The sequence below is a fragment of the Martes martes genome, assembly GCF_963455335.1.
Source record: "Martes martes genome assembly, chromosome: X".
NCBI lineage: Eukaryota > Metazoa > Chordata > Mammalia > Carnivora > Mustelidae > Martes > Martes martes.
The window spans coordinates 18797168-18919063 of NC_137897.1; the positions used below are offsets into that span (position 1 = coordinate 18797168).

A 121896-nucleotide genomic window follows, 5' to 3' on the forward strand; every position below is an offset into this window, starting at 1 on the left:
GTATGTAGAAGGATCTGTTTGGTAGACAGGATGGCCTTAGTATAAACAAGTGGTGGGCAAAGTTCACCCTCTTTTCTGGTGCTGGATACCCTCAGAATGCCTCCTTTGCTGCCCAGACCTCTCTGGGCGGACCCACAGTGAATCATAAATGGCCTGATCCTCTAGGACAGACCTGACATTAATTCATCTTGACTTCTGAGCTAGGGCTACACTGAGTGTCTTACCTTTATTCCTAGCTGATTTGAACTTTCTGAACCTCTGGAACCTCCCTGAGAACCCCATCCCAATCTTTCCTTCTAGGATCTCCTGTTGCAGTTAGAGCTGTGGCAGTCATGTTAGACTTTTAGGTGACATTTCCCCCAAACCACCATCCTCTGTGTAGCCCAGTAGCCCACAAGCTCCTTTATGATGGGCGGAGAGTACCATGCAATGCCCTTGAAGTGTATGGAAGAGACTGCCTGCACCATCTTTTTCCTATTGTAATGCGTTCTTTCCAAGGAATTCCAGACCCACGTGCATGGATTCCTTTGACAAGATAAAAGTTTAAAAACAAAGAATGAGACAGAGAGTAAATGCTCTTTATTGTAAAAAGTCAACCCATAAACAAGCCTACATAGCACACGTGGGTGCCCCACCCTCATCTCTTGGACCGCAGCATTTCCATGTATGCCGGTGACTTCCTCCCCTAAGCCCCTGTGACTGTGAGCCTATGGCTTACCTGGGTGGGGCGGGTGGGGACTAAATGCTGCAGGAGTGGTTCTCTACCAAGAGTGGCAGAAATTGGCTAGAACTACTCCATCTTCCTTTCCCCTAGGGTGGGACGGCAATAAAGCATGTTCTCTGCCAATGTCAATTTGCCTTCATTGCCCACAGTGATAACCTGCTCACTAACATAGCCTGTTTTATTTGGTGTTCTTCCCTGTCTCACATCCCCACCGCCCTCCTAGTGCTTCTTGGGCCATGGGTCCAGCTACTTGTCACTCAAATCCTCATCTCCACTTCTGCTTCTGGGGGGACCCAACCTAGAACAGCTCATATCCTAAACAATATTCACTGAAAAAAGCCTTTCACCTTGCTTATAGCAATGAACTCCAAATTTTTTGCTTGTGTACTTTCATTAGCACACACCCGTATTATGTCCATACTTGTTTATATATGACAGACTATCATTAACCAGTATATTAAGTCACAGCCTATAACTTGGGTAAGCTTTAGATCCATATTTCCCGTAGGTACCTGGATAATTTTGAGTTCTTTGAAAAAACTCTTCTTTTTAAAAAAGATTTTGCTTATTCATTTGAGAGAGAGAGAGTGAGTGCACAAGCGCGGGGAGGGGCAGAAGGAGAGGAAGAAGCAGACTCCCCACTGAGCAGGGAGCCTGATGTGGGCCTCCATCTCAGAACCCCAGGGTCATGACCTGAGCCGAAGGCAGATGCTTAACCATCTGAGCCACCCAGATGCCCCTGAACAACCTCATTTCAGATATAAATAGGTGGTATTGTTTTATGTCAAATATGGTAGACAAAGAAGATTCTAGAAGGAGAAATGCAACATTCATTACATTGTCAGAAGGAGAAATCTAACATTTTCTGATTCTTTGACTCTTTTTTTAATTAATTTTTTTTATTAACATATAATGTATTATTTGCCCCAGGGGTACTGGTCTGTGAATGGTCAGGCTTACACACTTCACAGCACTCACCATATCACATACTCTCCCCAATGTCCATAACCCAACTACCCTCTCCACACACCCCCTCCCACCAGCAACCCTGTTTGTTTTGTGAGATTAAGAGTCTCTCTTGGTTTGTCTCCCTCTCGATCCCATCTTGTTTCATTTTTTCCTTCCCTAACTCTCAAACCCCCCACTCTGCCTCTCAAATTCCTCATATCAGGGAGATCATATGATAATTGTTTTTCCCTGATTGACTTATTTCGCTCAGCATAATATCCTCTAGTTCCATCCACGTCGTTGCAAATGACAGGATTTCATTTCTTTTGATGGCTGCATAGTATTCCATTGTATATATATACCACTTCTTTATCCATTCATCTGTTGATGGACATCTAGGTTCTTTCCATAGTTTGGCTATTAGGAACATTGATGCTATAAACACTCAGGGGCACGTGCCCCTTTGGATCACTACATTTGTGTCTTTAGGGTAAATACCCAGTAGTGCGATTGCTGGGTCATAGGGTAGCTCTATTTTCAGCTTTTTGAGGAACCTCCATGCTGTTTCCCAGAGTGGCTGCACAGCTTGCATTCCCACCAACAGTGTAGGAGGGTTCCTCTCTCTCTGCATCCTCTCCAACATCTGTTGTTTCCTGACTTGTTAATTTTAGCCGTTCTGACTGGTGTGAGGTGGTATCTCATTGTGGTTTTGATTTGTATTTCCCTGATGCCGAGTGATGTGGAGCACTTTTTCATGTGTCTGTTGGCCATTTGGATGTCATCTTTGCAGAAATGTCTGTTCATGCCCTCTGCCCATTTCTTGATTGGATTATTTGTTCTCTGGGTGTTGAGTTTGCTAAGCTCTTTATGGATTTTGGATACTAGCCCTTTATCTGACATGTTGTTTGCGAATATCTTCCCCCATTCTGTCAGTTGTCTTTTGGGTTTGTTAACTCTTTCCTTTGCTGTGCAAAGGCTTTTGATCTTGGTGAAATCCCAATAGTTCATTTTTGCCCTTGCTTCCCTTGCCTTCGGTGATGTTCCTAGGAAGAAGTTGCTGCGGCTGAGGTGGAAGAGGTTGCTGCCTGTGTTCTCCTCAAGGATTTGGATGGATTCCTTTCTCACATTGAGGTCTTTCATGCATTTTGAGTCTATTTTTGTGTATGGTGTAAGGAAATGGTCCAGTTTCATTCTTCTGCATGTGGCTGTCCAATTTTCCCAACACGATTTGTTGAAGAGGCTGTCTTTTTTCCATTGGACATTCTTTCCTGCTTTGTTGGAAGATGAGTTGACCATAGAGTTGAGGGTCTATTCCAGGGCTCTTTGTTCTGTTCCATTGATCTATGTGTCTGTTTTTGTGCTAGTACCATACTGTCTTGATGATTACAGCTTTGTAATAGAGCTTGAAGTCTGGAATTGTGATGCAACCAACTGTGTCTTTCTTTTTCAACATTCCTGTGGCTATTAGGGGTCTTTTATGGTTCCATATAAATTTTAGGATTATTTGTTCCATTTCTTTGAAGAAAAATTGATGGATATTTTGATAGGGATTGCATTAAATATGTAGATTGCTTTAGGTAGCATAGACATTTTCACAATATTTGTTCTTCCAATCCATGAGCATGAAACATTTTTCCATTTCTTTGTGTCTTCCTCAATTTCTTTCATGAGTATTCTATAGTTTTCTAAGTACAGTGCCTCTTTGGTTAGGTTTATTCCTAGGTATCTTACAGTTTGGGGTGCAGTTGTAAATGGGATTGACTCCTTAATTTCTCTTTCTTCTGTCTTGCTGTCAGTGTATAGAAATGCAGCTGATTTCTGTGCATTGATTTTATATCCTGACACTTTACTGAATTCCTGTATGAGTTATAGTGGTTTTGGAGTGGAGTCTTTTGTGTTTTCCACATAAAGTATCATATCATCTGCAAAGAGTGAGAGTTTGACTTCTTCTTTGCTGATTTGGATGCCTGTTATTTCTTTTTGTTGTCTGATTGCTGAGGCTAAGACTTCTAGTACTATGTTGAATAGCAGTGGTGATAGTGGACATCCCTGCCATGTTCCTGACCTTAGGGGACAAGCTCTCAGTTTTTCCCCATTGAGAATGATATTTGCTGTGGGTTTTTCATAGATGGCTTTTATGATATTGAGGTATGTACCCTCTATCCCTACACTTTGCAGAGTGTTGATCAAGAAAGGATGCTGTACCTTTGTCAGATGCTTTCTTAGCATCTATTGAGAGTATCATGTGGTTCTTGTTCTTTCTTTTTTTAATATATTGTATCACATTGATTGATTTGTGGATGTTGAACCAACCTTGCAGCCCAGGAATAAATCCCACTTGGTTGTGGTGAATAATCCTTTTAATGTACTGTTGGATCCTATTGGCTAGTATTTTGGTGAGAATTTTCGCATCTGTGTTCATCAAGGATATTGGTCTGTAATTCTCCTTTTTGATGGGGTCTTTGTCCGGTTTTGGGATGAAGGTAATGCTGGCCTCATAAAATGAGTTTGGAAGTTTTCCTTCCATTTCTATTTTTTGGAATAGTTTCAGGAGAATAGGTATTAATTCTTCTTTTTTTTTTTTTAAAGATTTTATTTATTTATTTGGCAGAGAGAGAAATCACAAGTAGACAGAGAGGCAGGCAGAGAGAGAGGAAGGGAAGCAGGCTCCCCGCTGAGCAGAGAGCCCAATGTGGGGCTCAATCCCAGGACCCTGAGATCATGACCTGAGCTGGAGGCAGAGGCTTAATCCACCGAGCCACCCAGGCGCCCCAGTATTAATTCTTCTTTAAATGTTTGGTAGAATTCCCCCAGGAAGCCGTCTGGCCCTGGGCTCTTGTTTTTTTGGGAGAATTTTGATGACTGCTTCAATCTCTTTACTGGTTATAGGTCTGTTCAGGTTTTCTATTTCTTCCTGGTTTAGTTTTGGTAGTTTGTACGTCTCTAGGAATGCATCCATTTCTTCCAGATTGTCAAATTTGCTGGCATGTAGTTGCTTATAATATGTCCTTAGAATTGTTTGTATTTCTTTGGTGTTGGTTGTGATCTCTCTTCTTTCATTCATGATTTAATTTATTTGAGTCCTTTCTCTTTTCTTTTTGATGTCTGGCCAGGGGTTTATCAATCTTATTAATTCTTTCAAAGAACCAGCTCCTAGTTTTGTTGATCTGTTCTATTGTTCTTTTGGTTTCAATTTCATTATTTCTGCTCTGATCTTTATTATTTCTCTTCTCCTGCTGGGTTTAGGCATTCTTTGCTATTCTTTCTCCAGCTCCTTTAGGTGTAGGGTTAGGTTGTGTACTTGAGACCTTTCTTGTTTCTTGAGAAAGGCTTGCATCGCTGTGTACTTTCCTCTCAGGACCGCCTTTGCTGTGTCCCACAGATTTTGAATGGTTGTGTTTTCATTTTCACTTGTTTCCTTGAATTTTTTAAACTCTTCTTTAATTTCCTGGTTGACCCATTCATTCTTTAGTAGGATGCTCTTTAGCCTCCATATATTTGAGTTCTTTCCTACTTTCCTCTTGTGATTGAGTTCTAGCTTCAGAGCATTGTGGTCTGAAAATATGCAGGGAATGATCCCAATCTTTTAGTACCAGTTGAGACCTGATTTGTGACCCAGGATGTGATCTATTCTGGAGAATGTTCCATGTGCCCTAGAGAAGAATGTGTATTCTGTTGCTTTGGGGTAGAATGTGCTGAATATATCTGTGATGTCCATGTGGTCCAGTGTGTCATTTAAGGCCTTTATTTCCTTGTTGATCTTTTGCTTGGATGATGTGTCCATTTCAGTGAGGGGAGTGTTAAAGTCCCCTACTATTACTGTATTATTGTTGATGTGTTTCTTTGATTTTGTTATTAATTGTTTTATATAGTTGGCTGCTCCCATGTTAGGGCATAGATATTTAAAATGGTTAGATCTTGTTGGACAGACACTTTGAGTATGATATAGTGTCCTTCCTCATCTCTTATTATAGTCTTTGGCTTAAAATCTAGTTTATCTGATGGGGCACCTGGGTGGCTCAGTGGGTTGAAGCCTCTGCCTTCGGCTCGGGTCATGATCCCAGGGTCCTGGGATCGAGCCCTGCATTGGGCTCTCTGCTCGGTGGGGAGCCTGCTTCCTCCTCTCTCTGCCTGCTTCTCTGCGATCTCCGTCCGTCAAATAAATAAATAAATAAATCTTTAAAAAAAAATCTAGTTTATCTGATGTAAGGATTGCCACCCCAGCTTTCTTTTGATGTCCATTAGCATGGTAAATTGTTTTCCACCCCCTCACCTTAAATCTGGAGGTGTCTTTGGGTCTAAAATGAGTTTCTTGCAGACAGCATATTGATGGGTTTTGTTTTTTTATGCATTCTGATACCCTGTGTCTTTTTTTTTTTTTTTTTTTTAAAAGATTTTATTTATTTATTTGTCAGAGAGAGAGAGAGCGAGCACAGGCAGACAGAGTGACAGAGGGAGAAGCAGGCTCCCCGCGGAGCAAGGAGCCCGATGTGGGACTCGACCCCAGGACGCCGGGACCATGACCTGAGCCGAAGGCAGCCGCCCAACCAACTGAGCCACCCAGGCGTCCCACCCTGTGTCTTTTGATTGGGGCATTTAGCCCATTTACATTCAGGGTAACTATTGAAAGGTATGAATTTAGTGCCATTGTATTGCCTGTCAGGTGACTGGTGCTGTATATTGTCTCTCTTCCTTTCTGGTCCACTACTTTTAGGATCTCTCTTTGCTTAGAGGACCTCTTTCAATATTTTGCCTAGGGCTCGTTTGTGTTTGCAAATTCTTCTAATTTTTGTTTTTCCTGGAAACTTTTTATCTCTCCTTCTATTTTCAATGACAGCCTAGCTGGATATAGTATTCTTGGCTGCATATTTTTCTCATTTAGTGCTCTGAATATATCATGCTAGTTCTTCCTGGCCTGCCAGGTCTCTGTGGATAAGTCTGGTGCCAATCTAATATTTCTGCCATTATATGTTACAGACTTCTTGTCCCAAGCTGCTTTCAGGATTTTCTCTTTGTTACTAAGGCTTGTATTAGATGACAGAGTGTGGACCTATTTTTATTGATTTTGAGGGGGGTTCTCTGTGCCTTCTGGATTTTGATGCTTGTTCTGTTTGCCATATTAGGGAAATTCTCTACTGTAATTCACTCCAATATATCTTCTGCCCCTCTCTCTCTTTCTTCTTTTGGAATCCCAATTATTCTAATATTGTTTTGTCGTATGGTATCACTTATCTCTCAAATTCTCCCCTTTTGGTCCAGTAGTTGTTTGTCTGTCTTTTGCTCAGCTTCTTTATTCTCTGTCATTTGGTCTTCTATATCACTAATTCTCTCTTCTGTCTCATTTATCCTAGCAGTAAGAGCCTCAATTTTTTTTATTGCACCTCATTAATAGCTTTTTTAAAATTTCAACTTAGTTAGATTTTAGTTCTTTTATTTCTCCAGAAAGGGATTTTATTTCTCCAGAAAGTGTTTCTCTAATATCTTCCATGCCTTTTTCGAGCCCAGCTAGCACCTTGAGAATCATCATTTTGAACTCTAGTTCTGCCATATTACCAATATCTGTATTGGTTAGATCCCTAGCTGTCATCAGTACTGCCTCTTGTTCTTTTTTTGTGATCAGTTTTTCTGCCTTGTCATTTTATCCAGATAAGAATATATGAATGAGAGAATAAAATACTAGAAGGGTGACAAAGACCCCAGAAAAATGTACACTAACCAAATCAGAAGAGATCCAAAATCAGGGGGAGAAGGAAGGGGGGAAAAAAGGAATAAAAATTAAAAAATTAAAAATTAAAAAAAATGTATATAGGGGTGCCTGGGTGGCTCAGTGGGTTAAGCCTCTGCCTTCAGCTTGGGTCATGATCTCAGGGTCCTGGGATTGAGCCCCACATTGGGCTCTCTGCTCAGTGGGGAGCCTGTTTCTTGCTCTCTCTCTCTCTCTCTGCCTGCCTCTCTACCTACATGTAATCTCTCTCTCTGTCAAATAAATAAAATCTTTTTAAAAATGCATATATATATATATTAGACTGGTGACTGGAACAGAGCCACCCACTTGATTATGGATGTATTTTGTTCTCTTAGAAGAAACTACCTCCCAAAATTTTAAAGAAAGAGAAACTTACATGTATACAAGAATAAGGGTAAACATGATGAAAGGTTGGAATATGACTGTAAAGATGAAAATTTTAAAAGAATTCTAAAAAAGGAATTAATAAGTTGGTTAGAAAAAGAAAAAGAAAAAGAAGAGGAGAGAATGTGCTTAGGCTGGAGACTAGAACAAAGCCATGTGTTAGACTTAGGGTATATTTTGATCTATTAGAAGAAATTTATCCCAAAAATTTTTAGGAAAAAACCCTATATGCATATAAAAAATAAAGTTAAATACAATGAAGGGAAGAAATATGACTATAACAATGAAGGTTTAAAAAGTTTTTTTTAAGAAAGGTATTGTTAAGATAAACTAGTTAAAAAACGTTAAAAGAGGAAAGAGGAAAACTTAAAAAAATAGAATAAGAAAAAATAAAATTAAAATAAATTAACTTTGCAAGACTAAAGGATCATGGGGGAAAAGACATGAATTCTATGTGTTGCTTTCCCCTAGCTCTGGAGTTCCGCTGTTCTCCTTGGTTGGTGAGCTTCGTCTTGGCTGGATGTTCTTGCTGATCTTCTGTTGCAGTGAGTCTCAAATGTCTTTGCCGGAGCTGGAATTGCACTGCCCTTGCCAGGGGCCGGGCTAAGTAATCTGCTCGGTTCCCTCTCGGGAACTTTTGTTCCCTGAACTCTTTCCATACTGCTTTGGAGGATGGGAATGAAAATGGCGGCCTTCCAATCTCTGGCCCAGAGGAGCTGAGAGCTCAGGCCCCTACTCCTTAGTGCGCCCTCAGAGAAAAGCGCTCAATCCCTCCTGTCTCCCTGGTCTCCGGCCGTGCTCTGTGCTCACCCAGCCTGTGACCGAGCATTTCGATCTCTGGCGCACAGCCCCATTTGGAGTCTCCAAACCCAGCAGATTCCTGCCGCGCTGCTCCTCCCGGAGGAGGGTGAGTCTCCCCAGATCTGCCACTTGTCGGGTCCCTGTTTGAAAAGCAGAGGCCTGACTGTGCCACGGATCACAGTTTAAGGTAACCCCAAGCTGAAAGCTCACTCTTCAGCTCTGTCTCTGTAGTCGGCTTCCCTGCTCTGATACCTGGCAGCTCTGTCACACTCAGATACCCCCGATCTTTCTGTGACCTTGTGAGACCTGAGACCACACTGTCCCTGCGAAGGCTCCACCCCTACTTAGCCTCTGGAGCAATGTCCCTCAGCAGAGGAGACTTCTAAAAGTTCTGATTTTGTGCTCCGCTGCTCCACCACTTGCCAGCCGCTCCCACCCCCGCGGTCTATCTTCCTGTCTCTTTGGATTCACTTCTCCACATGTCCTACCTTTCAGAAAGTGGTCGATTTTCTGTTCATAGAATTGCTGCTCTTCTTCTCTTCTTTCTCCTGTTGAGTGTGTAGGTGTTCAGGATGGTTTGATAACTATCTAGCTGAACTCCTGGGACCTGATGTCATTTCAGTCTGCTACTCCTCCGCCATCTTGCCTCTAATATGGTTGTTTGATTCTTTTTGTTTTATTAATATTATTTCCAACCAGGGTTTCCTTTGTGGGATTCTTCAAAAATTCCTGTTTATTGTGTGAGGGTTGGTTTCATTATAACTTGAGCCTAGAATCTGTAAACACATTTTAACCAGGCAGGAAAAAACTCTGAGGTATTGCAAAATGTTGAAAGCAAGTGACAAAGCTTATCATCTTATCATCCCTTCAAAGGAGAAACTCCCACTCTGTCTTCAAAATAATTTGAGCATTGTTCTTGTCTTGTGACCATCTGACCCACAGACAGGGGGAGTGCGGCAGCACCAATCCATATCTTAACCCCTAGTTGAGTTTATTTTCTTATTTTTGGAATCCAAAAGAAATGCAACAGGAGTTATCTTTTCTTCTCCCACCCCCCGCGGATCATCCTGACCACCCCTTGTGCTTGGGAGGCCGCTGCTGTGTTTGCATCCAGTCCCCGTGTCTCCCCCTGTCCTTCGGGAGCCTCCTTGTCCTGCACCCATCTTCATATACCTGCCCAATGTCTCCAGAACACTCTGTTCCAGTCAGCCCAGCCTCTTCCATCCTCTAGCCCTTCATTTGCTCCCAGTCGTGGTATGTGCCCTCTCTCTTGCCCCACACGCATCCACATTTTGTTCATCTTTCCCATGGGCTTCTGCCCAGTTCTTCAGCCTGGAATGATCTCACTTTGCTCCTAATCCCTGGAACACGTCTAGACTTCACTGTACATTTTTTTTTGCAACTTTCCACCTACTTATTTGTCTGTGTAGCTAAGCTCTAACAGCTGCCCACAGGCCAGAGCCACCTGAGCCTCTAATAAGCCACAGAGGAGACAGAGAGCTTATTAGAGGTAACACGGTTTTTTTAGGTGGTGCTGGGTCCTACATCCCCAAAGCAGCCCACAGACCTGAGGATCCTCCTGGGCTCTTAGCACAGACCTTGGTTTTTGGCTCTCCCTGGGTCTGTCTCCTCCGGTGACTGGTTGCAGAGTATAAACACGAATGGGTCTGTGGCACAGAGGCAGTAACGAAGCCATGGAGAAACTGCTTGGACTCCTCCCTGAGAGGGCAGAATGGTGCCAGGCTCAGGGTGAGTTAACCCACATTCCTCACGGATTACGGCTTTTGTTCCACCCCAGGCTGAGCCAAACACATTCATAATGACTTTTCACTTAAAAGAAGCCCACATTTATTTTTTAAATCTGATCTCCCAAAGCATGGAATTAACCCCACCTTTTTTTTTTTTTTACAGCTTTACGAAGATATATTTCACATGCCATATAATTCACCCATTCAACGTGTATAGTGCTTTTTAGTATATTCTCAGCATTGTGCCATCTAACCGTGTGATGGTCATTGTTATGTGTCAGCCTGGCCTGCAGAACCTGGTTTGTCCCCAGTTATTCAACTGAACCCTAGGCTAGGTGCTGCTCTGAAGGTATTTTGTAGAGGTGGTTAAAGTCCATAATCACTTGACTTTAAGGGAAATTATTTTAGATAATCTGGGTGACCCTGATTCATTCAGGTGAAAGACCTTAGGAGCGGAGCTGAGGTTGCCCAGAAGAAATTCTGCCCGCAGACTGCCGCTTGGACCCAGCCTGCTCTTCCTGTCAGCCCGCACCAAGGCTTTCAGAATTGCCTTGCCAGCCCCCACAAGTGCACAAGGTGTTTCCTTGCACTAAATCTCTTAATATATATCTCTTGTTGGTTGTATGTTTCTGTTTGAACCCTGGCTGATACAAACCCACTTTTAGAATATAAAAACAAATTTCTATTTTCTATAGGAGGCTGCTCTTCTTCCCTGGGATACCTTATAATCTTCTGTCCTTTTGTTGTGTTTCTTATTTATTATTTTAATAATAATTATTTTTCAGATGGTAAGAACATCTATTGTTAAGAGGATCTACGGTTTCCATAGGAAAATCAGAACATGTGAATACTTACAATTATTTCAGTCTTTTTAAAAAAATTCCAATATACTTAACATACAGTGTTCCATTAGTTTCAGATGTGCAATATAGTGATTCACCCACTCTGTACATTGCTCAGTGCTCATCATGATAAGTGAGTGTGCTCTTAATCCCCATCACCTGTTTCACCCATCCCCCCCACCTACCTTTTCTCTGGTAACCATCTGATTATTCTCCATAGTTAAGAGTCTGTTTTATGGTTTGTGTTTTTTTCCTTTGTTGATTGTTTTATTTCTTAAATTCCACATATGAGTGAAATCATATGGTATTTGTCTTTCTCTGATTGGCTTGTTTTGCTCAGATTCAGCATTATCCTCTCTAGCTCCATCAAATGGCACGATTTCATTCTTTTTTATGGCTGAGTGATATTTCAGCGTATATATGCACCACGTCTTCTTTATCCATTCACCTATTGATGGACACTTGGGCTGCTTCCATAATTTGGCTATTGTAAATAATGCTGCAGTAAACATAGGGGGTTCCTGTATCCCTTCGAATTAGTGTTTCTCTATTTCTTTGCATGAGGTTTCTTTTTTTTTCTCTACATCCTCTTTTTTTTTTTTAAGATTTTATTTTCTCTACATCCTCACCAACACTTATGGTTTCTTGTATTGATGATCTTAGCCATTCGAAAGGTGTGAGGTGGTATCTCATTGTGGTTTTGATTTGCATTTTCCTGACAATGAATGATGTCCAGCATCTTTTCATGTGTTTGTTGGCCATCTGGATGTCTTCTTTGGAGAAATGTTTGTTCATGTTTTCTGCCCATTTTTAAATTGTATTATTTGAAGTTTTTTTGTGTTGAGTTACAGAAGTTCTTTATTATTTTTTTTAAAGATTTTATTTATTTATTTGACAGAGAGAGATCACAAGTAGGCAGAGAGGCAGGCAGAGAGAGAGGAGGAAGCAGGCTCCCTGCTGAGCAGAGAGCCCGATGGGACCCTGAGATCATGACCTGAGCCGAAGGCAGAGGCTTAACCCACTGAGCCACCCAGGTGCCCAAGAAGTTCTTTATATATTTTGGATACTAACTCTTTATCAGATCTGTCATTTGCAAATATTTTCTCCCATTCAGTGGGTTGTTTAGTTTTGTTGGTTGTTTCCCTCATTGTGCAGAAGCTTTTTATTTTGGTGTAGTCCCAATACTTTATTTTTGCTTTTGTTTCTCTTGCCTCAGGAGACATATCTAGAAAGATGTTGCCAGAGCCAGTGTCAGAGAAATTACTGCCTGTCCTCTCTTCTAGGATTTTTATGGTTTCAGGTCTCACACTTAGATAAATAATTCATTTTGAATTATTTTTTGTGTATAGTATAAGAAAGTGGTCCAATTTCATTCTTTTGAATGAGGCTGTAAAATTTTCCCAATTCCAACACCATTTGTTGAAGAGATTGTCTTTTTCCCATTGCACATTCTTGCCTTCTTTGTCGAAGATTAATTGACCATATAATTGTGGGCTTATTTCTGGACTTTCCATTCTATTCCATTGGTCTGTGTGTGTATTTTTACGCCATTACAGTACTGTTTTGATCACTACAGCCTTGTAATGTAACTTGAAGTCTGCAATTTTGATACCTCCAGTTTGGTTTTCTTTTTCAATATTGCTTTGGCTATAACAATGAATCTTGAAACACTGCATCAAAAACTAATAATGTATTTTATGGTGACTAACATAACACAATAAAATTTTTTAAAAAAGAAGAGCAGGAAATAAAAGAATAAAAAAATAGAAAAAAAGAAGAAAAAAGAAAAAAACAGAAGATTGCTTTTGCTGTTCAGGATCTTTTGTGGTTCCATACAAATTTTAAGATTGTTTGTTCTAATTCTGAGAAATATGCTGTTGGTGTTTTAATAGGGGTTGCATTAAATGTGTAGATTTCTTTGGGTAGTATAGCCATTTTAACAATTATTTGTTCTTCCAATCCATGATGATGGAATGTGTTTCCATTTCTTTATGTCATCTTCAATTTCTTTCAATGGTGTTTTTTAGTTTTCAGAGTACAGGTCTTTCACCTCTTTGGTTAAATTTATGCCTACGTATTTTGTTATATATTTGGTACAATTATAAATGGGGTTGTTTTCTTAATTTCTCTTTCTGCTGCTTTATTATTAGTGTATAGAAATGCAACTGATCTGTGTACATTAATTTTGTATCCTGAAACTTTACTAAATTCATTTATCAGTCCTAGTAGTTTTTTGGGGGGAGTCTTTGGGGTTTTCTATATGTAGTATGATGTCAGCTGCAAATAGTGAAAATTTTACATCTTCCTTACTAATGTGGATGCCTTTTATTTATTTTTGTAGTCTGATTCCTGTGGTTAGGACTTCCAGTACTATTTTGGATAGAAGTGGAGAGAGTGGACATCATTGTCTTGTTCCTGACCGTAGAGGAAAAGCTCTCAGTTTTCCCCATTGAGTATGATGTTAGCTGTGGGATTTTCATATAAGGCCTTTATTATGTTGAGGTCTGTTCCCTCTAAACCTACTTTGTTGAGGGTTTTTATCGTGAATGGATGCTGTAGTTTGTGAAATGCTTTTCCTTTATCTATTGAAATGATCATATGTTTTTTATCCTTTCTCTTGTTGATGTAATATATCACAGTGATTGATTTGAGACTATTGAACCACACTTGCATCCTGGGAATAAACCTGATTGTGGTGATTTTTTTAAATGTATTATTGGATTCAGTTTGCCGACATTTTGTTGAGGATTTTTGCATCTATGTTCATCAGAGATATCGGCCTGTAGTTCTCTGGTTTTGTGGTGTCTCTATCTGGTTTTGGTATTAGGGCAAGTTGGCCTCATAGAGTGAATTTACATGTTTTCCTTCCTCTTCTGCTTTTGAAAAAGTTTTAGAAGAACAGGTACTAACTCTTCTTTAAATGTTTGCTAAAATTCATCTCTGAAGGTATCTGGTCTTGGACTTTTGTTGGCTGTTAATTTTTTGATTACTGATTTCAGTTTCATTGCTAGTAATTGGTATATTCAAATTTTCTATTTCTTCCTGCTTCTGTTTTGGTAGGTTATTTGTTCCTCGGGATTTATCTGTATCTTCTAGGCTGTCCAATTTGTTGGCATGTAATTTTTCATAATATTGCCTTAGAATTCTTTGTATTTTTGTGATGTCAGTTGTTATTTGTCCTCTTTCACTTCTGATTTTGTTTGTTTGAGACCCCTCCCTCTCTCTTTTTGATGAGTCTGGCTAATGGTTGATCAATTTTGTTGACCTTTTCAAAGAACCAGCTCCTGGTTTCATTGATCTGTTCTATTGCTTTTTTGTTTCTTTCTATATCATTTATTTCGGCTCTCATCTTTATTATTTCCTTCCTTCTGCTGGTTTTGGGTTTTGTTTGGTCTTTCATTGTTGTGTGTTCTTAAGGGTACTTCTGCACTCCTCCTGCTCCCAAGACTAAACCTTGGATTTAGTGTTGATTGTATATAGGTACAATCAAGGAAATGTTCACCTCCACCAGAACAATTTGTTGGGACTCTATTTGCAATTTTTTCCTAGTACAATTTCTACTAGAATATAAATTCCACAGAGGAAAGGATTACAGTTTGTTCTGTTTATTGAGGTGTCCCAAGAGCCCACAACTCTGTCTGACACGACATAGTAGATGGGCCCTACATCTCTTTTGAATGATCAGATGCCCACAGTGACATTGTAAGCTCCTTGGAATGGAGAGAGGGCCTCTGTTTCCATCCTCCATCAGAGCCTAACAGTGCTACGAGAATAGAAGGTGCTTGTGGTAGGTTGCAAATATGGCCACAAATTCTTCCTTTCTCAGAAGAGCTGGAATCTCTTAAATCTTGGCTTGGCTGTGTGAATTTCTTTGATCAATAGGACATGAGCAAATGTGATACAAGCAGAGATTTGAAAAATGCTTGGGTATTGGAACTTGGAATTAGAACCCTAACATGACCATGAGCTAGTCTGCTAGTGTGTTTTAAAAGGCTACATGGAGGGGAACCAAAACATCCCGGCTGACAGTCTACCAACTACCAGACATACGAGCAAGGCCTTTCTAGATCATCCAACCACCTGCCATCCTGTAAGCTGAACAAAGACACGTGGGCCAGCCTGGATCTGAAGGACTACTCAACTAACCCACTGAATCCTGAGCAAAATGAAATGTTTGTGGTTTTAAGCCACTAAATTGAGGTCATGTGTTATACTGCAATAGATAATAGAACCAGCGCTCAATAAATTCCCAAGTTTAGATAAAGAAAGATATGTCATCTCAGTTCTCAAATATTGTGTACCTGCTATATGCAGGTTCTGTTCTTGGCACCAAGAATATGAGGATTAAAACTTGTGGTTCCCGAAAGCCTCTTTAAATATGACACCAAAAGCACAGATGACAAAAGAAAAAAAAAGATATATTGGATTTCATCAAATTAAGAACTTGTGTGCTTCTAAGGTTACCATCCAGAAAGTGAAAAGACAACCCATGGAATTGGAGAAAAAATTTACAAATCAAATATGTGATAAGGGACTTGTATGTCAAATATATAAAGAATCATACAACTCAATAAAAGTTAAAGAACCAGTTTAAAAATGGGCAAAGGATCCAAATAGACACTTCTCCAAACAAGATATACAAATGGCTGAAAAGATGCTCAGCATCTCTAGCTATTAGAGAAATACAAATGATAGCCACAATGAGATATCGCTTCATTCCTACTAAAATGGCTATAATTAAAAAAGAGAATAGCAAGTGTTGGCAAGGATACAGAGAAATTGCAGTCTTCATACACTGCTGGGGGAAATGTAGAATGAGGTAGCTGCTTTGGGAAAGTTTGTTTTCCCAAACGTTAAATGCAGAGTCACTATATGACCCAATCTGGAGAGTACTCTGACACCCATCAACCAATCCTCCAATTCCCTGGACACCAACTGGACGCCCAACAATTCAATTCTGACACCAACTATATGGAGTTACTGTCAGATTCCATGTATATAAGGGCTTAGCCCGCAAGACTGCCCCCACTTCAGATGCCAGTTGGAAGTCGCAGGCCGCTCATACTTCTAGTGACTGACTCTAAAGCAGAGGTTCCCAGGACTCCCTCCTCAGATTCAGTAGTTTGCCAGCATGGCTCACAGAACTGAGAGAAATATTTTGTTTATGTTTACTGCTTTCTTACAAAGGATACAACTCAGAACAGCCAGGTGGGAGGGATGCGTAGGGCAAGGTGTGGAGAAGGGGGGGTGTGTGGAGCATCCTCCCAGCAAATTCACGTGTTCACCAGCCTGGAAACTTTCCAGGTATCATGTTTCGAGTTTCTGTAGAGCTCCAGCACCACCTCCCCTTCCCATGGGGTCACTGGGTGGGACTGAGTGTTCCAACTCTGATCACTCAAGCTTTCTGATGACCACCCCTATCTTATGGCCATCTAGGGGTCCCTCCTTAAGTCACCTCACTGCATGAACTCAGGTGTGATTGAAAGGGGCTTGTTATGAATAACATCAAAAACACGCAACTATTACTCCTAGAAAACTCCAAGGGTTTTGGAGCTCTGTACCGGAAATCATGGGCAAAGACCAAGTATGTTTTTGTATTATACCGCATCTAGCAATTCCTCTCTAGCTGTATACCTGGGAGAAATGAAAACCTGCATCCACACAAAAACTATGTGAATGTTTAGAGCAACATTCTTTATAATATCCCCAAAGTAGAGATCACCCCAATGTCCACCAACTGATGAGTGGATAGGCAAAACATGATATATCATTTGGCCATGAAAAGGAATGATGTTCTGATAAGTGCTATAATGTGGATGACCCTTGAAAAGATTAAAGAAAGGAAAAAAGTCAGAATCACAAAAAACACCTATTCTATGATTCTATTTATATGAAATGTCCTGAATAGGCAACTATATAGAAGCAGACGGTAGACGAGTGGTTGCCAGGGGCTGGGACAACTGGGGGAAATGGAGAGTGAATGCTAATCGGTACAGGGTCTCTCTTTGGAGTGATAAAGTGTTCTAAAGTCATATTGTGGTGATAGCTGCACGACTCTGTGAATATACTAAAAAAACGGTGACTTGTATACTTTAAATAGGTCAACTATATAGAGTGTGAATTATATCTCAATAAACCTGTTTTTACAAAGGCCAGCAACTTAGCCAGGGGCAAAGAATTACTAGTAAATAGCTGAGTTGGGACTTGAATCCAGGTCCAATCTGCACACACCCTTTCTGTCTGTCTAACTTTCTATCTCACATAAGCCTGGGATATTTATGTATCGCAAAAATTTGTGTGCATAGAAAAATAGTAATATGTATTACATGTATAAAAACATTTTATCATCCACCTCTTTAAAAAAAGATTTATTTACTTATTGAAGTAAGTGGGCTTGATCCTACAACCCATGAAATTATGACCTAAGCTGAAACCAAGAGTCAGATGCTTAAGCAACTGAGCCACCCAGGCACTGCTATCATGCATTTTTTTAAATTAGTTTTTTTATTTTCATCCCAGTAGGGTTAACATACAGTGTTGTATTAGTTTCAGGTGTAAAATATAGTGATTCAGCGCTTCTGTGCATTACTCAGTGCTCATCATGACCAGTGTACTCTTAATCCCCTTCACCTGTTTCACCCATCCTCCCCCCAACCCACCTGCCCCCTGGTAACCATCAATTTGTTCTCTACATGTAAGAGTCTGTTTCTTGTCTCTCCCTCTCTGTTTTTTCCCTTTGCTCATTTGTTTTATTTCTTAAATTCCACATATGAGTGAAATCATATGGTATTTGTCTTTCTCTGACTTATTTCACTTCCATTCATGTTGTTGCATATGGCAAGATCTCATTCTTTTTTATGGCACGTAATGTTCTGTTGTTTACATATAAGCCACATCTTCTTTATCCATTCATCTGTGGATGGACACTTAGGCTGCTTCCATATTTTGGGTATTGTAAATAATGCTGCCATAAATGAAGGGGTACATATATTTTTTGAATTACTGTTTTCATATTCTTTGGGTAAACACCCTATAGTGGAATTACTAGAACTTATGGTAATCCTATTTTTAATTTTTGAGGAACCTCCGTACAGTTTTCCAGAGTGACTGCACCAGTTTACATTCCCACCGACAGGGCAAGAGGGTTTGTTTTTCTCCACATCCTCGCCAACACTTGTTGTTTCTTGTGTTCTTGATTTTAGCCATTCTGACAGGTGTGAGGTGAAATCCCACTGTGGTTTTGATTTGCATTTCCCTGATGAGTGACCTCGAGCATCTTATCATCCCCATGGCTGTCCCTATGTCTTCTTTGGAGAAATGTCTGGGCCCATCCACCTTTTTTTTTTTTTTTAATTTCAAGAGGATTGTGAGCAATTTTACATGTCATGACATAGTCTCCTACAACATAAAATTTTCTTTTTTTTCCTTTCTTTTTCTGTAAAGATTTTTTTATTTATTCATTTGAGACAGAGAGGTACAGAGAAAGAGTATGGGCAGAGGGAGAGACAGAGGGAGAGGGAGAAGCAGACTCCCCACTGAGCCAGGAGCCCTATGTGGGGCTTGATCCCAGGACCTGGAGATCATGACCTGACGCTTAACCATCTGAGCCACCCAGGTGCCCCATACAACATGAAATTTTAATAGCTACATAGTATCCCATTGTATGGCTGACCCTTAATTTATTTAACTGAGTCCTTATTATTTGGATGGTTTCTAATATAGAGTGAACTCTTATAAAATTAACTGCTGTAAACAGTCTCGTGGGCTTTTTATTTTTGATAGCATCTGTAGCCTTTTTTCAACGATTGGAGTGGAATCTCTCTCTCTCTCTCTTTTAAACTGTTTACTAAAGCACAACATACATACGTAATATATATATATCATAAATGTAAAGGCGGACATATTTCACAAACGAAATATACCTGTGTAACCAGTACCCAACTTAAGAAACAGAACAAGAAAAAAAAAAAAAAAAGAAAAGAAACAGAACAAGACCAGCACTTCAGGAGCCCCCTTCATGCCCTCTGCCCTCCCAGGACTTTTTCAAATGAATAACACCTGGCAATATGTCCAAGTGGCAAATCCAACATGCCCCTTTGGGGCAGAGCCGGTAAAGGCATCACAGATTGCCACTGAATGTTCAGTCATGGCTCTTCTGCTTGTGCCTTGGCTCTCCCACCTTCAGTGCTCTGATAAGTCCCAACCTTAACCCTCACCGGTGTGTCACCTACACCCAGAGTCTTCACCTTTCAGGTAGCTTCTGTAGCTGAGTGGGCAGCTGGCAAGTTGAGCTGCCACGGGTGAGTGGCATGACCAGGCATGTGGTGCCCTCTCCCCTCCCCTACACACTTGATAAAGCCGAAAGGGAGGGCCTGGGTAGTTCTGAGCAAGGGCCATGTGTTCTAAACCAGTTCTAAACCAGTGACTTTCCAACTTGGCTGCATATTAGACTCCCTGGGGGAGCTTTAAAATGTAATAATGCCTGGCTCCCACCCCCAAAGATTCTTATTTAATTGGCATGGGGTGTGGCCTGGACATGGGGATTTTTAAAAAAATCCCCAAGTGATTCCAGTGTGTAGCAAAGGCTGAGAACCCGTGCTGTAAACTCAGATTCTTTTTTTCCTCCTTTTCAATTTTTTATTTAAATTCTAGTTAGTTAACATATAGTGTAATATTGGTTTCAGGAGTAGAATTCAGTGATTCATCACTTACATACAACACCCAGTGCTCATCATAACAAGTGCCCTCCTTAATGCCCATCCCCCATCTAGCCCATCCCCCTGCCCACCTCCCCTCCAGCAACTCTCAGTTTGTTCTCTATCCTTTAAAGAGTCTCTCATGGTTTTTCCCTCTCTCTCCCCTCTTCCCATATGTTCATCTGTTTAATTTCTTAAATTCCACATATGAGTGAAAGCATATGGTAATTGTCTTTTTCTGACTTATTTCACTTAACATAATACAGTTTAGCTCCATCCACATCATTGCAATGGCAAGATTTCATTCTTTTTGATGGCTGTGTAATATTCCATTATATATAGATCTATCTATCTATACCACATCTTCTTTATTCATTCATCAGTCAGTGGACATTTGGGTTCTCTCCATAGTTTGGCTATTGTTGATAATGGGGCTGTAAACATTGGGGTACATGTACCCCTTCGAATCTGTATTTTTGTATCCTTTGGGTAAATACCTAGTAGTACAGTTGCTGGGTCATAGGGTAGCTCTATTTTTAACTTCCTGAGGACCCTCCATGCTGCAGTGGCTGCACCAGTTTGCATTCCCACCACCAGTGTAAGAGGGTTCCCGTTTCTCTTCATCCTCACCAACATCTGTTGTTTCCTGTGTTGTTGATTTTAGCCATTCTGACTGGTGTTGAGGTGGTATCTCATCATGGTTTTGATTTGTATTTCCCTGATGATAAATGATGTTGAGCATCTTTTCATGTGCCAGTTGGCCAAATCTATGCCTTCTTTGGAGAAATGTCTATTGATGTCTTCTCTCCATTTCTTAACTGCATTATTTATTTTGGGGGTGTTGAGTTTGATAAGTTCTTTATATATTTTGGGTACTTACCCTTTATCAGATATGCCATTTGCAGATGTCTTCTCCCATTCCGTAGGCTGCCTTTTAGCTGTGCTGATGGTTTCCTTTGCTGTGCAGAAGGTTTTTTCTCTTGATGAAGTCCCGATAGTGCATCTTTGCTTTTGTTTCCCTCGCCTCCAGAGATGTGTCTAGGAAGAAATTGTTGTGGCCAAGGTCAAAGAAGTTGCTGCCTGTGCTCTCCTCTAGGATTTTGGTGGTTTCCCATCTCACAGTGAGGTCTTTCATCCATTTTGAATTTATTTTTGTGTGTGGTGTAAGAAAGTAGTCCAAGTTCATTCTTTGCATGGCTGTCCAATTTTCCCAACACCATTTGTTAGGAGACTGTCTTTTCTTCATTGGATATCCTTTCCTGCTTTGTCGAAGATTAGTTGACCATGTTAAACTCCGATTCTTTCTGGCTTTTGTCAGTGTGCTGCTCAGTGTCAACATCAACTGAGGATTAAACACCATGTCTCACTGACGCTGTAGTATTTTTGTAATTCACATTAGCTTTTTTTTCCCTTTCCTTAGAGGGTTTGTACAACACTATTTTGACAACATGCCACTCTCTCTCTGTAGATTCAACTGACAATCTCTCAGATGGTTGTGGATATACTGGTCATTTAGCCTGAATAGGAATTAAGATGTCTTAAAACAATAATGAGGTACAAAAGTCACCCTTTAAGCATATTTGATGTGCTTTCTTATGTCTCCCGCACATGATGTGCCTTGGTAAAATAGTGTGCTTACTGGGAGAAATGTCGGTTTCGGACGTGTCAGTCACATAGGGGACATTTGCAAAGCCATGATGCCTGATCCGTCTGACTTGTTCCCTGGCTGTTTCCCGCACAGGACACAAGCCTCCGTCAGGAAGGACTTCCCCACACAGGTGCCTGGGCAGCATATTTGAAAGATGATTAAAGAAGGCTTCTTTATAGGTTACCTTTAAGAGGGAAAAGGAAATGCCTGGTTTATGAAGCATGACCAATAGGGCAAGTAGAAATCAGACACTTAAAGTAGAAAAGGAAGAGAAAGGAGCTCGAGCAAGAGGAGAGATGGGTCTGGAGTAAGTTGGCACTTCCAGGGTGTGAAAGGTGTATGGCTGACCCCCAACAGAGGGAGTGACTAGCTTTCTCACTGTGGGACTCGAGTAGGACATTGGCTAGTAGAAGCAGAGCCTCCCAGGTACTAACTTGCGGAGTTGTAGGCAGGTGTCTTCAGTGTTAGACAGGGTAATACACAGTAAAAGCAAAAACAGATACAGAAATACCTTCTTTATGTATATTTATTTATTTATTTATTTATTTGACAGAGAGAGAGAGATCACAAGTAGGCAGAGGCAGGCAGAGAGAGGAGGAAGCAGGCTCCCCACCCAGCAGAGAGCCCGATGTGGGGCTCGATCCCAGGACCCTGAGATCATGACCTGAGCTGAAGGCAGAAGCTTAACCCACTGAGTCACCCAGGTGCCCCCAGAAACACCTTCTGATTCCCGGGGAAATGTCAAGCTCTCCCCACTTTCACTCTTAAATGTCGGCATGAGAATGCTGTTCCCAGGCTTGGGTTCCCAGGAGCCCCGTCCTTTGCTGAGGAGTGCTCAGTGGATCCTGGCCAGAGCTCCGAACCGCTGTGGGTTGTGGGTTCTGTCTTGTATTTATACAACCGACAGAAAGAATCTCTTTTAGAGAAAGCCGGCGAAGAAGAGAGCTGAGGGTAGCAATTTCACGGCCTGCTCTATAATTTAGTACGGTGTTCTGTGCTGAAGGGGAAAACAATCCCTGTGTTAACAGACAATGGAGGACAAGAGAAGGAAGGATCAAGCAATTGGGCCCCCCGGTCCTGTGCATTTTCCATGTGTTGGGAAGGGAGGAAGAACTTTTGAGTTTTTAATTGCTCCATTTTAACATCCTAGAGAGACATGGTTATTTGGGGAGTCAGATGCACAGACTAAGATACATATGGGTAGATAGATAAACAGTGGGGTGGGCAGTGTAATAATAGATAGGATAAGAGGAGCTGAGAGTACTGACTAAGGACGTGGGCTCTGAAGTCAGACGGCTGCCTGGGATTGAGTCAAAGCCACCATGAATATGTCACCTCGGGCAGGTTATGTAACTTCTCTGTGCCCCCAGTGTCCTCATCTGTAAATGGGATAATAAGAGTACATATCTCATGGAGCCTGGCACAAAGTAAGCCAATAAAAGTTTGCTTTTATTTTATTATCACTAGTATAACTCACCAGGACATTAAGGGAGAACAGATGAGAGTCATTTACTCTAGCCTGAGGGGGTCAGAGGGATTCAGCTGCCAGGCAGTGGAGGTGGTGGGCTGGGCTGAGTCTCAGACGAGCAGTAGGAGTTGGCAAGAGAGCGGGGAGATCATAGCCCCATTCCAGGCAGAGTGGGGTCTGTGGCTGAGAAATAGGGCATCTGTAAGGAAGGTTTTTATGCGATTTATATTTTTTGAATCACTTTTGCTGCTATATTTGACAAATAGTTGGACACATGTATGGAAGTCACAGTGGTTTTCTCCAGTCCAGTGACAATGACTGGAGGGCGTGGGGGGTCCAAGAACCTCTTGTGATGTCTCCACGTTCCCCCAGGGTCTGTAGTCTACAGTTTGGAAATCATTGCTGGAGTCTGTTGTATCCTGGACCCAGGCCCTGCTTTCCTTCAACAGTGCTGTCCAGATGGAGAGCCCCTGAGTTTTCAAACAGGGGAACCAAGATGGAAATGGTTATTCCACGTCTATTTCAGCGAGCCTCCTTTCAGTGTGCCTTTATGTATAGTTGACTCTAAGAATTCATCATCACTAGCCATCAGGGAGATTCAAATCAAAACCACATTGAGATACCACCTTACACCAGTTAGAATGGCCAAAATTAGCAAGACAGGAAACAACGTGTGTTGGAGAGGATGTGGAGAAAGGGGAACCCTCTTACGCTGTTGGTGGGAATGCAAACTGGTGCAGCCACTTTGGAAAACAGTGTGGAGATTTCTTAAGAAATTAAAAATAGAGCTTCCCTATGACCCTGCACTTGCACTACTGGGTATTTACCCCAAAGATACAGATGTAGTGAAAAGAAGGGCCATCTGTACCCCAATGTTCATAGCAGCAATGGCCACGGTCGCCAAACTGTGGAAAGAACCAAGATGCCCTTCAACAGATGAATGGATAAGGGAGATGTGGTCCATATACACTAAGAATTCAAAAAACTACATTTCCCAGAGTTGCTAGAAGCTAGGCAGTTTCAGTTCCACCAATCAGATGTGGTCATGTGAGATCAATCCAGGCCACCTTTACGTAGGGAAAGAGGCGTGGTGGGAAGCTTCTGTGTTGCAGGTGTATCTTTCAAGAGGTCTGGTGTGCCTCTGAAGCTGATGGTTCCAATAGTGGCTTCCTGAATCCCCAGATTACATTTGAGTTTGGCAACCCTGGGGGCAGCTCTTGAAAGGGCAGCTTGCCGATCTCCTCATACAGCTCTCTCCTGAGGGTGCTGGTTTGACATCAGGAGAACCGAGTCAGCACATGCCTGGTGCTGGCTGTATCCTGGACCCAGATCCTGCTTTCTTTCTACCTTTAGCCAGTCCAGGGTCAGCCTCATCTCTGTGTCTCTTTTCCCCTGCCTGTAGCCCTTCATTCAAGTAATGAAGTCATGGTCTCTACCACAGGTTTGGGAAAGGAATCTCTGCCCTGGGTCTAGGTTACTTTCTACCAGAAAGTATCTGGGCTCCTTAGGCAAATTTCCCCCACACCCCCCTTTATCCAAATCTGACCATTTCCTTCCCCCACCTCCCCAGATACCTTGCTGCAAAGTAATGCCACTGTGTGGGGGAAGAGTGAGATAGCCTTGGGGGGTCGTGCTGATACAGCAGGCTCAATGATCTAGGTAAACTAACTGAAATGGACAGGTCGGAGCTTCCAGGTAATTTATAAAGGAAGCAAGTTGAGACAGAAGTAAGGAGCTGTCCTCTGAAGTGCAAAGAATGACCTTTCAGGACCTTGAAGAAAGCACTTAAAGAGAAGTGTGGTGAGTAAACCGTAGGAGTGACCTGGAGCGGGTGACCTGTTCCCACCAGTCCTAGAGACAGTCCGCAGGTACACAGTGTGGGGTGTGCTCTGCACTCAGACCCCTGGCCAAGGGCACCGAGCAGGAACTGAAATCCGGCCCATGCCTCACTTGCCCAGTGGAGGGCCCCAGCGTGGGGCTGTGCACTGCACAAGGAAAGGGGAGGTGCCTTTTAAAATCCACACTGAAGTGTTGTGGGGGCAGCCGTAGTCCCAGGTGGTGGGATAGGGAGAGGCCCACACACTGTCCATGTCAAAGTCTTCTGACACCGGGACGGGTGTCCTCTCCCTGCCCCGAGGCATGGACACCCATGTGCAGAGCTCTCTTCCCAACCCTCCTCCAGCTCTGAGCCAGCAGTTTGCCCTTCTATTATGTAAGCACATGTAATGGGCAAGGTGGCATTGGCTGTCATTGTTTCCTCTGCCAAGTGTTTTCGTGCTACAAAACTGCACAGTATGAACTCTACAATCATTCTTTGGACTTCAGAAATTGCTTAGGAAAGAAGAGGGTGTGGGGAGGAAGACGAGGAGAGACAAAGTCCTCTTGGATTGCAAACTGCCAGTTTCCCTTCTAGAGTGACTAACTGCATTTGGTCTTTTGTTCCTTGCCTGGGGAACATGTTCAACAAGTATAAAACTCAATCAGGTTGTTTATAGCAAGGCTTTGAAGATTCTGGGCTTTCTGCTGTAATAGCAGTGCAGGCTGGGTCTTCGGCTGCCTGGCACCACATCCGCCCAAGACACACAACAGGTCTGACCAGAATGAGCTGCTTGGGCACCAGGGCCCTCAGCCAGCTGTTAACTGGGCAGAACCTCTGTAGGGAGTGGGGCCGAGCAGACGGAGAAGAAGGATGTGTCAGCAACAGCATGATCGCAGCAGCCTCTGTGTGCCCTGGGCCGGAAAAAGGAAAGGGCAGAGAGTATGGTAGGGGGCAAGTCTGCTTTAAGGGGTTCCAATCAGAAATGTCAATCACTAAAACCACTTTTTCAAAAGCACCAAAGCAAAGGAAAATGCGGTGTGCCAGTCTGTTCACTCCATCCGCAGCAGGTGCTCTGCTCTCCAACGCGCAGTCCCCGGCGTTTACGATTTTTGTGCGCACTTACCCAGCTTCCAACGGTCTGCAGTGCCTGCTCACACCTGAGACTCTCTCTAGACGCAGCGACCTTGCTTCTCAGGCAGGGTGACTCAGATGTGTGCCTCTGGTCGCCCAGGGTGTTCCCCAACAGAATTATGCTCCAGCGGCCCACTGTGGCGAATTGTTTGCCAACACACCCTTAAGTGGCTCCCATTCCTTCCCTTCCCTGCCTAACTACCCCACTGCCCTACTGGTGTTTCCTGAAATCTCCCAGATCACCTGTTTTGCACTGGAATCCTTCTATCAGCACCCAGTTCTGGAGAACCCAAGCTAAAACATCCTCCTACTTTTATCCATTTTGTTCAAATCGGCTCCCTTCCCTTGTTAAGTAGGTTTAGCTATGCTCGAAGCTTCTCATCCTCGAACTCACCACCAGGTTGGAGTGGCTCCTTGGCCCACACAACTTGTTTGATACAAAGGGTAGCCAAGTTTTAAAAGCCCTTTTGTGATTTTTTAAAAAGATTTTATTTATTTATTTAAGAGAACAGAGTGACAAGATGAACAGGAGCAGGGGTGGGCAGAGGGACAAGCAGACTCCCCACTGGGCAGGAAGCCCGATGCGGGGCTCGATCCCAGGACCCTGAGATCATGACCTGACCTGAAGGCGGACACTTAACGACTGAGCTACCCGGGCACCCCCCCCCCCAAACAGTCTTTAAAATTTTTAAGTAATCTCTACGCCCAACATGGGGCTGGAACTTAAAACCCTGAGATCACGAGTCACATGCTCTACAACTGAGCCAGCCAGGTGCATCTGGTCTCGCTTATTTTAACGCTGCTTCTCCCAGTGTTATTAGCCTATTTCTAAGGATCTAATACAGAACTATCTGCAATACAGTATCGATGGCACAGAGCCTACAGGAAATTCGTTTTGTTCTCCAGCATCACTTAGAACTACCATAGTATGTCTTCTTCTGTCACTAATTGGTGGGGGAGATGCTGAATAAATCACTGACTCTGCATTCTTCCTTTTCTCCAGCATCTTAAGCAATAAATAAACTAAAGAAAGAATGGGACTATAGCCCTTCCTTACAAACAAAATATTAGGGCTCATTTCAGTATAAAAGTAATACATATACAGAGAAAACTACAATTCAGAAAAGGGGAGGAAAAGCATCTATATTTCTTCTGCATGAAGAAACTCAGCATCACATTTTAGTTTATTTTCTTCCTACCTTTCTATATACAGTTTTTGTGTTCTTATTATTGTCGTGGCATCAGACATCATCTTAATAGCAACATCGAATTCCAGGGAGTACATTCACCTTAGTCTACTTATGCAGTTCCCTATGTTCAGCTACTTTCTCCCTATTTTTACCATTAGAAATCATGCCCAGCATGATTAATGGACATGACAGTATGTTCCTGTGGATCTTCCCCCAGCACTTGTAAATCCTTGTTAGTGTTAATTCGTGTTGGGTAGATCCCACACGATGCGGATAAGGAGATCCTGAGTTTCTGTACCTCTCCTGAGTACCTGCTCCGTGTGGGGGGCCTTGAAGGACCCAAAGATGAATAAAACACAGCATCCGTCTGCAGGCAGCTCGGCCTCTGGAAGAGGAGCACAGACCTGAAATCCATAAATAATAGCAACCCGGTAAGAAAGTTCTACACCGGCTGTTAGGAGAGCACAGAAGAGCAAGTCTCTGACTGTCCCTAGTGAAAGGTTTTAGAAGTGTAAGATTTTACCAGACAGTGCAGATAAAGAAAATAAGAAAACAAATCAGGGGAGTGTGAAAGCAATGGGAGGAGGGCAGGCCCAGGAGACAGAGCGGATGGGAGAGGACGCTCTGAAGAGGTGACATTCAAACTAAGACCTAAATGACAAGGTTTCAGCCACTCAAGGACCCGGTGGAAAAGTGTTTAAGGCAAAGGATCAGCAAGTACCAAGGAGATGGGAGTGATCTTGGCTTGTTTAAGGAAGAGCATGGTGGGAGTGACATGAGCGAAAGGGAGAGGAGTAGAGTAGATCTCAGGGAATGGGAGAGCAAAGTGCGGCGGGTCCAGGGAAAGGCTAGCAGGGCAGCTTTGAGAGCTCGGCTGCTGTTGGAGAACCTGCGTCAGGAGTGGTCCCAACGCATAAGGTTGCTTGACTTTGTCAACATTTCTGAGTAGCACTGGAAGCAGAGAAGGCAGATGGCCTGGCTGATATATGGTTGGAGGTTGCAGAACAAGTGGAGCAAAAATTTCAAAAATAAATAAATTTTTAAAAATAAACAAACAAACAAAAAAAACAAGAACAAGTGTAGCAAATTGATAGTGGAATAACGGAGTGGAAGGTACTGGGAATGGAGTTTGTGGTGTTGTGCTCTAAAGGCCAGGCTGGATAAGAAAAGAATGGAAAATAAGGTTGGAAGACAAGGGTGTGACCAACAGGGAGAAAACAGAAGGCTGGGAGATTGGAGATCTCAGAGGGTTTATAGAGCCTATGAGATGGAAACAAGGTAAAGGGAAAGCTGGAAGAACAAAGGACTTTACTCTGAGAATAGAACACTGGGGTTTAAGAAAGCAGGTAGAGGGGCACCTGGGTGGCTCAGTGGGTTAAGCCTCTGCCTTCGGCTCAGGTCATGATTCTAGGGTCCTGGGATTGAGCCCCACATCGGGCTCTCTGCTCAGTGGGGAGCCTGCTTCCCCCTCTCTCTCTCTGCCTGCCTCTCTGCCTACTTGTGATCTCTGTCTGTCAAATAAATAAATAAAATCTTTAAAAAAAAAGAAAGAAAGCAGGTAGATGGGCGCCAGGTGGCTCAGTCATTAAGCGTCTGCCTTCGGCTCAGGTCATGATCCCAGGGTCCTGGGATCAAGCCCCACATCGAGCTCCTCGCTCAGCGGGAGGCCTGCTTCTCCCTTTCCCACTCCCCCTGCTTGTGTTCCCTCTCTCCCTGTGTCTCTCTCTGTCAAATAAATCTTAAAAAAAGAAAGAAAGCAGGTGGAGTTCAGACAGCTGTGGGTGATGTCAAGGTCCCTTGCTGAAGTAAAATGAAGGTGATGGTTGAACCCATGATCAGGAAGTATGTGCAAGCTAGGGTGTTACTTGATTTCATCAAATCAAAACATTTGTGCATCAAAGGACACCATCAAGAAAGTGAAAAGGCATGGGGCACCTGGCCGGCTCGGTCAGGGGAGCATGTGATTCTTGATCATGGGCTCATGAGTTTGAGGCCCATGTTGGGTGTAGAGATTACTTAAAATTAAAATCTTTAAAATAAGAGGAAGTGAAAAGACGACGGACCGAAAGGGAGAAAATATTTGCTAATGATTTATGTGATGAGGGTCTGGTATCGAAAGTGTGTATAAATAAATCTTGCTTAATGATAAAAGGATAAGTAACCCATTTAAAAATAGGTAAAGAATCTGCATAGATATTTCTCCAGAGATAACATACAGTCAATAAGCACATGAAAAGACGCTCAACATCGTTAGCCAAGGAAATGCAGCGAGAAATCACTTCATACCTAGTACCAGAATGGTTATAATCAAGTAATCAGATAATAAACAAGCGTCAGCAAGGATACGGAGCAGTGGGAACCCTCATATCCCGTTAGTGAGAATGTAAAATGGTGCAGCTGCTTTAGAAAATATTTTGGCAGTTTCTTAAAATGTTAAAATTAGAGTTACCATATGACCCAACAATTTCACTCCTAGGTATATACCCAAGAGAAACAAAAGCATACGCCCATACAAAAACTCCTACCCAAAAATTCATAGCAGCATTCCTCAATAGCCAAAAAGGGCAACACCCAAATGTCCATCAATTGATAAATGAAAAAGCAAAATGTGGTATATCCATATAATGCAGCAACTCAGGGGGCTCAGTTGGTAAAGCATCTGCCTTCTGCTCAGGTCATGATCCCAGCGTCCTGGGATCGAGCCCCCGTGTTGGGCTCTCTGCTCAGTGGGGAGTCTGTTCCTCCCTCCCACTTGTGCTCTCTCTCTCTCTCTCTTTCTCTCACTGTCTCTCTCCTTCAAATAAATAAATAAAATCTTTAAAAAAAACCACAATGCAGCAACTCAGATGACCCTTGAAAATGTTATAAGTGAATGGAGACAGTTACTAGTTTAAGTGAGTAGTCGCTCAAAGTAGATGAGGGGATGGAGATAAGCATTTTCTTAATGAAATAGAATAGGCTTGATTAGATTAGACTAGATCAGATCTTTATATCCCAGCTCAAGTGCCATTTCCTCAAGGAGTCTTCCATAACTAGGTCAAATCCCCCCTCTCTTGGAACCTGTCCTTGATAGCACTAATAGCACAGTTGGAAGTTTAGGTTTATTTGCATGATGATTGGATGGACATTGCGGTCCCAGGGTAAGACTATGAATGCATGGCATTTCCAGCACTTAGCGTGCTGTTGATGGCACACAGCAGGTTATTTGTAAGTATCTGTTGAAGGAAGGAAGGAAAGACACTGGTAAGTGGGGGATCAAAGTTGTAGATGCAAAGAACAGAGTAGCCTAGAAGGAAATGAATAAAATGGGGGATGTGGATGAAGTCTCTAAAATAGAGGTCGCTAAGACACTGGTTTTCAAACCGAGGGTCACAACACACAAGTGAATTGTGAAAATGGTATACTAAGTTGTGGCCAGAATTTTTTAATGAAATGGAATAAGGTAGGATAGAAAATACTGGAGGTGGGGTGCCTGGGTGGCTCAGTTGGTTAAGCGACTGCCTTCGGCTCAGGTCAGGATCCTGGAGTCCTGGGACAAGCAGGGAGTCTACTTCTCCTGCTGACCTCTCTCCTCTCATGCTCTCTCTTTCTCATTCCCCCTCTCTCTCTCTCAAATAAATAAATAAAATCTTTAAAAAAAAAAAGAAAAAGAAAATATTGGAGGGGTGCCTGGGTCACTCAGTCTGACTCTTGATTTCAGCTCCTGTCATGATCTCAGGGTCATGAGACAGAGCCCCGCCTCGCGCTGAGCGTGGAGCCTGCTTAAGATTCTCTCTCTCCCTCTCCTGCTGTCCCTTCACCCACTCCCCACCCCGACCCTCTCTCTCTCTAAAAGAAAATGAAGAAAAAAGAAAATATCAGAGAACATAGCACATACCAAAATTTTCATGAAACTTTTGCTTCAACAATATATAATTGTGTATATATATATATCATATATACATATATTTCAACAATGTATATGTATAAATATATATATACACACAGACATACATGCATGTACACATGTGCGTTTTATGTCATGATTCTACTGTGTTTCAGTTTTTAAAAATTGAGACACTCCTATACCATACCCTGTGGTTCAAACATGCATGACTTTAATTCTTTTCTGAAGCACTCATTGTTCTAGTAGATTGAGAATCACAGACCATGAATGTAAGACCTTTGGTGGTTTGTACTAGTAATAGCATAGCATTTTTAAAAAGTCATTTGTTAAGTACAAATTAAACATTAATTTCTCAAGTATAAATTGAACATTAATGGAATTTCTTAAGTATAAACATTAATTTGAGTTTTTAAGAGCAAGTTAAACAATGGTTGCAATCTCTATTAAGATGTTTTTCAGTCTCTAAAATGTATCAACAGTTATAATTATTTCTAATCATTTATGATTAAGAAACCCAGGAAGCCAGTGTTTAGTTATGTGGCAAAATGCATGTCCTTAATTTAATTTCTTTTACCCCAAGTTATTTCAAAATGGTTTAATTGTAAGATTTCTTTGAATGTGTATAACACATCAAATGTGCCTAACAATTCTTTCATTTGGGAACTGTGTGTGGCGGGAAGCCCGGGGCCTTTGGAGCCGTTCTGGTCTGCAAGGAATCCTGGCTGTGTCACTTACTGGCTGTTTGACATTTGACAAGTTGGTATATTGGGATCTTGGCTTCCTTGTCTGTAAGACAAAGAAAATAATTTAGGTGGAAATCGCCTTTTGTGGAGGTCAAAATTGGTCAACTGTCAGCAATTTCACGTGGCTCAACTTAATGATTATCTTACAGGGTGGTTGTGAGGATCAAACAAGACAATATTTGTTTAATGGCTGGCAAAATGCCTATTAAATGTTAGTATTCCCCTTGATAAAGGTGAAAAATACTAGTGTCATTGTTTAATGATCTCTTTTAAATTGGCAGCATACACATCGGTCCATTGAACATTACATACTTATTGAATTTGTGTCTTGTTGCAGAAAGAATTTAAGTAGACTCTTTGGTACATAGTTGGTATGAGATAAATATTTGGATGCTAGGGAATAATGTTTCTGTTTAGTTTTGTTTCCTGGATCATTTATGAGCCATCATTTGGTACTTAACTAGAATTTGATGAAACATTAAAGAGCCCAGTTGGGACTGTTCTTTTCCAAGAGTTTGTAACAAAGTCTTGTTTTGTACTTCTGTGACAGGTTGTCCTTTCTTGGGAGCCAGCCCCACGCCGTCATGTCTGGTGAATGTTTAACAACAGACTTTCTGGAAGCAAGGCTGTGTGGGTGATGGTGGCCAATTTCCATGCAAATATTTCCGTCACCCATCACTGCTGATTTCAGACTAGCAACTTAACATCACTGAATGCACAGTTGGGAAGAGGTGAGTGCAGGGTGCTCTTCTGAGCTCAAACCAAGATGCTGTGGGCCCACTGCTGGCCCCAGGACACACGGAACCCACCCCGAGGGCAGTGCTCTGTAGGCTGGAACTGAGTGTACACGTGGGATTTTTCATTTATATTTATGTAGCTAATAAAGACTTTCCACAATTACTGAGCATTTTTGAAAAACACAACAGAAAAGCTGCAGAAGTGGAACAAAATAATAATTACAGCATTTATCATTATCCTACATCCGAATGACACCTTCTCATTAAATTACTTTCCTTGATGAGACAACCTGCAGGGTTTTGCTTTTCTTTTGTCCTTTGGTCAACCTATTATTTTAATGACTAAAATACTAAGTAAGCATTCCTCCCCAAAAGTGCCGTGTAATTTTATGTATTGTCTCTCTTGACGATCTACCTGGCTCAGATATTGGGAAACTCCTTTTTGGTGGAATTGTAAAATTCAACATCATTTTTTTTTTAAATGTGAGGGAATGGGAATCACAGTTGGGGGAATTGCTGAGGCTGTGGATCATTTTATGAGTGATATATTTTAAGATTTAAGAAATGCTTCTGCAGATAAAAGGTTTTACTCTAAATCAGAGATACTAGATGGGGGGTGGTGGTGTCCTGGGGTAGGGGTGGATTTAAGAAATCGATGGTGGCGGGGTGCCTGGGTGGCTCAGTGGGTTAAGCCTCTGCCTTCAGCTCAGGTCATGACCCCAGGGTCCTGGAATCAAGCCCCGCATCGGGCTCTCTGCTCAGCAGGGAGCCTGCTTCCTCCTCTCACTCTCTCTGCCTGCCTCTCTGCCTACTTGTGATCTCTCTCTGTCAAATAAATAAATAAAATCATTAAAAAAAAAAAAAGAAATCGATGGTAGCATTTTTGTTGTTGTTGTCACAATGATTGGGGAGCACTGTTGACATTTAAAGGGCGGGGCCAGAGAAGCTAGAACCGGAAATCGTCCCACGTTCTGAATGACCTTTAGCTCTGCTTTGGAACTGTCATGTAGGTGAAAATAAAGACCTAATTTTCCAAGACAGCAAGCACAGTATAAAGTGAGGGTTGCTTGCCTTTAGTTTTGCTTAGAATTTTCCCAAAGTTGTTCGCCATGTTGGGGAGTCATAGCACCATGGGTGGTACTGATGTCGTCATTCAAGTTGCTGCTAAGGCCCACCCGTGTCAGTCTCGGCCTTGAGCCGTCACTCACAGTGATATTATGCTAGTGTAAGCATTTGGCTACTTTATTTTGTCTTCTAGGATTGCCATGCCTGTGAGTTTCTCTTTTGAGGTGCATGTTATTTTATTACACATGACTTTCTTTTTACTTGTCCTTTCTGCCAGGGTATTATTATTATTATTATTATTTAAAGATTTTATTTATTTATTTGACACAGAGAGAGAGATCACAAGTAGGCAGAGAGAGTGGGGGAAGAGGCTCCCCGCTGAGCAGAGAGCCCGATTCGGGGCTCGATCCCAGAACCCTGAGGTCATGACCTGAGCTGAAGGCAGAGGCTTAACCCACTGAGCCACCCAGGTACCCATTGTTATTACTTTTTACAATTATGCATAGCGGTATGTAGTGTCCCCTCTGAGTTTCATTTCAGGTTAGTACAGGAGGGTTACTAAAGGGATCGCTGGGTCTGAGACCCAATAATAATCTAAATAATCCTTAGGATAATAGGACAATGCCATTGGTTTCTGAGGTCCCCAGCATACCTGCCCACAGATTGTTGAACTCTCCCCCAGTCACTGCCATCTGTGGGCCAAAAGAACAGTTTTATCCTCCTTTTTTCCTTCCTGGCATCAGCTGAGCCGTTGGTGTTACCATTGCTGTGCACAGTGGTGTCTGCAGCCCATCATGAGAAAAAGTCATCATTTGCTGGATTGTATCCATTTTCTTAATCAGTGTTTACAGTATTGTCATTCCACTGCCCTCTTGGAAAAGGACGTTCTCGGAAAGTCAGTGGATCAAATATTACGGCAGTTGTCAAATGAGGTGAACCTCCGTTTCCTTGAGTTTCGAAGTCGCCCCCGAGAAATGTGGAGGCAGGCATCCTGCCCTACACGGTGGCACTAAACACCCCGGTAAGAAAATAAGCACTTAGTGCTGTGCACACAGTAACAAAAAATAAATATATACTTTGAGCTGGATTCAAATATGAACCTACAGGTCATGTTGTCAACACAGTGAAGAGGGAAAAAAAAATGCCCCATCAGTGAACAAACCTGTAATGAGTACGCAGGGCTTACCTTTGGCAAGATTGCGGAGCAGCTGTCTTTTGTTTCCAGCACTTGTATCTCCTTTCTCAGGTGCCCTTGCCTTTCCCTCAGCACCTCTGGTGCCAGCAAGCCTGAGGCTCTCAGTCCACATGGAATCAGCAAGCGTTTTTGAGGTAATTTTTTTTTAAGATTTTATTTATTTGTCTGTGTGTGTGTGTGTGCGTGTGTGTCTGCACGTGCATGTGTACAAGCAGGGGGAACAGCAAGTAGAAGTAGAGGGAGAAGCAGTCTTCCTGCTGAGCCTGACGTGGGGCTCGATCCCAACGTGGGGCTCGATCCCAAGACCCTGAGATCATGACCTGAGCCGGAAGCAGACGCTTAACCCACTGAGCCACCCAGGTGCCCCTTGAGCTACTTCTGCTGTATGTCAGGCAGTGTGGTAGGCACGATCAAATCCTTGTCTGATTTCAAGGACTCTCCCTGTCAGAAGGAAAGGGGGAAGATACACCTTTTTCCTACTAACTCTAGGATTTTTTTTAGAGAAGACCGGCTCTTTCTGGCGATCAGAATAGTGGTTATCCTGGACAGGCAGAATTGACTGGGAAGGGACATGAGGGTTTCTGGGGAGCTGGTAATATTATGTGTTTCTTTTTTTAAATTGTGGTAAGGAATACATACCATAAAATCTACCACCTTAACGGTTTCTAAGTGTCCAGTTCAGTAGTGTTAAGTGTATGTATTCCCATCGTTGCGAAGTAGGTCTCCAGAACTTTTTTATCTTGTAAAACTGAAACTCTGTACCTATTAAACCATAACTCACTTTTCCTCATTTTCCTCCCCCCAACCCCTGGTAACCACCTTTCTACTTTCTATTTCTATAAATTTGACTTCTCTAGACACCTTATACAGGTGGAATCGTACAGCATTTACCCTTTGGTGACTGGTTTATTTCACACAGTTATGATGTTCATCCATATTGTAGCGTGTGACAGGATTTCCCTCCTAATTTTCTATTTCTTTTTTTTTTTTTAAAGATTTTATTTATTTATTTGACAGACAGATCACAAGTAGGCAGAGAGGCAGGCAGAGAGAGAGAAGGGAGGAAGCAGGCTCTGCTGAGCAGAGAGCCCGATGCGGGGCTCGATCCCAGGACTCTGGGATCATGACCTGAACCGAAGGCAGAGGCTTTAACCCACTGAGCCACCCAGGCGCCCCCCTAATTTTCTATTTCTTAATCTGGGTGCTGGTTCCCTGAGGACATTCACTTTGGGGAAATTCATCCGGCTGAGCATTTATTAACTGAACATACTTCTGTATGCATGTTCTACTTCCAAAAAGGACTTGACTTTAAAAATCAGGTGGAGATAAAATTTAAAAATCATTACTACCATTTCTACTAAGCTCTTAGTGACTTGTGTTAATGTTTCCCAGAGGTGTTTTAGAAGTGCCAGTTAGAGAAGGCAGTGCTCAACTCAAAGGGGTACTTGCTGAGGGCAAAACTTCAGAAGGGATGGCTTGGGGTGCCTGGGTGGCTCAGTCTGTGAAGTGGCAGCCTTCTGCTCAGGTCATGATCCCAGGGTCCTGGGGTCGAGTCCCCACATCGGGCTCCCCACTCAGTGGGAAGTCTGCTTCTCCCTCTGCCCCTGCTGCCTTCCCCCCACCCCTGCTCATGCTCCTTCTCTCTCTTTCTCTCAAATAAATAAAATCTTAAAAAAAAAAAAGAACAGATGGCTTCACACAGGCCCTATTCAAGTTTACCTGATGTAGGTCTCTGAGCCCTTTCATACAGAAGCCTGATACTGCCCATCACAGTCCAAAATCACTAAAAATTAATACCCTGACCAAACAAGAGCAGAAGGTAAAGGGGAGAAAAACTGTCCTTAAAGAGGTGAATGACATTGGGAAGAAAGCCCACTGAAAGAAAATTTTAGGAGAAAGAACGAAACTGTTAGAAGAGGACAGTCGGTAAGATTGCCATATTTGGAAAAACAAAAAGCCAAACAGACAAACCGTCAATACAGGACACCCAGTGAAACTTGAATTTCAGATAATCAACAAGTAGGTTTTTATTTTTGTTTTTTTAAAACCTGTGTTCAATTTTTATTAAGTTTTTTAAAAGTTTAATTCCAGTATAGTTACTATACGCTGTTATATTAGTTACAGGTGTACATTATAATGATTCAAGAATTCTGTGCATTACTCAGTGCTCAATCATGACAAATCTTTCAGAATAATACAGTGATAATTATATTATCATTATCTGATAATAACCAAGATTCATGCAGTTGTAGGGAGATCACAAATTTGGTAGAATTGTTAATTTATGCTAACTTTTTACATAACGACTGGTGACTGTAACACATTTAAATGTATATACAAACAGGTTTTTAAAGTAGAAATATGTTGTGAATAGTGCATAGGACATACTTGTACTAAAAAGCTATTTGTTGTTTACTGAAATTCAACTTCTACTGGGCGCCCTGTATTTTACCTGGCCATCGTAACTGCACGGGAAGGAAGAGGGAGATAAAATCATAGGGAACACAAAAAAATATCTTTTCAATGAAGGGAACCACCTCAAAGCTAGATTCTCTGACAAGTACCTAGCACTGGATAATATTCCCTGTCCTAAATGAGGGAAGGAATTTTCCACTAGGAATTGGTTTGATTTTGTAATTAAGAAAAATTTAGACTTTCCTTGAATGTCTTGCTTGGGGTCCAGAGTTTAATGCAAATCTTGTCACACTGGCTACTTCCCAGAAGGCTGAGTGACAGAATAGGATTAGCCTAGGACTCTGGTGTGTGGGGCTGCAGGCAGGAAGGGCAAGGGACTCCCTCCAAAGACCCAGTGCCTGGTCATGACTTACCCTGTCAGTTTTCATCTGAACAGATTTTGATGCGTATAAATAGGGGTGGCCATTAAAAGTGCTTCATCAGGGGGCACCTGGGTGGCTCAGTTGTTAAGTGTCTGCCTTCACTCCAGTCACGATCCCAGGGTCCTGGGATCGAGTCCTGCGTCGGGCTCCCTGCTTGGCAGGAAGCCTGCTTCTCCCTCTCCCACTCCCCCTGCTTGTGTTCCCTCTCTCGCTGTCTCTCTGTCAAATAAATAAATAAAATCCTTTAAAAAAAAAAAAAACTACTGCATCGGTACTGGGGGGAAAAACAAATTCCTGAACAGTCCGCCCTCCCTATTCATCAAAGCGGAAGCATCCAAGATTCATTCAAGGTCAAGGAAGGCATTTGTTCTGGAAGAGTTGGCCTTGTCACACAATTTCTGATTCACTTTGAAGCCCTGCAGTTAAACCCTTCTGAGTCAATAGAAGGTATAATCAGGCTTGATCAATGGAAGTTCTCAGGCTCATTGTTGAGAAGAAATAATTTTTTTAAATTGCAAGTACACAATAAGGATTAAATAACAAGATGACTCGAGGCTGAAGTTTTGCAAGGCCCTTTTTAATGATTTGTTTTTAAATCAGAAGTAGAGTTGCATGAGTTAAAGGCGAATGTCCTTTCAACAGTTTGTTAATAGACATAGGTAAACTATATGTTCTATGATCTTCTTACACCATTAGTCACTTAGTAAGCTTTTCTTTCGTAGAATGTTTGAAGTAAACTTTGGCCTAGCTCAGGTCAAATTATCACAAATCTTTAAAACAATGAAGACTGGATTTATTACATGGAAGCTGTATTCATGACTGTTATCAACTGGATATGTAGAATCTTGGTTGATACTTTTTATGGCTTTATGAAGCTGTCAGTAACCCTGACCTGTATGTCCTTGGACAGTTTCTTTAGGTGTTTATGCCTTAACTTCCTAATTTGTGAAATGAGGGGGTGGACCAGATGATCTCTAGCCTCCAAGCTCTAAAACATCATGACTAGATCACACTAAAGGTGTGTCCATCTCAGGAATCAGTAACTTAGCACAACTTACCTAGAGCTTTCCTTGGTAGGTATATTTATTATTTTAAAGAATAAAGGTAAGAGTATAGACAAAGTGTTTTCAGTTATTTCTTGTCCCCTCGGAAATCTTTCATGGGTAAAGAATCAGAACTTGGGGGGAAAACCAGAACACCCATAAAGCGATAATGTCTAGAAGAGACCAAGAATCAAAGAACTGAGACACAGTTACTACGGGGGAATAGACGCCACGAGAGAAAAACACACCCGTCTTTGCTTCCTCAAAAAACCAGATTGTGCCTGCTAGGAACAAGAGAGTCACTCCTTACTAGGACATCGAGTACTGCCAGAAGCAATATCTGCTGTTTGATTCCCATAACAGTCGGGAACAGCATGTAATGGCAACTGTGACACAAGACGAGAGACTGTGCCCGGGCCACCGAGTGTTCCCACCCACCGCAGCTCTGCGGTGAGTGGTCTGTACGTGGCACCTTGAGGATCGGGCTCTCTCATCTCCAGAATGTTCATACCCATTAAGTCAAGTGTTTAAGATGCAAATTATTTGGATCATGAAACTCTTTTTGCCTCCACACCCATTGCCAAATATTTGTGCACTTTCTGAACATCGTTGTACAAATTAGAAACGTATCTAAAAATGTTCGGCCACAGCTTCTTGCTAAGACTCTTCCACACGAGACAGCTTGGGACCATCCCATCAGCCAACTTCTCAAGAAGGTGACAGCTTGAAAGGGAGAGTTGCAGCTGGGAGGGTAGACTCGGGCAGCTAACAAAGGTAAGGTAAATTCAACTGCTTTGCCAGCTTCTTTCCTTCCCCATGCCATGGCTCTGCTTTCCTCACCAAGGGGACAGAAATCTGAAAAAATATTCTAAGCGCCCCTGAGGACTGTGTCTCTGTGGACACTATGGAGTATATGTGCATACTCGAGGACTGACTAATCAAAGCTAACTTACACAGGGGTCTAGGAGAAAGAGAGTTGTGATGTGGTCAGTATCATGACACATACAAAGTGTGTATGGTGTGTGAACTTTCGTAGCAAAGTTCAGGATTTGTTCCAGAAAACTTGGCAAAAATTTTACCCTCTGAGGCATACATAGGACGTGTGGGTAGGCTGAAGAACGCCCCCCCCCAAAGATGTCCACTTGTTTATCCCCAGAACCTGTGACTGTGTTATTTCACATGGCTAAAGGGACTTCGCAGGTATGATTAAGCTAAGGGTCTTGAGACGGAGATGATTCTGGATTATCTGGATGGGCCCAGTGTCATTACAAAGGTTCTTACAGGAGGGAAGCTTCTCGAAAGCAGAAAAGGCACGTAGATTCTCCTTCAGAGCTTTCAGAAAGAATGCGGCCCTGCTGATTCCTTGATTTTAGGACTTCTGACCTCTAGAACTGTAAGAGAATAAATTTGTGCTGTTTTAAGCCACAGAGTTTGTGGCCGTTTGTCACAGAAGCAATACGGAACTAATGGAGGAGGATTCGACAGGGTGTTTTCAATTCAGCGAGAATGCTTTGGTGAGAGTGTTGGGGTAATGGTGGCTGGGAATATTCAGAGACTCAGTTACTATACAGGGTTTTCTGGGGATCCTGCTGTCAGCTAGGAACTGAGACCTCAGTGGTGGACAAACAGACATGGGCTCTGCCAGTATGGAACTTAGAACCCCAAGAGGAAGTCTGGCATTAACCAAAGATTGCTATTAATTAACTCAGGTATGCAGTGTGCTCTGAAGTATTTCATGGCTCTCTGAGAATGACTAAAAGGAGATCTATTCCTTCTGGATGGTCGGGAAGTTTTCCCTGAGGATGTGATGTTTAAGGCAGAGTCTAAGAACGAGCAGGAGTTAGCTGCTTCAGGTCAGTGGGGCTGGAAGGAGCCCTGCAGAAGGACAGAAGAGCTTTTCCAAAAGCTCTAGGCAGTCAAAGTGTTGTGTTTTAAGAAGTTAAACTAAGTCCAGTATTGTTGGAGCCAACCGAATAAGGGCTAGTGCTGTACAAGAAGAGTTGGAGGGGTGACTAGGGGCTAGGCTAGGCAGGGCCTTCTGGGCCACCGAAGGACAGTGGTATGTCCATATTTATACTTTTAAAGATCACTTAGGCTATAGTGGATGAAAGAATGGAATGAGGGGCAAGAGAAGATACCAAGAGACCAGTTATAAGGACACGGCAACAGCCCAGGTGAGAAGTAAGGTAGCCCTGGCCAGAGTGGTGGTGGTCGGGGTGGAGAGAAGCAGAAGGGTTCAATGGATAGATATATAGGACAGAGAATCAAAAGATTTGATGATCGATGGAGTGTGAGAGGTGACAGAGAGGGAGGTGTTAAGGATGACAGCTAGGTTCATAGATTGAAGCAACCCGGTCAGCAGAACTTTGATTTTCTAAGGAAGGGAACAATGCTGGAAGAGAAGAATTTTGGTGGGAAGAGGGAGTACGACTTCAGGCATATATACCTTAAAGGGGTCCCTGAATGTCAAGTAGGCATTTGCGTACTCAGGAGCAGGAAGTTTAAACTTAGGAGTCAGAATGTCAATGGTAAGTGAAGGCCTGGGGATAGTGGAGGTTGCCTGGGGAGGGAGGAGCTGGTAAGAGGAGGGCGTAGGAATCTCGAAGAAAGTAGAGGGCAGAGAAATGACTGGGAAGTGACTAGTAAACAAGGAGAAAAACAAGGAGGGTGTGGAGCCACCGAACTGCAAGGAAAAGAGTTTCTCAAAAGGGAGGGAGTGGACGTCGGGTCAAGAAAAATAAGGACTAAAAAGTAGTCCTTGGACATGAAGATCATTGGTGACCTCAGCATGAATTTGGTGTGGTGGAGGAAAGGGGACGGAACCCAGGAATGGTCATCTCGTTTAAGTGTTTCTGGCAGACGCTAGTCAGGGCAGGGTTTTCAGGAAAAGCTAGGAACTAGCGAGAAGTCCCGTGGGAAACTCAGGAAAAGCTTTCAGGAAAAGCTAGGAACTAGCGAGAAGTCCCAGCGGTTGAATTACATGCCCCGCCGCCACCACCACTGCGCATGCGCACCAGTACTTTGCCCTCCCGGAAAGACAGCTGTGGATCGTGGACAGGACTCCAGACTGCCGGGGCCCTAACCGTATCTCCTTGTTCACTTGTCAACTTTAGCCAGAATCACTCCATCACTCCTTCTTTCCCTTAGCCCTCTGGTCCCTGCTATCAGCCATCTCTGTCTCCATTCTTGGTTATTCTGAGGCTGGATCCATGAACTCACCCTCTCATTCTCTTTCTTCTTTTGTTCTCCCGGTATTGGAGAGATTTTGTGTCTCCAGGGCGTCTGAGTGAATTGACATTTCAGAGCAATTGTTTCTTATCCAGTGTCTATGCAGTGGTTCTTTGTGGAACATGGCCAGTCCTGGGAGCAGACAAACAAAAATAGAATATTAGGTGAGTGACTTCATGGAGAAGTGTGAGGGGAGCATACAAGCCTCCTCCCTTGTGAGAAGCCAGGAAGGCTGTTGGAAGAGCTGCAGAGTTGCTCTGGGTTGAAGGTTCAAATAATGGGAAGACAAAATGTTCCTCTATTTTTAATTGTCTGCTAAAATCCAGCTTATGTATAATTCAGATGGAATTCCCTGACCTTGACTTGTGGTTCTTATAAGAGTCCAACCTCCTCTACTTTTATGAGGCAACCGAGCACAAGAATGGGAACAGGTGTTCCTCAAGACCAAAAGTGACTTTTCTCACTGAAAGCACAGCAACAACAGGAATCCTGAGAAGGAAGGCGCACACACCCACACAGTGAAAGAATGAAGCCATTTTGCGGGAAAGGGATAAAAGAAGAAAAGGGTTATACAAGAAGAAACAAAATACAGCTCTGACTCACACAATAGGCTTGAGCAGTGAAAAAATAATTGGAGAATAATATCCGAGTTCTGAACTGGCTTTGACCATGAACATAGCTTTGACTTGTACAATCGGGGGTAGTTATTCCCCTCTTCACTATTTCCTTCGCCCTTCAGGTTGGGAAATTATTCCCTCCAGTAAAACATCATTATTTTCTCTTGTCTTCTGGGAAAGTGCTTGTGCTGCTATTCCCTCAGGATCTGTTGAATAAGTTAGTAGCTCATGAAAGATAGCAGCAGGTGACTACATCGGCATTGATAAATAATTGAGTACTGTAGTTAGAGTTCTTCTTAGAAACTCATGATCTTTTTTTCTGGAGACCAGCTGAAGTCCAACCCTCTCACTTTACATATGAGGAACTGGGCATGGAAAGATGAAGCAATTTTCCCAAACCCACAGAGCTACTTAGTGGCAGATCTAGCCCTGGGACTTCGGGGTCCAGTGTCTACGAGGCTATGCTGTCCTGCTCAAATGTATCAAACAGCCACAGTGCCTGTAATTGAAAGCTTCCCTGGGCCAGGAGGGTACCATCTCTACTTCTTCCAACGAATCTTTAATAACGGAGGCTTTATCACTCCCATTCCCAGGTGAGAAAACCAAAGCTCAGAGAGGTTAGCTAACTCACCTAAGACAAAACTGTCAGTCTGTAGTAGAACTGCCTAATCTTGCGGGATGACCAAGTAGGGATTACTGGTATCTAGGGCTGATGCTCCACCTCCATGGGGACAGGCGATGGCCTGCCTGGTGTCACAAGGAAGGCCCAAAGGCCCACACAACCAAAATTATTGATCCGGCTCCTTGGCTGTGCTGCCTAAAGTTTGAACTTGGAGTCCCTGCTAGGAAAGAGAAGTCTTGAGGGAATGTGATGCTGAAGAATTATGTTTTCTTGGGAAGCGAAACTATGTGGAGGAAAGGGGAACTTTTCAGGCCGAGTAGGATGATACTTGTGAAGTGGAGACAGGGTGAGGGGAAGGGTTCTCTGCAGAGCAGAGAAGGTTATCTGGAATGAGGCTGGATCTTTGAGTCCCTAACTGGGCCGAGGCATTTATGGAATTCGATAGCACGCATTTCTAGAACCTGATCAGTATGTTGTGACTATACTGTTTTCAAAGGGGGTCCATCGTTACCTAGAACTGAATGTAATTCTGAGCTCAAGATACACAGGTTCATGCATGGCTCTGCTCTCTCTTTAAATAAATACATAAACAAATGTGAACACTTGTGAATTCAACATCCAGACCAAAAACCAGAGCAGTCCCTGAAGCTGTCCAACAATACCAAGTTTTGAGGAGGAGGATATGGGTGGACCAAACCTCTTATTCATCCCTAGGAGTATAAATCAGTTTAATAAATTTGCATTATTTTGTAGTATTAAACATTCTCATGGAATCTATAAACCCATCCGAAAAATCACATTCACTACAGCACTGTTTATTTGTCAGTCATGGGGCTAACTAGCAAATTTTTCTTCCTGTTACATCGAAAAGTATCGACAAATACAGGAATCTTTCTTTTTTGAGTGGGGAAAGTCTAGCTCTTCAACAGCACCCACTCACAACCCCTTTCCGAGTTACGGTTAGGCGAAAAGAAAGGCAATACTGTCTCACTTGTCATGTGTCTGTTGAATTGCCACCTAGGGAGGTGTGGTCCTATTTTTTATTGAGGCTTGTCTCAATAAAAGCAATTTGAGTTTTATTTTATTTTTTTAAAGAGATTTTATTTATTTATTTGATAGAGAGAGAGAGAGAGAGATCACAAGTAGGCAGAGAGGCAGGCAGAGAGAGAGGGGGAAGCAGGCTCCCCGCTGAGCAGAGAGCCTGATGCAGGGCTCGATCCCAGGACCCTGAGATCATGACCCGAGCCGAAGGCAGAGGCTTAACCCACTGAGCCCCCAGGCACCCCACGATTTGAGTTTTAGAGAAGTCATCTGCTTCCATGTGTTTGTCATCACTTCCTCTTCTCGTATAGGTCTTCAAGTCATGGCAGAGACAAAAGCCTTGGCAACTGAATCACACCCTGATAATACAGTGTTGGATTTCCTGGCTCTGCCACACATCAGTGGATGGCTGTAGGCAAATTCCTGAACTTGTCTGAGCCTCAGGTTTCTGTAAGTGGGTAAATTCACGTGTCCCTTGTGGGGCTGCTATGAGGATTCAAAGAGGGGACTGCTCCTAACCAGCTATGGAACAAAGGAGCCCAGCAGCAAATGTTAGTTCCCTTTTCTATAGAAACAGGAGTGTAAGGGACACCCTGGAATATTCCTGGCACAGCACTTATCTCGTCGAAATTTAGCGCGATCCCCAAATGCGAGGCACAGCTGTAATTTTACATTTTCTAGAAGCCACACTTAAAAATGAACAAAAAACAAATGAAATTAATTTTAATAATATATCCGATTTAACCAATTTACGTGATGTATCTAACATGTTAACATTTCAGCATGTAGTCAGTATACAAATTATTGATGAAATAATTTGTATTCTATTTTTTTTTTTTTTTTTTGCCATACTCAGCCTTTGAAATCCCGTGTGAATTTTACACTTACAACACGTCTCAATTCGGATCAGCACATTTCAGGGACCCAAGAGCCCCACTCGACTAGCGGTGTTGTGTTGGGTACCACAACTTTAGCATTTCTTTTTTTAAAATATTTTTTATTAATTTATTTGACAGACAGAGATCACAAGCAGGCAGAGAGGCAGGCAGAGAGAGAGGAAGAAGCAGGCTCCCTGCTGAGCAGAGAGGCCGATGTGGGGCTCGATCCCAGAACCCTGGGATCATGACCTGAGCCGAAGGCAGAGGCTTTAACCCACTGAGCCACCCAGCCGCCCCAAATTTAGCATTTCTAAGGACATTGAATCTCTTTAGATTTTGAAATCTGGCCTCTTCAGTTCTATTCTAGTGCACATTTCCAACAGTGGGAGGTGATTGACCCCTTTCCTTTTCCTTTAATATCGCTAATTTATGGTTGCCTCATAGACGGGGATGTGGGTCAGGTTATCTTAGAGCAGGGGTCCCCAATCTCCTTGGGAGAAACGACTGTTTTTCTTTGCCTCAAAGCTTTCAAACCTCCGGAAAATTAGGATAATTGGAGGGAGGGCAAGGTGAAAAGAGTTGGGGCTGACAGTAAAACTCCAGCTCCCTGGTGAAGAGTCCTTCCTGGACTACACAAGGCTACACAAGCCTCCTGGACAGAAGGAAATCTTAGTAACTTCGGAACTGACTCAGGTATGCTGCCGGGTTCACATTCGGTGGTCGTGATGATTGGGGTTGGGGGAGGCTGCACCTCGGCCAGTAGGTTGGATGGGTGAGGGTTGTGCTCAACTTGCTGATAGGAGAAATGCCAAGTTTTCCAGATAATAGGTGGCACTTTAGATGTCAGAGTCCACTGCAAATAATGGTTCATGCTCAGTTAATTATGGGCACTAAGTAAATATTAATAGAAACTGATAAGATCATGATTTGTATAGAAACGAAAGAGTGGTAGATTCTGACAAGTTGCTGTATAATTAACTTTCATCTTTTAGGGTAAAGAGAACTGAATAAGGCCACTCATGTTACCTATTCTGGGTTCATATTTTTGAATTGTGTTCCCATCCAGAGACTCCAAGGATTTCCTAAATGTCGACCTAAGCATGGTATCACTCAAAACAGTCTTTGGTTGTTTTCGTATTATTGGCATTTTGCTCTGTTTCCTTGAAGTTTTGGTGATCTCTTCATAGCTGAGCTCCAATTTAATACATCATTTTGTATCTTGCTTTTACCCACTGATAATATGTGCATTTTCCATGTTGTCATATAGATTCACACAACACAGTTTTTTCAGTGTGTTTCAATGTGTTCAATCAATTCAGTGGTCCACTGAGTGCTTGTGCCATGATTTACTTAACCATTTTCCATTATTGTCATTTCCTTCTGGATATTAGAAGATGTAATTTTGTTCCATAACTTGCACACATGAAAAAGTACCTGTCTTTATTATTTTTTTTAAGATTTTATTTATTTATTTGACAGACAGAGATCACAAGTAGGCAGAGAGGCAGGCAGAGAGAGAGGAGGAAGCAGGCTCCCTGCTGAGCAGAGAGCCCAATGTGGGACTCGATCCCAGGACTCTGGGATCATGACCCGAGCTGAAAGCAGAGGCCTTAACCCACTGAGCCACCCAGGTTCCCCCTGTCTTTATTTTTCAAAATGAGATTAAATCTGGATTTGAATTCCCATGTGCGGGCCTGGCAAGACACCCAACAGCAGCCATCAATGGGGAGCTAGTCCCATGTGTATATGCAGGGTATCTGGAGAACAGCTTAGTGGGACGGCTCTGATACTCTTGACCCTAAGCAACACAATTCTACCTAACCCGGCCTAAACCGTAAAGGAGAGGTACTGGCCTGTGTGACTGGCGTTCAGAGGAAGCTTCAGGGTTGGTTTGATTTAGGCACCTGACAACATTATCAACGACCCTGTTTCCTTTCATTTCCACTCTGCCCTCTACAAAGTCAGCATCACCCTGGTCACAAGACGGTTGTTAGCTGATGCTACATGCTTACTTGCATTCACTCAGAGATGGGGAGAAGATAGAAAGATAAGAGAGTTTCTTGCAGAAGCTTCCTCCCCATAGCAAGCAAGTTTCTTTCACAGAAGCCTCCAGGAAATTTCTCCTCCTTTCTCACTGGCCTAAGGGGTCGTGTGCCCATCCCCGAATGACAAGCTTATGGCCGGTGGTCAGAATCAAGCTCATTAATTTTTAGATTGAGCCATATTATTTCATTACTACAGGGGTGCCTGGGTGGCTCAGTCGGTTAAGTGTCTGCCTTTGGCTCAGGTCGTGATCCCGGGGTCCTGGACTCAAGCCCTGCTCCCTGCTCAGCGGGGAACCTGCTTCTCCCTCTCCCCCTGTTTGTGCTCTCTCTCTCTCTCTCTCTCTGTCATATAAATAAAATCTTTGAAAAATTACTACAAACAAAGGAGGCTCTACCCTCTTCCCCTGCCCCCAGCACAAATTCACGGCATGGGCAATAAACAAAAGTGGGGTAGTTACCAAGAGAGGAGAGCATGAATTTACATAGATTACCAAAATGTCTCAAATCTTCCAACCTGTGTTTTCAGTCCTGCCATACAAACACAGCACAGCAGCCCAAAGCCCAGACCTAAAGTCTCCATTGTCTTTCAGGCCGGGGAAGATCAGCTACCTCTCCACGAGGGGCAAGAACAAAACACAGGTTTAATTTCTTCATAAATTATCCTGCCACACCATTCCTTGTGCTTAAAATCTTTTCTGACATCTTTTTGGGGAAAGAGAAAGACTACCAGTAGTAGAATGAAAACCCTCCTTTTTTTAGAAACGAAAGGACCCGGGTAAATGGACTTGAAGAGGAGTTGTACCAGCCAAAGTAGTTTGTCCAAAAAATCATGAATCTGGGCACTTGGAAAAAATCAAGCTACTGCTTCAAATCACACTCTTCACACTCTTAACTTCCCACTCTCCAAATCAAAGGGTGGGCTGGTGAGGGTTGGACAGAGTCAAAATTTCCTTCAATAGGTTAATGGGCAAATAAATTGTGCTCCCTCCAAAGAATGGAATATTATTCACACCTAAAAAGAAATGAGCTATCAAGTCACGAAGAGACGTGATTGAACCTTAAATGCACATTACTAAGTGAAAGAAACCAATGTGAAAAGGCTGTATGATTCCAACCGTACGACATTCTGGAAAAGGTAAAATTATGGAGACAGTAAAAAGATCAACGCTTGCCAGGGGTTAGCATGGAGGGATGTGTACGTAGAGTATAGAGAATTTTTAGGCCAGTACATTTGTCCAAAGCTACAGAATGTACGGCACCAGGAGTGAACAGTAAAATGTGGGTTTGGGTTCATAATGGTTCATGATGATGTGTTGATGTAGGTTCACTGATATTAGCAAATATGCCAGTCCGCTGCGGGATGATAATGGTGGGGGAAGCTCCGTGGAGGGGTGGGGGAGACCTGGTATGTGGGAACTCCCTGTAGTTTCTACTCCATTTTGCTGTGAGCCTAAAAAATGCTTTAAAAAGCAAAGTCTGTTTTGGGGCACCTGGGTGGCTCAGTCCGTTAAGGATCTGACTCTTGGTTTTGGCTCAGGTGATGATATCAAGGTCGTGGGATCAAGCCTCACGTCTGCTTGAGATTCTCTTCCTCTCCCTTTCCTTCTGCCCCTCCCCCCACTCATGCAAGTGTGCACTCTCTCTCTAAAATAAATATTTTAAAAAATTAAAAATAAAGTCTATTTTTAAAATGCAGACTGGGGTGGCACCTGGGTGGCTCAGTGGGTTGAAGCCTCTGCCTTCGGCTCAGGTCATGATCCCAGGGTCTTGGGATCGAGACCCACATCGGGCTCTCTGCTCAGCGGGGAGCCTGCTTCCTCCTCTCTCTCTGTCTGCCTCTCTGCCTACTTGTGATCTCTGTCTGTCAAATAAATAAATAAAATCTTTTAAAAAAATAAATAAAATGCAGGCTGGTATCAAGGAACATAGAATTGAGAGTCAGGAGACCTGGATTCAAATTTGGGCTGCCCTGTACAAGCTGTGTTATCTTAAAATTATTTTAACCTGTCTCCGTCTTAGTTTACTCACCTGTAAAATGAGGATATGATTCCTCCATCCGATTTACGTGAATAGACAAACATTGGTCCTTTTCCAGAGCACATGGTGGGCGCTTCTGAAATATGTCAGTTGAAGTAAAGTAAGGCGGAGGGAAACACGAGGAGACCAGGACTTCATAGCCAAGTCAAATGCCGGTGGAGGTGTTTTCTAACAAGACCCACCTGCTGGTGATTGATGAGACAATCAGGGGTTATTTTTTCCCTTCATCTATTCCACTTCACTTGGACTTTTGGCTTTATCAAATTATGATTCAATAAAATGCCCATTATTGCCTGAATTACTCAGAATACTACCCTTGCCTTTGTTCCTCACTGGGAGCTGACAGGAAGGAACGTGATTTGGGGTAGTTTTATTGTTCCTATTCCTGGTTTTCTTTTATATAAAGAATATCTGTTGTGGACCTAGTGAGTGGTACTGATGCCGGACACAGTAGCGGAGCAGCAGAGAGGCTAGACTTGGGCTCAGCCATCACAGGTATTGTGTCTAGGGCGGAAGAGAGATCTTTACGAAATTTGAACAGTTTTGAGTGTTACAGCGAGAAGTTCAGAGAATCAAGAAACAGTATATAGCAAGGGGAAAAAATTGCCTTCCTGGTCAGGGAAGGCCTCCCTTGTTTTCAAAGTGATGTGGCTGCGGAGATCTTCTGGACCAGGGAGCTGGGTGAGAGTGCATAGGGTAGGACGGCAGTTCTCACACTTGAATGTGAGTCAGAGTCACCCTTGAAGCATGCGGAGGAGTCACTACTACTGCATGACAAAGTATCCAAAAACAGAATAGCTGGAAACAATGAACATTTATTATACCAAACCATGGGAGTTTCTGTGGGTCAGAAGTCCAGCTGACTGGTAGTGGCTCAGAGCCTTTCACAAGGTTACAGTCCAGGTACCTGAGGAGGAATCTGCTTTCAGGCTCACTCCCCTGGGCCTCCACAGGGCTGCCTTGCAGCAGGGAAGAAAGAAGAGAGAGAAAAACCCCAAGAGGGGAGGTTTTTTTTTATGTTCCCATTATTATTTTTTTAATAATACATGTTCTTTAAATGTTCAGGAGTTATCCTAGGGTTATAAAGTATTTTTATTTAATATCTTATATATTATCTTTGAATTTTACATTTTACATCTTGTAACCAAAAGGTACTGCTTTCTCCCCTGTTTTATTGAGATATAATTGACATATAACATCGTATAAGTTTAAGGTGTACAACATAATGATTTGGTATATGTATATATTGCCAGATGATTACCACAATATATTTAGTTCACACCCATCAACTCACATAGTTACAATTCTTCCCCCTTTCAATAAAAACTTTTAACAACTCTTAACAACTTTCAGAAATCCTACTTATAAGTTAAAATAAGTTCTGGGGATAATAATGTAGAACATGATGACCATAGGTAATACTGTATGGTATAATTGGCTTTTTTTTTCAACAGTTTCAGATTTACAGCAAAATTGAGAAGATAGTACACAATGTTCCCATATGCCCTATGCTCCATTTCCCCTACTATTAATATCTTGCCTCATACGGTGGATTCATTAAATTTGTGAACAAACATTGATATATTATTATTAAACACATTTGGTCCAAAGTTTATCTTTTATTAACAATTCTGTAGTTTTGGGGTGCCTTGGTGGCTCAGTCGGTTAAGTCAGCTGCCTTTGGTTCAGGTCATGAATCTGGGGTCCCAGGATCGAACCCCACGTCGGGCTCCCTGCTCAGCGGGAAGCCTGCTTTTCCCTCTCCCTCTGCCTCTGCCCACCGCTCCCCCTGCTTATACTCTCCCTGTGTGTCACATAAATAAATAAAATCTTAAAAAAAAAAGAATTCTGTAGTTTTTATTTAGTGTCCTTTTGTCTGTTCCGGAATCCCATCCAGGATAGCACGTTGTCACGCCTCCTTAGACTCCTCTTGATTGTCATGGTTTCTCAGATGTTCCTTGTTTTTAATGACCTTGATAGTTTGAGGAGTACTGGTCAGGTATTTGTAAGAGTGAAGTTGTTTTATAACCTAATCTTTGAAGTGAGATCTTACCACTTCTGGTCATCCTCTGTTGGAAGTGAATCAAGCCCACGCTCAAAGGAAGAAGAATTAAACTCCATCTCTTGGAGGAAGGAATATCAAAGAATTTGTGGCCAGGTCTTTAAAACCCTCAAAGCTTGTTAAACCACAGATGGCCAGGCCCCACCCCCACAGGTTTTCATCCAGCAGGTCTGGGGTGGAATCCAGGAGTTTGTATTTCTAGCAAGTTCCCAGGTTGATGTTCCTGCTGGTGGTCCAGGGATCTTGCTTTGAGAGTCACTGGGAGCGGGCCTGGGGAAACTTTGGTGTGTGCAAGGATTTGAAAAAAGTTCATCAAGATCGATTTCTTTCAAGATCCTTCTCTTATAGCTATAAGCAGTACTGAAATCAACTCACTGGTTTAACTCTGGATTTTGCCAGTTTGCATGAGACTATTAGCTTAAAAATATGTATTGCTGTATGAAAGAGGTAGAACAATATTTTAAGTTTATATTAGATGGGATTGATTTCATTTGATTGTCACAGATGCCAGGGAGAGCGATCGGGTATCTCCATCCGACATAAGAAGTAACTGGGACAGAAAAAGGCTAAGTGACTTGTCTAAGGCCACACAGCCAGTTCATGATAGAACAAAGCTTAGGACTGGGCCTTTTGAGCCCTGGGCCAGTGCAGTTTACATCACACCAGACTCTCTCATATTGTGTCCCACTTCTAGGACTTTGCCGCCTTTTGGAGAAGCATCAGTAGAACTAATCACATGACAGGTGAAGTGATCAAATCAATAGAATACACAGATTGTGTTCACTGGCAGAGAAAGGAATGAAACAAGTGATGTGCTGGCTCAGACAGACCAGCAGCTTAGGTTGGGGGAACCTTCCTTTTTACTGACTACCACCACTGTCACCAAGTACACTCTAACATCCGAGTTGCACTTGGAAAAGTCACTGGAAGAATCACAGGCTACAGGTCTTCTTTTTGTCTGCTCATCCGCGCTAACAGGATTGCTTAGCTCTGCTGGCAAAATACCCAGCTGAAGAGGTTGTCAGTACATCTCTTTTAGGTTTTGGTTTGAATGGAGAGGACGTGGTAATGTATGTATCATACCACCACCACGATGACCAAGATATATTTGAAAATCTAGAAGTGTAGGCACACCACTGGATGCATTTGAGTGTATGTATTTTTTTTTTAAATTCAGAATAAAGATACAACTAGTAAGCAAGGAATTAGGTGCACAAATACCCAATGAAGGCACAAAAGTTCAGTAGCTACACACTGATAATTTTATTCAGTGAGAAAACTAGCCTAATCAGATCACAAGAGTGGTCTCCAGTTACATTTTTACCTTTCCTTAGACAACATTCCACTTTTCCTTTTACTTGATGTTTATATGTTGCCAAAAATAAAGCAAGTTTTGGTGAAAATGGTTGAAGTCAGCAGTACTTCATCCACCCCCATTAGGAAACATGATTTCATATACTGAGCCCTGAGTTCAAGGTCACTGGTACCAAGAGAAAAAATACTCAACACCTGGTGCAAGCATAGACTCCTATCCAAATGTTGTGGTGCTGGAGGTTGGTGACGCATTAAAAGAGTCAGGGAGCTGTCCTATGGTGGTGGTGGTGGTGGTGGTGAGTGAGGGGGGTATGAAAGATAATGCCAATGACCTTTAATTTGATCCTTTCCAGTGGTACTGGTGGTATCAAACAGCCAGTTGGTGTGAGAGGGAGTATGGGAGTGGGGGGCCCGAAACCCAGTGTCAGTGATGTTAGAATTGATACTGTCCAACGGTGGTTGTGGTGGCATGAAACAGAGGCAATGACTTAATCTTGTCCAAAGATGGTGGCCTCAGGTGGGAAGATGGTGGGGGAGGGTTGTTGGGAACGAGGAGCGGAAGGCTGCGAAACAGAGTGAGTGACCTAACATTCCTGCCCAAAGGTGTTCAAAAGGGTGAGGGCTTAAGGGTGGGGAGGTGGAGGTGGAGGTGAGGGTGGAGGCGGTTCCGTGGGCCATGTAACAGAGTCAACAGTGACGTGACAATTAAGCCTGTCCAGCGGGTGGGAGGCAGGCGTGAAACATAACCACATGTAATTCTGGCCAAGGTGGTCGTGTGGTGGCACGCATGAAACGGCCACTACAGTTAAGTGGTAAAAGGGACGTGAAAACCAAAGTATCAAGATGTAATGAGATCCTGAAGGGCCCTAGCCAGCCCATCCAGGGAAGGCCTCCCGGAAGAGGTGCCTCCCGTTGAGCGGCGCCTTAAACAAGGCGTAGGGCTGGATTCCGGGCGTGCACTTCGGACCTCCTCGCGGTCCGACGGCACCTTCGCTACCTTTGCGCCGAGAAGGACTTAGCCGAGGGCAGTGGTACGCAGGGCTGCTGCAGTTGCCGGGAGGGGCTCAGGCCCAGGAGCTAAGGAGGGAGGCGCCGGCATCTGGGCGAACTCAAGCAAAAGAAAGCGAGGGCGGCGGCGGCGAATCAGCGGCCGGCGCGTGCGGCCGCGCGCCCCCCGTATCCCCCGCGCCCTCCGTGCGCCGCGTACGTGCGGCGGCCGGCTCCGCCCCCCGTAGGCGGGGCCTGGGGAAGCCGCGGGCGGCCGGCCGCGGCCCGGGAGCTGCTGCTGCTGCTGCGGCGGCTGCACCCGCGGCGCCAAGGCCGAGGCGGAGACCGGGTTGCGAGCTCGGCTGACGTGCGGGATCCGCGTGGCTCGGCTGCAACGGCTCGTGCGGCTGCCTGAGCGTCTCGGCTGGTCTGTGCGCGGCCTCGGCGAGGATGCGGCTTTTCCGGTGGCTGCTGAAGCAGCCGGTGCCCAAGCAGATCGAACGCTACTCGCGTTTCTCGCCATCGCCACTCTCCATCAAGCAGTTCCTAGACTTCGGTGAGTGCGGGGCCGCGGGCCCCCGCGGTCGGTACGGTCCCCACAGCCCCGGGACGCGGGGGCGCTGCCTTCCGGGGCCGCCGCCGCGGGTCTCCGTAGCTCGGGGCAAAGTCCGTGGGAACCGCAGGCGGGGCTCCAGGATGCCCGGGGACTCTCCCGGGGACTCGAATTTCGGGGAGCGGAGGGGGCAGGGCCTGGCACCCGCACACCGGCCAGGGCTTTACCTGGAAACACGGAAACCGCGTCCGAGGACCCTCATCCGGGCGGGACTCCCCAGACCTGCTTCGGTAGCTTCAAATCTACTTGACACAGACCTCACCGTTCTTAAAACTTAGTAGCGGAATGTGGGTGTAGCTTTTTAATGTTTTTATTTGTAGATTATTTTGTTGTTGTTGTTGTTGTTGTTGGGTAAGAGCTGTTTAGAAACACCTTGAGGTCGAATAAATTACGCAGTGGCATTTTGTTCCTTTTTTGCCCTAAGGTGCCCCCGTGTGCCTGGAGCGGAAGGACTCGAACTGTTGTCCTTTTCGTGTAATGTTAAAGCCGTTAGAGGCCTGGACTGCAAACGCCTTAGATGCTGGGGAGGAGAGGACGCGTGGGCTCCTAGCGTCAGAGTAGGGTCTCATACATCCCCGGTCTCGGGGCCAGCACCTTTAGTCGCGCCTCCCCTTTTGTGTCCCACCACCTTCTACCCGGTCCAGTGGGCTGATGGGCAGCTGACCCGGATTGAGGTGGGAGCGCAGAAGACTCGGCCCTCCCCTTCCCGGAGAGGCCTAGCTGACATGGAAATAGATTCCACCACCTTCTGCTCGCGGGATCCTGTTTCCCCAGAGCGGCGCCTTTTCAGCCACCGAGCGAATACTTAGAGTTGCTGAAGGTGAGGGAGCTGGTTGTGAACCACCTGACAGTGAAAGCCAAGTGCGCACCCAGGTATCCGACTGGAGTTGAGCATCCTTGAAGGGGAATCGAATGGAGCAGCAGAGATGTTCTAAGCTCTCAAGGGAACATAATGGGAGTCCCTGTAATGAATTTTATGTAAATGTAAAGGGACGGTATCCGCTGGGAATAAAAACTAAAAGTGCAGAGGAGGTAGGACAATCCAGGAAGATCAGAGATGCAAAATGTGATGTTGCCTATACTGACAAAGTGGGGATAGGAAGAGAGGACTAGGTTACAGTGGAGACCAAATTAAATTTTAAGAACCCGCTTTGCCAGGGAGTGATGAGGAAAGTCAGAATTTGATGAGATGTTGATCTTTGCATCTGAAACTTCACTCCTGGAAGCTTTTCAGTAGTTAACCATCCCTGGCCTCTTTTGACATTTTAGAGGTTTGAATCAGCTCCTGACTTCAGGGTTTAGAAAGAAAATGTCACCGTTGCTGTAAATAGCATGTTTTCCACCTCCAATTTATGGTTTAGAGAAGACTCTGAAGGTATCAGCTTCATGACCTAACCAAGTTAGGTTAATTCACAGTAAAAGGAGCGAAAGGAATCCAGAAATTCCTAATTTCTTCCATCCTCAAAATTGACGTGATAGCTCTGCTAGCTTGGCGAAATTTCAGTTGATTTAGGTCTATAGCAAGCTAGTATCTACCCATGTTAATAGGTGTCTTGGCAAGAATGTTACTTGAGTAGGAAAACCACAGTGGGAGATAGTGTTATCATGGAAAACCCATGGGACCGGTATCTAGAAATAAGTGTTCTAATTTTTGCTCTGCCACTAACTCAAGAGTGTGGCCTTGGCTGAGTGAACCTCACTGGGGTTCATTTTCCTCATTAAAAAAACGTGTAGATTGTATCAGGTAATCTCTAAAACACGACTCCTGAACTGTGTGATTGTAGTTTCAAAGGAAGAGGGATGAGCTTCTGAAAAAAAAATTACCAAATCTCCTGATAGGTATTTCCCATAAAAGACTTCTGACCTATTTTGGGAGAGGTGGAGGGATATACTAATCTAGGATAATGGAAGAAGCCTAATAATTGAAGTTTTTTCCCTTATAAGGAAGCACACAGAAGAGCTATATATAATTGTAGTGGAATTTGCTAGAAACTACAAGCCTAGTTTGTAATATCCAGAGACAGGTGGCGGGCAGCCTATGTTTAATGACAACAACTGGAAGAAGAGTGTTGTCACACGTCTCCACTTCTACCTTTCTTTTAGTTCTTCTAGCTCTTGATAGTTCTTTTGTGGCAGGCAGTGTAGGAGTTTGAGAATTTAGACTGGATGTGGGGATATTTTTAAGGTGAGAGGCATTGTGCCCCTTCATGGTTGTTGAAAATGGCAGATGAAGGCCACCTCAAATGCTTAAAGGACCAGCTGGGCAGCAGCAGATGACCACGTGAAGCCAGCCAGGTGTGGACCGTGGCAGACTGCGGAAGGTATGTGCTGGCTCCAGAAGGGGCAGGTGAGCGGCAACAATTCAGTATATTTGAAAAGACCTGAGGCTCAAACAAAGTGGACCTGTGGACCATATTGACCTCTAGGCTGCCACTTGGTGACCTTTCAGATTTTCTCCCTCACTGTCTTACAAACAGGACATAAATTTTTGATTGACCATATTTTGGACAGGGACCAAAGAAAGCATGTACATGGAATTCGGTGTCTCAGTATTCTTTATAAGAATGTTAACAAATAAATTGTAGTTTCTATGGCCACTGAAATAGCTTTATTCTACTAATCTATCCACACTAGTAAAATAAGGAGATTATCTTTCTGTTTAAGTGAAGGTGGAAACTGGTTGTTACTTCAGAAGCAGTGATTTTATTTTAAAGAAGGGTTTCTCATTCTCAACACTCTTGACATTTGGGGACAGGTCGTGGTTGGGGGTGTGTCCTGAGCACCGTTGGAGGTTTACTAAGGCAGCATCACCGGCCTCTACCCACTAGATGCCAGTACCTATGAGACGGCACCAGCTGGGACAACCCAGTGTCCCCAGACAGCCCCATGTCCTCTGGGGGAGCAAAACCAGGCTTTGTGGAAGACCACTGCTGTAAAGCATTTAGATCCGTGGTTTTCATGCCTGGGCCCCATCCCCCAAACTTATGTAGATGGTCTGGGGGTGGGGTGCAGGGCACTGGTATTTTTAGAAGATTCCCAGGTTGTTCTTAAGCATAACCAGCATTGAAAACCACTAATTAGATGATCTTCTGCTCCTGAGTACTGTTGCCCTTTCCTATGTTTGCCATATTTTACTGTGCCCTTTAAAATAATAAGAGTTTTGGGGCACCTGGGTGGCTCAGTGGGTTAAGCCTCTGCCTTGGCTCGGGTCATGGTCCCAGGGTCCTGGGATCGAGTCCCACATTGGGCTCTCTGCTCAGCAGGGAGCCTGCTTCCTCCTCTCTCTGCCTGCCTCTCTGCCTACTTGTGATCTCTCTCTGTCAAATAAATAAATAAAATCTTAAAAAAAATAAAATAATAAGAGTTTCTTGAACTCGATCTTTGCTTGAAGTAAGGCCTTCCACCCAGTTAGCAAGTGTAGCAGAAGTAGCAGGTGTTCTTCCTGGATTAGGAGTTCATTCTAAAGGGTGGGTTTGTTTTTTTTTTTTTTAATGAGATTTTCTTTTTGGTTTGAGGTGGGAGTTACATGGTTTCAAATTCAAAAAGTGCCAAAGGACATGGAAATGTCACCTTCCTACTTTTGTCCACTAGCCTCCCCATTTTTTTTGTATAAATGGCAGCTTGTTATTGTTCTGTCCATACCTTGCTTTTTTAAAATTTATACCTTAGGGAGATTTCTATATCTTTATCTACAGTACTTCCTTTTCCTTGTTTAGGGCTTCTGAGAGTTTGTTTATATGACTGTTCTATAACTCATTAGCCAACTCCCTCTTTATGGCTAGTAGGTTGTTTCTTGTCTTCGCTGTGGCAACCAGCGTTAGCATAAATTGTCCCATACGTGCCTCATTCTGTGTCTGTATGACTGTATATACAGGACATATTCCTGAACGTGGGATTACTACCCCAGAGGTGTGTGCATTTGAAACTTTCATAAACGTTGTCAGATTGCTTTCCCTAGAGGCTGCCTGTTTATCCTCTCCCTAGAAGTTTCCGAGAGTGCCTGTTTTCCTGTGCTTTTACCAAATCGTCGGCAAACTTCTGATAAGTAAAAAGTGTTATCTAGTTAGAATTTTTTTTCCTTGAGTAAATGATTTTCTATTTTGGTTTTTTATCATGGAAACTTTTGACCCTTAAAGAACTAGCAAGAAACGGGTGTTGAACGCTTGGGCTCATTGTCTGGATATCCACGTGCTGTTCATCTGTAGATCTCGTGTGTATGTGCAGTCTCTCAGATTTTCTTGTCAGGTGCCATTGCTTGTTTCAGAAGACTTCTTTTTTTCTATATTACCACCAATTTATCTTTCAAATACTCTGTTCTTTAAAGGTTTGGTAGTGGGGTGCCTGGGTGGCTCAGTTGGTTGACAGTCGGATTCTTGCTTTTGGCTCAAGTCACGGTCCCAGGGTCCTGAGATCGATCCCCACCTCAGGCTGTGGCCCTGGGCATGGAACCTGCTTAAGATTTTCTCCCTCCCTCTCCTCCCCCTTAAAAATTTTAAATAAATAAATAATAAAGTCTTTACCAAAAAAGATTTGGTAGACTCCCCCTGTACCTTTGAAACCTAGTGTGTTTGGGGACTGTTGCTGTTTGACAACTTTCTGTATTCTGTGGTATTGAGCTGTATAGATTTTCTGTTTCTTCTGGAGTATATTTTGTTATATTTCTTTAGAAAATTATCCTAGTCATTGAGGTTCTAAGTCAACTTGCAGAGCGGAGATCGTAATCTCTTAATTTTCTCTGTGGCTTTTCTTCTTTTTTATATTCGTTCTCTCCTCCCCTTTCTCGATTAGAATTATATGGTAGTTTATGATTGGATTCCTTTATTCGTTTTATGAGTTTTGTTTTCTAGTTCATCAGTGTCCACTTTGACTTTGTTAATTCCCTCTGACCTCCCCAATCTCCTCACGTTTGTTATTCTTTTCCTTCTGAGTTGGACACTTGGTTTCTTTTCTCTTGTGCTCTTTGAGTATGTAGGGCTACAGTTCCTCCTCACGGCTTTCGCCGCTGACCTGTCCGTGTCTGGTCCTCTCTCCTCCCAGCTCCTCCCAGCTCTTCTGCATGTTCAGACTTCAGTTCTTCTGTGAACCAGGAGTTGTTGGAGTTTTTAAATTTTCAGGGCAGGCACATCCTGCCTTTTAATTTTCTTTGTCTAGTTTTGTTGCACTGTGGTCCCAGAATGTTATCTGGATGATTATTTCTTTATTTTGCAGATGTTTACTTTGTGGCCCAATATATGGTCATTTCCTTTGACTGTTCCTTGGGCAGCAAAAAGATGATGTTTTCGTCTCAGGTTACAGAATTTGATATATCAGATACACCATATTAATTATGCTATTTGTTTCCTGTACCTTTACTTTTTTTTTTAAATCTACTTGACCCATCATGACCTGAGAGAAGTTCAGGTCTCCTAATAGGATTCTCTTTCTCTGTATCTCTCTGACAGTATTTCCTTCATACCTGTCGGCTGCTGAAACATTCTTAATTGTCATGTCCTCATTGTGAGATGTACCCTTTAGCGATTGAGAGTGCTGCCCTCTTGCTGGATTATTGCTTTTTAGCCTGGATTCAACCTTATTTGACATTGAGATCTACATCTTTATTTTCCTCTTGTTTAGATTTTCTGGTGGAGCATTGCTGTTTTATTTTGTGTTTTTTTTTCCCCTCAGTCTTTCTGAATTACTTTGCCTTAATTATCATCTTGAAATGTAGTGTAAAGTTGGGTTTTGCTTTGTGAATCAAACTTTCTCTTTTGTGTGGCTAAGTTTAACCAATACATGTATTTGTTGATATGAAAGATCTGTCATCTATAGTGATAAACATCTATAATTTTCTCTTGCTTTTATTTTTTTAAAAGATTTTTATTTATTTATTTGACAGAGAGAGATCACAAGTAGGCATAGAGGCAGGCAGAGAGAGAGTGGGGGGAAGCAGGCTCCCTGCCAAGCAGAGAGCCCAACAAGGGGCTCAATCCCAGGACTCTGAGATCAACCTGAGCTGAAGGCAGAGGCTTAATCCACTGAGCCACCCAGGTGCCCCTCTCTTGCTTTCTGTTTTTAATGCCTTTATTTTTCTACTGTATTCCATATCTCATTTGCTTTGTTTTATTATTTTTTTTAACAGTTAGGTTTGAATTTTTGGTTCCTGTGATTATCTTAGGCCTTCTTTGTCCAGCAAGGTCACCACTAGCCGCTTGACCCTCTTTAGCCCTTGAAATGTGGCTAGTGTGACTGAGAAACTGAACTGATTTAGATTTAAATGTAAAGCTGATACCTGATTCAATTGATTGGCAAACTTCTGTGTTTAGAGCAGTTTGGATATGTGACTCTCCCTTAACTGTAAATTTGATGAAATCTAATTATAGGTCAGTTAACTTCTGATAGAAATTTAGGTTTTGAATTGAGTTGTGCACAGTGGCTTTCAAGGACTTAATATGAGAAATCTATGTTGATTCCTTGTAGACATGATAATATTTTGGATATGTTAGATTCAATGAAATGTCAAAACTTTCACCTGTTTCTTCTTGAGTTAATGTGGCTGCTAGGCAGTTTCAAATTACATGTGTCCCACATTATTTTTCTTTTTTTTTTAAAGATTTTATTTATTTATTTGACAGAGGGAGAGATCACAAGTAGGCAGAGAGGCAGGCAGAGAGAGGGGGGGAAGCAGGCTCCCTCTTGAGCAGAGAGCCCGATGCGGGACTCGATCCCAGGACCCTGGGATCAGGACCTGAGCCGAAGGCAGAGGCTTTAACCCCCTGAGCCACCCAGGCGTCCCCCACATTATTTTTCTATTGGACCGAGGCTTCAGATAGTATATATAAATTCCTTACTAGGAGTAAGAGAAGGATCACATTTCCATGTTCAGAATAAACATTTACTTCATTTTTCAATATAACTTTTATGGTCTTTTCCTTGTGAACCAGTCACTCTCAGGATTTTTGTACTAATTTTTGTTCTTTAAAGGGCAGTTCATGCTAATGGTGGCTCTTCATAAACTTTGTCTCAAGGGAACTATCCTACCAGCGCAAACAGAAACAAGTAAAAAGCTCTATCTTGAAATTTCTTAGTTTATTTCTTCTCAGATTATTTCTCTTTATCCTGCTCAAGTGTATGGGCTTCCTCAAATCCAAAACACAGGATTGTTTTGAAAGGAAATGAATACACAGGGAAGAAATCCTAAAGAAATGACAAGGACTTTCCTCAGCTATTTGTTTTTGTGTGTCAAACTACCAACAATAGACCAGAGACAGAGTCAATTATCAACCATGAATGGGTGAGCAAATAAAATTGTCATTGTTTGTGTTGTTAATGGAAAAGAAATGGTAGCTCCTTGTTATATTTGCAAAAATCTGAGTTCTGTCTTTCCATTAAGTAGTTGTCGAATGAAAACTTCTCTTGGTATAAGGGAAGGAGAACTTGGACTGTTGAGATGTAAATTAAGGTCAGAACCTGCTGAATCTTGAATGACTTGATAGGAAATGATTCACATTTTCATTTGGAGCTGCTCTTGATCTTTCAGTCTCACTCTGGCCACTTTTGATTCCTTCTCTCATCACTTTGATTCCCTCCCTGCACACTTACTTCCCATTTGTTCTGTTTCCCAGTTCCTTTGCTCTTGTCTTTTGCACAGCTGCACTGGTTTCAAAGGGGTTTACGCCCGCCCTCCCTTTATCTTATTTTATTCAAAACTGTCTCTTCCCAGAGGGCAGCGCTCGCCCCTGCTTTGGAACCTCTCCCAGCTGCTTCAGCTGTTTGCTGTCTGCAGAGTGGGCGCTCTGTGACGGGTGATTCCTGGCTCCCTGTAAAGGTTATTAAACGCTACACACCTTAGTTGTTATATAAGTTTAAATTTCCATAATGTCCACGCATTTAAATATAGCATCTCCCAGATTAAACCACCAGAAGGCAGGTTGTCTGACAACTCTGCCCTTTTTTCACAGAAAAGATTTCTACCACCGTCACACTCCTTGTGAACCCAGGAGCTCTTTAGCCATCAGAAGGCAACAGTTTCCTTATTTTTACTGTTCTTGAGGTTTAAGGGCCCAGCCGCCTTCTATTTTCCTTTAGAAAGTATTTTAAGATAGAAATACCCACTGAAAAGTTGACTTTGGTTTCAAATGACTGCTCTTCGAAAAGTCTTGGTTTTTAAGGTCATTTTTCTCCGCCAAGCCTGATTACCACTGGGGAGAAGAGTGATTCTGTTTCCAGAGGAGATGAAAAGATTTTTTTTTGAATTATCATGTTGGGAAAGAGGAAAAACAATTGCATTTTGTTCCCGAGTATGTTTACTTTGTACCTTAGCAGATATTTACACGATACACCATTTCTCTAAGCAGGAGGGTTTTTCTACTGGGAGGAGTTGCCAAGAATTAGACTAACCTGTTGGGAGACAGAAGCCTACTATTGAGAATTAAAGGGCAAGAGAGCGATTTCAGTTAGGGTAAAGATGTCTAACTTGACTAAATGCATCTTGATCAGTACTTAAGCTTAAAGTCAGAATTGGCCCTTTGGGGCCTTCATGATCAGATAGGGTTGGATTTCAACGTAATCTGGTTCATCAGGCTTGGGGCACTTCAGCTGTGGCTCTGGCTTGCCTATCTTGCAGTTTTGTGTGGGAGTCTGTAGTCTTGAAGGGGAGACTTGGCCACACTTGCTGACCTCCCGATGGGTGATGTCCTCCCACCTGAGCTTAGGAAATTCGCTAGGCTCTTGGCACGATTTGAGAAACCTTGGATTTATTACTGGATGGAATCAGAAAATATCACTGCTTTTGCTTTTCCTTTTCCTTTCTGTCACATGGGCATTTAAGCACTTGACTTCCATGATAAACTGAAGTCGGAGTTGGGCACATACTTTTGTTTTAGGAATACCATAGTGGAAGATAGGTTGTCCAACTCTGTAGCCCAAGAGCCAGCCCCCTGTTTTGTTCTGTTTTTTAATTAGTAGACTTTATTTTGAATATTTCTAGGTTCACCACAAAATTGAGCAGGAAGTACAGGGAGCTAGCTCCCACAGACAGCCCCTGCCCAAATACAGCCTTCCTCACCACCAGCATCCTGCACCAGTGTGGGGCACTTGTTAACAGTCCATGAGCCAGCACTGGCTCAGCATCATTACCCAGAGTCCATAGTTTACATTAGGTATCCACTCTGTGTTGCTTGCTCTGGGTTTTGGTGACACCTGTTTTTGTAAAGAAACTTTTGTTGAAACATGCCTGTTTATTACATACTATCTGTGGCTTGAAGATCTGTTTCTCCCATTTGCTAGTGAGAGTGAATCTTGGCTGTCTGGAGCATAACTTGGAGTTAGGTAAGCCTTTTTCAGGTAATTGGTGGCTTCCCTATAGGGTATGTGCCCCTGAGTGGAATTACCAGGTGGAGGGCAAAGTTCATGAAGTGTGCTGGTGTCTCCACAGCCCTGACACAGTGAGGTTTCATGATTTTGATTGTATAGTGGGTAACAAAGAAGCTAAATATTTTCCCTTTTTTCCTGTGTGGGTTTATGCTATGCATTTTGTGTGTAAAGTGTCCTTGACCAATTACTAACTGGAATCTGGAGTTTTAATCATTTGCATGAATTCCCTGTATCTCTTTGGCATAGTAACCTGTTGTGCTGTGTAAAATATTGTTTGCAACTGTGTTCTCTTTTTTGGTAAAAGAATTATCCAAGTATACAATTAAAGACATTTGGAAAGAATATCACCACTAATTCTTCCATCCATTTTTTTGTGATAGCCTTGGAGCTTTTGCCCATTTATTTATGTATGTTCATGCTGAATGTTGGTTTCCTTCTTATTTAGAGCACAATCTGAGTTTTTATGTACTTGATCATTTGCAGTGCTTTTATCATGGTCAGATTTAGCACCTGTAGCATTTTGCAAATTGTTCCTAAACCCCTCTGGAATTCCTTGCCCTTTCTGATGGGACTCTCGTAGCTAACTCACTTTTGCTCTGTTCTGTTGTCTAGTTGCATAGCAACAGTTATTAAGACCTCAAATCTTTCTTTGTTGTTTCTGTTTTATCACATGCTAAGTTCACAGAGTAGTTTCTATTTGCGGATTCTAGTCAGTGAGACAACTTTAGTGATTTTCACTAAATATATGTTAACTTTTGCCTTATAATTTGTCTTGAAATCTGGTGACAGTAGTTTCTTATTTATTACCATAAATTTTTAGAAATTCTAGCTGTTCTTGCCCACCTATTCTTGGTAAATTAGTGAACTTACAGGAAAGTGTGCTAAGGGGACTGTGGGTGGCTTGCCTGGCATTAATAGAAACTAACCTGGAAGCATTCAGCTAGCCCATTTCACTTCTGTGGGGGTGGGCCAGTCAGTTTACCTCCATACTTCCCCTGGGGACAGAGCTGGGTTTGGTGGAGACCCCTGGTGGTATCCTTCATATCCCTCAAGGAGAAACCTAGTCCTGGTCAGTGTCTCATCTTCGCAGAGATGATACTTTCTGCCATAATGAATGGCACAAAAATCACAGCAAACTATTACATTTACAAAGGTCTAAATTTATACTCCCTCTCATTGATAGTTGGGGTTCTAACCAAATTGTAGATTATTTCCTGAAGCATCACGCAAGCTGTCGTGATTTTATTTTCATTCTGAGACTTGGTATGTGATTCCACTGGATCATTCGAGTTGTACCAGTCGAGCTTGCTTTCTCACTAGGGCATGGAGGTCAGTATATAATAGTTTCACTGTTGGGAATAAATTACTAAGTATCTCTAACATTTTCCTGGAGCAGAAAGTTAAATATTCCCCAGTGTCTCCTTGGCCAGAAAACAGTAGGGTCCTTTGAGATTGGTAACATACCTATCATTTCCCAACAAATAGTTAGGTTTTCACAGACCAGAACATACTCCAGGTTTTATCTGAACCTTTCCTTGGCTCTGTTCTAGTGGAGTACAGTGTTTCCTTAAACTTGGTAGCAGAAATTCCATGTATAAATTTGCTTAATTCCTCTGCTTCCCATGTTAAATAGAAAGCAAAATGGTATTCAGCATTGTGTTCCTCCTGTACTGGTCAGGTAATGAGCTCAAGTGAGCACTTTCTTTCTGATCATCCCTTCAGCTACTTCATCACAGTGAGTGTCCTTATCTCTAGAAACTGCCTTTTGTATAGAGGAAGACCACTTCTTTGGTTAGCCTTTTCCCCAGATTCTCTGCCATGACCTCTCAGGCCTACATACTCCTATTCCTGCTTCTGTAACCTTGGCTTGACTTCAGTAAAGCTGTTCAAGGAGGAAATGAAAATGGACTCTTTGGAAACTGAAAAACAACGAGTAGATTCAGCTAGCATTTTCAGAGTACTTACCAACACTGGTATAAAATACAGTATCGTAGACTTCTCACACCAGTCGTGTGTGTGTTACAAATGGGGAAACTGAGGTTCAGGGCAGGCAAGGAAAGTACTCACACGTACAGTAGAGCCAGGGGACCCAGGACCTGCTCATCTAACCGCCCCTCTGTAGTGAGGAAGTAGCTAAGGATAGGGCGCAGTGTGGGAACAAAACACACCCCAGGGGAAGGAGCGACAAGTGCCCTGTCGCCGCATGTCAAGGGTCACGGCATCTTGAAGGGCAGCAACTTCCTTCGTGAATGTGTTCAGCAGTTTTGATCTTTCCCATGTAGGATCATCTAGAGAAGGAGAAACCGGAGAGTTGGTAACACTGAGAAGTCTCTTAAGACTTTGAGGACGTTCTTGGTCAGTTTCCTAAGAGGCTGAAACAAATCTCAAACATGAAAATAGAGACTAAAAATAGATGGGTAAATATCCCCTGTCGGAGCCTAAGGAGGTTTTTTGTTTGTTTGTTTTTGTTTTTTTTTTTAAGATTTTATTTATTTATTTGACAGAGATCACAAGTAGGCAGAGAGGAGAGGCAGGCAGAGAGAGAGAGAGGAGGAAGCAGGCTCCCCGCGGAGCAGAGAGTCCGAGGTGGGGCTCCATCCCAGGACCCTGGGATCATGACCTGAGCCAAAAGCAGAGGCTTTAACCCACTGAGCCACCCAGGTGCCCCGCCTAAGGAGGTTTTGATTTGTTTTCGCTGGTTGGATTTTTTGTGAATCACATTAGTCAGTGGTCTTTAGTCCTGCTGCTGGTGAGAATAATCTGGGGCGGTGTTTGGTGGTGGTGGGGTGTGTGTGTGTGTGCACGTGCGTGCACACTCACCATGCATACTCACCGTGCACACACCATGCACACTCATGCACATACGCATGCCTAAAACTAGTGACATCTGCCCCCATGGAGGCCCATTAAATCAGTCTCTGGAGGCAGGGGCTGCAGTGTTGGTACGCTGGAGGTACCCAGGTGATTGTCATGTGTTAAGAATGACTGCATTAAGGGGTAGTTTAGGAGTCCATCAGCATTACTTGTACACCTGGATTTGGGGTGAAGTAGAAATTGAGAAGCTTTGGGAAATTGTCAAGGCATAGTCACTACATTTGGGAAACTTACAGATAAATGAGAAGCAGGGGGAAATACATAGATTTATATGTGCTAGCCAAAATTTATGAACCCTGTGGCTTTGTGGCATGCTTTCCTGCTGTCTTTCCTTCTCCCTCGAGGGTTTGTGTAACAGGGGTGGTTTCTGGGAATGTGTGATGTTTACCCTCTTGTCTTGCATCCAAAGTGCCCTTGGAGGCTTTCTGGGTGGAGAACACAATTAGAAGAACACAGAGAAAGGTGTGTACTACTTTTCTTGATTTTTGGCTCCTTCCCTTGGCTGCCTACTTGTAGCAGTGCTCTCTCCAGACTTGTTCCAGAATTGACATTATTAGGCAGGGTTGGTGTAGGATAAATAACTATATAGAGATACAAATCAAAATCTAACCCTCTCAGGTTCACCCAATGGGAGCGTGAGCTTAGAGATCATCTCTCCAACCTCCCCAGTTTTGTATGTGGCAAAGTCAAAGTCCCAGGTAAGGAAGAGCCTATCTGAATCATCGGCTGGTTGTTGACATGACACCTTTGCCACCTTTTCCAGGGTGACCCAGAAATTATTCTCTCTAGGAGGCGAAGGGAACTTAACATTTGTGTACCATTCCCTGCCAAGCACAACAGCAGGCAGATGTGGCTGTAATTCTCCCCACATCCAGGTGCAGTAGATACTTGCATTTCCTGGATGGAGATGCCGAAGCTTAGATGACTTAAATATCCTGCCTAAGCAAAGTTAGGGGCAAGACCACACTTAAAATCCAAGTAGATGGAGTTTTTCTTTCTTTCTTTTTCTTTAGAAAGGGAGGGGAGCCGTAGAGGAAGAGGGACAGGGAGAAAGAAATCTCTAGCAGACTCCACACCTAGCATGGGGCTGGACATGGGGCTCGATCTCACAACCCTGAGATCACAACCTGAGCCGAAATCAAGAGTCAGGTGCAGAACTGACGGCCACCCAGGTGCCCCTCAAGGGGATGGAGCTTTTAAGCCTGTGCTTTTTTTCAGTTCAACATAGTATACCATTTCGTTTAACATAATATGCCACTACCCCAGTGCACTTCTTTCCAGCGAGCATAGTCTCTGTTAGTAATGCGAAGGTTTTGTCTAAATATGTTCTGCTAGACGATCCGGAAGTCGCGTACTCAACCGCTCCTCTAGTCTTACCAAACTCTCAGGCTGGTACCTGCTTCATTTACTTGCACTGAAACGGTTCTTATTCTGAGGGCCACCCCCCCCCTTGTTCGCCTGCTTATCGTCTCTGGGAATACGAGCAGCAGTCTGTGTGCACTTGTACTCCAATCTTAATTTCTGGTGCGCCCCCCACCCCCAAGTAGCATGTGCGGGCAAATCCCCCAATCCCACTACGTTGCAGTGTCTTTAGCTACAGAATAGAAACGATAGTGTCTAATCCCAGGCTTGCCGTCCCAGTGAGATGGAGAACGTGCAGCACAGTGTGTGGCACATGGTCAGTGCTCGGTTGATGTTGGCTCTGCTTTTATTATGGGAAGCCAGTGACACAGCATTTCCTGGATGAAGTCAGCTTCCTGCTAAGAATAAAAGCTGCATAGGGAGCTCTTAACCTTGAATGTTAATTACCTTAAAGTTTGTTGGCTGTAGGTCCCAGCTCTAAAACCTGATCATTTTCCAAGAAACGTAGCACTTTCAGTTCATTTGTGCTTTTGAGTGCTCCTGGCTTCGGTCGGATCCTCTTCATTCGCTGTAACGGTCAACTTAACGTTTTGCTTTGGTTCACCTCGAAAATGAGCACACGGTGACCTTTACTTAAATGTTCCTGCTTCCGAGACAACAAGGCATCCTGTAACTTACCAGTCCACCATTAGGACTAGATCCTAAAGCCCCTTCTGGAATTGGGCTGATAGGAGTCTCTGTGCTGGCTTTGACTACAGTTGTTTCTCATACGCTCTAGCAGGTCCAAGCTGTGTTTGTGTTATCAGTTCTGAACACATCCACGCCTCCCCCCCCCCCCCCCCGACTCTCTGGCCTGACAGACTATACTGACAATTAACTACCACTTTGTTACCACCTTCCTTCCTACCTTTGGCTCCTCCTCCCTTAACTTGAAGGATTTGATACCTTTGACCAAACATACAGAACAGAGCAGGCTATCTTTAAGAGGAATTTACCATTACCAGCAAATACGACCTTACATCCCTGAATTGTATTTGCTACAGTAAGTTTATATGGAAACTTAGTATTTTGATTTTCAGTTCTAATCAGGAAATATGTATTAAATACCTACGGTGTGTTGCATATTGTGCTAGTAGACTCTGCAGTGTCTGAGGCATTCTGGGACCCACAGGACATAGAACTCAGTGGGTGGGGGGGCGAGGCGGAGGGGTTGCCCAGGCAGAGGACACAGACCGTGACCTCACAGTGAAATCTATTCACACCTGGCATGCAGAAGGGCAGGTTTCTCACTAATCTCTTCATGGACACATACCTACCTTAAAGAGTAAATGGGATTCTAAAGAGAGAAGATCAGGGCACCAGTGGGTGTTACTCACTCACTTTCCCTCAGTACAGAATAGAGGCCCCACAGGGAGGGTCCAGTAACCCTCACCTGCTTTAATTAAGAACCCCATCATGATCACCCTGTATCCCTTTTTCCTGCAAGAACAACAAAAATCAGGGCACCTGTGTGGCTCAGTCAGCTAAGAAGCGTCTGCCTTCAGCTTAGGTCATGATCTCAGGGTCCTGGGATGGAGCCCGACATCCCTGGGATCCTGCTTCTCCCTCTCTGCCACCCCCTTCCCTGCCCCGTTTGCGCTCTCGCGAGTACGTGCTCGCTCTCCTTCTCCTTCTTCTTCTTTTTTTAAGATTTTATTTATTTATTTGACTGAGAGAGAGTCCAAACAGGGGGAGCAATAGAGGGAGAGGGAGAAACAGACTATCTGCTGAGCAGGGAGCCTGATGCGGGGCTCGATCCCAGGACCCCCGGGATCATGACCTGAGCTGAAGGCAGACGCTTAACCGACTGAGCCACCCAGGCGCCCTCTCTTGTTCTGTTGAATGAATAAATAAAATCCATAAAAAGAAAAGAACAGCAGAAGTCATTACATGACCATGAGCTTCCCACCTCCACTACATATGGTAGCACATTCTGTATGAGATTTTGATATTCTTTGTAGAAAAATCAAATGGCTCCAGTTATTGGAAGACTTTTTTTTTTAAAAGACTACTTTTAAGGGGCCCCTGGGTGACTCAGTCCATTGAGCGTCTGACTTCGGTCATGATCTCAGGGTCGTGAGATTTAGGTTGTTTACAGTGTCCCTCCCATATCTTTATTTGAAAAAATTTTAGACCTTAGGAAAAGTTGTAAGAATAAGAAAGTCAACACCCATGTCTGGCACCTAGATCCAGCAGTTACTTTGCCATATTTGCTTTTTATCTCTCGCCTCCCCATCCATCCCTCTTCCTGTCTCCTTTCCTCCCCCTTTCTCTACACGGGCTTTTCTGGCTGAACCACTTGAGAGTAAGCTGTAGGTGTCACCATGATGCCTGGATACTTAAGTATGCATATCCTAAGCGTAAGAGTATTCTGCTGATGACTGCTTATCACCGTGATACACTTATCACACTTGGGGAATTTCTCATTGGTATCTGAATATTCAAATTTCCCTTCATGGCTCTTGCCTTCAGTATTGGACAGCTCAGGTCTAGAACATACTCCAAAGGTACTGTGGCCGAGCAGGCTGCTGAGCTAGATGCCACAGAGCCCAGGAGGGGCTTCTGCCCCAGGAAGGTCCCACAGATGGAGGTGGGGGTGACAGGTACGACTGGCTGGCTGAAAACCACAGAATGCCCCAGAAGTCTGCAAACCTGCAAACCTGCACCCTGGCCATCGGAACATGAGTAGGCAGGCAGTTATCTGTAGGTCAAGTAAAGGGCAAAAGGAGGCTCTTCTCTGCTGACACTAAGTGAACTACTCAAGGACGATTAGGGATCCTGCTGTGGAGTTGGGACCCCACCAAAAAGCCCTAAGTAACCAGTTATTTGGGGTCCTCACTTAGTTGGTCTTTGAAGGCTGTTTCACTGAAGCATTACTGAACAAGTGTAGACCACCAGATGTCTGAGGGAAGCCCACGGTGAGGAAGAGAGACTAAGATAAATAAATGCCCCCCCACATGACCCCAGAAGAAACAAGTTCAGGCAATGAAAGAGTGCTTTCAAATGTAACTCAAGAAATAAATCATCTCCACCTCCTCACGAACATCTTAGGGCAGGTCGCACTTTGTAAAGTTGGCCGCGATGATGCTTTTCTACCATGTGCCCTTGCCAGCCCTTGTTCAAGAGGAGGGGGAGTCTGTCCCCTGGAGTCTGGACAGGCTTTTGTGACTAGCTGTGTGACTTGCTGAGCCTGAGTCGTAAAAGGCCACACAGCTTCACCTTGTTTACCGAACCCAGGCAAGAGTCCGGCTAGCCCAAGGTGGCCAAGCTGTGCGGAAGCCTACGGAGAGGCCACCGGTTAGTGCTCTGGTAGGCGAGCCTGGCTGGCAGGTAATTGGCCCGAGGTTCAGGCTTGTGGATGGGAAGCCTTCTGAAGCTTCCAATTCCGGCCTGTCTAGTCACTGCCCACCCCCCTCTAGGCCTAGCCTTAGTGTTTTCCAGGTGTGAGGTCCCAGACAAGCCATCCCTCCTGTGTCCTGTCCGAATTTCTAACCCACAGTGTCGGTTATGTTAACAAAATAGACATTGGACTGAAAGAAGTAGTGTGATGCCTGGATGTTGTTGGGGCCTTGAATTTGATAGGGGATGAAGTGTGTGTGAAATCTGCGGTCTTTGGCTCTTTGGTTCTGAAGTTTCTGGCTCACCGTTAGAAATAATAACCAAAACAGTCTGGCCTAGAGTGGAGGCAGCCTCAAGTGTGGTAGAACCCCAAGTTACCTCTGTTGATCTCTATTTATATTCAGGAATAAGTTTTTCCCAATAAAGGAAAACTGAAACTTCTCAAGCAGTGAAGTGGTATTTCTAGACACAGAGTAAACATTTTTAAAGTATGCAAAGCTCTTCTTTTGAAAGACAATTCAATTAATCTTTGCTTAGCCCTGGTAAGTCCAAAGATTAATTACCTAGGATCCTAAAATTCAGTGTTTTCAAAAGATCAAAATCTTACAAAAGATGTAACTAGAGAAAAGTCAGAGTTGTCCCTAAAGTATTTTCTCACTTATATTTTACCCGTTTTAGCATGGTTAATAGTCAAAATACATTGCAGATGCAAATATGTAGTTGGCAGTATTTAGGGAAAAAAACCCAGCATAACTAGAATGAGCTGATCATTCTGTTGGTCTTTGAGGTCTGGCTGTAAGTTGTTTTTCTTTCCTTGCTCTCTTTTTTCACTCCCTGGTTCCCTTACTGCCTCTTCCAAACCATCCTCCACCACGTGATAAAACTAAAAAACGTGGACAGAGAGAGCCCTCAAGTAATCCAGACAGGGGACTCTCCATTTGCGGGGGGCATGTACTCAACCCTCTGCTTTAATTTTAAGATACATTATCAGGTCATTTGATCAACTGCAGAAATATTCTGCATCCTGTAAATGAATCAGAAAGAGGATTAAAAATTTACCAGACAGGGGCACCTGGGTGGCTCAGTGGGTTAAGGCCTCTGTCTTCAGCTCAGGTCATGATCCCAGGGTCCTGGGATCAAGCGCTGCATCAGGCTCCCTGCTCAGGTGGGGAGCCTGCTTCCCCCTCTCCCTCTCTCTGCCTGCCTCTCTGCCTACTTGTGATCTCTGTCTGTCAAATAAATAAATAAAATCTTTAAAAAAAATTTGCCAGACATACAGGCCACTAGGGAAACCAGGCATAAAGAGTAAGTCTGAACTCTTGCTCTCAGAAGGCTGGTCAGACATTCCTTTCCGACCATAACTGTCACTGAGATGGCTCCCTGCACTTGCCTGAAAGTCGCTTGTGTTTCTCTGTCTACTCATCCTATGTGTGGGTGAATGGAAAGTCACTTGGAACTTCTCTACACAAAGCAGATCATACCTTTTGCAAATGTAGTAATTGTCTCCAGCTTCTCAGTGAAAGGGCAGAGTATGAGAAACAGAGGACAGAATGGGGCGCCTGGGTGGCACAGTCAGTTGAGTGTCTGACTCTTGGTTTTGGCTCAGGTCATGATCCCAGGGTTCTAGAATCGAGCCTTGTGTCTGACTCTGTGCTGGGCATGGAGTCGGCTTCAGAGTTTCAGTACCTTTCGCTCTGCCCCCACCAAGATAAATAAATACATCTTAAAAAAAAAAAAACGAAAAGAAAAACAGAGAACAGAAGAGAATTGAAGGGTCATCAAATGAGCATGAAAACCTGAAGAAATACGAATGTCGTGAAACAGTGACTTCTTTGCATTCACTACGTCAAAATGTTCCCTGCCCTTCACCCCCCTCCTTCATCATCCTCTGAACTGATGCTAGGGAAAAATGTACCTGGGAAAACTGAATAAGGTGAAGCATACAGAGAAATGCAGGATAAAAATAGAAAATTAAAATTAAGGAATGTAGAGAAGCCAAGTAAGTGGGGAAAAAATGAAGCTGAATAACTGGAAAGAATCACTGGAAAATACTCAGTCTGCCGGAAGCCTTATAAAACCTGAAGCCTTTTAGAGGACGTTCAATTAAAACCAAAAGGCTTTTGTTTTTTTAAGTTGAGTAAACAAAACAAAACCCCCCAAAAGATTGTTGGAACCCTTTGATTTAAACTGAGTATCCAGCATTAGTACATAGGATAAAATACTTTCAATGTCCATGAAAACCACAGAAAGGTTACAAAAAAGTTGGATCTTTCCTATTTATTTTTAGGTTCACTAATTAACTCAAAAAGGCTTACCCCCTTGTTTAAACTGAGGTGTAATTAAGGTATCTGAGTACAACGAATTCAGCTCTAAAGCTAAGTGAGAATGTAGGAGGCAAAACCTGAGATTTTTCAGATACTCTTTTTTTTTTTTTTTTTTTTAAAACTTCTGGAAGTGTTCTCTATCTTCCCAGTAAATCACTGAGAAACTACCATAGGTCGGGTACTCTCATCGGTGCCATGAGGGATCCAGAGACAAAACAAGGTTCTTTGTCAGCTCGTTCCTAACAAGCCGATAATCCGAGACGGCCAGAATCAATGCCTCCTGGTATTTGGTGAGCTTAGAACATCCCTAGTCGTTGAATTTTCTAGTTAGTGCAGAGGTGACCAATGTATGCATCAAGGCCTTTTATTTTAAAAATAAATAAAAGTGGATGATAGGGACACAACATACTTTAATCCTTTTTAATCCCTTTTTAATTATGTGGAATCCTCAAAGGAGCAGAGGTAACCGCACTCGACCAGAATGTACCAGAGCTCTGGGGCCCAGCAAGCGTCAGGTTCTTGGATCTGGTGCCCCACGGCCTCCGGCTGTTCTGCTTTCTCATCGTTTGAGATCATTAGTGCTGTCTCTTTAATGAGCCCCCTCTTCTAAATTTTAAGACGTTGTCAGTGTTAACTCTGAAGCGCTTTCTAAGCCTTACCACACCTCTGCGAGGTAGGCCCCGGTCCTGCAGAGGGTTACACCGCGGCTTACAAGTGTAAGGACACTTGCCGTGTCCATGACGCTCAGGAGGTTCAAGTCCGGATTCTAAACCCAAGTCTAACTCTGGCACGTGATCTTGGCCTAATAATATTGTTCCAGAGGTCTCCCGTCTTTTATCTGAATTCTGAAGGTCACGAAGCTCTAAAACTTGAAGCGGTTTTTTTTTCATACTTTGGTGGCAAAACACGACCCGAACTTACTTCAGGCCACGGTCTCTTTTCTGCTCGCTGTAAATGTTCCCAGATTTCACCACTGCTCTGTCATGTCTTTGTAATAGACAGTAGATGTACGTACTCGTACTCCTTTTACCTTCCGAAAGTCGGAAAACCTTGACATTCTGAAACCCTGGAGCCCTGTGCGTTTCCACCATGGACATACCCTGATGGCCCCGTGCCAGCTCCTACTTCCCGTCCTCCCCTTCCTCCCGACACTAGGCTTCCAGTTTGCTGCTCCTAATACCCTGTGGATATGGCAGTTGAAATGTGTAAACTTTAATGTCCGAAAAACTCAGTTTTTTTTTCAACTCCTGGGTTTGTACCACTACTCGCAGTTCCAGTCCAGCTCCCACGGGCCCCTCCCTTTCTGCGAGGAGAACGGAGACACTTCTGTGCTTGGAAAGCAAGGGGCCCTTTCTCTTTAACCAGGATGCAAAGCGTTTGTCCTGGTATGTGAACAGTTAGATGTACATTTTACTTTAGATAATAACGGCTCCTTCGTTTTGTGCTACAATTCACTGTGGTTTAAGTGTCAGCACTTTTAGTGCACTTAAGATGATACGTCTCTGGGAATCATACAGAACGTTTTAGGAATAATACATATTATCTAAAGCAAAGTAGCCAGAGTCCTTTTAAATGTTAATCATCTGACGCCAAATAAATGTGTTCAGAATAGATGATGGAAGGTCATTGCTGGGATATCATACCCCTTCCTCCTCACTCAGGGGAAAAGTGGAGAACAGAATCTTTGATGAGTTAAAGATGCCCTGAAGGCCTTAAGTATATTCACCTAGAATGAGGCAAGTAAGGGCTAGATTGCTGAAGACTGATCTTTTATTCTAGCTTTTTTTTTTTTTTTAGGATTTTATTTATCTATTTGACAGAGAGATATCACAAGTAGGCAGAGCAGCAGGCAGACAGAGGGGGAAGCAGGCTCCCTGCTGAGCAGAGAGCCTGATGTGGGGCTCGATCCCAGGACCCTAAGATCATGACCTGAGCCAAAGGCAGATGCTTAACCCACTGAGCCACCCAGGCGCCCCTCTAGCTTTTTTTTTTTTTTTTTTTTTTTAACGGAGGGGTCAGGAGTCAGTGGGGGAAAGAAAGGTTCTGCAGATGACTTTCATGAGTGGGTTCTTTTATTTCTAGTCTTATTCAGTGGGGGAGAGGAAAGGAATAAACCAGAACTTGGCTGCAAGTGTTGGCAAATTAGATTTACTTCTGGATCTCTGGTTTGCGGCCTGTATCACATTTGGAAGAATGAGAAGAGTTTGGAGGAGAAAGTGTTCCCTGAGCCTTGCTTGTTTGTCTCGGGGCCTGGCCCCAAGGTTGCCCATCTCCGAACAGCCTCCTGGCAGCACAGAGCATCAGGAAGGCCTGTGGAGTCGGAGGGAGTTGGGGTAGACCCATAGGTGTCACAGAGGACGGAAGAAGGGCAGATGTTTACTGCCTGCCTGCTTCGTGTCAGGCTCCGTACATGTTATCCCACTTAGTTTTTACAAAAACTGAAATTTCATCCCCCTTTTTTAGGTTAAGATAGCTGCGATTTAGAGCAATTAAGAAGCTTACCAAAGGTTTCTTATCCCCAAATTGGAGGAGTTGGGGCTGAAGCACATTTCTGTCCCCAAAGCCCATGTCTTTTCTCTCGTGTCCCCCATCCCCCAGCCATCATCAGGTTTACAGCAGGACTCTAAGGTCATGCTACTCTGGTCAAAGCAGCTGGGGAAGGGGCTCGGGTTTCCTCCTTCAGGTGGCTATGTCCCTTTTCTCTCCCTGTGTCCTACTTACAGAAGTTTTAGACACAGGCAGCTCAGGGCAACCAGTCAGCTCCGTGACCTCTGTCTTTATGGTCAACGCTGGGTCTTACCTTTTTGGACATGCCAGAGTAGATCACTAGGCTTCTGAGTGCACCTGTAAATGCACCTGTAAATGGGTTTCTCTGGCACATCTTGAGTCAATCAGAGCAGGTCTGTGGCTGCTTCCCAGAGTGACAAAGCTCTGATTCCTGGAGAGAAACATTTGAAGAACGCCTTAGGAAACAGTTGATGCACAGGAGGTGAATATATGTGGAATGAATGGGTCTGTTGCCTTCTGGAAACCCCTGTGAACAGGAGTGGATTTGCATGTTCTCCTACTTTTGTACTTAGCAGTTTTCCCACAGTGTTTATTTGAAAACAAATTCAGATTATATTCCAGGTCATTTTTATATCACCACCGGCAACACTAGCAATATATTTGTGTTAAGAAAAAAAAAACCAAACTGCTCTCAAGGTTGCCTCTTAGAAAAAAAATGTTCTTTTTTCTATTCTAATTAAATTATTTTCTTAAACTTGCAATTTCAGAGGATAAAAATTTAACTAGAGACTGCAGGATTGTTCCTTTTTTTTTTCCCTCCTAACCAGTAACCATGCTATCATGAGAGCACTTTATTATTACACCTGTTAGATTATAAAATCATGGAACATTTATTGTCTCTTAATAGGGAGAGATAATGCTTGTGAGAAAACTTCCTATATGTTTCTACGGAAGGAGCTTCCCGTAAGACTGGCCAACACGATGAGAGAAGTTAATCTTCTGCCGGATAACTTGCTTAACCGCCCTTCGGTGGGGTTGGTTCAGAGTTGGTAAGTAAATAATGTGGCTTTACATGGGTCTTCCCATAATGCTCTGAACACCTGGCATGGAGCCCGTTTTCCCTAAAAGTACGTGAACTGCATGTGTGGGGATGAGTCATTTGGGATAGCTGCAATTTTCCAAGCAATTGAAAGTTTTTTTTTTTAAACTGACAATTTCAAATTGTCTTAATGAAAAGACTTCTAAACTGTATGAGACAGCTTTCTTGACTTTGCAGATTTTATTTATTTTTCTGGTTATAAATGTAATTGCTCACTGAAACAAAAATTAGAAAGTAGAGAAAAATGTAAAGGAATAGGAACACAGTGCCCCACGTAAACCAGTCTGCAGTCCATTGGATAAGGGGATGTTGCTACTTTTTTTTTTGATTTTTTTAACTTATTTATTTGTTAGAGAGCGAGCGAGCACAGGCAGACAGAGGCAGAGGGAGAAGCAGGCTCCCCGCCGAGCAAGGAGCCCGATGTGGGACTCGATCCCAGGACGCCAGGATCATGACCCGAGCCGAAGGCAGCCGCTTAACCAACTGAGCCACCCAGGCGTCCCCGGATGTTGCTACTTTTGAGCAAGTCTCAGCCTTGCTCCTTCTGTTTTCCTGTTGAGGGAGTTTCTTGGCGGCCATAGTTCTGTTAGAGAAAATTATGTCATTTAAAGGGGAACCTCCGATTGTAAAGATACCAGTGCCTAATGTGCTTCATTTGCCTTAATGAAAATTAAAAAAAAAAAAAATCTCAACAGAGAATGACATAAAGTTTGATCACATACAGCTCTGATGCTGCAAGCATGTGTTATTTAATTGAGGAAGTCGATTTGTGACCAGACTTCCCCCTAGGTAAGTAGGGTGAGGTCGGTGAGCGTATACTCGAGAAACACTTGCATGTCTCCTGTGTATTATAGAAGCAAGCACAAGTCACGGTGGAGAAAGCTGGAGGAGTTTGAGAGGCCAGATGCAAACAGCACTCCTGAGCCAGTGCAGAGAGGAAGTGCTGTGGGCATGCAGAGGAGCGGGGAGAAAGGGCCCCTGCGGCCTTGGGCTTCGCGCTGCCCCTGGCTGCGTGGATGGAGTGGGTAGGAACAGGGAGAACATTTTAGGGGAAGGGAACGATGTGGACAGATTGAAGGAGAACGGAGCTTTAATTAGTTGGCTTTTTAAAGGGTTAATGGCAGCTGGGCTGTCCAAAGGGAATGGACATTCAACAGTTATTCCTCAGTAATAGTAATTAAATCCGTGCTCAGGGCGAAGCATGAATTGTCTGAGAAACAGCAGATGAGCTGGCCTGAGCGATCAGGCGCCCAGTCCCAGTCCCAGATAAGCCGCAGCTCCTCCCTGTGGCAGGCTTAGGGGCCCCGGGGTCCAGGGGAGGGAGGTCAGAGAGCGGCTGCCCTCCCCCCACCCCCCGGTGGAGGGGTTGGGACTTCGGGACTCCGCTGTCACCATCCCTTGCTGTCCACTGCCATGCGTACTTTGTTCGAGCAGCAGCAGCAGCAGCAAGCGCTTGTTTGCGTGAGATTTCTTTATTGCTTCAAGAGCATCATCAGAAATTTTCCAGCAGAAAGTGTATACTCACTATTGGGGTCATTGTGGTGGGGATTGGAGGTTGATTAGCTGACCTGGTGGCAGTGACTGACAGTCCCACGTCTGTTGCTTACGTAAAAGTTACTTTGAAGCTTCGAAGTGAATTTGCTGGCAAAACATAGACTCAGATGACGGGGTCAGCTCTTTTTTTGCCTCATATTTCTCGTCCGTAGCTTACTTAAACATATGCCTGTCACTTCTTCTTTTTTAAAATTCAATTTTGAAATAATTTCCTATATAACAGAAAGATGTGCAAGACTAGTAGCGAGAATGGCCATATGCCTTCACTCAAATTCACTACCTGTTAACATTCAGCTAACATTTGTCCTGTCGTTCTCATTCATATTCTCTCTCTCTGGGTGTGTGTGTATGTGTATACACTTAGGGTATATCAAACGTGTAGTACTCACATACATATATGATACACATTTTTTTTTTCCTAAACCATTTGGGTTAATGGTGGACATGCCCCTGTACCCCTAACGACTTTGGTATGTATCTCCTTAGAACAGCTCTTAGAAAACCACAGTATGGGGGCACCTGGGTGGCTCAGTGGGTTAAAGCCTCTGCCTTCAGCTCAGGTCATGATCCCAGGGTCCTGGGATCGAGCCCTGCATCGGGCTCTCTGTTCAGTGGGGAGCCTGCTTCCTCCTCTCTCTGCCTGCCTCTCTGCCTACTTGTGATCTCTGTCTGTCAAATAAATAAATAAAATCTTAAAAAAAAAGAAAACCACAGTATGATTATCAATTTTGGAAATTTAACATTGATCCTGTAGTATTTTCTAATGTGGGAGAACTTTTTCTCATTTCATTAATTGTCCTAATAGTGCTCTTTTTTTTTTTAAAGATTTTATTTATTTATTTGAGAGAGAGCATGAGGTGGGGTGGTGGGGAGAGGCAGACTCCCTGCTGAGCGGGGAGCTGGATGTAGGGCTTTATCCTAGGACTCTGGGATTGTGACCTGAGCCAAAGGCAGATGCTTAACCTGCTGAGCCACCCAGGCACCCCAGTAGTGCTGTTTTTTCCCCCCAGCAATCCCTGCCTCCCCAATGTAGGAATCCAGTTAGGGTCACACTGTGTACTTAGCTGTCATTTCCTTTTCCTCTTAAAAGTGACTCTTACGGGGCGCCTGGGTGTCTCAGTGGGTTAAGCTGCTGCCTTCGGCTCAGGTCATGATCTCGGGGTCCTGGGATTGAGCCGCGCATCGGGCTCTCTGCTCAGCGGGGAGCCTGCTCCCCCCCCCCTCTGCCTACTTGTGATCTCTCTCTGTCAAATAAATATATAAAATCTTTTTTAAAAAGTGACTCTTACTCATAACAGGCCGTGAAGCCCACCTCAGCTAGAGTGTGTTCTCCTTGTTCGCTTGACTTTCAGGCTGGGAAGCTGGGCAGCATCTTTGGCTCCTCTGCACTCATGACTTAGGTCTCTAAGTGAACTACCCCTTTTGGAAAGGAGGGGTCATCTTCCCAGCATTCTGCTGGTGTGTGACAGGATAGAGGGCCTTGTTGCCTCTGGCTGACTTTGCCCTCTGTGGGAGGTCTGACCTGATGATTTCAGCAGTGCCCAATCCATAGCCTGATTTGCCCGGAGGCTTTTAAACAGTATACCCAGAGATGAACATACTTTATTGTCACGCATCGTTACAAAGTTCAAGTGAGGCTGACGACTAAAACATCATTCCTGCTTATGCATTTATATGCTTCACAGTCATTTTTTGTTACTGGAGTACCCTCATCTTCCCTCCGAAGCCTGGCTAGTAGGATTAGTCATAATTAATTGTTAGAAATAATTCTGTTAAGGACTAATTCTTTCCGGGCATGTTCAGATCCAAAGCAGAGATGACGCACCCCTGAGTAACGGGTATCTCTGAGTCCCCTCCAGACCCGGCAGGTTCTGTCTGCGTGGAGCTGCGTCAGTAGTGTGCCTCTCTCGATCACCATTTTTCTGTGTTCTCCAGAGAGTTATTTCGGACGCATTATTTCCTATACAGGCTCTGATTGATACGTAGCTATTTTTAATCCAGAAGCGGTTTCTGAGGACCTGAGAGGCATTCCTTCTCCTCCTTCGCAGTGTTGATAAGATTAGTTTAACTTTGAGAAGGAACATTTATTTCTAGTTTCTGAGTTCTTAGCATGCACGTTAGTGTCACACACGTGTTCCTTACAATTCATATGCTCGTCTTGGCTAATCCAACTGTGGATTTGGTGTACGGGCTAGAATATGTTCGTGAGTCGCAGAGAATCCAACGAAACCATACACTGGCTCGTGTTGCCATAGGATGAACTTTTCGTGTTGGTTCGATTCAGAGATTCATGAGATTATGGAGACCCTGCTTTCCATGGTGTCAGCTTTATTTTCAGGCTGGGTTTGCTCCCGGTGGCAGAATGGCTGCAACGTTTCCGAGGTTTACGTCCACGTAGCCCACTGTGCAAGAAGCAGAGCAAGTTAATTTCTCTTCCAAAGACCCCCACCGAGGCTTCCCTCTTATTTTACTGGCCTGAATTGGGGCGGTGTGCCCATTCCTGAGCCAGTCTCTTTGTTCAGGGGAATGCAGTGCAATGCAATGCCAGGCTGAGGCCTCGACTGTTGGGCTAGTGTTAGTAGTCAGTGACAAGAAAAATACCATTACCCGGGGAAAAGTCAGGCCACCCAGGAGCTTTGCATGGCGTCTGCTTCCCCTGCAGCCCTTGGGCTACAGTGCGGGGCGTTGGGGGGGGTGGGAGCAGGTAAATACCTGAGTGAAGTTTTAGGCTACTCTTAGGAAGAAGGAAAGGAGGAATGGAAGCTGGGTAGGCAATTAACAGAGTAACTCCTCTTTTTTAGGTATATGCAGAGCTTTCTGGAACTTTTGGAATATGAGAATAAGAGCCCTGAAGATCCACAGGTCTTGGATAAGTAAGTATGGTACCAAATTCACCTGACAGTAAAAACATCCGGGCTAAAAAATGTGTTGGTAAATGGAACTCATGTCATTAAGAACCAAGAAGTGTAATTTGGATGAAAGCATTACGTTTGTTAATGGGTAACAACAACTCAGCATCACATTTCTAAATAATTTGGGGTAATTTAACATAGCACAAAAGGAATAATGACCCTTCAAATTATGTTTCATGATCTAGGTCTTTATATTTTCCCTCCTGGTGAACTGGTGCTGGCCACTCACCGTAAATATTGCGGTGAGTGTACCACCTAGTGGTCGTTTTAAGAATGCAGTGGCCTCTGGATAGACCTGATTTATCTACTTAGTCCTTTACGATTTTTTGTTCAATTTTTAAAAACTTTTCAAGGCAGTATAACAGTTGAGCTCAGAAAACCTGTAATGCTTTTGTTTTGGAGCAGCATACAAGAGTGTGCTTTTAATATAACAACCTGAGTTCTCTGCTGCTGTTCGGCACGAAGACTGCTAACTTCTCATGCTGATGGAAAATGGTGCTGTTTTTCCATCTTCGTTTAACTGGAAAACACTCACCCTAGCTCCAAGTGTGTGTGTGTGTGTGTGTGTGTGCATTTTTTTTAACCCCAAGAGAAATTAAGTATCCCCTTCACATTACTCTCCTCCCATTTCTCATACACACGAGGGACTGCCCATGGCAGGCCTGTTGTGCTGAAGAATTTTCTTTCTACAGAGAAGCCTGGTCCACGTAATTGCGACACCAAATGCCTTACACACAGACATTCCAGAAAAAGAACCAAGAAACACTGTGTTAAAAAAGCAACCGTAAAACTCGAGGCATTCAACCCAACCCTTTCCAGTCACAGATAAGGAAACTGAGGTCAAAGAAGGGGAATGACTTGTCCAAAGTTGTAACATTCATTGGTAGCAGAGGGGATCTGTAAATCCTTGTTCTGTTTCCTTCGGGCATCGTTCTACACAATGTACCACCTGCCAGAACTGACCGTGTGAGCCTCGAGTAGCTTGCTCCAGCTTAGTTGTAAATTAAAATATAAGGTTGTATACACCTGTCGTATACTTTGCTAGGTGTTTTGGAAATGGATTTGTGACTTGTGGAAGGGAGGCATTGCAGTAGAGCCCCAGATGCAGTGTTCTCCTTGCTATAGGCCATTGCTCTCACTTAGCGTATCGAAATTAAAGGACTCGAATCCAGAAGCTTTGTTTTCTCAAAAGTCATTAGCTAGTAACAGTTTGTTCTGCTGACATCCTAGAATTAGGACTGACTTCTCTAGCTTCAAATTTTAGAGTATAGATTTGTGGAAGTAAATAATATTAAATTGCTACCGTATGTTTCCCAGAATCCCGTCTCAGTTTCTGGAACAGGTTATTGGTCAGATGCAATTTATGGACGGGAGCCCACTTTGGAAACTGCCAAGTGCTGGATCCAGTGCATATGAGATCATAATGATAATCGCTCCCCCTCAGTGAGTTTTGGTGACTTGCCCAGGTTCACACAGCTAGTTGGTATAGTATAGCTGGGGTTTCAGAAGCCCACTGCCCCTGGCGAAGGAAGGAAAGGAAGGTGAGCTAATCGCCGTACTCATAGTAGTAGCTTTTTCCAGTCCGGGAGAGGCTGCACAGGAGTCCTGGGCAGGGAGATCATTTAAGTGAGAAAGCAGCTTAGAGAACAGGCTTGTTTCTCTTGATGATCAAGTTAAGAAGACCCCAGAAGACTGCGGAAGCATTCTGAGAATTGAGCCCTTGAGGCAAGTCTCCTTGCTTCTGATAAGTTGAGGTGCTTCTCTACTGTAATGAAATCTTTCATTTTAGTGATAGTGGATTTTTAAGTACATTAGAAAGAACATTATGTAGAGGACAGATTGTCCATTATCAGATTTCTTGTGAATAATTATGACCTTCCAGTTTCGGAGTTGATTTATTCAATTCTGCTGTCTTTATGTGTGTGTATCTGTTCCAGGAGATTGTCATCACCGAGAAACATTAAGACTGTTCAGATAAGTGAAAAGAAAGTCACTCCAAATTTCCATTACCAGGGGACAACTACTGTTAACATTTTCCTTCCATTCCATACTTTTTCCTAGGCATCCATATTTTTTTTGTGCACAATATGTTTTACAAAAATAACTGTGGACATTATAGATCTCTATACCATTACTAATGGTTTCCAAATGGTCCATCTACAGGTAAGTCATGTGATTTGACCTCCTGTCATTGAGTTATAGAATGGTTTGTATTTTTCTTGCTACTCTAAACAGGGCTCTTAAGAATAGCTCCGTCTTGTTATTTTCTTAGGATCAATTCCTGGGAGTGGAATGAGACTCTGTAGTCTTTTGATACATGTCGCTAAATTGCCCCTAGAAATGGATCAGTCATGCTTCCACACTCTAGAGGACACTGGTTTTTCTTTGCCAGTGTGATGAGTGGAGAATGGTACTGCATCGTTTTACTTTTCTGTTACTGTTTTTGGAGGGGAAGTTATTGGTATTTGCATTGCCTCTCTGGTAAATTTCCTATTGATGCCAGATCCCTTGCCTCATTTTCTGTTAGGGTGCTCATCTTTTTTTTTTTTATAAAAGATAGTAGCTCTGGCAAATGTCTTTTTCCCAGTTTCCACTTTGTTTTTTTGACTTTATAATCTGTATCCCTATAGAATTGTCCAAATTCTGCATAGTCCTTTTGTTTGTTTCTTCAGGCTTCTACCTGGAGTATTAAGCTTAGAACAGCCTTCCTTACCCCAAGGCATACTATACTATGTACTTATTTACCTGATTTTCTTTTATTTTTTCTGTGATTTCATTCTTTTATGTTTAAATCTTTTAACTAAGTTATTGGCTTAAGGCTTGAAACTGGGATGTGACTTTAATTGGTAGCCACCTGTCCCAACTAATTTGGTGGTTTCCCTACTGACTCGGAATGCCACTTTATCAACGTGCTAAATTTTTTATGCACACATACTTACTTGCCCTTGGTCCTTCTTCCAGGCTTTTTATTTGGTTCCATTGACGAGGCTCTCTGTTCTTAGTTGCCATTCTTAGTATATTTTTTCCTCTGTATCTTTATGGTAATATACCATAATTCTTTTTTTTCTCATTAAGCTTTTGTTTTAATGGGTCTTAAAATTCTGTGACAGATTTTTGGTCAAGTTGTTTCCATTAAAAAGTACTGATTTTAAAAACTAATAACTTAAAACTGCCACACACACGCACACACACACACAAACAGGTGGTCCACAAGACATCCTCCTTTCCTTCTAAAGGTTTTATGATGCATTGTTATAACATACCATAATTCTTGACTGGGTTTGTTTTAATTGCCTTTGCTCTGTCTACATCTCATCACTCTATTTTACTACTATGTGAAATTTGTTTCAAAATTCGACTCTTAAAAAGTTTCACAGTATTTATTCATGAAAGCTGTTGCTTTGAGACTTTCTAATAAATCCCTGGAGATTTGGGGGGATTGCCTTCGGGTTGTCAGAAGAAATATTAGTGTGTTCTGCAATTATTCAGCAAACATTTATGGAACCAGTATTCTGTGTGATCACTTTTCCATAAAGTCCATGGATTCCTAAGAAGGTGTTTAAGCATTTTTTCTTTACTAGAACCTTTTACTTTTTGTGTCTCTGAAAGAATTTTGATAGAAAGTTTCAAGCAAAACCTTGGGTAATACTTCAGTTTCTCCTTGTAGCCCATAATGATAATATATCTGCTTATGGGGCACCTGGGTGGCTCAGTGGGTTAAAGCCTCTGCCTTCGGCTCAGGTCATGATCCCAGGGTCCTGGGATCGAGCCCCACATCGGCCTCTCTGCTCAGCGGGGAGCCTGCTTCCCTTTCTCTCTCTCTGCCTGCTTCTCTGCCTACTTGTGATCTGTCAAAATAAATAAGTAAATAAATAACCTTAAAAAAATAAAAATACCAGCACATAAATAGTCCAGAGACAGAGCTTGGAAGTTTATGCATCAGTGCGTGAGATCGAAAGACTGACCACTTTTTGTTTCCTTCCCACACAGCTTTCTGCAAGTTCTGATTAAAGTGCGAAATAGACACAACGATGTGGTTCCTACAATGGCACAAGGAGTGATTGAATACAAGGAGAAATTTGGGTTTGATCCATTCATTAGCAGTAACATCCAATATTTTCTGGATCGGTTCTATACCAACCGCATCTCTTTCCGTATGCTTATTAACCAGCACAGTAAGTTGGGGTTTTGGTCCACTTGCGAAAGGGCACCCAGAGTGATTTCTCCCAAATGTTTTCCTGTTGCTTCACTGATCTGAAGTTTGGTCTGTAGAAATTTCATTTCTAGTTTAATTTTTCCTAAGTAAATCCTATCTATTAAAAAGCTCCTCATTAGTATTCTTAATGGAAATCCTTGAAATGTTGATGTTCACATTAGAGGCTGGAACTCTGCCTGCCTTTTAAGCCTCTATCTTTAACTCTGCCTGCCTTTTAAGCCTCTATCTTTACGTTCCTGGTGAGGGCGTGATAGTACTTTGATGTGTCTCTGAGAGTGTGGTCTAGTCTTTATTCAGAGGTTATTTGTTTTTCTTTTTGGTTTTAAAAACATCGATACTGGGAATATTGAATTGGCATTTTGACAATCCGAGCGATTGATCTTTAATTTCACCGTGATCACGGAAATCAGATTAAGCAAACTGTCAAACCGTAGTCTATGGAGAGTTTTAGTCCACTCACCAGGATGATAAGCAGATAGGAAAAAACAACTAAAATTCTGGCCACAAAAAAACTTTTTGGCTCATTTTCAGTATTGTCTCTTTGCCTGATTTCATAATTCTTAAGAAAAAGCACCTACATGTCTACAGTCTAAATCGTCTTCTTTGCTGAAGCAAAAAATGGGCAGAGCATCTCTGCTAACTTGATTTATTTGGATTAGTGAGTGTTATACAATTATTACATGTGGGTTGGTCCCAAATGTATATCTTAAAAATAGAAGTGTCTGACAGTTTATAGGAAATTTAAATGAAAAAAGAACCTAATTACTATTCAATTAAACTACTTACATAACTACAGGTTTTTTTTTGACCTAAATGTGTCTGTCTACATATATATGTACATGTTTTTAGATCACTGATTAAGCTTGTACACCTCTGTTTTTCTTCCACTTAATCATTTGGAAGTGTATGTATTGGCCTAATGCCCTTATTTGTCATTTTTCATAATTTAAAACATCCCCTGTTGCTTTTCAAAGATCTTATTTATTTATTTGTCAGAAAGACAGAGAGAGAGAGAGAGAGAGAGCACGCACAAGCATGGGGAGTGGTAGGCAGAAGGAAAAGGCTCCCTGTGGAGCAAGGAGCCCGATAGGGGACTCGATCCCAGGACCTAGGCTCATGACCTGAGGCGAAGGCAGACACCCAACCAACTGAGCCACACCGGCGTCCCAAATCTTCCCTATTTTTTTTTAAGATTTGATTTATTTATTTGATAGAGATCACAAGTAGGCAGAGAGGCAGGCAGAGAGAGGGGGAAGCAGGCTCCCTGCTGAGCAGAGAGCCTGATGCGGAGCTCGATCCCAGGACCCTGGGATCATGACCTGAGCTGAAGGCAGAGGCTTTAACCCACTGAGCCACCCAGGAGCCCCTCAGATCTTCCCTATTTTATCCCCTAATTTAAATTCTCCTTTTGTGGACTCTAAGCTCTCCCCAATTTTTGTTTGATTTGAAAATAAGTACATCTATAAAATTTTGGATTCAGATTACTTTTTTCGTTGAGGCTCCTTTTGGCTTTTATTCAGAAGTAATATTTTGTAAATCTTGCATAGTGTGGAAGTATTTGAATCTAGTTTTAAAGATACTTGAACAAAAAGAAATATTTGAACACATATTATTTGTGTATACTACATTGAAAAGTACTCCCCGTGATGGAGGCATTTGAAATGCTCACAGTGAAGTCACTTCACAAGCCTGCACTAACAGTACAGACTGCATTTTCTAAGTAAGTGGTGAATGTTGGAATCAATGTCTGGAGTAGTACTGAGAAGGTGAGTAAACTTGGCTGAGGATGAAAATAACTTTTTCATCCAAGTCACATGGGGTCAGAGAGAAAAGGGTGGATCCCTGGCATTGGTTATTGCTTTCTGACCTGCTAACTGCAACCAGAAGACCTTAGAACATGTGCTTCCTCCTTTGCCATCCAGTAGAGCTGATCACCCCTCAGTGTATGTGTTCTCTAGCTTTAAGTCACTCTGGATGCTAAAATGATTCTTAGAAATAAGACAGTCATTTCAAAACCTGGTAGGCCACATTGTCTGCTTTGTTTTTAATCTCTCGCTTCCCTTTTGTGTTTGTTTAGCACTTCTGTTTGGTGGTGACACTAACCCAGCTCATCCTAAACACATTGGAAGTATTGACCCCACCTGCAATGTGGCTGATGTCGTGAAAGGTAAGGAGGCCACTACAATGTTAGTGATCGTAGTCCAGACAGGACTGTGGTTTAATCGAGGCAACTTGGCCATAGGGTTATGATGCTGAGTTCTTTGCTGATTCATCAGGTCTCTCTGGGCCCAAGCCACTTGTGCCAAATAGATGTTCTTTCTAGGCAGTTCAGGAAAAGATGCATAATTAGCAGCATTGACATGGGAGTTTCTACCTCATTGGCTAGTTTTATCTTAAACTCTAACTGGTTGTTAGCTTCAGGAACATTCTAAGTTTTGATTGCTCCCATTATCTGAAACTTCCAGAAAATGTAAATCCAGGTTGTAAAGTTTGGCTAAAATTCACACGGTTGTAAAATCCAGCATTTTTCTGGTGTGCACCCCCAGGTTTAGGGATCTGTGTGGCAAGTGAGCTTCACCAGTTCACTGGGCATTGGGCTGGATGGACACTGTTCTAGTAGCCTTAGGGTAGAATAGAGCCCCACAGCCATACGTCCCTGGTACCCAGGCACTTCGAATTTGAACAGCAGTTTCCTCATTATTCATTTAAGGTAAGTGTCACCTCCAGAAAGCCTTCCTAATTGTAAGTGACCTACCAGGTGCCTGGACCTTTTCAGGTTTTTATTTTTTTCCTGGTGTTAGTTACTCTGTGCAACTTCAGATTCCCAAACTACTCCTTCCCAAGACTGGCTCTCCTACTATGGCCCTCCCCTCTCTCCTCTGAACACACACAAGTTTTCACGACCACAGCTATCCTGGTTTTCATCACAGATCTTAGTTGTTCCTACTTTTTCTGAACTCAGTAGGAAGTTTGGTAGGAAGCAGACGAGGGCCTTGTCTTCTTGGTGAATCTCTCAAGCCCAGTTCAAGCAGAGTGACCTTTGCTGTTTGAACTTAGAGGGCCAAGGGAGGTGGCCTAGTAGATGCAGCCTCCCCAGTGGAGGAACAGACCAGACCTTCAGCAGCTATTGGTAAAGAAAACCTGTACTGTTTGTTTACTCTGGGCATTGCTAAACCCAGGGAGAAGGACCCAGGCATGGTGGCCTTAGCCAAGGATCGTTGAGCTGTTCTGGCCTCGGTTTAGGTAGGATACATCTACTCAAATTATCTCAATTTTCAGGTGACTAGGCCTAGCCTCAGCTCCCTAGGAATCCTATAGGTTGCTCGCTCACAAGGTAACCCAGTGGTTGATTATGACCTCTGCAGGCCCCAGGGTAAAGGGGAGTAGGTTCAGTCTTGTTCTAGCGTGTGTTCATCGGACCCTAGCCCAGTAGCTTTTATGAATCAGAAAGCCTGGTTCAGGTAGTTGACTGCCCTTAGAGAAAAAGGCACAAATTCAGAAAGCAAAAGGGCATTATTATGTCCTGCCCATATGCCTTTTCTTTTGAACTATAAGCAATTTGAGGTCAGCTTTTATGTTTTACATTTGTTTTATAATGCATATAAAATGTAGTATATGCCTTTAAGATGGTCAATAAATATTCCTTGGTTTGATAAATGTTAAGCCTTTTGATAATTTTTTAAATCAGCCTTACTGAGATCAAATTCTCATATCCCTGCAAGTCACCCATTTAAAGGGTACAAACAACTCAGTGGTTTTTAGCACTGGTGCACAGCTGTGCCCTCATCACCACCATCAACGTCACACCGTCGTCCCCAGGAAGAGAGACTCTGTGACCACTGGCCATGGTTTCCCCCTACCCAGCCCTAGGCAACCGCAGGTCTCCTTTCTTTCTCTAGATTTGCTATTCTGGACACTTTACTCTAAGTGGAATCACACAATACGTGGCCTTCTGTGTCTGGCTTCTTTCACTTACCAGAGTGTCTTCAAGGGTCATCTGCATTGCAGTGTGGGTTAGTATTTCATTCCTCACCACTGAGTAACATTCCTTTGTATGGATATATTGCATTTTGTTGATTCGTCAGCCCGTGGACATTGGGTTAGCTGGGCAACCTTGAACATGTTATGTTAACTTCTTTGGGCCTCAGTTTCTTCACCTGTAAAATGGTGCTTTTGGTAAGTCATCTTTATCATAGGGTTAAATGAGTTAATAGAGCTCCTGAAGCAGGGCTTGCACACAGTAAGGACTGCAGGCAGGTTTACTAGCGGTGGTCCTTGAGCGTCACAGAAGTCATTTGGCTTCTCATTTATGCCATTGCTTATATAATAGATTGTTGCCTTTACTTTTGTTTCTGGCGTAAACTATGAAATATTTTTAAAAGTCATTCAGGACATTTATAAGACAATTGGATGTTTGACATTCAAGAAATGTTAATTTTTTAGATGTGATACCGATATTGTGATTATGTTTTTTGAAAGAGTCCTAGGTTCTAGAAAGCTATTTTTGAAATGTTAAGACATGATATAGAATGACATGTGGGTTTTGCCTCAAAATGACACATAACAGAAAAGAGTGGGCTCGTGTTGAAAACTGTTGAGGTTGGTAATGGGTACGTGAGGCGTCCTTACACTGCACTCTGTACCTTTGCATATGCTTGCAATTACTCGTAATCACGCTGTAAAAACAGACCCGTGTTTATCATCTCATCATTTCTTCACAGTCTTTCATTCCTTTTCAGAGAGATTTAAACCATGAATCTGTGCAGCTAGATAAATAAGAGAGTTCTAAGCACCTGGTAGCACTTCCGTGGCGCAGAGAGATGAAGAGGCGCTCACGTGGGTCAGGAAGTCAGGTGGGGAGTCAGGAAGTCAGGTCGGAGGAGACAAGGAGGAGAAGCTGCCCTTGACTCTTCAGGTGCAAAGAATCTGCTGTTTTGCGGCACTTCCTGTCTGCGCTGCTCTTCCGGGCCTGTTCTGCACTTCCGGTCGTGGCCTTACTTGAACTTCCGGTGGTCTCCATGCCTGCGCTGTAGATTTCTCAAGGGCGGGAATTGCTCTTACCACTTATACATCTCTCCTCGGGACGCCAGTTTTGTAGTGAAAACTAGCTGTTTGATTCATGCCCTTCCCCCCTCCCTCCTCCTGTACTTACAGCTCTGACTCCATTCTTTCTCCAGCCAGTTTCAACTTTCTACCCAGGGGCACCACAGTTGTAACTATGAATGAAGCTTCAGGTGTGTCCTCGTAATCATTCCTGCCACTTGTGGCATATAACGTAGAGCCTGGATTACTGGCAATGTCGGGGCCTGTGACAGTCACCCCCTGTGCTCTTTGGCCACTCAGATCACCACTTCCCCTGACATCCACTCTTGCACACACACACTCCTGCCCCACGCTCCTTTGGTAAAGAGGAGGGACTTGTATGTTCCCTGTTCCTCACCGCGTCTTTCAAACCAGGTTGTTCATTTTTCGACAGCCCGTTCCCATAAGGAACTGAGCAGCAGAGGGTGGTTTCAGTTTTGGAAAGTGCATCAACACATCAAGCCACGTTCACACGATCAGCTTTTCTGCCACCCTTCACTCCCTTTACACACCGGCCCTACTGATAACACGCAGCACACTCAGTATGCTTGTGTATACTTTCTAGAATGCTCTTGTACTTCTTCCACCTGGTGAGGTGGATGCTTACTAAGGGCCACTTACTTGTCCTCAAACCATTGGTATAAGTTTTCCACCTGTTGTGACTCCATGATTTATTTCAGTATTATGTAAACTGAAGAAATGTGAGTACAGAAAGAGACTTCTCTCCATTAAAATCAAGTTGAATGCTTTGGAAAGACTTGATAAAGAACAGTCTCTTAGAAATGTAAGAAATGACAGTGAACAGATAACTCTTAGATTACGGGGCAGCGCTGAGTAAAACTCTCAGAATGAACCTGAGCTCACGTTGCTTCATAAGTGTCTTGAAGTTTATTACTCTTTAAAGGAATAAGGATCAGAATTCACAGATACATGTAGCATTGTTAATCTAAAAAAGATGACCTAGAACTCCAGAACAATCCTTATTGAAGGAAAAGGCTTTGGCCATATCAGAAAAGGTTGGCAGAAGATAATTGTGTATTCAAATGTGCATTTTGAAGTTCGTGTTTACAATAATAGTCATACTTCGGGGCTTCCTATTTTTGTCAGTCACCCAACTCCTGTCTCCACTTGGGTCCATTGAGAGGACTAATGCCATGGCACCAAAACACTAAAAAATGCTCATTGAAGAAAGTTTAGAAAATGTAGAGAAAAAGAAAAGAGAATAAAAACACCTGTTTTCATAACTAAGCGAGAATGTTGTTTTATACATTTGAGTTCATACCATATTGACGGATGATTATGCAACAGCAAATAATGTGAGTAGTCCTTGTCTCTACAAAATCCATAGTATTTGTCTGTTTCCCCTTCTCCAGCACTAATGCCCATCACACATGACCTTCCTGGATGAATTCAGCACCTGACAGTGTGGCCCGTTTTCCGTCCTCTCTATCATTATAGTTGGAGTCCTTCCTGTGTCTCATCTGCTATACTCATAATCTCTGTATGCGAATGGGTTTTCCAGCTGCGTGTGTATAATCTTTATTCTTCAGCGGAGTATTGGCCTTAAATCAGGTCCCTTTCCCTCCCTGGCAAAATGGGCCGGGCAACCTAGCAGGAAACCAGAAGATCTCTTCTCCCTGTAGACTAAAGCACATTTTAACAGTCCTCTCTCTGTTTCATTGCCTCTGGGCCCACTCTTAATGCTCTGCGTGTCGGCATACCTGAGCAGATGCTGTTTCTGGTTCAAGATAAGACCGAGAGAAGGAACAAAGCGGGGAGCACCAGTGGTCAAAGGCCTGCAAATTCTTCCGGGTCTCAGAGCAAAAAGGCACTGAGTCTCTTACCCCCAGATGCCCCGGGAGCAACAATCCGAAGGTCTCAAAGGGCCCACGCCTCACAGTTATTCCCAGTACTCCCAAGTGCTGGCAAGAAGAGGAAGAAATGCGTGTCGGTATCTTTTGACTCTTGGGGAAGGCTTACTGCTCCCTTCCTCTTTTTCAAGCAGTTGGTATTTTTTTGTTGACTTTTTGTCTTCTCATATCCTACTAGATTTCCCCATTACTTTGCTTGGCGTATCTCTATCTTAGATACTGTTTTCCTTTCATTTGGTTTTCAGAAGCTTGATGCGGAGGGAGTAGGGGTTCTGGCTTTCGCCGACAGCTCTACTGTTGATTTTCGCAGCTGTGGCAATCCTGCGTGCGTTAAGCACAGTCACATCTCCAGCCCACACGCCCTGCGTCACGCACACATGCCTACGTATGCACGTTTATGTGTCTTGCAGCCATACAGAACCTTCTTGAACGCACAACGATGCCATACTTAGATCTCTTGAGACAGACTACAGAACACTTTTATGTGGAAGGGTAGCAACAATATTTTTATTTTGGACGAGACAGTTTTATAAATGTGTAAAAGTGGGGTGCATCTTGCATAACACTAATTAAATGTGCAGAACCCTGAAGTGTGCCCTCTTGCTGCTTACTTAGCACGAATGCTAGAATTAGTGTTGTAAAGCTGTTCCTATTATCCTTTGAAATATCCTTCCATTGTGACCCTTTTCCCTCCTGGCTTTGTAAGAAACCGGGAAATGGAAAATCCTGTGGTAAGATCGTTTTAAAGGTATAGGCTTAAATGCTTGGCCCAGGAGTCAGCTCTCACAGTGATGCTAGTTTGGCCATGTTGTTCCTCCGTGCTGTTACATGACAGCATACAAAGGCGATCCTGAGAGCCTGTCGTTACTCTGGCTCAGAAATAATGTCTTGTGCTCTTCCTAGGGCTCTTCGGGTTGTAAGGTACAGAGATCCACTTGTGTTAGCCCAAGAAATAAACTTATTAAAGAATCTAGTAGGTTCCATGGTAATCCAAAGGCAAGAAGCACCTCACTGTCGGAGCTATAGACACTGGAACTGGGAAACAGAGAACAAGGTGATTTTCTGTGTTTCTTTGCAACTGGGGTTGCTGAGTCACGGTCCCTCCCTCTTTCTCTTGTAGGCTGACCGACTGGTTTAGGGCAATGGTGGGCACTCCAGGCCCTCTAGATTATAACTCCCAGTGGGTCCTTTTTCTCTTCTGCCCTGCCTGAGTGTCTCGAACCTAAATTCTCAACAAATGAATTTGGTTAGCTCAGCCCGTCTTTTTGCCCCTGACCCCAGGTTTTAGGATTCTGGTCAAACTGTAGATTGGTTTCCCTGCATTAGATGTTCTACCCTCACTCATCTGGTTGGCTGGGGTTTGGAGAGTAGGAGAAGGTCCAGTGCCTAAAAAAACTCTGGTTCCCACTCGGAATGGGTTCTGGGTAGGATGATAAGCATATCTTACCAGAATTGCTTTGTAGCTTAAAAGGGTTCTAAAGCAGCATGTCTCTGACTTTGTGATGCTTTATGGTCGTTCATGTCACCTCTTCTGACAGTGGCTTTTTAAACTTGAGCTTGACAGTTTTTTATATCCTGTTAGATACAAGTTAGGGGCCTTGGCGCCTTCATGTTTGTTTTTTCAATACTCAAATTTATCCTTGTCTAGCCTATTATAAGATATTTGTAAACATGATTACGTGTCTTCATGCTAGGGGCTAATATTTGATAGCAGAATTCTGTGGTGAGTTTTGAATAGGAAGATCTTTTTTTTTTTAAGATTTTATTTATTTGACAGAGAAAGAGATCACAAGTAGGCAGAGAGGCAGGCAGAGAGAGAGGGGGAAGCAGGCTCCCTGCTGAGCAGAGAGCCCGATGTGATGCGGGGCTTGATCCCAGGACCCTGGGACCGTGACCTGAGCTGAAGGCAGAGGGTTAACCCACTGAGCCACCCAGGCACCCCAGGAAGATCTTCTAATAGAAAAGTCTAATAAAATAATTTCCATAATCAAGTAAACATTTCTATGCGCTTTAAAAAAAAAAAAAAAACCAATTCCTGGGGCACCTGAGTGGCTCAGTCGATTGAGCGGCTGACTCTTGATTTCAGCTCAGGTCATGATCTCAGGGTCCCAGGATTGAGCCCTGCGTTGGGCTCCGCGCTCAGTGGGGAGCCTGCTTGAGATTCTCTCCCTCTCCCTCTGCCCCTCCCCACCTCGCTCCCTCTCTGTCTCTATCTCTCAGGTAAATAAATAAAAAATAAATCTTTAAAAAAAAAACCCTAATTCCTGGCTAAGTTGAATCTTTTGGGCTACTTGCTGTGTGAACCTTCACCCTACCCTTAAATAAAATATATTTTGTCTTGTGTGTTTACAGTTTGAGTAGCTTGGGGAAGTACATATGTGCCATACCCACAGTTTTGTTACTTTATGATCATTATTTTCCTTGAAAACAGATTTTTAAAATGATAGCATTTATATTCAGTGACAATAATAGTCATTTCCTGATACTTACTTTTTTTTTTTTTTTTTTTTTTTTTAAAGATTTTATTTATTTATTTGACAGACAGATCACAAGTAGGCAGAGAGGCAGGCAGAGAGAGAAGGGAGGAAGCAGGCTCCCTGCTGAGCAGAGAGCCCGATGCGGGGCTCGATCCCAGGACGCTGGGATCATGACCTGAGCCGAAGGCAGCGGCTTTAACCACTGAGCCACCCAGGCGCCCCCTGATACTTACTTTTAAAGGTTGGTGGTAAATACTGGCCCAAATATATTGCAGACAAAAATAACTCGGTAACTTATCATATTTTACAATTTTGGCTTCTAATTAAAAAATAGAAGTGTTATTAGAATGTTTATTGTAAGTAGAACTTGCGTTTTACTCTAGAATAAAGGAAATGAATTAATAAGCCAGTAGTTGAATTTTGGGTATATTGTTTTAAAGTTTTTCATGTTTATGTTGTACACCCTGGTGCCCCATGACCATTCATGTCCTGGGAGAGACAGTGACAGAATTAGCATGACCTGGCCTTGGCTTTCTAGGCAAGTGGGCCCCAAATCTAGCTTCTGTTCAGAATTATTTGCTAAGTGTTTTTTTTTTTAAAGATTTATTTATTCACTTTAGAGAGAGAGTGTGCAAGCAAAGGGAAGGGCAGAGGGAGAGAGGGAGGGGGAGTATGTTAAGCAGACTCTGCGCTGAGCATGGAACGCAGGGCTCAGTCTCACAGCCCTGAGATCAGAACCTGAGCCAAAAGCAGGGGTTGGACGCCTAACCAACGGAGCCACCCAGGTGCCCCTTAGTTCTTTAAAATATGGATTCCTAGGCCTCAATATAGACCTACCACGTCATACTCTCCAGGGGTTCATTTTAGAATCTGTCCAGGTTTTGTTTTTTTTTTAACTCGGTAATGAATTTGACATACAGACAGCTTTGGAAATCACTCTAGGCATTAGTTCCCAGTCTGACCAAAAAGAATATCTGTCATCAATATAACTGACTGCACCTTGAAAACCTTCTCATGGATAGCAGGATTGTTCCATATTACCCCTCCATCAGAAAGGATGAATACCCAACTTTTGTATCGACATGGACGGGACTGGAGGAGATTATGCTGAGTGAAATAAGTCAAGCAAAGTCAACCAATTATCATATGGTTTCACTTACTTGTGGAGCATAAGGAATAACACGGTGGACACTGGGAGATGGAGAGGAGAAGGCAGTTGGGGGAAATTGGAGGGGGAGAGGAACCATGAGAGACTGTGGACTTTGAGAAACAAACCGAGGGTTTTGGAGGGGAGGCGGGTGAGGGGATGGGTGAGCCTGGTCATGGGTATTATGGAGGGCACGGACTGCATAGAGCACTGGGTGTGGTGCATAAACAATGAATCTTGGAACACTGAGAAAATAAAGCTAAAAAAAAATTTAAAAAAAAGAAGGATTGTTCCATGTGACAATGCTCTAGCATGGGCTCCAGCCAGCCAGGCTCTACCGACTGAGCAGCCAGGTGCCCCCATAATGCAGTTCTTAATTACAGCATTGATACACTATAATTAAGAGTATGGTTTAAAAATTCTTATTCACATTTGGTTTTAGGAACCATACTGTGTCTTTGTGTTTCAAGTTGCCTGCTTCGTTCTGGACTCAGTCATCTTGCCCATGTTATATTTGTAACACTTTTTCCTGCATGATGCTGTTTAAATCTCGTGCTCCTGGCCAAGCCAGTGCCATGAGGAACCAGTACATTTAGCGGGACTGGGTTCTTTTCCTTTTATAGTGAATGGAAGAATGATGTTTAAACATCCTTCAAGGTGTCACATACTTGGGGGTGTTGTTTTGTGGAGGTGTGTTGGCTTTGGATGTGGTTAACGAAGCATCATGTTCAGATTTCAGTATTTGTTGCTTGAAGGAAAGTGGCCTTGGAGGTTCTCAGTCCGCTTTGTGCTATCGTGTCACTAGGTGGAGATGTAGCGCTGTTCAGAGGTGTAGCCAAAGCGAAGAGTGAGGCTTGAGTGCTTGTCTCTTTACAACACTGCTTTGTACATATTTGATGAGGTTTCTTCTACTCTAGGGAAAAACTTGTAAATTTGGTATGATTCTGAATTTTTGTTTTCTTTTATTAGAGTTTAAGATCAATCCTGCTTTAATGTCTGTTTTCACACTGATCAACTCTGTTTTAAAAACTATTTTTTCCTCTTAATAACATGTCCTTTGTCTATCCCTCATTGTTTCATCTTGTCATCATTATTCTAATGTCTCTGTGACTCTTTATAGTGGTTTAATTCTAAAAGTCTAATAATATAACTAGAATTTTTATTCTGGGGTCAAATATTATATAAAATTTTAATTTGGCAGCAGTATGAGGTAAATGAACCAAAATTTGTAGTCTGAACATACCTGAATCTTATTTTTATATTCGTTTAGGCTGCCAGTGTCTAATTTTAATATATTTAAATTCAGTAGGGGTCACTTTTTCCCTCTTTCTTTCTTCTGTTCCTCTTAAATCTTAAGTGTCTATGCACACTATTGATGTGGGGGATTTAAAAAAAGTGCAAGCCTGTTTCCAAAGAGCTGGTGTCCAGTTGAGAACATTGCAAACACACCTACAGAGGATTTTAAAGTAATCTGAGTATCTGATCTTTAGAAACTGTGAAGGTGGAACTTTAAAAAACAATCTCACTTTGGAAAAGATTCTGGCTGTTCCTCAAGTGTTTAAACACTGTGATACCTTATGATCCAGCAATTTTCCTCTCCTAGGTATACAGTCAAGGGAAATGAAAACATATGTTCACCAAAAAACCTGGGACATGAATGTTTGTAGCAGCATTATTCATAATAGCCACAGAGTGGAAACAACCCAAATGGCCCTCAACAGATGAACGGATAAACAAAACATGCACATGTGCAGCATGGTACCGTTCAGCCTTGAGGAGGAATGAAGTACTGACCCACGTTGAGACACGGGTGACCCTTGGAGACACTCTGCTAAGTGAAAGCAGCCAGACAAAAAAGGCCACGTATTGTGTGATTCCACTGTGTCTAGAAAGCAAACCTAGAGAGAGAAAGGAGACCCATGGTTGCCTAGGGCTGGGTGGGGGGAAGCCACGGCCAGTGGTCATGGAATCTCTTTCCCCGGGGACGACGGCGTGACGTTGATGGTGGTGATGGGGGCACGGCTGTGCATCTGTGCTAAAGACCACTGAGTTGTGTGTACCCTTTAAACGGGTGACTTGCAGGGATATGAGAATTCAATCTCAGTAAGGCTGGTTTAAAAATAAACTATCAAGAGGTTTAACATTTATCCTAGGAAGGACTATGTACTGACCATCTAATCGCTATATACTAAGTTCTGTAGGAGTTACAGACCCAGTGTAAGACAAACCCTGACCACAGGTTGCTTCCAGTTCAAAAGAGACACCTGAGCAGTCTATAAGAATGCACTTTTGCTTTCTGAATGTTTCCCATCTTTCGGGACGTAACCGCCTGAATTCTCTTCCAGCTGTTTTTTTTTAATAGCCCTGATCTTCTTACCCTATGTCTTTTTTTTTTTCCCTTTCAAAAGCAAACTGTTGCTACTCAGACTTTGATAAATATCAGCCCAAACCTATGAACTTTAGCTAACTTAAAGGACATTTTTAAGCTACAGCAATGTCCCCAGTAACTTAGAATGTGTGGTTCATGGAAACCCATTCGTTCAGCTAATACTTACAGATATCTCATTACAAGTAATTGGCAAATTTTAAAACTTTTGGCATTATTATTTTTTAAAATGATTTTTAAATTCTTTTTATTTCAACTGATGAACCAACATTGATATATTACCTTTCTTTTAAAGATTTATTTGTTTATTTTAGCAAGAGAGCACAAGCAGGAGGTACAGAGGGAGAGGGAGAGAGAATCGGAAGCAGATTCCCTGCTGAGTGCAGAGCCCGACTCAGAGCTTGGTCTCATGACCCTGAGATCATGACCCGAGCTGAAACCAAGAGTTAACCAACTGTGCTGCCTAGGCACCCCAACATTGGTATATTTTATTAACTAAAATCTCTGGATTACATCAAGGTTCACTGTTTGCATTGTCCAGTTCTCCTTGCTTTAACAAGTGCATAATGATGCGTACCCACCGTCGCAGCACCCTACAGAGTGGGTTCATTGCCCTCAGAATGCCCCATGCTCTACCTATTCACCCCTGCCCCTCCTACCTCACCCTGAACCCCTGATCATTTTACTGTCTTTATGGTTTTGCCTTTTCTAGAATGTCCTATAGTTTCTAACTTAAAAAGTTGTTTTTTTTTATTATTGAAGTATAGTTGGCCTACAGTGTAACTGTCAGGTGTACAGCATAGTAATTCAACAGTTCTGTACATTACTCTGTGTTTACCATGATAAGGGTAGTCACCATCTGTCGCCATGCAAATCATAACCACAAAGAAATAGCACTTGACAGCAGTCAGAACGGCTAGTACCAAATGACAAGAAATAACAAAGGTTGTTGCAGATGTGGAGAAAAGGGAACCCTTGTGCACTCTTTGGGGGAGTGTATTTGGTCCAGCTACTATGGAAAATAGTATGGAGGGTCCTCAAAAAACTAAAAATGGAAGCACCATATGATCCAGTAATTCCACTTCTGGGTATTTACCCCAGGAAAACAAAGACACTGATTTGCAGATATATGCACCCCTACTTTTACTGCAGCATTATTTGCATTAGTCAAGATGTAGAGGCAGCCTAAGTATCCATCCACAGATGAAGGGATAAAGGAGCAGTATATGCATATAATGGAATATTACTCAGCCATAAAAAAGAATGATGCCAGGGACGCCTGGGTGGCTCAGTTGGTTAAGCGGCTGCCTTCGGCTCAGGTCGTGATCCCAGGGTCCTGGGATCGAGTCCCATATCGGGTTCCTTGCTCGGCAGGGAGCCTGCTTCTCCCTCTGCCTCTGCCTGCCTCTGTCTGCCTGTGCTCACTCTCTCTGATAAATAAATAAATAAAATCTTTAAAAAAAATAAAAAAATAAAAAAAAAAGAATGATGCCATTGATGGCAACATGGATGGTCATAGAGGGTATTATACTAAGTGAGGTAAGTCAGAGAAAGACAAATACTATATGATTTCACTTACATATGAAATCTGAAAAACAAACAGACTCATGGATACAGGGAACAAACTGGTGGCTACCAGGGGGGCAGATGGGGGAGAGCTGAAATTGGTGAAAGGGATTATAAGATACAGCTTTCCATTTATAAGATAATTAAGTCAGAGAGGTACAGCATACAGAATATAGTCAATAATATTGTAACAACAAATACCTGTTGCTGCAATTTAGTCAGCTTCCATGGTGTTCAAAAGTAGTCTTGAGTTCATAGATTTTCATGGAAAATGCCTTTTAGGAATATTTAAAAGCTAAACAAATGTACGCCTAGTATAGAACTAGCCATATTGTCGTTAGTGCGGCATTTTGATATTGTTGTCATTACAATTTTAAAGGAGGATAAATTCTGGTTCAGTCCTAATAATTCTATTATAGCCAAAAAAGACTCGTTTTTCAAAAGCAGTAATTAATTCTGAATCCATCAGTTTAGTAGCTGTCCTAGTTTTGTTTATTTTATCTGTCTATATGCCTGTCTGCCCATATGCTTTTATCTAAAGCTAAACTTCTTTATTGCTTTGCAGATGCCTATGAAACCGCCAAGATGCTGTGTGAACAGTATTACCTGGTCGCTCCAGAGCTGGAAGTGGAAGAATTCAATGGTAAAAGAAAAATCATTTTTACTGTACATACAAGGAAGTTGACTAAACATCTAATGATACCTGAGCTATATATTTCAGTGAGATCCTCACATTATACTGCTTTTTCATCTTTCTTTTCTTGTTCAAGCCTTTCTATCTCTTCGGTCTCCTAGGCATATTATGGTAAGGAGTTTTCGCACAGGAGTTTGTAATCTCCTCGAACTCAGAGTTCTCGGAACAGAAGTCATCAAGGTAGAAATTGCACAAACAGATGAACAGGCAGTTCGCAAAACAACAAATGCCAGGCAGTCAGTAAACATATGGAGACGTGTGTAACTAGATGAATCAGAGAAGTACAAACAGAAATGGAGAAATGCCATTTTTGTCTTTCAAAATGGCAGTGATTATAATGTTGTAATGCTTTGAATCGGTGCCCAGAAAAATACTCTTGACAACACTTACACATTCTGGTATAAGTTTAAATTAGTACAGCCTTTCTCAAAAAATGCTAGCAATGTCTTTCCCGTTGGCCCAGTAAATTAAAATTCAGTAATGGTCATATTCTTTGGTCTGGTAAATTAAACTTCAGAAAGTTTATTATGTGAAAATAAAGGTGTACGCAGATGTATGTACAAGAATAACAATCACAGTGGTTTTCTTAAACAGAAAAATTAGAAAACAACCCCAGTTGTCCACGATAGAAGATATTTACTTAAGTTGTGGTACATCCATAAGATAGAATACTAAGCAGCCATTCAAAATAACGCTTTAAGGGGTGCCTGGGTGGCTCAGTGGTTAAAGCCTCTGCCTTCGGCTCAGGTCATGATTCCATTTGGGTCCTGGGATCGAGCCCCGTGTCGGGCTCTCTGCTCAGTGACGAGCCTGCTTCCCTTCCTCTGTCTCTGCCTGCCTCTCTGCCTACTTGTGATCTCTGTCTGTCAAATAAATAAACAAAATCTTTAAAAAAACAAACAATAAAATAACGCTTTAAAAGAATATTGAATGTATTGAAAAAGTTGAGTTTTTTAAACATAGGCTATAAAAGTTCGTTAGTGTCACGAGTTCAATGGGAAATATTTTGAAGGATTTATAGCACCAAAACAACAGCTTTCCGGGCTATAGGGTTGTAGCTGATTGTTCCCTTAGTCATCTGATTCTATATGTATTTGCATGTTACCTTTATTTGTAAGTTACAAGAGAGACATGCTTGTTGGGAAAATAGAAACAATACAGAATGTAGAGTAAGAAGTGAAAGTTCCCTTGTTCTCTGAGGACCGGGCAGAGCTTTGTTTTTGACATAAATGGGGTTGAAACTATGCATGTTCTATAACCGGCATTCTTCACTTTGCCTTGAAGATCTTCGCATGTATTAATGTCATTTAGAGATTATCCACAGTGTAGATTGCCATTATGGAGTCATTTACCATTGAGCGGACATTTAGGATTTCTAATTTTCCCATATTCTTTACAACGAACAGTGAAGGGTGTGTCTGTGTCTGCAGGGTGGGAAAATTTGTGAACACGTGGAAGCATTTCTGTAGGTTGGGTCCCTAGAAGTGGAATGACTGAATCTTAGGGTGTGGATGTTTATAGTTAAAGATAAACCAAATTCCCTCTCAAAAATATGTCCAAAAAATGTCAAAAATGTATTTTGCTTATAATGAGATCAACATGTGAAAAGATGTTAGGCTGTTGTTGTAGGACAGTTGCCCCTACATTCTGCCAGAAGGTATCCAAGCTGCTTTCCGAGTCTGTTGGGTTCTCTGAGAAGAGTTGTGCCCATATTTTTGGGTCAATACACTGCCAAAACCGAAAGGACTTCGCTTGAGTATTCCCAAGTAGAAACACCTCAGTCTTCTCTCTACTTTTTCATACCGGCGAGGTGAGGCCTGACCTCACTGTGCACGTTTCTCTTTGTCAAACGCGGAACTTAAAATCGCAGGTAATAACCTATTGCTCTTTTGCATGAATGGCAGTCTGACTCACTGTAAAGGCCAGAGCAGCTAGTCCGCTCTTGCTGAGTCCCAGGAGCCAGCTGTGTCACACATTTCTTCTCAGTGAAGCTGTCACGCTGGGCAGCGCACCTCACCAGGAGCGGAGATTAACGACTATTTTTGGCACTGTCTCATGCATGATTTTTTAAGTCCCCTTTCCCATCACTAAGATAAATGAGTGCTGCTGGTTATAGGCGACCTCTAGTTCCCTGTGGCTCTGGGTAATGTGTTTATGATTTCTCTTTACGATTTTCTGAATGTCAGAGCTCTCTGTGGATGTGGCTAAGGGCGGTGCCTTCGCGCTAACAAGTTCTGTGGTAGAGATGCAGGTCAGAGGTCGGTCAGTCCTGAACACCTTAAGTAGACGTCACTTTGTAAAGAGTGGATGTTTCCCACAGCATGTTGCCTATCTCAGTTTACCTGAAAGGAAAAATCCATCAGATCCAGATTCCCACAGATTCATTTTCAGAGTCTGCTTCTTTCTCATTGCTTCCATTACCCCACAGGTGCCTTGAACAGTAGTGAGGAATAGCACTGCCCTCCGCTGTGTGCTTGACAGCAGTGTGGCCGCCGCTGACCCGAAGGAACCTCTGTTGCTTCCCGAGAATCATTCCATCAGTTTGACGTATCATCTTTCGTTCTGAATCTCTGGGCTTTTTTTCTTTGCCATTGTAGACCCCTGAGAAAGTAGTGAATGGGACTACGGAGAACATACTTTGTGAACACTGTCAGTATTTACCAGTCATCCCTAGAATTCTGGATATTGGGAGCCAGCTAAAATAAACTTTCTTTTTTCTCCATCTGATAACACTTAACAGGAGCATTAAAAATAACGGATGTGTTGCGGCGCCTGGGTGGCTCAGTTGTTAAGTGTCTGCCTTTGGCTCAGGTCATGATCCCGGGGTCCTGGGATCCAGCCCTACATCGGGCTCCCTGCTCAGGGCAAGCCTGCTGCTCCCCTTGCTTGTGCTCTCTCTGTCTCTGTCGAATAAATAAATAAAATCTTAAAAAAATAACAGATGTTTATCTTCTATCAGGTTTCAGATTTTTCTGACTTGCCCCCGGTGGCAACCCACGTTGGTTTCTCCAGACAAGCATCCATTTTGTCACACTTGTCCTCATTTTAGCTCTCTTATTCTCCTGAGAAATCACTTGCCAAAACGTTAAGCAAAGACACCTCTTTTCTTACCTGTTTTGGATCCTTGTGGTGAGGCAGCAGGGCTCAGAGGAATGATGTGAGCTTTGTAGCTCTCCAGGTGGTGGGAGGGGACACATGGAACAACTTCCTCGTCTGTAAGATCACCTTGCATGGTGATAAAAGGATACTGTTTCTAGGGCCTTAAATACAGCACCAGACACAAACTGGGTATTTTTTTTTAATAAAAGGGTGGCTACTGGAAGTCAGAGTTGACTTGGGAAAGATAAGACTTACGTTACTACTTGCATTTCTTCACCATTTCTAGATTAGTCTTTCCTGTCGAGAGGTTCGTTCATACCTCTGCGTTTCATGGGCAACACGAAAACTTCAAGTCAGGGGCGCCTGGGTGCCTCAGTCGGTTAAGTGTCTGCCTTCATTCAGCTCAGGTTATCATCCCGGGGTCCTGAGATCGAGCCCTGCATTGGGTTCCCTGCTCAGCAGGAGGCTGCTTCTCTCTCTCCCTCTGCCTGCCATTCCCCTTGCTCGTGCTCTCTCTCTCTTTCTCTCTCTCTCTCTCTCTCTCTCTCTGTGTCAAATGAGTAAATAAAATCTTTAAAAATTAAAAAGTAAATTTCAAGTCATACTATATATACGTTGTTATAAGAGGGTTCCCAGAGGTGCCGGGGTGGCTCAGTCAGTTAAGTGGCTGACACCGGATTTCAGCTCAGGTCATGATCTCAGGGTCCTGGGATCGAGCCCTGTGTCCAGGTCCGTGCTCAGCGAAGAGTCTGCTTGTCTCCCTCCATCTACTCTCGCCCCCACTTGCACTCTCTGTCTCTCTCTTAAATAAATAAATATATAAAATCTTTTTTGAAAAAGAAGGTTCCCAGGGAAGGTGTGTATCTATCCTGGGATCTTTGATTTCCAGTTTCCCTATATTGGATACTTTCGTGGTTATTTTTGGTCAGGGGGTTCTGTACAATAGTTGAAAAGCCATTGCTGGTAGCCCTGTTAAGACCATAAAGTTAACTTTTTAGTAATGATACTAGCCAGCGTTTATTGACTACTTACATTGCGGCGGGCTCTTTGTAAGCTAGTTTATTCCTGTTAACCCGTTTCGTCCTTATAGTAACCCAGTGAGGTACGTACTGTGCCCATTTCAGATATGGCACACTGAGGCCCAGATGTTTTAAATACCTATTAATGTGACTGTTAAATGCCAGAATCAGGACTTAATTCCAGAATGACTTTGAACCACACTGTGTACTGTTTCTAATAGCCTCATCCATTGACTTTGGGACTTAATCAGTCGTCTCTAAGTGCCCAGCTACCTTTTCTCTTAAATGCGTTTCTTTTCTGCTTAGCCTCTACTTTTTTCATTCTTATAGGAGAGCTATCTGAAAATAAAATTCTCCGTATCCCATGTGGAGTTCTGTTGGTATTTATTACATGTTGTTTCAACTAATGGTTTTTGGAGCAATGACTCTGTAAAAGAGAGACTTGATTATTTCTTGAGTCTTGAGCATGAGAAACCTGGGCCATTTTTTTTCCATTTACTTTAAAAAATATACCTTAGATGGAAAATTCATATTACATTTATGTTCTATTTTAGAAAGTTAATAAATACCTATTAAGGGTCCACTACATAAAAGCCATTGGACCCAGGATTAGGTTAAAAGTTATGGACAAAAGCATTGGACTTGGTTTTAAAAGGAAGGAAAGACATCTAACCTATAATGTTCTGCAAGAAAATATAAGTGATTGAGCAAGCCTACAGATGACTCCTAGAGAATGTTGGTTCAAGTGAAAAGAAAAAAATATATCAGAGATTAGATTTGGAAAAAGATCTGGAGTGAAAAGGTTGAATTCAGAAGGCTGTTTATATGACTAATCATGCCTTTTGGTACAAGATAGCCTGAGTGTTCAACTTGTTCCTGGGGATCCATTAAAATGACAATAAAGGAATACAAAGAAAAACAGCAAAGAAACCAGGGGCCGTCATCAGTGGACCACTGGTCCCACCTCCTGCCAGAGGGTAAACTGATGGAAGTCTGCTGATTACAGACCAAGCAGAAGAAGCCACAAAGAAGAGGTTACAGCAAAGATGAAGGGACCCCGGGAACAGAGCCAGTAGGTGCAAAGCATTGGAAAGGGAAGCCAAAAGGAGGGGTCAGTTGAACGCTGGTCTAAGGCAGAGCACGGAGGGGTGGTAGGGAACACTGGTCTTGGGCTGTGCTCTGCCTACAGTCAGTCACAAGCATTTTTCCTAGGGCAGAAATTAAAATCAGAGTACTTTTTTCAAGAATAACCTTGGAAAAAGTGGGGCTGTTCACGTACCTGTTGTTGGCCCAAAATAAAGCTCTCTTCACTGAGAATGTGGGGCACCCTCCGGTCAGAAGCCAGCTTACTGTCTGCCTACCCTAAAGTCACTTGAGAAGTCTTGACCAGATCCGCGGGGCTCCAAGTCAGCCTTCTTGTTTAGTTGAGGGCCCCAGGGGGAAATGAACACCAGCTCCCTCAAATGATTCGTCCAATTCCTCATTCAACAAGAATATTACTACCAAGGTTTATCACACCTCAGGTAACACCCAGCAGTGTAAGGAAGATCTGACTAGCATTAAACTTACCAGCTGCACTACCATGGCCAGGAGACTACCTCCCCCTTCTAAATTCTGAGAGAAAATGATTTTGAATGCAGAATTTTGTACTAAGCCAGACCTTCAAGTGAGTCAGAGGTATAAAGATTGAGAAATGTATTTCCTAAGGGCACCTTTCTGAGGTAAGCTACTTGACTGACTTGATGGTTTATATCATATGGACATAAGAAATAGTGAAGAACATACTAGAACTGTAATCAAAAACATTTTGAAGATGATGGCTAGGTGGCATGTTTGAAAGGCAATCAGTTCTAATTTGAAAAATCTTAAAGAATGAAATGGATACCATGCACTAGAATAGGAAGCTAGAGGATCTTGGTGATGTGGTGAGGAAAGCATGTTTCTTGTCCAGTTACCCAAGAAGAAGGGTAATCAGAAGCTCCAGGAAACAAAACTGTATAAGAAGGACACAGTCCAAATACTCAGTAACCTAAAGAAAGGGTAGCGTGGTTTTAAGGAATTGGTGGAGGATTAAGGGAATCATTTCACCTTAAGGCTGAGAACATTCTTCTTCATGTGTCCAGTGAAACATGTCATTAGAATCACAGGGAAGGAAATATTGTTGTTCTACACTCTCGTGGCCGCTCTGCAGTGATCCATATTTACCTAGTTATGATGTTCCCAACACAGTCAATTTTCAGCTTTTTAAAAAAAGATTTTATATATTTATTTGAGAGAGAAAGAGCTTGAGTGGGGGAAGAGGGGCAGAGGGAGAAGCCAACTCCCCACTGAGCACAGAGCCTGATACTCGATCCCAGGACCCTGAGGTCAGGACCTGAGCCAAAGGCAGACACTTAACCGACTGAGCCATCCAGGCGCCCCTCAATTTTCAGCTTTTTTTTTTTTTTAATATTTTTTATTTATTTATTTGACAGAGAGAGAGAGAGAGAGGTGTCACAAGTAGGCAGAGAGGCAGGCAGAGAGAGAGGAGGAAGCAGGCTCCCTGCTGAGCAGAGAGCCCGATATGGGGCTGGATCCCAGGACCCTGGGACCATGACCTGAGCCAAAGGCAGAGGCTTTAACCCACTGAGCCACCCAGGTTCCCCAATTTTCAGCTTTTTAAAAAAGAACCTATAGACAAAGTACAGAAGAGTTCATTAGGATTACAGACCAGAATGGAAATACTATCAACCAAAAGACTAAAGCAGAAGTAGTAGCAAGTGGCTACCTCTGGGTGCAGACTGGGGGGGAAATGGTAGAAGGATTTTTGCTTTTCTTCTTTTTGTTTTTAGAAATTTCATTTATTTTATTTTATTGAATAATTTCAAAAGTAACTGATCATCAGAGAGTTCAGGATTCAGACTCGGAAGCTCTTGGTTCATTTGTCCAATTTCAGGCCTCTTCTGTTTCAGTAGGCAAGTCACATAGCCTCCGCACAGCTCGTGTCCTCGCCCATAATAATGCCATTGTCCCTGTGAACCCCACTGTAGTGTCATGAGGGCTTGCCTGGATTGTGCATGCTCAAGCTTCTCATCACCTTCTAAAAACCTGACAAATGTTTGCTCTACTTTATATCCCTCTTACTTATATTAGAGGAAGTAGTTAAGTCGAAATTATAACATGGGTGACTATGTCTGTGTTCTACTTGAGAATGTTCATGTATTTTCAGTCTTTTGCATGATTATGGGCCACGAGGAGGAAGGACCAAGTTTTCCACCATCTACTCTCTATAGCCCACGTTGTTCTTAGTGCCTGACATGGGATTCAGTGTTTCTTGTGTTTTCCTCCAGAGATCCCTGGTGCAAGGAGAAAGGGCTATGGGTCTCTGGGGGTGGGGGAGGGGTTGTCTGCTTGCTACTAGTAGAAAAGTTATGTGAACCTTAAGTTCTACTCTTTAATATGCCTTGTTTATGGAAATTCAACAGATTAACATTGTTCCTTAGTCTAATCTGCCAAGAAGATGTGCCGCTTTTCCTCTGTGGCTTCACATTCCCCATGATGACCACTGGGGTCACCACTGGAGGTGGTGTCCCCAAATTTGAAAAACACTGAGCGATATTTAGATGACTTATGTAATGCTTAGAATATTATGACACACATAATAATATTCTAATTTTGCTCAGCTAAGGTTCAGAGATTGAGTAACCTGCCCAAGGTCACATGGCTTGTAAGTGAAGGAGCCGGATTTCTCCCCGGGTTTATTGGACTTCCAAGCACATGCTTTTGCTCAGCCCTGACTTTAAAGGTGGAAACCTAGATTAGCCTTTCGTGTAGAGTTCTTTTTTATGTACTTGGGAGATAGAACGCCAGCCACGTTCTTGACTTTCTTATAGTTTTTGTCCTTATTCATTGATGGTTTTTGTGTCTTTTTTCAGCCAAAGCTCCAGACAAACCTATTCAGGTAGTTTATGTGCCCTCACACCTGTTTCACATGCTTTTTGAGTTGTTCAAGGTAAGTGGAATTTAAAAACACGGAAAGAAGTCTTCATTTTAAATTACTTTGATTCAGAGCATAATGGATTCATTAGATTAGCATAAGAAAAAGGTTTTGCATAACCATTTAAAAAATTCTATTTCTGATACCCTGTGGGTTTTATAATTTGTACACTGTGAGATGAAAAATTGCTGTGTACGGTACAGTTTTCATGAATATTAGTACATATTGATTTGGGAGCTTAATTGTACTTCAGTGATTTTATGTAAAAATCCATACTGTTTTTTCTTCAGTTTTGAGATTAGAGATGCTTTTTACTTTCCCAACCTGGCGAAGGCTTTACTCGTGGTAGCCAGATCAAAATAAATACATGTTTTTGTGTGTTTATGTTTCTGAACGTTAAGCACTTTGGTGCATCAGCAGTTATTTTAGTTCTGAGAGATCCCATAACCCTTTGACGTATTTGAGTCCATTGAGAAGATCTGACGGAAGCAGAGGGGAAAGATAGGGAGGGGCCGGACCAAAAAGAGGAGCCACCCCCTGCCCGCGAAGAAAAAGAAGAAAATCTCTTTAGACTCCACGGCTTACGTTGCTTTGTTAATCACCAGCTCATGGCATTTATAAGAGCAGTATTATAGGCACAAGGCGTTTAAGCTAAAATTTCATTTCTTCCGATGTGTAAAACCCTAAATTGAACACCTGAAAAATCAGTTATGCTGATTTGCTTCCCAAAATTATAATGTTACTGATGTAACACTTTAAGGTTGAGATGGGCATTCAGTTGTGAACTTTCTCTTCAACAGCTGTGGCTTTTTGAGAATTTCTTTTTAACTGACGTTGCTTCTACTTTTTTTTTTTTCCAGCCAAATGATTAATTTTTGTGGGAAGCATGAATACTCTCAGGTTTTCCGCCTTCTTTAAAGGAAAGGTGCTATGTAAATGCAGACTGAGAAGTAAATGCAGCCTCGTTACGTGTGTTAAAAAACATTCCTCTTGGTTAAGAGTTGAATGACTTAAATACGCTAAGGCAAAAACAAAAAGAGAAAAGAAAGAAAAAAAATACTTAGTATGATGGATGGAAATAAAACTTGATGAAATCAAAATAAAGCATCGGGCAATTTTTCCTTGCTCCAAACACACATTTAGCTAAGTTCTTTAGAGGGGGAAAAAAAGGGTGTATAAACCCAACTAATATTTGCTCCACAAAAGCATTATTGTGTAATAAGTAATCCTGTGCTAGTTTCTTTTTTTAAATTGTGGTTTGTGAGTCAGCGGTATGCTACAAAAAAAGCCTTATTATTTCAGAACTCAATGAGAGCGACAGTTGAACTATATGAGGACAGAAAAGAAGCCTACCCCTCTGTTAAAACCCTCGTTACTCTGGGTAAAGAAGACTTGTCCATTAAGGTAACTACCTGCTTTGTTTGCACACGTTACCGGTTGATTTAATAGTGCCCAGACCCTGAGGAATCCGAGGGAAGAGAAGAAAATGGACCCTGAATGTCTTATTTTTATGTACCACGTTAGGTCTTTAGCTTGTTGCCTCATTTAAACTTAGCAGAAGCCCATTTTTCAGGGAGCTGGACCAGCCCCGGCCCAAGTCTGTGGGATCCTAGCGGCCATCCCTGCCTCCTTTGTTCTAGTTTGTTCACAGTGGAGCTGTATTTCCCTGGGGATTCAAAGCCCTCGTACCTTTTAGAGTTAGTTACCTGGTATGTACTGTAATGAACTTCTTCCTCATACTTAGTATAGATTGACTGTTTTTAAAAAACCATTTTGTACATTACAGATAAGTGACCTAGGTGGTGGTGTCCCACTTCGAAAAATAGACCGCCTTTTTAACTACATGTATTCAACTGCTCCTAGACCCAGCCTGGAGCCTACGAGAGCCGCCCCTCTGGTAAGCATCGTAAAGTGCTGCTTAAGGGAAGACCATTAACCTGAGAAGGGACTCCAGCAGAGCGGCCTTTCTCCCTGGCTCCTTACCCTAGCCTCTCTGAATTTGAATGTTTCCGGCATGATTGGAGGAAGGGAGATTTTATCCCACTGCTACTTTCTTTGTCAATCCTTTTGACTTAGATTTCTTTTCTAATTTTGTCTAAGAAACACTCAGAGCTGAGTACCTCGCTTCCTATTGTAGAGAAAAGGCACCTCCCTTTGGTTAAGGACTGCTGTGGGAGCATCCCTCCCCGCCGGGTGCTCCCTCGGAGGGAAGGCCGCCCGCCCCGCCCCCCCCCCCCCCCCCCCCAGCCAAGGAGCCTCACACGGCTGCCGCGTGGTCCTGGGCACTTGGGCACCACGTGCTGTGGGAGCCCCAAATCACCCGGGGCCTTTGAACTTCCCCCACCACATCTGTTTATATAATTAGAATGTTCAAGTATGAATACAGTAAATTTTGTATAGTAAACAGCATAAGCAGGAAACATATAGGTGGCGTATGCATTTTTAGAGCCCTTTCTGTCTAGGCTTTATTAGGCAGTGAGAAAAGCCTCAGGTTACCATGGCAGCATTTAGATCCTGCTAGGGCCACACTTTGTTCCCCTGCTGAGTGTTTCTAATTGACAAACAACAATTGAACCCTTTGTCATTAAACACAGCCACATAGCTATCAGTCTGCAGAACGGTTGAGGGTACAAATTAAGTTTCATTTTTTAAGTTCTACCTGACTGATAAGCATGTGAGATTATATTTTGTTGTATGAATAAAATCCAACACTTTGCATCATTTATTTGAGACAGAGTTTGTTAACTTGGCATATTGAAAACAGAGAGGAAGTCATGCTTACAGGAGTCAAGAAAATTCTCTAAAGATCAATTTTGAAAGGGGTTGCCTTCACCAGGCTCTGGTACCTACTTAAGTAAATGTCAAAAGAAAAAGCACTACAAGCAAATCCCTAATTGTTTCGAAGGAATATGGATCCTCTATTCCAGGTCTCAAGAGAGCGGCTTGAGGACAGCTGTTCTGTAATCTTTTTTAAAAAATGGAACTGAATTGACGTAAGAGACCTTAAAATATTATGTATCCAACCTTCCATTTTATAGACGAGAAAATAAGGCTAGTGCCTTGCCCAAGGTCGTTGTACTCATTAGGGCACAGCTGGCTCTGGTTGCATCAGCATTCTTTCCCGTGTCCCATACAGCCTCTCCTTTTGAAGAAAGGTTTCCACTAGCTTCTGTCCCAGTTATCAACTGTATACATCCCCAAATCCTGTCAGATTCTTTGACAGCCTGGGAAAACCTGGATGAACCTCACTCAGTCTAGGTTAGAGACCCCTCTTCTGTGTTCTCACGGCTTACCTGGCTCCTCACACCCACCACGGGATTGGGCTCAGGCATTCTCGGCTGTTCCCTGGTAGACCTGAGGGCAGGTTCTGGGCCTTGCTGCAGTGTAGGAGACAGATTTCCTTGGCCTCTTCCTGGACCGTTCTGGTTTCTTTGCTGTGGTGACCACATTCATCATCATGGATATCTTGTCCTCACCACCAGCCATACCCTGTCAGTGCAGAAGCCCTGGAATGACAGTGCGCTCCGTCATACCCAACCCTCTGAGTTAGGCCCTGCCCTGAGGGAGGAATGTAGGAGAGATGTTCGCAAACAGTAGAAATCCATGTAAGCTGGTAAAATCGTGGCTCTGCGGTAGCCATAATGACAGCTTCCATTTATTAACTTTTACTAGGTCTCAGGCACTGTGTCAAGACTTGACACTTGTTAGGTTATGTAATCCTCAGAGTAGCTCCGAGGGAAGATTTTCATTACATCTTCAGATGACAGAGCCATCTCGGAGAGGTTAGGTAAACTGCTCGGAGTGGATTTCTCCTTATGTCTCTCTGAGCCTAAAGCCTGTGTAACCTCTGCTCTAACAAGCGCATTACCCCACTGCCTCCTTGTCGGGGGATTTCATCAGAGGGGCCAAAGCTTGTGGCACTGAACCTGCCCCTCCAGTCTAGACTTGCTGAGATAGTCTCCTTTGTTCTTATTGTTCTTGCCAATGTCTGAGGCTTTTCTGTTTGCAACAACCTGTTACATTCAGGGTTCTATGACATGAAAATGTAAGAGGGCACTGGAATTGTTTTCTCAAAACGAGATACCTGTGACCTACCGTATAGCAAAATATTTCAGCATTCCCAGAACTTTAGGAAGTAGAGTCTCAGGAAATTTTCTTTTCAGTGTATTAGCCTGGGTACCAGTAGATTGGAACTCTTGTGCTACTCATTTAATTTTCACTTCAGAGAGCAAGAAAATCTGATAATGGAACTTTGCGATGATGTGGTTTAGTTTTGTTAACAGTTCAAATTCCACTTGATTTGGAATTTGCTTTCAGAATGCTAACAGTTTACTTAAAAATGCTAAAAACAATTAGTTAAAACTTGTAGTATTTCTAATATTTTCCAAATATAAGAGAAGTGTTTTTGCAGGATGAAAATGACTGTTTGCCATAAAACGAGTATACACATCATTGTAAAGGTTGGATCAGTAATTTCCTTGCTTTAAACCTGACTTAAGAATTCCTTTTAATCGGGGCGCCTGGGTGGCTTAGGCAGTTGGGCATCCAACTCTTGATTTTTGGCTCAGGTCATGATCTCAGGGTCCTGGGATCAGGCCCTGTATCAGGCTCCCCACTCAGGGGAGTCTGCTGAAGGATTCTCTCTCCCCCTCTCCTGTTCATGCTCTCTCTTGTTCTCGCTCCCTAAATAAATAAATTTTTTTAAAATATTTTTTTTAAGATTTTATTTATTTATTTGACAGACAGAGGTCACAAGTAGGCAGAGGCAGGCAGAGAGAGAGGGGGAAGCAGGCTCTCTGCTGAGCAGAGAGCCTGATGCGGGGTTCGATCCCAGCACCCTGGGATCATGACCTGAGCCGAAGGCAGAGGCTTTAACCCACTGAGCCACCCAGGTACCCCAATAAATAAATTCTTAAAAGAGAATTTCTTTTACTCTTCTGAGTAGTCCTCATACCAAGTATGTTAGCATTTGTGCACATCTCACTGTATTATTTTTCTTTTCTCTATAGGCTGGATTTGGTTATGGCTTGCCAATTTCTCGTCTGTATGCTAGATATTTCCAAGGAGATCTAAAACTCTATTCAATGGAAGGAGTTGGCACTGACGCTGTCATTTATTTAAAGGTACTGCACTTTATTAGTAATATGAAGGCATCTTTACTTTTGAAAGCTTTAGGTTCTAATAACTAATGGAGAAGAACACTACATTTTATCTCTTACATTCATTTCAGATTTACTTCAGTTTTATGGGAAAACCAGGGTGTGTCCTGCCCTTGATTTTATGCTCAGATATAGTAAAATTTGGAACATGGAGAAGGAAAAGCTAAAATACTGATTTTTAAAGCCATGATTCTTACTTGCGATTTCTTTTAAATTGCATAAGCATTGAAAGGGCTAATCTAAAATGAGACATTTTCATAAACGGAAGTGTTTTAGTCTTTTACTTTAGAACTCAATGGCTTTCCAAGAATTCAGTAATCATAGTATGGTGATATAAATAGGCTGATCTAATAAGAAAGCTTCCATAACACAAGTTTTCTCATGCGTTGGTGGCATCAGACTTTTATTTATTTCTAAACTCTGGAATATTTGGAAGATTTTTTAAGTAGTTAATACAGGCACGTAGTACAGAATTGAGAAGCTATAAAGGGGAGAACTTAAGACTTTCCCACCGCTGTCTCTAAGCCACTTGCTTTTCTTTCCCCGAGGCTACCATGGTACCAGTTTCTCATGGAGCGTCCTGGAGTTGATTCTGCATTGATAAACAGATGGGGGAAAATAAGTTTTTTCCCGTATAATGATTATTTCAGCATTTTTCCTTTTTTTTTTTTTTTGAGCTTTCCTGTATAGCTTGGAAATCTTGCTATATCCATTCATACAGAGCGCTCATTCTCTTTAACAGCCGTGTAGTGTGATACATGTTGTATGTAACGTGTTATACCATTACTTAGTGCATCTAAATGATGTGCTATTTGATATCACCTTATGGGTATATGTTTATAAACTTCATATGTATGAAACTTTATTTACATATGGGCCTTCCATATGGGCCCTCTGAGAAAGCGATTGGTCAGTGACTAGTGCTTGGCCTAAGACCATAGAGTCAAGATGATTGAGTATCTCAAAGCAGTATTAACTGAATTAAGATGCTTTTTCTTCTGGTTGCTTTGTGTACTTTACTACTGGTTTTGAATGAGTGAAGGTTTTTATTCCTTTAAAGGAGCTTTAATTTCATCCCAGCCAGTCTAAGTAAACTATGAAAATATAATTTCAATATAATTCCAAAAATCTACATTAAGGTTTCTCGTGTTTTAAATAGTAAAATTTGGGTTAGTATTTCACGTGAGAAAAATGACACGTGGCCCTTTGGTGTATATTTTTGTTTGTCTCTTAGGCACTTTCCAGTGAATCATTTGAGAGACTTCCGGTTTTTAATAAGTCCGCGTGGCGTCATTACAAGACCACTCCTGAAGCTGATGACTGGAGCAATCCCAGCAGAGAACCGAGGGACGCCTCGAAATACAAGGCGAAACAGTAATTTCCCACTTTGCTTTCTGTTATAAAGTATCTGATGATTCCCTAGAATGTACCAGCCAGATGATCCCTTTAGCCAGATCTTCTCTGTGGCTTTTTCACTGGAAGAGCAAAGTGATCTCTAAAGGAAGGAAGGACGGCGAGAACCGAGTAGCCAGAGTAGCCCTTCCACTGGAGGTATGAACAGCAGTGAGCAAGGTTTATCCTGCTGTAGATTGGATTTTCAAAGTAAGTTTTGGGATTTGTCATCATCTATGATGACAGGAGGACATTTGACAGGAGGGCATTTAGGGAAGGTCTGTGGGTGGGTTGAATCTGAAAATAAAGAAGTTAAAATGATCAGTCCGGATAAACAAGATGTGGTTTATCCATGCAACGGAAAAGGACACGTACTCTATGATTCCACTTACGTGAGGTACCTGGCAAAGTCAGATGCATAGGGACAGAAGGTAGAATGGTTGCCGAGAGCAGGGAGAATGAGGCGTTAGTGTTTAATGGGTGCAGAGTTTCCGTTGGGAAGATGACAAGGTTCTGGAGGTGGGGGGGGGGGTGTTGCCCAACACTGTGAATGTACTTAATGCCACTGAACTGTTCGCTTAAAAACAGCCATTCCTTACCCTCTTACCGGATAGCAAATGTTATGTGTAGTTTCCCACAGTAAATAAAGGAAAACAGAAAAAAGAAAACTAATCACAGAACAACAGGTTTCACTGCTTTATGGTAGTAAGGGCAACAGTCCCACCTTCGGTTTCCAATTATTTTTTCTCCTGACTGTTATTAGGCTCCAGCTCTACTGGCAACAGTAGCAGCTCTGTTTATTTAAAATAACCTTTTGTTAACAGAACAGCGCTATACGTGCGTTGTAAAAAATTAGAAAATGTAAGTAAGCAAAAAAAGGAAAGAGAAAGCACCGTATTCCCACAACCCAGAGATCACCACTCTTATGACTTTCTGTATTTGCTATGTACACAGATACTTTGCTATATATATACATATATATATATACATATATATATACACGTGTGTGTGTGTGTGTGTGTGTGTGTATGTATGTATGTTTTCCCCCAAATGAGATCTAATTATTTATACTCTTCTACAACCTGGCTTTATTTCATTTAACCATTTTCACCTTTCCAGGTCAGTAAATTTTCATCTTGAGAATTTCCCTGAATTGCCCAAACCTGGATCAGTTCTTGGATTGTATAACAATCTAAGTAGATTTCAAGTTGTTTTAAATCTAGAACAATATTTTTGTTGGTGATAAGAGACCATCCTAGTTGTTCTGCAAAAGTATCCAACCTGGATATTTTTGGCTTCTTCTTCGACATGTCATTTAGCCTTTCCCCCATTTTCTGTATTTCCTATAAACTGCAAGTTCATCTAAAGATTCAAGGGAGCATTTTTTGTTGTTGTTCAGAGTACCTCATAAGCACTATTTCAGAATTACACTGTGAGACCCATGATATCTGACTGATCCCTCCATAGTATAGTTGTTTTTTCCTTTCTCAACTGGAAAGTCATCTGGGGGCTCCTGGGTGGCTCAGTCGGTTAAGCGGCCAACTCTTGATTTTGGTTCAGGTCGTGGTCTCAGGGTTCTGGGATTGAACCCCACGATGGGCTCCCTACTCAGTGGAGAGTCTGCTTGAGGATTCGCCCTCTCCCTCTGCCCCTCCCCCCAGCTCATGCATATACACACTCTCTCTCTCAAATAAATCTTTTTTTAAAAAGGAAAATGTAATTATGGCCTGAATCAATAATTTTATTAATGTTTATGAGTTATTTTTATGAGTTACTTTTAATATCATTCCTTTTACGTTTATTAGCTGACATTCTCCTGTAAAGTTCTTCCTCATCAACACAGGCCATTTAAGTACCTTTTTTTTAAGATTTTATTTATTTGTTTTAGAGAGAGAGAGAGTGCAAGCAGAGGGAGGGGCAGAGGGAGAGAGAGAATCCCAGGCCGACTCCACGCTGAGTGGGGAGCCCAACGTAGGGCTCAATCCCAGGACCCTGAGATCGTGACCTGAACCAAAACCAGGAGTTGGATGCTCAACTGACTGAGCCACCCAGGTGCCCCCATTTAGGTCCCTTTTGAAGTACATCTCCTCCTGACGAAGCAGGATAAGAATTTAAATCTTTCCCTTTAATTAGCAATTTTGAAGGTAAGAAGTAGAGGTAAAATCCATCTTAAATGGTAACAAATGAGTTTCTGGCTTCCACTTTTTCGAGCATTATTATGGATAGTGTAGAATTTCAATACGTTTCAATTAGAACTACACACACACACACACACACACACACACACACACACACACAAAGTGCTCAAGTCTTAAGTTTATAGCCTGACACATTTTTACATCTATATTTCTAGCACCTGGAAAGACCCCCCCTTTCTAATCAGACACTTCCCCCTTTACCATCCCCACCATGTAGCCATTATTCTGACTCGGTCACCCATTTTTTTAACTGACTCTATCACTTGTTAAACTTCAAAGGAACATGTGGCATGTACTCGTTTTTGTGTCCAGATCTCTGGGAGGTCCATCCATGTTACTGCATGTAGCAGCTATCTTTCTGATGATTAAATTAGCACACCTTTGGCCACTGGTGACTATTTTGAGTCAGATCCTCGGTGTTCCTTTGCTAAAACTTTGAAAGCTTTTTCTGGCCCAAGATGATACTGCAGTCTCATCTTCTACCTTCCCTGCCTCCATCCTAGAATCCGCCGTTTCCCTCAAGGAGTCCTGTTTGCCTCTAACAGGTGTTAGAGACCTTAATCTGGAAGTTGGCGGTGTACATTATACCTTGTCTGGTCTGCTTTTCTGGACAGAACTGTGCAATGCATATTTTTAAACCATAAGTTTGTATTGATATTTTCTTTTTTTTTAAAGATTTTATTTATTTATTTGACAGACAGAGATCACAAGTAGGCAGAGAGGCAGGCAGAGAGAGAGGAGGAAGCAGGCTCCCCGCTGAGCAGAGAGCCCGATGCGGGGCTCGATCCCAGGACCCTGGGATCATGACCTGAGCCGAAGGCAGAGGCTTTAACCCACTGAGCCACCCAGGCGCCCCTGTATTGATATTTTCAATTTGACTTTAACATTGCAATATCCCAGCCCAATGTATTGTAACTGAGCACACCTCTTCTTAATCTTGATTCTTAACATAATGCAACAGAAAGGTATTTGTATGCAAATGCAGTTGATATAGCTTTCGATTTTGCCCCATTATAGTAGCATTGGTCTTTTCTGATGAATGCTATAAAGCGTATCCCTACTGATTTTTGTCTCTATGGAAGTATTGTGATGGACCTCTGTACAGTATTGCTGGAGCAGTCATTCATCTCGGAGGTGAAACATAGAGGAGTTTGGTTTGTGCACGTGAGTGCGAGTGGACACATGGCTGTGCATGCAGACATACACACACCATCCCTGGCCAAGATTGAGCTAAACTAGCTTGAAACAATTGGATCCATTTCTCTTGATTTCATTTTCAGTCTCTGTGTCCGTCAGGTGACATGTTGGGCATCACTGTGACCAACGAATGCAAGCTATTGCTCTGCTAGAGGGAGTTGTTTGGGTAGTACAGAAGCGGTCTTTATAAATAATATGGTCCGTTTGGACTGTAAAAAGATGGCTTTAATTGAGTCTTGTTTTAAATGCCATTTTAAAACTCTAAATAGTTTAGCAGGTTGTATACTAACTACGAGTCTTGATTTCTAATATAGTATTAGGTAAACAAGTTTTAGCAGAAAGCAATATTTAAAATTGGAAAGTGGTTAGCCTGATGATTAAAATTGTTAAATTATATAGATAGAATGATTGGTGGTGATCTTGGGCAAATATTTAGTGTAGCTATGGTAAACTTATGAGGTGAATGAGAAATGCTACAAAAATGTATTTTCTAATCAGATTTTTCTTTTTCTTTTTTGGGGGGCTTTTTAAGTTTTTATTTTAATTCTATTTAGTTAATGTGCTGTGTGATATTAGTTTCAAGACTACAACATAGTGATTCAGCACTTCCACACATCGCCTGGTGCTCATCATAATCTAATGATTTTTTTTTAAAGATTTTTATTTATTCATTTGACAGAGATCACAAGTAGGCAGAGAGGCAGGCAGAGAGAGAGAGGAGGAAGCAGGCTCCCTGCTGAGCAGAGAGCCCGATGTGGGGCTCGATCCCAGGACCCTGAGATCATGACCTGGGCCGAAGGCAGAGGCTTTAATCCACTGAGCCACCCAGGCGCCCCAATCTAATGATATTTTTAATAACAGCTTTATTGAGATATAATTCACATACCCCATAAATTCACCCCCTTAAAGTGTACACTTTTAGTGTCTTCACAGAGTGTGGGACCCTCACCACTGTCTAATTTTAGAACGTTTGTACCATCTCAGAAAGAAATCTTGTACCCATTAGCACTCATTCTTCATTTCTAATCAGGTTTTCAACTGAGAATAAAGAACTGTTTTGAGGTATGTATAGAGGGGTGCCTGGGTGGCTCAGTCAGTAAAGCGCGAAGTGTCTGCCTTCGGCTCAGGTCATGATCGCAGGGTCCTGGGATCGAGCCCCGCATCCCTCTCCCCCTGCTCCTCCCCCCTACTTGTGCTCTCTCTTGCTGTCTCTCTCTCTCAAATAAATAAAATCTTTTTTAAAAGTACATATTAGTAATAAATGGTATTTGTTTTTCTGTAATAACCACAGAGAATAATTCTGAGAAGACAAAGCTTTTTTTTTTTTTAAAGATTTTATTTATTTATTTGACAGAGAGAGAGATCACAAGTAGGCAGAGAGAGGGGAAAGCAGGCTCCCTGCTGAGCAGAGAGCCCAATGCGGGGCTCAATCCCAGGACCCTGAGATCATGACCTGAGCCAAAGGCAGAGGCTCAACCCACTGAGCCACCCAGGCGCCCAAGGCAAAGCTTTTTGAATTATCACTATAACTAAATGCTCTGAGTAAATCTTGGTTAAATAGAGAAGGCTGTACTCCAACTCACTGGCTATTCCTGTTATTTTCTTTTTAGGGACAAGATCAAGACTAATAGAACTTTCTAGAGAACTGAATGCTCATATCCTCTCTGAGAAGAAAGAGTATCTTCTGCAAGTCAACCAGAGAGAACTCCTTTCCTCCACCAACTCTGAGCAAGGCACTATAGTTACTCCAGTGCTTGAATGTGTAATTTCTCTATATGATCTGGACCTTTTCCACAAAAACCTTCCTGTAGCTGCTCCAGATCCGCACTAAAGTAGTAACCTGAACAGTTTTCCCTAGTACATTGTTGTGGTTTGGTTGGCGCCTGTCGTAAGAGAGCTCAGGGCCTCATTAGCGCTCTGGTGCCCTCATACCTTCCTCCTCCTTGTCATAGAGTCGACTGTCTACATTCTCCCCAGGATTCTAAGCTTCTTCCTCATTCCAGATACAGCCAGTTTCTGCTGTTGCTCTTTGTGACCAAACACCATGGTTTTCCAAACCACCAACTAAGGCCTGGGTGATCTGGAAGCTGAAGACGCCAGCGGAGCGTGTCTTGGTAATTCCGTCCCGAGGTCCTTCCTCTCCCATATGCGTCCTTTCTCACTCTGTGATTTCAGCTTTTGCCTTCTTGCATCCGAGCTGAGTGAGGTGCGGCTCCTTTCACCATAGCTCTTACTCTCTGATGCGTTGATTTTATTTTAAAATTCATTTGTGTACTTCCATTCTGTCAATTAAAGCGTTCCAAAAGTTGTCTTGGGATTTTTCACTTAACCACTTGGTTTCAGAGATCTTAAGTGAAAAACTACCTTCCAGTCATTATCAAGTTTGTGAAAGTGGGAATTGGAGTTTTTATGCTATGTAAAAATGTTGCCAGTCTACTTATTTTATTCTGTTCCTTTGTCGTTTTCTGAGGAACTGCAAGTCCCCGTGTGATGCACGTTAGTCGTCGTAAAATCGGCTGTTGAAGGGAAGAGGTCTTCCTTGTCGATTTTGAAAAGTAATTTTCATAATTTTCATTTTTGTGAGTTGTTGGCCAGTTTTAGAACTGTCGATCTGATTTTCATACTCCTTTACTGGGAGTAAGTCAGACTGGGCAGAGGCCTTGGGGTGAGAAAAGAGAAGCGAGGTTGTGGTGACCCCTCAGCAACGGCTTGGGGATGGGGCTGTCTCATAGGATTGATTCCTCGTGTAAAAGATGTGAAAGTAATGACCCTTTCCCTTTGAAGTCGCTGGCTTTCTTACCAACGTTAGATAGTATGTCATTATCTTACTAGGCTTCCGTTCCTAAACATACACCTTTATATTTTCAGTAGGAAACAGCGTAGCGGGCAGGAGGCCACAGATTCAGGCCTGCTCCCTCCTGCTTTGTTCTGGCAATGTTTTGCCATGGGGTTGAGGAGAT

At 42.8% G+C, this 121896-nt stretch overlaps 1 protein-coding gene across 1 annotated transcript; it reads left to right on the plus strand.

Annotated features, from left to right (window-relative positions):
• Positions 1-53728: 53728 nt before the first annotated feature.
• Positions 53729-121244, plus strand: PDK3 (pyruvate dehydrogenase kinase 3). The gene is made up of 12 exons (XM_080794726.1): positions 53729-54038; positions 76800-76941; positions 81347-81418; positions 85448-85632; positions 87751-87840; positions 100768-100845; positions 108929-109005; positions 110293-110394; positions 110777-110887; positions 114000-114113; positions 115384-115523; positions 120547-121244. The coding sequence occupies exons 1-12, from the start codon at positions 53933-53935 to the stop codon at positions 120575-120577; spliced, it is 1248 nt and encodes a 415-aa protein (XP_080650852.1). The 5' UTR covers positions 53729-53932; the 3' UTR covers positions 120578-121244.
• Positions 121245-121896: the final 652 nt, after the last annotated feature.

What these genes read in the sequence shown, in the direction of transcription:
- PDK3 (XM_080794726.1), top strand. Translation starts at nt 53,933, where the DNA reads ATGCGGCTTTTCCGGTGGCTGCTGAAGCAGCCGGTGCCCAAGCAGATC. An exon ending in GATCCACAGGTCTTGGATAA is followed by an intron (nt 81,419 to 85,447) that starts GTAAGTATGGTA and finishes CTTCCCACACAG; the next exon opens with CTTTCTGCAAGTTCTGATTA. An exon ending in GGAAGTGGAAGAATTCAATG is followed by an intron (nt 100,846 to 108,928) that starts GTAAAAGAAAAA and finishes GTCTTTTTTCAG; the next exon opens with CCAAAGCTCCAGACAAACCT.